Source organism: Hippopotamus amphibius, chromosome 7, assembly GCF_030028045.1.
Source record: "Hippopotamus amphibius kiboko isolate mHipAmp2 chromosome 7, mHipAmp2.hap2, whole genome shotgun sequence".
Lineage (NCBI taxonomy): Eukaryota > Metazoa > Chordata > Mammalia > Artiodactyla > Hippopotamidae > Hippopotamus > Hippopotamus amphibius.
Genome location: NC_080192.1, coordinates 94,391,818 through 94,535,570, shown reverse-complemented (window position 1 = coordinate 94,535,570; position 143,753 = coordinate 94,391,818). Strand labels below are relative to the sequence as shown.

General features: G+C 45.1%; 2 protein-coding genes, 2 long non-coding RNA genes and 1 pseudogene across 7 annotated transcripts in view; 4 read left to right on the top strand and 1 right to left on the bottom strand.

Moving 5' to 3' along the window:
* The window catches only part of LOC130856383 (uncharacterized), a 9,576-nt gene extending 8,122 nt beyond the window's left edge, over nt 1-1,454 (top strand). The window contains exon 5 of the long non-coding RNA XR_009054567.1: nt 1,285-1,454. This is a non-coding gene — a long non-coding RNA (uncharacterized LOC130856383). The remainder of the gene's footprint in view (nt 1-1,284) is intronic.
* A 50,542-nt stretch (nt 1,455-51,996) lies between these two features.
* LOC130857663 (MKI67 FHA domain-interacting nucleolar phosphoprotein-like) lies at nt 51,997-52,887 on the bottom strand (annotated as a pseudogene).
* Nucleotides 52,888-56,051: 3,164 nt separating this feature from the next.
* On the top strand, nt 56,052-87,699 carry LOC130857246 (uncharacterized). 2 transcript variants are annotated; one of them, XR_009054786.1, is made up of 5 exons: nt 56,052-56,235; nt 57,220-57,322; nt 73,133-73,218; nt 87,255-87,360; nt 87,632-87,699. It is a non-coding gene; the product is annotated as an uncharacterized LOC130857246 (long non-coding RNA). The 2 variants fall into 2 exon arrangements; XR_009054787.1 differs by lacking the exons at nt 87,255-87,360; nt 87,632-87,699 and adding an exon at nt 83,545-83,762.
* On the top strand, nt 82,697-83,420 carry LOC130857245 (glutaredoxin-like protein C5orf63 homolog). Of its 2 annotated transcripts, XM_057742748.1 has the most exons (2): nt 82,697-82,866; nt 83,336-83,420. In XM_057742748.1, exons 1-2 carry the CDS (start codon nt 82,697-82,699, stop codon nt 83,418-83,420), a joined length of 255 nt encoding a protein of 84 aa, XP_057598731.1. The 2 variants fall into 2 exon arrangements, with proteins under 2 accessions (XP_057598731.1, XP_057598730.1); XM_057742747.1 differs by lacking the exon at nt 83,336-83,420 and having other exon boundaries at nt 82,697-82,981.
* A 7,947-nt stretch (nt 87,700-95,646) lies between the features above and the next one.
* On the top strand, nt 95,647-120,923 carry SLC1A4 (solute carrier family 1 member 4). 2 transcript variants are annotated; one of them, XM_057743246.1, is made up of 8 exons: nt 95,647-96,423; nt 107,414-107,456; nt 109,400-109,462; nt 110,802-110,968; nt 116,488-116,721; nt 117,959-118,153; nt 118,458-118,592; nt 120,424-120,923. In XM_057743246.1, exons 1-8 carry the CDS (start codon nt 95,897-95,899, stop codon nt 120,650-120,652), a joined length of 1,593 nt encoding a protein of 530 aa, XP_057599229.1. In that variant the 5' UTR covers nt 95,647-95,896; the 3' UTR covers nt 120,653-120,923. The 2 variants fall into 2 exon arrangements, with proteins under 2 accessions (XP_057599229.1, XP_057599230.1); XM_057743247.1 differs by lacking the exon at nt 95,647-96,423 and adding an exon at nt 103,102-103,184.
* Nucleotides 120,924-143,753: the final 22,830 nt, after the last annotated feature.

The following is a 143,753-nucleotide window of genomic DNA, read 5'->3' as shown; positions in this document are numbered from 1 at the left end:
CTAGGCTGGATAGCTGGGTCTATGAAATAAACTTACAACAGGCAGGTTAACAGGAGAAAAGGTATACACATTTCTTGATTTTTAACATTACGTGGACAAGGACATCACAGGAGAAAAAGTAAGTACCCAGAAAGGAGATGAGATTTGAGAGCTTATATACGTTCTTTACAGGGAAGGGGCAATTGAAGGGCAAGATAAATGGGGCTTTTGAAGAATAGATAGGAGATATGAGAGTTTGTGACAAAGTTTGTCTGGGTGTGGTGTGGACTTCTTGTGTCCTCTCCTGTGACAATCTCCTGAGGTTGGTGAAACTCCCAGGGAGGGGATTTATGACAATTGAGTTCCTTTTGGAGGATCTGTTTTAGGTAGATAAAGGGAGTTTGGAGAAAGCCTCTCCCTGCCTTTGCTGTTTTTTAAGTGCCTTCAGCTCAAAATAATCAAAATAACAAAGTAGCATATTTGTCCTGAACTCCTGTGGGAATTTCAGTTCAAGGACTTCTGATCATTTTTCTTTTCCTCCAGTGAACCTATCTTTTTTTGGATGACTTCCAAGCTAGGTCAACCCACTAGGGCAGAAGGGAAGATGTTCCCAAGAACTGGGAGTCAGGTGGCGCTCCTCAGCCTGGCTGCCAGTTGGAATCACTGGGGAAGCCCAGGCCCACCCAGGGCCGCAGGTGTAATTGGCATGGGGTCCGCCTTGCTGTCCAGAACTGGGAGTTAGCCCTGATTTGTGCACGTTCTTCGTTTTCATCAAGTCTCCCCCAGGATCGAGTCTTCCCAAACTGGCGGTGAAGAGCCCCAGATTCCGCTGATGGTTCCCACAGAGTTCAGACCACAGTAGAAAATGAATTAGACTGCCCAGAGGTTAAAGAGGACACCATAAAGCCCATTCCATTCCTAAGTGTGCTTTTGTGTGTACCTAGACACAATTAGAAAAAAAAAAGAAAAGCCACTCATTGCAACGTGATGCTTTAAGCAATTCATGCAATGAGTTAATATTCACTAATGTCTGCCAGGCAGAGTAAATGTAAAAGCCAGGGACAAAGGCAGAGAGTGAGGATGAGGATGAGGACGAGGATGAGGATGAGGACGAGGATGTGGTTGGCTGCAGAGTAGCTCCTGGGCCATGGACTGTCCTGAGGGAGCCAGGGTCCAGAAGTCCTGTTAGGGAATGAGTGAGCCAGTCAGGCAGGTGGCCATTCTCACCAGGGGCCTGGGGAGGGTGTGGGTGGAGGGGGAGCAGCAGCTCCTTGTGTGGTGATGCAACTGAAATATCCTCTGCAGAACTGGAGGAGAAGGCGGGAGCGGGGCTCCTGGTGTGAAGAATGCTGAGTTCGTGAGTCTGCCCCCGCTTTCCCCTGCCTGCTGCACCTTTAACCTGGCTCTTCTGAAAGATGGATGCGTGTGCATCCACAAACACTTCGACCCACGCCCTCCTAGAGTGATGGTAGTAAAGTGCGGGGTCGGCGACTGGGCCTTGCTTGGAGCCCGGCTGCAGTTTGAGAAGATGAGGATCTTCTTGGAACGCATCATTCTGGGACTTTGGGGGTGGGGTAGGGGTGGAGACTCACCTTCATCAAATGAGACTTGTAAACCCCGGATTTTAAATTTCAGTTCCCAGAAAGGGGTCTGACTGTTGAAAGGATAAGGGAAGTGAGGTGAAAGTTGCACTGATTCTGAGTTGGGCCCTAAAATCTCTTTGTGACACCCTGAAACACACAGGCTGCACAAACCCTTGAGGCAGAGGCTACTCCTGGGCCACTTGCAGCAGCATGAACTGGGCTGCTTGTTCAGAACTGGTTCTAGGGCCCATCCCAGGTCTACCTAATCTCCAGGTACTGGGCTCTCTAGGGATTGGGCTGGGCCCCTATATGCCCCTAGTGCCTAAGGACTGAGGACCTTTGTAGAGTAGGTAGATGGGGATAGAGGAGACCAGTGGTTCCCAAACCTGGGGGTTGGAGAATGCACCCAGAGCTTTAGGAGCCAGCCTCCAGCCCTGGTTGATGTGAGGTGGGCCCAGGAATCCGTATTCCTATGCCGTTCCTCAGATAATGTGAGCATCGCTCAACTTAGGTGTCCCTGGAGGGAATTGACTGGGAAGAAGCTTTCCTGATCTGTCACTTGACTCAGGAAATCTCCCCACATTGCCTCTTCATGGAGGCTGGGGCATTCTGCACAGACCCCAGGGCAGGCCCAGGGCGTGGAGATGCTGGGGCCTTTGTGGATTGCCCTCTGCCCCAGCTTTATTGAGATATACTTGACTTGACGTATGTATGACACTGTGGAAGTTTAAAGCATACAACATGTTGATTTGATATTTACATATTGCAAAATGGTTAACCATCAGAGCATTAGCTAATACTTCTATCACATCTCATAATTAGCAGTTCTTTTTTGTGGTGAGGTCATTTAAGATCTACTCTTTCAAGTATACAGTATGGTATCATTAACTATAATCAACGTGCTGTACATTAGATTCCCCAGAACTTATTCACTGGAAGTTTGTCCCTTTTGATCACTATCTCCCCATACCCCCCAACCCTCCCACCCCAGCCCCTGGTAACCACCATTCTACTCTTTGTTTCTATGCATTTGGCTTTTTTAGATTCCACATGTATAAGTGATAACATCCAGTATATGTCTTTCTCTGTCTGACTTATTTCAGTTAGCATAATGCCCTCAAGGTCCATCTGTTGTTGCAAATGGCAGGATTTCCTTCTTTCTCGCGGATGCATCATATTCTGTTGTATATATATGCCACATCTTTATTCATTTGTCTGTTGACAAACACATAGGTTGTTTCCATATCTTGGCCGTTGTGAACAGTGCTACAGTGAACATGGGAGTGCAGGCATTTCTTCAAGATCCTATTTTCATTTTCTTTGGATATATACCCAGAAGTGGGATTGCTGGATCATATGGTAGTTTTATTTTTAATTTTTTGAGGAACCTCCATACTGTTTTCTATAGTGGCTGCACCAATATATTCAATATATTCCCACTGGGACTTCCCTGGTGGTCCAGTGGTTAAGAATCCTTCTTGCAATGCAGGGGACGCCAGTTCTATCCCTGGTTGGGGAACTAAGATCCCACATGCCATGGGGCAGCTAAGCCCACGCACCGCAACTGCAGAGCCCATGCACTCTGGACCTCGCGTGGCACAGCTGGAGAGAAGCCTGAGTGCCGTAATGAAAAATCCCACATGCCACAACTAAGACCCGACATAGCCAAAAAAAGAAATAACAAATATTAAAAAAAAAAAACATTCCCACTCACAGGGCACAAGGGTTCCCTTCTTCCAGTATCCTCTCCCACACTTATCTTTTTGATGATAGCGATTCTGACAGGTCAGGGGTAAATGGGGCCATTGTTTTGAAATATTTTTGGATTGTTAAGAAGCAAAATGTGTTCAAAGTTAGCAGAGTATCTGAATTAGGAAAACAAGACCCTCCCCAAGAAGGATCAACTTTCTCATATGCTTTTGGCCTCAAGAGAGGGAGTCTGGCCACCATTCTGCCCCTTGCAATTCGGAACAGCAGACAGTGAAAAGCCAGCTACAACAGGGTTCTGACACTCACACAACACTCGTGTGTCTACACCGGCTGAGGCTCTGCTATCTGGTACCACTGGCCATGGAGGCCACATCTCTCCAGTGAGTGAACTTTAAGGCAACCTAGCCTTCAGCCCTCAGCCTTCATCTAAGACAACTTTCCTTTTACAAAAAGCCTCTCAATTCTTACCCCCAAATTAGACTGTATGTAATTTATATTCTATTTAATAACAAAATGGGCAGGAGGTCTGCAAGATGAAAAGTGTTTTCATAATGAGATGTTATTTGCCTTTTTTCACTCTCCTTTTCTTGTGAAGCTCTGTGCTTTGCAAATACTCAGTCCGATAGTGAGTCCAGAAGCAGATAAGAGACTCCATCTGTCTTTTATTAAGCTAAACATTTTAAAAAATTGCAGGAATGTAAAATGGTGCCACACTTCTCACTAACATTTTTGTTTGTTTTGGAAAATATAGGTTTTAAAGAATATATGTTAATGTAGTGGATTTTTTTATTGTCATTTTAAATAAATACTGTTTAAATTTCAGTTTAATTTCTAATATGGTAACTAGAACACTCTTTGAGGTCCTCAATGATGTTAAGAGTATATAGGGGCCCTGAGATTGAGAAGTTTGAGAACCGCTGCCTTATTTCTTGCCCAAGTCCCCTAGGCTCCGCTCCCATCCCCGCCAACGGTTGGGCTCCGCCGTGAGGACAGTCTGACATGTCAACAACAGCTGCCTCAGAGCATCCCGCCTCCTGGTGCCCGCTTCCCACCTTCCAGCGTGAGAACGTGTTCCTTTAACTCTCCGCAAATCTAGGAAGGGGACAAGGGAACTCACGTGCAGTCGGGGGAGCAAGGGAACGAAAACACACTCACTGCCCTCAAGGGACTTCTGATTTTGTGGGAGATCCGGACAGGTAAACAGCTGCCCAGGAGATACCTGTCATCGCTGTTTGCCAGCAACACCCTGGGGGGAAGGCGGGTGCTGCGCCAGCTCTCCAGCCTTTTTCCTTCCAGCAGACCCGGATTCCCGAGGTCCCGGGGCCCGCGCGCCCCCTGGTGGCCGTACCTCGTCCGCGCGGCCTTTCCCCCTGGAGCTGCAGGAGCGCACTAGGGTGAGACCTCAAGTTTCGGGATCGCCGCGCTGTCGCCCCAGCGCTTACGTCGGTCCTCTGCGGCCTCTGGCCTGTCACGCTTATCTCGTGGTGACTAATCGCAGCCCAGTTCTGCCTCCGTGGCTGCCCTTTATGGGTGCTGGGCATCTTGTGGATTCCTCCCGCACCCCCGATGCCGTTAGCAGGTGAGAGAGTATGCGGTGGTAGAAAGAACGTGTGGTGCCGATTGGGTCCAAGTCTGAGGAGTCCGATGCCAAAGCTCCGCTTCTTATTAAGTGCCTAAGAGCAAATTATCTGATGTCTAAAGCAGCTCTGAATATTGGCGATTAAGGGGCAGTCTACGTTGGGGTCAAGTTTTTTTCAGGAGGGGAAAATGAGTCTAGACTCTGTGAATCTCATTGGCTTAGGCTGGATTCCTTGCTCCTCTGGAGTTCATGGTCGTTCGTTCCACGTTCTGAGGTGGGCATCAGTACCCCCAGACCTCCACCAGCCTTTTAGGGCTTTTTTCCAGGGACGTAGTGGCCCTCCGGTTGTAAACAGGACTCGAGTGGTCTACTATAAAATCCAGATGAACACTTTGACCCTGGCTTACTCAATGCAAAATAAAGCTCTGAAATCGAAGAAGGAAACGCTTAAGTCTTTCTTTGCATCAAACCCTAGAAATCAGAATGAGAATATCCTCAAACTGAACAGTATTGGGGGTTGGGAGGGAGTTTCAGAGACAGCAAGGTATCCTTGGGGACCAGCCTAAGTCCTCTCCTACAGTTCTGACTCAGGGTCCATTAGCAGAAACCTCACTGCCCCATAAGCAAACTCAGCCGTCTTAACTTCGTGGTTTCCAGGGTAACCATTAAAGAATGATCCCCTTTTCTTTCCTACTGATGTTTCTCCCACCCCACCCCCAACAGTCACTTTCAGATATGACCTAGAACTGGATTCCATACGAATATTACTGGCAAAGGTATCGTGTTCCCCTTTCAATCCATGGTTTAAGAAAATATAAACTGTTTCTTTAATTTACATAGAAATGCCCTTTAGGTAGATGGGAGTTTATTTTATTATTCTTATGTGTGTAATAATTAATTTTAAATTAAACATTTTTTTCTAAAAAATTTTCAAACAAAAAAGGAACATTCAAAATGTTCTTTCAACTTTTTTGAAGAAAATCTGGTCTTTGTGAAGAATAATAAGAGGTTATGAAATAAATACCATTATCTACAAAAGTAACACATAGATTGTAAGCCTCAATCCTTATTAGGGCTATGGTGAAAATGGCATCCTAAGATTTTAGCTTTGAAGCACAAGAATATAAATAAACCTTTAATGTATGATAAAATATAGATAGTAGGGGGAAATTTTAAAAAATCAATTATTCACACTGTCCTTCCACAACGCCTTCCCATCTTTTCTCCAGCAGCCCCCTCACCCTTCACGACCTTTCAAACTTCCATAATGAGAAACCCAGGCAGTGTGAGCACCTGCTGCTCTTGTCCTAAACAAAGGTTGGGTGAACTGTGGTCCTTGGGCCAGTTCTGGCCCAGGGCCTGTTTTTGTATGGCCAGTCAGTTAAGAATTTTTTTTTTTACATTCTTAAAGGGCTATGAAACAAGCAAACCCGCAAAGAAGAATATGTGACAGAAACTAGATGTCCACCCTCTGGCCATGTCTGATCTGTGAACCATCTCTTCTGTTGGCTGCTGGAATCCTGGTGAAAGGTGGCTTTTCTTCCATCCAGGCAGCAATGACAAGAGGTACAGCCGAAGTTGCCATGCCGACAGGGAATTCAGTTCTTAAAATAGTCAACTGTGCTCAGGCATTTTCCGGGTGGGTGGGTTTGGAGGGAGGGGGTTAGGGAGAGGGGTGGGGAGAGATGATAAACGAATGAGTCACACCCAACTGGTGACAGCTGTTCCATCATCCCCCTGGTAATACGGCAGGAGGGGACTCTCTAAAAGGAGGTTCGAAAGAGACATTTTCCATTCAAAGAGTAGGGATAGCTCTGTTCCCTTGCACTATTTTCCTGCCTGACAGAAGGAAATTCCCCTCACCACCTCCTCTCCCTCCTGCCACCCTGCAGCCTCCTTTCTGCAGAGAACAGATGTGGGAAACACGCCCATCTCACAAAGAGCCTGCCCTGATTCAGAGGAACTGGGTGTGCCGGGGATTAGCCTGTGCAGGGGTGGGAGGAGCCCGTTCTCACACCGGGCTGCCTCCAGACTTCCTCTGTGGGAGGCCTAAGTCTCATCGTCATCTTCATCATCGTAATCATCATCAGGGAACCAAAATGAAAGCAGCACTAAAAATGTGTCTTTTATCCAGATAGACCCATCAACTAACAGTCGTTCTTTGAGAATCTCCTGTCACCCCTTTGTTGTGCCCCCAATGCCTGGAAAGGTGAACTAAGTCCTTTTTTTTTTATTGTGGTAAAATATATAGAACATAAAATTTACCATTTTCATCAATTTTTAACTATACAACTCAGTGGCCTTAAATACATTCACATTGTTGTGCAACCATCACCACCGTCCATCTTCAGATTTTGTCCATCTTCCCATATTCTGAAACTCTGCACATAACTCCCCATTCTGTACCCGTCCTCTCAGCCCTGGCAACCACTATTCTGCTTTCTATCTCTATGAATTTGGCTATTCTAGGAATCTTATATAAGTGGAATCATACAGTATTTGTTCTTTTGTATCTGGCTTATTTCACTTAGCATATCTTTAAGGTTCATCCATGTGTCAGAATTCCATTCCTTTTAAAGGCTGAATAATATTCTGTCGTCTGTATATGCACATTTTGTATATCCACTCATCCATCAATGGACATTTGGTTTGTTTCCACCTTTTGGCTACAGTGAATAATGTTGCTGTGAACCTCAGTATGCAGATAGCTGTTTGAGTCCCTAATTTCAATTCTTTCATTGACTAAGTGCATCTTCAGAAAGAAAAGAATAAGCCGACCCAGGGTACAGAAGATGCTACGGCAGCATTTTCTCGTCTTTTCCATCCCATCCATTCAGAATCCATCTCTTCTGAGGCCCGCAGCCCCTGGTCCTCTGTGTCCTGCCTCCTCCAGGCTCCAGCCCTCTGCTCTCACCGCTTACTGCCATGAGGCCAAGGCACTGGGGACTTCTGGCCTCAGGTCCTTCATCACGGACCGCGGAGAACTTTAAGGTTGATATTTCTTTTGTATTTTTCATGGTTGAGCATTATGAAAGTAAAACTTTCTAGGTTTAACACCAGTTGAGTCTTTTAGCATCATTCCAATGTGTTTTCGTGCTAAAGGAGCCATTTCCCACCAGGAGCAGGGGAGGAAAGGACTCCGAGGATAGGCATATCACTAGGAATCTTTTGGTTGGGAATGAGCACATGGTCTCGGCTCACTCAGGCTGAAGGGAAGGAATTTTATTTCATGGCTGGGCAAGATTTTTTTTTTTCCTGGGGGCGTCCCACTTGATGCTGATCGAAAGGAAGCTTGGCTGTGGATAAAGCTGACACCTAGGGAGGAAAGCAGAGCTCATAGAATAGCAGAGTAGGGTGGTAGAGTCCTGACTGTGCAGTGCCTGAGGCTTACTCTACTCCAGTTACCGATTAGGGAGCTAATCAATTGCCTTATATTTTAAGCCTATTTTGGTAGGGCTTTCTGACCCTCAGGACCAAAACATCAGTGGAAAGTCATTACGAGGTATAAGCAGGGAAAGTCCAGGAAGAGGGTGACATGATGAGATCTACATCGCATGATCACCCTGAACTCTGGCTGCAGGGGGAAATGGGTTAGTGGGGAGCTGGGGTGGTTGCAGCAAGGGCGGTGCTATTGGACTAGTTCTGGTGAGAGATTATGGAGAAGCAAATAGGGGAGCAGATCTGGGAGATTTTAAAGAAGTACGTTTGGTGGAAGTTAGTAAGTGTTCTATGTGAGATCATGCTGATCCCCGCACTCACACCAAAGACACCAAACACACAGGTTCCGACATCAATGGCCATCCAGCGCCCCCACCCCATTTCTGTGAATCTGGGGAAGCAGGGAAGAGGTTTTCATTTCTCGTGGACGTTTCTGCCTCATGGGCTTCCACTTCTAAGAGCAGTTTTGTTGTTCTGAGTCATGGCTGGTGTAAAACTCAGTCCTTCATTGGTTTCTACAGCCCCTCACATAGACAGTCCTGGTGAGGCAGGCTCAGGCTGCAGTCTTCTGCTACTTTGTCTCATTGCTTTCCTTTTCCTCCTCTCAACTCTGTACTTGATCCCCTCCCTCATGGATTCCTTGGGGAGCTCCAGTTTTTCTCCCTTCATGGTGGAAAAAATTTAGATTTACCAGCTCCTTCCTTCAAACTCATACACCTGGCTTCTTTGAGAGCCCAGAAGAACCAAGGGCGCCCATCGGGCACAGTCTGCTCGCCTTACAAGGCAGGTGGGTTCTAAAAAGCCAGCTTTCCCCCCGTTGTCACCCTCAGGGTGTGGGTACTTGTCTCCCTTCACCGGATTATGAGTTCCCACCATCACCTCCAGGAAAGCAGCACATCTCCCGGGCGAGGCACGACAAGGCCTGCCCAGCCTGGCCTCTCCCCTCCGTCCCAGCTCCAGGCACACTTCCTGTGCCAACCACTCCCCCCTCTCAGAGGGGACCAGGCTCTTCCTTACCTCTCAATTATGCCTTAAATGCCCACAATAGTGTCATATCCTTTGTAAAGCCATCTTGACTCACCTTCCCACCCTAATCATTCAACCTACCTTCCCGCCCCAAACAGAATCCATTCCTTCTGCATCCCATAGTCTGTATCCAGTAATTCCCGCTTTGGTCCCCTGATAGGCTGTCAGCAGTGTGTGTGTCTTCCTCTCCACGGTGGGACCCTCGAGGGCAGGGGGATGATTTCACCTTTGTATGCCCCAGTGCCACAGGCCACCGCATGCCACACGCAGGAAATGCCCAACCAATATTTGCTCTGTGAAATCATTTCAGGTCTTTCCTGTGCAAAGGAGCCCCTCAATCAATCGGTGTCTCTTAAACCTCTCGTCCTCCTAAAGACACTCAAGTTATGCCTTGCAGCTATGGTCTACAGCTAGGCTGCTTCGGAACAAGCAGGGTTTGACCAGTTTCACAAGCGCCCGTGGTACTAGGTGCACTGGACATCACAGAGACCAGGACAACGCGGGGGGAAAAGCTGGCTTTTTAGAGTGGATTGAAAGTGAGAAAATACTCGTGTGAAGGAGTAAAAAGCAGCTGTGAGCACAACACTCCTTTGGAGATGGAATGAATAAATGAGATAAAATCCTAAATAAATATCTTGCATGGTACTAATTGTGTTTTAAAAGCTGCCACCGGAGAACAGATAAAACGATGCTGTATTTCATTAGTGGCTCCCTTAATTCTATGGTATTTGCCAGCAAGCCCTATTAAAGCACCCTGTAATTAAAGACCAGTTCTGGGTCCTGTAATTTAGAGCATTATCAAAATATGGCAAGTGACTGGAGGTAAGGAAATGGAAACAATCACCACTTTCATAAGGTCCTTGGAGATCACACGGAGTGTGAATTTTAAAAGGTCAGCCTTTGTACCGTCCCTGCCAGAGGGGTCTTGTCCAAGTCAGTGTTTTCCATGTGGTGGGCAACCAGTTACATTTTTATTATCCCATAGGAGCGTAGGTGGAGAAGTAAATCGGTTCTTTTATTAAAATGATTTATTTATTGTGATATAATTCTCATAACATAAAATTATCACTTCAAAGTGCATAATTGAGTGGTTTTTAGTGTATTCATAATGTTGTGCAGCCATCACCACTATCTAATTCCAGGACATTTTTATCACCTCCAAAAGAAACCCTGTACTTATTAGCGGTCAGTCTCCATTCCCACCCATACAGTCCCCCACCCAGCCCCTGGCAACCACTAATCTACATTCTGCCTCTATAGATTTGCCTATTTTGGACATTTCATATAAATGGAATCATACAGTATGTGGCCTTTCATGACAGGCTTCTTTTACTTAGAATATCCTCAAGGTTCATCTATGTTGTAGCATGTATCAGGACTTCCTTTTCATGGCTAAATCATGTTCTGTTGTATGGATATACCACTTTGGTTGATCTGTTCATCTGTTGATGAACATTTGGGTTGTTTCCACTTTTTAACTATATTTAATAATGCTACTATGAACATGCATGTACAAGTTTTTGTGTGAATCTATATTTCAGTTCTTGCAGGTAGTGGAATTTCTGGGTCATATGGTAAATCTATGGTTAACCTCTTGAGGAGCTGCCGGGCTGTTTTCCACAGCAGTGGCTACCATTTTATATTCCCAAAAGCAACGTGTGAGCTTTCCAATTTTCCCACATCCTCAATAACACTTGTTATTGTCCGTTATTTTTTTTTATTACCATCCTCCTTAAGGTGAGAAGAGATATTTCATTGTGATTCATCCATCCTTTAACCGTGAAAATAGCCATCCTTTTGCCTTTGCTCTTTGTGGTGAGCCACATAGATTCTCTCTGGGTTAGGCCAGCAGGAGACGGTCTGCAGTTCTGCTTCTCCTGTTCCCTCCATCGGGAACTGGGCTGGAGACACTTGTGACCCAGGACACTGCAGCAGGTGGTAAGCTGGGGCCAAGTGGTTGGAGTCCCAATCCTGGTTCTGCCTTGTCTTAGCTGGGGTGACCCCAGGCAAGTTACTAAACCTTCCTACACCTTATTTCTAAGATAGGAATCATTTAAGTGGGGTTGCTGTCAAGGACTCTAAGAAACACGCCTTTCACATCTTACCACCTCTGAAATCAGGATGTGCCTTAACCAGTATGTCAGGCAGCTGCGGTCGGGACATTGCTGTCACTGCCTGGACATCAGAACTTGCTGACTGGATGCCAGTTGCCAGGCAGAAAACCCCAGAGGCAGTGGTGGAGACTCCTTTTAATGATGCTGTGTCACCAAGCTCTTGGCACCCAGGACCACAACGTGGGGAAAAACACAGGCCACCATGACTCTGAGTCAAAGGATGATGAGAAGAGTGGACCCCAAGTGTGAGGAAGTTTGGAAATACCATAACCAATTTATTTTATTTGTATATTGCTTTTTATCTATGCACAGGAGTGATGTATGGCAAACATCTTTAAGTAAATCTCCAAGAGTTCTTTCAGCAAGTACAAAATAAAAGTGGTAAGTACTAAGAAACGCTTGTGTCAATTAAATGGCCTTTGTTTTGTTAGGTGAGCATAAAATTATGACGCAGGTTCCAACCGCTGATGAAATACAGGTCCATACTTCCCACAGTGAGAAGCTGTTGAGGGAACAGGATGCAACATCGTGAGAGAAACACTTAACCACAGGGCTTGGCAGGGAGCAGTCCTGTTATCAACATTGATGGTTAAGAGCGTTATCAATAACAACGTACCCGCTTGACTAGTATTAGGAGCTGGGTAATGACTGTGAGTGACACCTCTTCTGATCGTCACCGAATGACTAATCCTGGAGGAGGGAAAAACCATAATGAATGCTCTTTTAAAAAATAGATCTCGGGAAAAAATCAGTACTCAGCTGGCCCAATGGATACAACATTTGGTAAACAATGTGAGCCAAAGACTCTTAAGGAAGAGGCTTGCTGTGAGCTGTTTTCAGCCCTGGAAGCTGACACAGTGATGTGGGCCTCTTCCTAGGGGACACTCACTGGGCACCATGCAGGTCAGTGCTGCCCCGATACCTGGGCCCGCAGGGGTGCACGTGGCTCGGCCGCTCCCTCCGTGGAGCCCACTAACACTGTCCCCTTTGGTGTGGCTCTCTGCCCAGCACTAGGTTCTGTGACTTCACATTGGTAACTTGAAATTGGCTGAGGCGTGAGTGTTTACACGACAGGAATTGGCAAACACCATAAATCAAGAATTTTTTAAAAGGTAACTTACTAGCTTATCACTGCATCAAAGGTACTGAGTTCCTGGGGTGGAGGTGGTGTCTGTAAACTCAGCCCCAGACCACAAGCCAAGGGCCACTCACTGGACCAGCAAGGGTGTTTGGGCACCATGGGCATTTGCCTTGCTTCCCTGGATACATATTCTTGCAACATTGTCCATTTCCATGTGGCCACGGGCTGTGGGTGACCTGCAGAAGGTTCTTCTTGCTCCTGTTTGTGAAATGAAAGTCAGCCTGGAGTCAACGTTGCTAAGAGCGTTCTCTAAAATGGAGCTGACAGGCGGTGGAGGAAGTGCAACTTACACACACCTCAGCCTGGATGGACTCTGAACTCTGACCACTTACTGCCTTAACACAGGCATCCAGAACACCTGCCTCATGTTCCAGAAACTCAAGATACTTATCGGACCCTTACCCTGAGATAACCCATGACAACCTATCCCTTAAGGACAAATATTTCCTTTCTTGCATCAGGGTCAATCCTAGTTCTTGCCAGACAACTTAACAACCTTGTGGCTTTTACCTTTATAAGCCCCTGACTCTTTCTCTTCCCTGGAACGCTCTTTTGGTTTTGCTGGAACCGGTGTCTCCTGAATTGCAATTCCTAAGAACCCCAAAACACTCCCTTCTAATTTGCAGCCTTCTGAGTTTCTTGGTCAACCTGTTTTAGCCGCAAAACATCTTCTAGACACTGGAGAGCCCTCTCCATGGTTTCTATGTGGCTGGAATTAGCCTAAGAGTTCAGCTTCTGAGGGCTGAGTCAGGATGAGAGTGGAGCAGAAACAAAAACACAAAAAATAAGAAAACAATGCATATTTGACTACTGGAAAGAGGATGAGACAGACTTTCTCTTAATTTCTTGGTAGAGGGGGACCCAACTGAAATAATTCGCATGGTTGGCTGCAAGACTTCCTGCTCCTCCAACTCCTCAAGGAGAATTCTGTAAGTGCTAGCCCAGTGTCTCTGCTCCTGCCCTCAACTCTCCTTATGAGGCTCAGGAGATATAGTATTAATAATAAAGATCAAGCGAGAGAAGAATGGGGAGCGGAGAAAAGAGAGCCTGTTTCTCTGCGGGGGGTGGGGGGGTGGAAGAGGACGTGTGAGGAGGGAGGTGCTGGAGCAGCTCTGGGGGAGGAGGGAAGTAGATGGGGGTGGGGGGAGAAGAGGGTTCTCATGGTTCTTTGATTATCTGAATAGGTCGCACATGCACAAGGTGCACAGTTACAGCATCTCCCCCACCCCATCTTTGGGCTCCAGAACTCCATTATTTTCCCTAGAAAGAACTCCTCTTAATAGTTCTTTGCATATCCTTCCAGAAATTCTCCATGGCAGAGGTTCTCAGTCTCCCCCTGTGGGTGAGAATCACCTGGAAGGCATGTGAAAACAAAGAATGCTAACTGACCCCTGAGTTTCTTTTCTGATTCAGAGGCTCTGGGTGCTGTCTGAGAATTTGCATTTCTATCAAGTTCTCTGGTGATGCTGATGCTACTGGTCCAGGGTCTGCACTCTGTGCACCACTGTTTGAAGGTATTCACAGGAAGGTTTAATAGTCACCCCTGTTTTCTGAACTAATTTGAGAATCTGTTCCTGGCAATGGACATGCCCCTTAAGACACCACTGATAGGGCACAGTTCCTGCCTGTGGGCCTTCTCTATGCTGGTTTCTTCGCCTGGACTGCTCTCCTCCCTGGCCTCTGTTTATCCAAGGCCCGCTTCAACATCTGCTTCCTCCAGGCAGTCTTTCTTGGTTCTTTCTCTGTATGGAAGGAGACTTCTTCCCCTTTGAACTCTCATAGGAGTGTTTGTCTGAGCCTTCTAAGGGCACCTGTTGTTTATTAGAATAGGTTGTTACATGGGACTCGTTCTGCTTTGATTTTTACAATTTTGTGAAAGAGATATCAAACCCAAAGTGAGTTTGCGAGATCATTAAATGCAGAATTTAGATTTCAAGACCTGTGGACTTTCCCTGGTTACCTTGGGGCTATAAAATGGTTGATAGGATTTTTTGAGAATTTCTTAGGAGAGGGCTGTGCTGTAAACCTGGAGAGGGAAAGGTGAGACCAAATGGGAGTGTCACTTCTTTCCCCTCAAGCCCAGAGAGATTGGGCTTCACTGGCTGCTTGACAGCTTAATGTGGGGTCTCTGTAGTGGGGGGCCTCTATGGATCAGGGCCCGATTCATGTTTGCCTGAGAGAACTGAAGCAGCCTGGGGCCAGGTAGGGAGAGAGAAGGAACTGCCCTTCCCCCAGGGCACAGTAAGGGGAGCCTGGCGTTCTTTGTGGACCAAGGAAATTCTCCAAGGAAGCCATTGTGGGAACATCTTAAATCCCATCCAATATGGTCAGGATGGTAGGGGCAGCCGAAAGGAAGTGGGACCCTCCAGATTCCATGTTCTGCTGTGACAGGGTCCTGGGAACTGTGGGTAAGTCCCTAGTTTTGGGGGGGGTCTTTGAGGAACCCCCAGAGAGCCCATGAGCTTAAGAGTTACCTTTACCTACCTGCCATTCAGAGGGCCCTGGTGTCTGGAGACAAGGGCACCATCTTGGATTCTGCCCTTTCTCCCTGTGGGCAGGTATACTGTTGGCCTGGTGGTAGGAAAGGGGAGAGGGAAAGACGGAAAAGCCGCCCCACCTCCCTTCTCAGCTCACTGGGGAGATGGAAGAAAATGTAAGGCCACATCAAGTTCAGAGTTTTGATTATGTAGGATGGACATTCTACCCACAGGTGACTGTGGTTGTGCCTTAAAGGGGCTGTAACACTGTCAATTCCCTAGAGTATGAGGACAATCCCTCTGGAGGAATTGCTGGAGTTTTCATCAAGGGATGGCAAAGTTGTCCTTTTGGTTGTTTATGCATTGTGTTTGTTTAAAATACCGGACACACACACATGCACACACCCTACACGTTTTTATCACTTTATGCTATAAACTTCTTGATATCATGGCTTATAACATCTTTGTGGCCCTTATGGTTCCTAGCTCCATGCCTGGCACACACCAGGCACACAAGGGATATCTGCCCATTTACTCCTTTTTTCTTTTATACAACATTTATTGAGAATCCATGCTCAGTGCCAGTGATAAATCAGGAAATGAAATGGACATGCCTCTTGCCTTCCATGCTCTTGCTGTCTGCTAGGCAGTATAAGAGAAGCTTGTGTACAGCTCATGCCACTCAAGGGGGAGGAAATGCCATGCCCTCTGCAGCCAGGCAGTTTCGTGCACCTGGGCAAGTATAAGACAAGAGGGGTGTGCGCAGTTTGGCAGAACAGGATACCCACCGCGCCCCTCAGGAGACTGTAGCTGCTCTGTATTGCTTTCTGGAAATTCAAGCCCATTTGTTCAAAAGAAGTAATAAATCTGGATTTTCATGTGAAATGTCCCCGACAAAACATATCTGTGAGCCAGTTCAGTGCAAAGGTCACTGTTTGGGGCCCCTGTGCTATTCTTGGTGCTGTTCCTGGCATCCTCCTGTAGAAAGAGGGGCTGCCAGTAATCGAGGACCACGTGCTGCTTCTTTAGGAATTAATAAGTCAGGGTTTGGAGAAGCTTTATACAAAGAACTTAGCTTTATTAAAATGCTCCTTTGGCCCAAAGAATAAATATTAAAAAAAATCCCAACCCTAAGTGCTTAATCTGCTAAAATGTACAACAGATAAAATGAACACTCTGAAAAGAGCTTGCTTCCTGTTTCAGAAGAGGCCCCATGGCTCTACAATCTGATTGCAGAGAAGTGGCCTTTTCTGCCAGGGGTATGACAAGAAGCCACAAGCGGACCACACCACAGTTTGAGAGGAACTAGTCAGCAAGTTGCACTAACTGCAATTTCATTACCCTGAAAAAGATTCCATTAGCTGGAGACTTAGTGACAGCTTCCGGGGCTGACTCCTCCTTCTGCGGCTATCCTATGCTCCCTGCCCTGTCACTGCTGGGATCAGAAGGTCCAGGAGCCAGGCTCTAAGTGGAGCTGGAGAAGTTCTGGGAGACAGCACACAACAAGGCAGGCAGCCCAGGAGAGACAGCCAGCTGAAACCCTTCTCGCCAAGTTCTGTGTCCCGTTCTGGGGACAGACCCAGGGGTGACCCTCTACCCAAGTATGATGTATGTCTCCCTTGGGGTGTAAATATAGACACATTTCTTATTTTTACCATGAATAACTCCCATCTACTTTTATTAGCAGGAAATCTAATCATCTACTGTTGCGCCATCCCTTTAAACTTTCCAAGAATCCTGTATTTTTAGTATTTTCAGTATTATGACCCAAACCAGCTCACAAGCGCTGTTGTTTCGGTATCAGCCACAAGGGGCCGCTGTTGAAGACTGGTTTTGCGTAAGCCCAGCAGGCACTTGCTCTACACTGTGAGATGTCCTTGCCCATACAGGTCCTTGCCAGCCCACAGTAGTGCCACATTCCAGGCTTTAAGGTGGCAATGCTTTTTATTAGTGCACACATGTGGGAGTTCCCTGGTGGTCCAGTGGTTAAGACTCCACACTTTCAGTGCGGGGGATGCAGGTTCAGTCCCTGGTGGGGGAACTAAGATCCCACATGCTGCACAGTGCAGCCAAAGGGAAAAAAAAAGTACACATATGTATTCCCAAAGCCTGACACTGTGCCAGGGTGGCAGCCTCTGGGTTGCGTTTATGTACTTGCATGAAGGTCACCGTGTGAGAATCCCCATAACCTCCGGCAAACGTCCCCTTTGTGGCCCCCGGTGTCCTTTCCTGCCATCAGACTTTGGTCAATGACATCCCAATGAGCTTTTGTAAGTTTCAGTCTCAGAGAGCTTGGGGTAAAGGGGTTTTAGTTCCTTCCCTCCTTTAAGACTCTGAGATGGTTTTGTAAATGTGCCCCTCCCTTTTCAGAACCCTGCCTAACAGGGGGTCTTAGCGAAGGGCTGCCTTGCTAAATCAAGCATAAAGTGCTGTTATTCCTCTTAATTGTCAAAGACAAAGATCTTATACCTAGGGCAGGGGGGCACTGTTTGCAAAAATGTCTTTTTTTTTTTTAACTAAAAGGGGCAAAGAGCAGCTCCTCTCATAAAAAAGCCTTGATCCAGCATGACTCTCTCCTTCTAACTATACAGAGAAGAAGTCAGTAACTTAAAAATTAACTCAGACCTTGCCTCACAATGCTCCTTATTTCAGGTTGTTGAGATTAGTAAGAGACAGCTGAGACTCATGGAAGATAAATACACTTCCCAGGATCACACAGCGGGTGGGAGAAGAGCCACAACGAGACTCTGAAGTCTGGGCACTTTCCACTGCTCTGCTTCATTTTCCAAGAGGTTCTGTAGAAAGAAGAAGGAAGGTCACTGAAAGTCAGGGTGGTCAGGAAAGGCCTGAGAAAGATCAAGTCTTGACCTGAGCACAGGAATAGGGATTGGAATTCTCCCAGGGGACTGGAGTGGGGAGTCCCTGCCTGGTTCATGTTTAGGAGGCAGCAATGGACCAGACAGCTGGAGAGGGTTCCCAAGGAAGCACCTAGTGATGGGGCAGCTCTAGAAATGCCAGATGCTGCTGTGGTCAACCCAAATATCCGTTCTACCCCATTCCTTAGTTAAAGCCTGCCCTGAATAATGCTTCCTTGTCCCAGTCTCCCTTTCAGCTATGTGTTTTCATGTGACTTGGTTTGCACCAATGAAATGTAAGCAGAAATGTTTTGTAGAAACTGCTGGGCAAACCTCTTAAAATAGAACAAGTTCCTCTTTAACCTTTCTTCCTCCCTTCCTCCATCCTGATGTCTGGGAGGTGTATGTAATGACTGGTCCTCTAGCATTATCTGAGACAACAAATACAAGGGCCAGACTTTAGAAATGATGTAGTGATGAAACTGTAGCTGTTATAACAGTGGGACTGCCATACCATCCTTAGACTACCAATCTGTCGACTTTCATTTAGGTACCAGAGAGAAACTTCTATTTTGGTTACATCATGGTTATTTTTGGTTTCCTGTCACATACAGCTGAACTTGTTCCTAACTGCAGTAGCCTGCCTAGATTATTGGGGAAGTGTTGGGGGAGTCTCTGAGTGCCAGGCCAAGGAGCCTGGACTTTATCCTGTGGGTCAGTGGGGAGCAAGAGAGTGACATGACAAAAGCCGTGCTTAGCAATGTTCATTTGGCCATCAGGTGCGACATCCACTAGTGTGAAGAAAGTGCAGGGCTGCAGACCAGTTAGGTGACTTTTACTGTAGCGCAACTGCTGGGCTGCAGAGAGAGTGGAGGGTGTATCTAACTTGATTTCTCAACTAGTCACCCTGAGATATCAGACCGACCTCCAGATGTTCTGTTTTCATAAAGTCTCTGTGGCTTTCTAGAAGGACAGCAAAACTTTGGGACTGACAAGTCCTGGCACAGTCCTCCTAGGTTAAGAGAAGGCAGTGGGCAGTGATTAAGAGCAGAGTTTTGGAGTCAGATCAATCTTGGTTCAAATTCTGGCCGCCTCTTTTGGTAGCTGTATGATTTAATCATTCCTGGCTTCAGTTTTCTCACCTATAAAACAAGGATAAAAATACCTATTTCACAGGATGGAACGCTAAGCCATGTGAGCTTAGCGTGATGTCTGGACATGCCTGATTCACAGCTGAAATGGCCACACTTATGTGTTTTATTTGGGTCTCAGTTATCCTATTTTAATCAAAAGGATCTATTTTAATTTAACTACAGGCAATGAGTACATTTTGGCTGGAAACTTTCAGATACATTGGATACTTTGGATAGGCCACCAACCTGTACTATATTCTTATTTGTAATGATCGAATCATAGAGAAAACTTTTTATTCTCCAGAACTATTCAGGGATGGCCTTGTGCGGTACTTGACAGAGTGGGTTAAATGGTCTGTGTCTGTTTTTCAGTTCTTGCGCTTTGGGACAGCACAGCACGATGGCCATGGGCGGGTGCACGGCCCACTCTCCCCACCGCCCCCCCCGCCCCGACACTCACAGAAACTCTCCCGGCTTGACGTTCTTACTTCTCTCTCCACGGAGGACCTCCCCTCCTGCTTCCCTGGGAAAAGGAAAGGACTGCCGTAACTTCCTGCTCCCACATCTCAAGTCTCCTGCTCCCCGATTCCCCCCATCTGCCATTCCACTTATCTGAGTGGAGTGGTTTCCCTCCCGTCATCAGGGCCGGGCCCCTCCAGCCGGGCTCTGCACCCCTTTTCTTCTGCCTTCTCAGGACCCTTGCACGTAACCATCATCTTGGATCACTCTTTACATTCAACCTCTCCTCCTCCTGGCTTCTTCTGATTGACCTTGGAACACGTTCAAAATTCATTAAACACAAAAAAGTGAAGACCCTTCTTTTCCTTTATTATTAGAAGGTAAGCTTGATTGCTATGAAGACCCAAAATTATGGAAACTTAAAAGATGAGCGTTAACTCAGCTGTCACATCAGCTTCCAGGCCTGAGCAGCCCAGGGCCGGCGGGGCAGCACTGTGCTGTCGGGGCCTCAGCCTCTCCATTCTCCTTGCTCCACCGTCCCCAGACCTGGCCCTTGTCTGCACAGTCCTGCTGGCAGAATGGGGAAAGAGGGTCAGGGAGGACAGGAAGCCCTTCCTTATAAGGGTATAACGTCCACTTACATCCCAGTGGCCTAGAACTAGCAACATGGCCACACCTAGCTGCAAGAAAGGCTGGGGAAAGGAGCCATTATTCTGGTGCTCAGCTAAACACAGAGGTTCTATTACTATTGAAGAAGGAGGTGATTGAGTTGGTATAAAGGTGATCATTTTATTTATTTACTTATTTATTTAAAACATTTATTTATTTATTTATTTTAGCTGTACCAGGTCTTAGTTGCGGCATGCAGGATCTTTTCTTTCCCTTTTTTTTTTTCAGCTGTGGCATGTGGACTTCTTAGTTGGAGCATGTGGACTCTTAGATGTGGCACGTGAACTCAGTTGTGGCGTGCGTGAGGGATCTAGTTCCCCAACCAGGAACTGAACCCGGGCCCCCTGCATTGCAAGCATGGAGTCTTACCCACCAGACCACGAGGGAAGTCCCAAGCGGTGATCATTTTAATATTATATATTAAAACATTCTGTCCAACTTAAAAGTTCACTTTTTTCCTCCTAATTTAAAAAAGAAATTAAATTTCTCCTCTGGTTCCAGATACTTCAAGAGCCTTGGGCTTCTGTGCAGACACGGCTGAGGCCAAGAACCACACCATGTACAACCCTTCCCCAGAGGGCACAGAAATGGCATCCAGAAACCCTGATCAAAAAGATCTGACCCTCTTAAGGGGGTGGACCCAAGTTCCTGAGAAACACGTGCTTTGCCAAGAAGCACAACAAGAAGGGTCAAAAGAAGATGCAGGTCAACACCACCAAGGCCACGGGTGTGGTGCCCAGGCTGTCAAGGCTCTCATAAAGCCCAAGGGCAGAATGGGAATCCAGATCTCCACCAGGGCCACACATGTCACGGGCAAGATGGAGGCCTGGCAGAGATGTCCTCAAAATAATTAGCCGGACTCACCCAAGGATGAAAAGGAGAGCATTCTGTGCGGTGTCCAGGCACTGAAGCTGCTCTGTCTCAAGGCAGCTGTAAGCCCCTGCAGTGAGTGAGGAATGGGGAAGAACCCTAAAATGGTCTAGATTGGCTGCATCCTCTCCTCCCTTCTGCTTTAATATTAAGTCTCTGTAACCCTGAGTAGTTCATCCTTTAAAAAAAAAATTAACCAGTTAGGGTAGGTGAGGTTATGTTGTGATAACAAATGATGTCCAGGTCTCAGTGCTCAGAACAACAAAGGTTTACTTTATATTCCTTCCACCTGCCCATCTTGGGGTGGCTGGGTGCTCTCCTCCGTGGGCCTCGCGCAGGGACCAGAGCTGATGGAGTAGCTGCCGTGTGGAATGGTGACAGCAGCGGTGGCAGGAAGAAGGAAAATGTGGCAAGTTATGGACTGGATCCTGGGGTTAAAGTGACATGGGTGACTTTCACTCACTTTTCTTTGGCTCCAAAACTCATCGAGAGGGTGGGAAGTGCAATTGCACCACGTTTCCAGAAGGGGGAGAGTGAGAACACGGGTGCCGGCTGTAGTGATCACTACGATACTTTTAATCTTTTTTTTTCCCCACTGAATTCACATAAAACCTGTAATGGTAACCAATCGCTCCATTTCAGGGTTGAGGAAACAGCCTGAATTGCTGCCATCCCTGAGGACAGGAAATGCATCCACCCGCCAACGCCGCCGGTGACATCTTGTGGCAGCCAAGGAGCAGCCGCCGCCCCCCGGGGAGGAGCAGGCGTCCCTCCTCCAGGTGAGGGTTACCAGAACTGGCCCGCCTGCTGGGCTGAGAGGCACAGGGCCGGGGGGTTAGGGTGCTAATAGGTTATAACAGGGCCGAGGGCTCCTGGGGAGCGAAGACGGGGCCTCTCCTGCTAGGCTCCCTGGGGCGCGGGCTCTTTGACGAGTGAAAGGAGCGTGGCCTTGCACTTTGCCCTCCCAGCCAGCGAAGCAGGACATGCTGCGACGTGCAGCTCTCTCCAGGGGACCTTTGTGGACATGGTCGGGGAGTGTAGGTAGTGACATTGCCTCATGTCCGTAATGAAAGCTAGGTGACAAACCCGGATACACAAGCACGACTAGACTATGGTTTAAAACTGTGTGTGTGTGCGTGTGTGTGTGTGTGTATAGCACGTATGACTCTCAGCCTGCAAACTATATCAGCAGGACATATTTAAGTCCTCTATTTCCTTTTACTCAACGTAATTCTGCCTCCAAACCCTCACTCATCCTGGGGGGAGTTTGCCCTCAGCGATTCTCAGGTCTCCCCGTCACCACAGTCGTGCTGGGGCCCCTGGGGCGTAGCAGCAGAACACCCGTAGGCGCCTGTGATGTTCTGACCACGTGTAAGCACAGACCCCGCTGCAGCCTTCCCCCTCCCCGTCCACTTGGTTCCGGATGGCTTTAGTGCCTGGCCTGGGCGCAGGACTCTTGGAGAGCCTGGAGACTCGCTTCCTCAGACCCACCCTCTGAAGCATCACCTCTGAGGCCTTGCCCCCTCCCTCCCCACGTACCTGCCTTTCCTTTCTCCCTTCATCCCCAACTCCCTGCTGCCTCAAGATCTCTCTCCCGCCTGCCCCCTTCAGACACAGAATCTCTTCAGTGGGTTTAAGTTTTTCAAAAGGAAGAAGTATATTAGCCCTGCTGCAATACTTGAATAAAGGGGTTACCAGCAACATGGGAATTAGATGATTTGACCTTTCTCCTGCTACAAACTTCTAGACATGCTGACCTGTCAGGAAGAAAAGAAGAAAGAAAGAAAGAAACCTTCCGATACCAGGTCTAGAGCCAAGACTTCAACTTGCTTTGGGATGAAGGACGCATTGGTGAGTGAAGAAACAGGTAAACCAGGGGGTAAATCTGAAAATAAGAATAATAATTTATAGAACTAATTTAGGATACGTAAAAATGAGATAGGACTAAAACACTAGACAACAGTAACATGTAAAATGGGAGGGTAGTGATCTGATTTAACGTTTTAATGTCATTGAATTGTTTAGGAGGAGCATAAGGGCACTGGTTCACTTAATATTTTGTTGCATCAAGTAAGCATGTTCGGAATTTAGGGTATCCAGTAAAATAATAAAAATTGAGCGTGTGTATCTTCCATGCAGGAAGGAGGTTAAACAAAGTCTGGATTTCCAGCCGAAAGGGAAATGAAGGGAACAGACAGACGCTGTTATCTGAGTGAAGAGTCAGAAACACAGTCTTCTGTAGACACACACACGTGCATACGTGTGGCACAGGAACTGCCTCCCAGTGCTGCAGTGATTGTTTATGGAGAGTGAGGGTCAGGTGGGCTTTATCTTCCTTTTCATGTTTGTGAGAGAGCCTCCAGAATGACCCCGACGGCCCCCACCTCCTGGCACCCACACCTGTGCAGCCCTTTCCCACAGTGCAACAGGGCTACTCTGTGGTCGGCAGAACCTAGCGGAACTGAGGGTACGGCATGTCGTGCTGAGGTTACGGAAGCCTGCAGATGCCACCTCGGGCCCTCTCTCTCGCTCTCTCCTCATCTGCTCTTGGGGGCAGTGTTGTCATGAGCAGCCCTATTGAGAGGCCCATCTGCGGCCTCCTGGCAACAGCTGTGTTGAAGAAGAATATATATATTCTCTGTCAGAATCTTTCACCTTATAGGTTATTACAAGATACGGAGTATAATTCCCTGTAGTATACAGTAGGCCTTTATTGGTTATCTATTTTATATATAGTGGTGTGCATATTTTAATCCCAAAGTCCTAATTTATCCCTCCCCCCCTTTCGCCTTTGGTAACCATAAGTTTGCTTTCTCTGCCTGTGAGTCTATTTCTGTTTTGTAAATAAGTTCACTTGTGCCGCTTTTTTAGGTTCCCCATATAAGTAATAGCCTATGATATTTGTCTTTAGCTTACTTCACGTGGTATGATAATCTCTAGGTCCATCCATGTTGTTGCAGGTGGCATTATTTCATTCTTTATTTTTTTGATCAAGTAATATTCCATTGTGTATATATATATATATATATATATATATATATATACACACACACCATATCTTCAAGGTTGGAGTGTATTAATCTCCCATGGCTCTAAAAATCTGTCAATCAATAATCCCGCTTTAACCTGCCATGGAATTTTGGCCCTTCAATAAGAAGCTAGCCTAAGCCCCCCTTATGAGAGACCCTGCTCTGTTCAGTATGGAATACACTAGCCACAGAAGGGCTATTTACATTTAAATTAGTTGAAATTAATGAAAATTTTAGTTTCTCAGTTGCAGTAGCCATTCAAGTGCTTGATGGCCACAGGTGGCTAGTGGCCACAGTGTTGGACAGCACAGGGTTAGACCCTTCCGTGTTCTGCTGGACAGCACTGCTCTGGGTCTTGCCTGTTCATGTGGTCCATGATAGAGCATCAGCATCACCTGGGATCCCTTAGAAATGCAGGATCTTGGGGGCCCACCCAGACTTGCTGAATCAGAATCTGCCTTGTAACAAGATCCCCGGGTGCTGCCTGCATGTGTGGGCTTGAGAAGCAGGGCTCTAAAGAGCATTCCTGGGAAGAGTGTGAAAGGACACAGTGGTACTTAGCTGTGTCACTTCTCTATAGACTTTGGGGACTCATAGCCTGGCTCTTTTTAGCAGCTGACCTTATCTACCTTATCTACCGCGTAGGAACTCTGAGGCTATAACAAGATATAGCAGTGATCACTGTGCTTAACACGCGGTAAATGTTCTTTAAATGGGTGTTTTGTTATGTTTGGATTTGATGAGGTTTAAGATCCCTGCCCATCCCAAGCCAAATGCAGACTGCAGGGCAGAGCGGCTCTTTCCCTCACTGCCACAGGGTGGCGCTGTGCCACCAACGTCCTTTTGTCTCCAACAGCCTTCTAGCTGGCTCCCCGGCAGGAACCCGAATTGGCCCTGAGACTTCTAGGTCTCTGTTTCGGATTACCAAGCACGACTGGGCAGCCGGACACCAATCCAAGCATTCATCTGACAGACAATGGGAAAACAGGCCTCAGCTTTGTGCCCAGTTGGAATGCAAAAGCAAGGTCGGCACAAAGAGTTGAATAAGGACTGTGTGAACGTCGTGGAGGAAGCAAGGGGCTTCTGTTGGAAAGCTAGGGGGAGGGACGCCTTCCGATTCTGCAAGTCAGTTTCCGAGTGACCCGGGCTCCTCATCCCACAGATGCACGCTCTGGCTTTTTGCCAGTCAAGTGTGTGCGTGCGTGTGTATGTGTGAGAATGTGTGTATGTGCGCACGTGTGTGTGTGTGTGTGTGTGTGAGAGAGAGAGAGGGAGAGAGAGAGAGAGATCAGGAGTGGAGTGGTGGGCTGGTGGGGGATTTTTTTAAGGAGTCATTTTCTAAAGTTTCTCAAACTTTAGCCTATATCACAATCACCCGGGAAGGCTTCTTAAAAGGCAGAGGGCTGGTCTCCACCTCCAGAGGTCTGGGGTGGCCTGATAATTTGCATTTCAAACACGTTCCCAGGTGGTGCAGAGACTGCAGACCCAGGAACTGCCCTTTGAGAACCACTACCCTAAATCCTGAAAAGCTCGTGTGCAACAAATTATATAAGCCCAGTCCTAGTGAAGGACGGATGTGACTCCAAAGGAAATTAGCCCAAGTCCCCACCGCCAGCCCCCCACTGCCTCCTTCGTTGCCGCCACGCCTTCCCATGATGAGGCCTCAGCTGTCTCCGTACCTTTCAAACTCCTCTCAGGCCATGGCAGGTACTTGCTGGCCAGAACCTGGTGTGTCCGGGAGGCTGGCTGGGAGCTGGGAGCCAGAGCTTCTCCGCAGGCGATAGCTCCCCTCCCTCCTGTGCCACAGGCTCGTAGCTGTAATCCTTGCTGTCCCGAGAGGGGTGATTAGAACTCTCACAGTAAACACAGCCCCATTTCTAGCACAGGGCTCTCCCCTGCAGAGACCACACTCCTTGCCTGGTGACACCAGTTCAAGGCAGGGTCACTTCCCCCCGAAATAGGTGGAAATGGCCGGGGCCTGGATTTGGTGGGGGTGTTGTATATCTCAGTGGAAGTGAAGACAAATCGCGTGGGCCTCTCCAGTGGTTGATACGGGCTGACTGGAGTGCTTGTCACTAGAGGAAGAGTCATAGGAAAAAAGCCTGGGTCCCTCCTCTGGGTTCCTCCAGCACCAGGGCTTCTGCAGAGGTGGTGCTGACCACTTACGGCCTATGAGCTTTGCTATTTATTAGGAAAGGGTGTATAGAACACTCAAGATGTACCAAGCTCAACGCCAAAGTTTGATGGGCTGGAAGCCGAAGGTCCAACCTCATGGGCTTGGGCCCACTAGGAGGCCACATCCTGGAAACTGCTGTGGGGCCCTCCTGGGCACAAAAGCCTTTCTGTGTCCCCCCATTTCTTGTTTGTAGGAAATAGGTTTCATTCAGCCTGCTAGACCTTCCCTGAATTCCAAAGGACAGATGCAAACAGTTGCTAATCAGGGAAGGGAAGGGATGCAGAAACAAAGGAGGAGCAGTCAAGAAACAAGAGTTCAGGGCTTCCTAGGTGGCGCAGTGGTTAAGAATCTGCCTGCCAATGCAGGGGACACAGGTTCGATCCCTGCCCCAAGAAGATCCCACGTGCCGCAGAGCAGCTAAGCCCATGTGCCACAACTCCTGCGCTTTAGAGCCCGTGAACCACAACTATTGAGCCCATGTGCTGCAACTACTGAAGCCCACGAGCCTAGAGCCCGTGCTCCACAACAAGAGAAGCCACTTCAATGAGGAGCCTGCGCACCACAACGAAGAGTAGCCCCCACTCACTGCAACTAAAAGAAAGCCCGCGCACAGCAAAAAAGACCCAACACAGCCAATTAAATAAATAAATAAAAATTTTTTAAAAAAAGGAAGAAAGAAACAAGAGTGCAGCCCTGAGGCAGGGTCCTGGTTCCTCCTGAATGGATACACAGAAGAATACCTTTGAGCTCTTCTGTAGGAACTAAGGCCCCCACTGAGGTGGAGGACGGTAACTTCAGGTTGAGCCCGAGATTCCTGGAACATGACCCTGTTACCTCATTACCAACCAACCAGAAGAAAGTCACACACCCTGCCAACCCTCATCCCAAATTTTATCCATAAATTTTTCTCCCTGAAAGCCACTGGGGAGTTTGAGGGTTTTAGCATGAGCCACCTGTTCTCTTTGCTTGGCCCTGCAATAAACCTTTCTCCGATCCAGATTCCAGCATTTCAGTTTGTTTGGCTTCACTGTGCAGTGGGCACACAAACCTGCATTCGCTAACAGTTTTGGTGAACCAACCCAGGAGTTGTGCCTGTGGCAGGTGGACCTTGGCCAGGAGCAGCCTATCCCTGAGTCCACAGCAGCTGCTGGAGCTCATTTTGCTCTGGGGGACTCTGAGGGACTCTCCCTGGTAGGCACTGGCCACCTGGGCACGAGTTTTTTTTGGAGCCAAGGAACATCCTGAGCTACAGTCCACTTTCGGTGTCACTTGGGGGTGAGTTGCTCCAGTTTGTATGCAGGCTGGGAATTCTTTCCACTCCTTCTGGGCCCATTCTCTTGTTGAAAGTGAGCCACTCTGGGCTAGTCACTCTGGGCCAATCCGGAGGCCTCTGTTTGGGAGTGGAAGTGGAATTTTCAGACTGCACCTCCTGTGATTTTCTGTGCGACCATACCTTATTTGTTGTCTGTGTTTTTGTGTGTATCCTTTTGGGGTGAGCCACTCTGGCTTGCATGTGATGGGAAAATTCTACTTGCTCCATCTAGGGCTCACTTCCCTTTCAGGGAGTGAGCCATTCGGGGCTCATTGCAAGCTGTTCTGGGTCCATTCTCTTTCAGGAGCCAGGCCACTCTGGAAGCCCTTGTCTGGGAGTGGAAGTGGAATTTGGGGGCTACACCTTGTCTTATTTTTTGTTTGTGGGACTGTATTTGTTGTTTGTCTATGTGTGTGTATCAGTACTTGCATTGGCTGGTTGAGATGTCTCTGGTCTCTGACAACACCAGGGTATTCTTCCCTATTGCACTGGCTTTTTCTATAGCAGAGCATTGGTTGGGAATTTCCCTTTCTGGGGCTAGGGAGCTGACCCTGAGAGACCATTCTGCATTGCACTGGTTTGCTGTTTGTCCATGAATAATTAAGTCTGAGTGATCAGAGAAAAACTGTAAGATCTCTGTGTCTACATAGATATATGTATGTACCTAATAAATATGAGGTGTGTCTGACTCCAAAATGGCATTGACAAGATTGGTTTGTGGATGAGTTCTGTTTAATTGGCTTAAAAGAAACTAAGTGCTTATATAAGTTCTCAGAAACAAAAAAAGAAATTGGTCAGAATGAATTTCAGGTTCAAGTGACCTGGGAAATATTCAGTACTGATTCAATATCTGGTATTGAAGCTAGCTTAAGTTTGTTGGTCTGACTAATACTGACATGTCTTTAGTGTCATAACGTTAAGTATAGCACTTCTGTTGTACCTAGGTTTACTAGAGGTCAAATAAGACATTATATCTGTTGCAAATTTGTTAGCAAGGAAAATAACCTGGTAACTGGAAACTAAATTAAGTCAAATGGTGAGAATTCATTGACTATCTGGGTCATTTCAGATAGGATAAATATTGGAACATTAATTGCTGGGCAGGTCTAAGTTTACTACCTTTGTGTTCTTAGGAGAGGAAGACTAAAGCATAAGTTTTCCAATAAGGAAGTGCTGGTTTGACAGATACTCACAATTACTTGTTCCTTGTTTGTTTGTTTGTTGCTAGAGATTAAGGTTTTTAAGGGTTAAAATTATATGTAATTAAAGCCACTAAAACAAGAGAAACATTTCAATATGCTAGGAAAGTAAGACGTATCTTTTCAGTAAAACAAAGTGTGACGAATGGAACTGCATTTTATTAAAGGAAAAGAGTAATTTTTTCCTAGATCTGGTTGTTTCTAGATGGTATAAAATAAATAAATAAATAAATAATAAATGGGACAAATAATGTTGATATAGAAAGTGATGGGAAGTTTGTGGGAAAGAAACCCTGAAAAAAGAGTTTTGTACATGATCAAGATTAGCCAAGATTGGATTAAATTTAATTAGGTAAATGAATTTTATTATTAAAAGTAGGCTGGTGCAAGACTGGAGAGAGAACTTTATTAAGAGAACAAAGTTTTCTTGGAATGCTGCTTTTGATAACAGATTGTGTGAGGCTCTTTGCCTTTAAGTGATTTGTATTTGCTTTTGAAATCTTTTGCCGCTTTGGTTGTGAATTTAAGTATCATTTCACAGTGATCTGTGATCTTATTTGACCAAGTGTTTTCAAATCTCTTTGATATTTTTGACAAACTTCCCAAATATTAGATTCTAACTGAATTTCTATTGAGCCACAGCTAACTTTGAGATGCTTCAGAGGAACTTTAAGGCATCTCAGAGAGAGATATTAAATTAATGAGGATTATTTGGTATGTTAAATTACATGGAAAGCATTGCCAAATGAATGATAAGCCTTCTCAGGTTATACTATATCAGTAAATGATATTAATACAAATTATTCTAAAAATTATATGGAATTTCTAAAAACCTGGTATGTCCTGATAAAATGTTACCAGTCATAATTTGTTTCTTTATCAACTACAGTGTAACCAGGTGTTTAACCATGCATTTTAAAGTCTTTCTGTCATTTATAGACAGTTATTGTTGTACTCTGATGATTTTGCAACAGTGCTTCATCTTCAGGAAGATTCATAGGAAGCACTTTTTTTTAATATAAATTTATTTATTTATTTATTGGCTGTGTTGGGTCTTTGTTGCTGCATGCGGGCTTTCTCTAGTTGCAGAGAGCGGGGGCTACTCTTTGTTGTGGTGCGCGGGCTCCTTGTTGAAGTGGCTTCTCTTGTTGTGGGGCACGGGCTCTAGGCACATGGGCTTCAGTAGTTGCAGCACATGAGCTCAATAGTTGTGGCTCACAGGCTCTAAAGAGCAGGATCAATAGCTGTGGCGCACGGGCTTAGTTGCTCCGCAGCATGTGGGATCTTCCTGGAGCAGGCATTGAACCTGTGTCCCCTGCCTTGGCAGGCGGATTCTCAACCACTGTGCCACCTAGGAAGCCCTGGAAGTACTTTTTGATAAGTACAGGTCTCTGATAAATTTCAGATAAACCTTTCTCTGCTCCAAACACAGACATTTTGGTTTGTTTGGTCTTACTGTGCATCAGGCACACGAACTTGCATTTGGTAACATACTCAGAACGCACATAAGTAGAAGTGTATGTAAGTGGTTGTCCTCTTACGTCTTGCTGCTGACACCCCTCATGCAGCCACTGGGCTCTGAGCCTTATTAAAATTTCAATTGAAGGGGATCAGAATATGCCACCCCAATATATGCCACTTTGGCAAGGATTTTAACTGAAGATAGTTAGCTCTGTCTAAAAGCAGGGCATAACTTTCCCTTTGTAAAGATAATACATATCTTCCAGAAATACCAGAAAAAGGAGGAGGACACGTAATCACCAGAGAGGAGAAGCTTTGTCAGTGGAGAAGGCACCAACTTGAACATAACAAACCTTACTAAATATCCCTATTATCCATTATAATCCATTAGTTTCCCCCATGTATTTACCTTCCCACAACTTATGACCCTAGAAATCGAACCCCTGTTCCTTCCTTTGTCTACTTACTTTTCCACAATTTATTACTGTTTGTTAAAATGGTATATAAGTCCCCAGGTCTAACCACTTCTTTGGGGTTTTCACTTTTTTTCTGTAAGCCCCCTCATATGTATGCAAAATAATCTTTTCTCCTATTAATCTCTCTTTTATCAGTTTGATTCAAATGACCCAGGTATTGAACCTGAGAGGGTAGAGGGAAGGGTTTTTTAACCTCCCTTACACCCCAAGACATCCTTTCCCAGAGTGTGCAGTGAGCCTCCCAGGTGGAGTTCAGGGACTAATGTTTTTAACTTAAATAGTTTTTTAAAACTTTATCAGTTTAAGATTGAGACAAAGATGAATTTGGTGAAAGTGAATTTTTTAGAGAAAAATAATAGTCACAGAATAGGAGTTTATGTGCATTTTGGAAAACACTGGCCCACAGAATCCACTTACGTAAAAGCAATGGTGATCAGTACAGAGTTCACTGGAGATTACATGGCAGATGATTGAAGAGGTCTTTATAGATCACAGCTCACGACTCACACAGCCATAAAATCTCACAGGAGGCATCTGTGTTCTTCCCAAGTCCATTAATGGCTACATAGTCACTGGGTCTTTTAATCTTCTGCCATAAGGGCCCAAATTCCTGGCTCCATCTGGGGGCCCTACTCTACACCACCCATCCAATGCTTTCCTTTTATTATGAGAAAGCACTAAGCTCTGTCTCTAAGCTCTCACCCTAAATTCTGTGACTGAGGAAAATTTATACACTGTGATCAGTGAATACCAGTGGAACTATTTTAAAAAAACTTTTATTAAGAGAGTAATGTGAAATGGTGCAAGCATTTTGAAAACCATTTAGTAGTTTCTTAAAATGTTAAACATACACTTACTGTATGACGCAGTCATTCTACTCCTAGGTATCTATTGTATAATATTTACCCAAGATAAATGAAAATATATGCCCAAAGTCTTGTACACGAATGTTCATAGCAGCTTTTCTGGTAACTGTTAAAAACTGAAAACAACCCAAATATCCATCAACAGGTGAATATATAAACAAATTGAGGGGTATCCAATTCAATGAAATGCTCTCAGCAATAAAAAAGGAATGAACTATTGATATGTACACGGATGGATCACAGAACAATTATACTAAGTGAAAGAAGTCAGATAAAAAAAGTGCATATTGTATGATTCCGTTTATATAAAATTCTGTACAATGCAAACTAACTCATAGTGACAGAAAGCAGATCACTGGTTGCCTGGGGAGTGGGTGTTGGCAGGAAGAGGAATGGAAAGAGGACTACCAAGTGGTATGTGGAAACTTTTGGGGGCGATGGATATGTCCATTATCTTGATTGTGACAATGGTTTCATGGATATATGCTTATGCCAAATTTATCAAACTATAGATTTTAAGTACATGCAGTATGTTGTATGTCAATTAGCATCAATAAAGCTCTTAAAAATAGTAATGCAACTCAATTATAACAAAACAAACAATCCAAAAAAAGTGCAAAAAATTGAATAGATACTTTACCAAGAAAGACAGCCAAAAAATTAAGCACATGAAACATTCCTCAATACCATTACTCAGTAGGGAAATGCAAATTAAAACCACAATGAGGTTATCACCTACCATAATGCTTACAATCAAAAACACTTACTATATCAAGCTCAAGTTCTGGAGAGGATGCAGAGCTGCTGGAACTCTCATATCTTTCTTTATTTCATAATGCACAATAGCACGTCCATTTTGGAAAGCAGTGTGACAATTTCTTATCAAATTAAACATATACTTAATATATGACCCAGCAATCCTAATCCTAGGTATCTACTCAAAATAAATTATGTTCGTGTAAAAACCTGTACATGAATGTTTATAGCGGCTTCATTCATAATTGTCAAAAACAGTGAACCACCGTAATATATTTCAAGAGGTGAATGGTAAACAAACTGCATACAGCATGCAATGGTATTCTAGTCAGCAATCAAAGGAGTGAACTAGTGATACACACAATAGTGTGAATGAACCTCAAAATAGTTATGTTGAATGAAAGAAGCCAAACTCAACAGAGTGCATCCTGTACGATCCCACTGAATGACATTCTGGAAAAGGCAAAACTAGAGTGATTAAGAGCAGCTCGCTGGTTCCAATGGTTGGGATAGAGAGAGAGTTGACTATAAGGGATTTTTTTTTTTAGGTGATAGAACCATACTTTTTATTGTTTATTTCTAAAATTTTATTTATTTTTTAAAAATATAGTTGATATATGTTATGCTAGTTTCATATATATTACACAGTAACTTGACATTTGCATACATGATGAAATGATTGCTATGATAAGTCTAGTAACCATCTATCCCCATACAGAGTTAATACGATATCTTTGACCATATTCCTTATGCTGTATATTACGTCCCTGAGGCTTACTTATTTTACAACTGGAGGTTTGTATCCCTTAATCCCCTTCAACTGTTTCTCCCTGCCCCTCTCCCTTCTGGAAATCACCTATTTGTTCTCCGAATCTATGAGTCTGTTTTCATTTTGTCTTGTTTTTTAAATTCCACATATAAGTGAGAGCATATACAGTATTTGTTTTTCTCTGATTTATGTCACAACATAAAACTCTCTGGATCCACCTATGTTGTTGCAAATAGTAAGATTTCTTTTTTTTTAATGGCTGAGTAATATTCCACTGCATAGACCACCCCCCCACACACACACCACACCTCCTTTATCCATTCATGCTTAGGTGGCTTCTGTATCTTGGCTATTGTAAATAATGCTGCAATGAACATAGGGATGTTCTCAAATTAGTGTTTTTGTTTTTTGCAGGTAAATATCCAGAAGTGAAATTGCTAGATCATATGGTTCTGATCATAATGGTGGTTACACAAATCTATACATTTGTCAAAACTCATAGAACTATACACCAAAAAGAATGAATTTTACTGTATATAAATTTAAAAATAATTTATATTGTTATAAAAATGTCAAACGATATAGAAGTCTAAAAAAGAAGAAATGTAAGAGCCCTTTACACATACACAATATAGAGCTGTGAACCTGCTCCCCGAAGCTAACCGTGGTTGCAGTTTTCTAAGCGTCCTCTCAGATTATTTCCTATGAAAATACATGAAATTAGATGTTTTTTTTTACAGAAACGGGATTATACCATACATATGGTTCAGCAACTGCTTTTTTGTGCAGTGTTGTGAGGGTCTCGGAGAAATAAAGCCTAACTCTAAAGCACAGCTGGTCGTAATTTAAAACCATTGCACCATTTTCAAGGTTACATAGATGATTATGCTATACCAGTGGCACTGGTCTTGGAAGAAGTTAGTCTGAATCAGAAAACACTTAGGAAAAGGTAAAATTAACAACCCATCTCCCCACTTTATTAGAGTCTCTGTAGTTGATCTGCTGTAGGGAGGGAGGCACACACCTCCTCCCCAGAACTGGGGGTGTGGGAGTATCTTTCGGGGAGCCCAGTGAGCCATGACAGGGCCTGACGCTTGTCAGGGTGGATAGAGCCAATGCCAGTCTTCCAAGGTGAGGAAGAAAATTGTTATGAACACAGCAGAATGTTTTAAATCTGTTCTTTGAGAAGCTGTGTTCCTTTTGTCTTATGCATTTATCTTTTAGAGCTCCCTTTGTCTTGATACAGAGTCTAAATCATGTTCTCATCATTGGAAGCTGGCATCGTGGAAAGAGCCAGGCTCTGTAGTGGGGCAGATGGGCTGGAATCACAGCTCTCAACTTGACCATCTGAGTGACCTTGGGCAAGTCACGACCTTCCCCTATTGGATTCACAGGCTTGTTGTGGAGGTTAATGCTGTAGATGCAATGCCTAGTAATCTGCAGCCATTTAGTACAGTCAGTATTTTTACTATTTAAATCCTGTCCGTTACTTCCTGTGGAGGCCATTGACCTCAGACCCAGGGAAAATTAAATCCCTCTCTTGGGAGGCTTCCCTGAATGGTTGCTAAATGGGTTTTGCAGACAGCCTCTCCCTCCCCCCAGGGCAGCTGGGCCCCTCGCAACTTTTTCCAGTTCAGCACGAATAAACAGCTGAACCTTGCTGGGAAATCTTGGCTAACAGGGCCCGTTTTGATTTTGTTCTCCAAGCCTTTCAAGTGGTTGCGGCCTCTGGGATCTCCCTGTAATGCCCAGTTACAGAACCCAGCAGCTTCCTTGGAGACTGCCAGAGACTCATGACCTTCTGGAAAGAAACGCAGACCCCTGGGCCAGGAGGGTCGGCCTTGCCTTTGTCTCAAAGCCCCCAGGTCTCAGGGCTTAGCTGCTTTCACTGAGTTATTTAACAGCTACACAGATAATAGCTAAGGGGCATCACCAAGACGCCTGTGCCTAATCTTTACCTTCCTTCAATGAGTTAACATATATTGGTCATCCCTGCTCTGGGCAAGTGGGGAGCAAAACCCTACCCAGTGCTCTCAGGACTTTTACAGCCCAGCACTGTTCGTTTGCTAGGTCCGCGGTCAACAAAGGGAAGACAACCTTAGCTGAGCCCCCGTCATCCTTCCTGCCAATATTTAAACCAGGTCAATTCTTCCAGCCTAGCGCACTGTTTAACTCATTGTAGCTGAACTGTTTGATAGTTCTGGCAGCTCAGCGAGGGCCCAAGAGGGCAGGAGGTCCTGGAAAGAAACCCAGATCCCTGGCCCAGTAGGATCAGGCTTGTTTCTATCTCTGAACCCCAGGTCTCAGGGCTCAGAACTAAATCTATTGAGGCAAGGCAGGTGGCCCAGGTGGGAGCTCACCGCCAACCAGGTGTGTGGCCTTCTGACAAGTCACTTACCTCTGTGCTGTATTCACTTGTCGCTTTCTAATTTGTTTGGAAATAAAACCATAATCTCAGAATATTTTGAAATATGACTTTTGCAGTTTACTAAAATTCTGCAGGCAGAAGTGAAGGGAGGAGCCAGCAACCTAAACGTGCTAAATACTTTTTCTCAGTTTTTAACCCAGCATTTTAGGAGTCCTCATTTGCATAAAGGTTCCCCCCAAGACCCCCAACAGACACCCCCAGCCCTCACACCCACTTCCAGAAATGGTGTTGGGATTCACAGAGGAGGGAAGTCTTGTACTTAGACGTAAACTTTTATTTGACATCTGAAAGACAGATACTTTGAAAGCAGGTGGAGTAACAGTAAACAAAGTAAAATATACTTTTGAAAAGAGGTTCTATATAAAACAAGGAGAATCTCGGTCAACAGGTAAAGCAAACATCTGAAAGAGTAAGAGATACAGCATGTTTAATTTTTAAGGGGGGTCATGATCATGAGAGAATTGCAAATCAAAACAATAAGATATTGCTGCACACCTATTAGAGCCCAAAGCATTGACAACACCAAATGTTGGTGAGGATGTAGAGCAACACAAACTCTCATTAGTTGCCGATGGGGATGCAAAGTGGTAGAGCCACTTTGGAAGACAGTTTGGAGGTTCCTCACAAAACTAAACATCCTCTTACCACATGATCCAGCGATTGTGTTCCTTGGCACTTACCCAAATAAGTTGACAACTTAGGTTTACACAAAAAGTGCACACAGATATTTATAGCAGCTTTATTCATAAATGCCCAAACTTGGAAGCAACCAAGATGTCCTTCAGTAGGTGAATGGATAAAAAAATTGTGGTACATCCAGTCAGTGGAACATTATTTGGCTCTAAAAAGAATTGAGCTGTCATGCCATGAGGAGACATGGAGGAATCTTAAATGCATATTATTAAGTAATAGACGCCAACTGGAAAATGCTACATAGTATAGGATTCCAACTACAGGACATTCTTGAAAAAGTAAAAGTGTGGAGACAGTAATAGGGTCAGTGGTTGCCAGGGGTTAAGGGGAAGAGAGGGATGAATAGTTGGAGCACAGAGAATTTTTAGGGCAGCGAAACTACTCTGTGTGATCTAATACTACAATGGTGGATACCTGTCGTCGTACGTTTGTCAAAAGCCATAGGCTGTACCATACCAAGAGTGGACCCTAATGTCAACTACGGACTTTGGGCAATAATGAGGTGTCAGCGTAGGTTCATCTATTGTAACAAATGTACCACTCTGGTGGGGATGTCGATAGCGGAGGAGGTTGCACGCGAGTGGGAGTGGGAACTCTGTAATTTCTACTCAATATTGCTGTAAACCTACAACTGCTCTAAAACTAAAGTCTAATTTAAAAGAGGAGGGGGCGGAGATCATGATATTCATTCAGAGTTTTTAACTTTTTTTTTAAAAATTAAGTAATTTATTTTTGGCTGCATTGAGTCTTCATTGCGGTGTACAGGATTCTCATTGCGATGGCTTCTCTTGTTGTGGAGCACAGGCTCCAGGCATGTGGGCTTCAGTAGTTGTGACACACAGGCTCAGTAGTTGTGGCGCACGGGCTTAGTTGCGCCGAGGCATGTGGGATCTTCCTGGACCAGGGATGGAACCCATGTGCCCTGCATTGGCAGGCGGATTCTTTACCACTGTGCCACCAGGGAAGCCCCTAACTCGTCTAATGTCTGACATAAAGTTCTTTTCATTATGGTAGGGAGGCTTACTTATTTCTGTCATCACCATGTCTTGAAATACTCTTTTAAAATATTATTTCAATGCCTGCATAAAATGCTAGTGTAGAAGTGTACCATGATTTATTTGTTTTCCTAATATGGGATATTTAATTTACTTCCTTTGTGTGTGTATGTTGCTATTATAGATAACATTGCATTTATAGCTAATACGGACCCAGTGCTCACTACGTGCCAGGCACTGTTGTAAGTACTCTGCAAGTATTAACAAATATTTAATCTAGATAACAGCCCTAAAATGTTTTACAATCCCCGTGTAAACAGATGGGGAAATCAAGGCTCAGAGAGGTCGAACAGCAGAGCCAGGATTTGAACCAGGTAGTCTGGCTCCAGCCCCTGTGCTCAAATCCAGGGTGTTACATTTAAATACTCTGCTGGTTATTCCTTCTTTTGCAGAAGAGAATTTTCTGGATGAAAAGAACATGAACATTCTTCTGGCCACACAATGCATGCGTTCCAGCCGCTCTCCAGAGAGCGGCGCAACTCATCCCCCTGCTGCAGAGCTGCAAGGCCAGACCCACCCCAGCACGGCCCACACTGAGTGCTGGATTTGTTCTTGTTTTCTATATGATAGCAGAGAAATGAAATTTCATTACTGTTTGAATTTTGATTTCTTTCATTTCTAATGTACTGTATAGTTAGGCTATTCAAGATGGCTGTTCTCTCTCTCTCTCTCTTTTGGCTGTGCCACGCGGCTTGCAGGACCTCAGTTCCCCGGCCCCTTGGCAGTGAAAGCGCAGAGTCCTCACCACTGGACCCTCAAGGAACTCCCAAGATGGCCGTTCTCTTGCTCTCTGTACATCCTCTGCTCCACCAGGCCCTGCTTCACTTATATGACTGTCCAATCCTCTTAATTATAGGGCTTAATCAGTCCCTGGTAACTGATGAGCCCACCTGATGTCAATTCCCCCTATAAACGGAAGCCTCCTCTCCCCTGAGGGGTGAAAATTGCTGCCATGTCCTGCCCACCGTCTGCCACGTATTGGGGGTGTCGCTCCAGAACCCTTTGTATAAGAGCCTTTTGTTTAACAAACCACTGAGGTCTCTGTCGCTGTTCCTGGGTTCTTTCTTCAGTCTCGAGGCTGGGCAACCACGAGGCTTGAAGGCCTGCAGAGTGCAGTCCAACAATTGCTGATCCCGCCAGAGGGCTGAGGAAACTCCTATGAGTGCTGAGATGTCGGAAAATAGGGTCAGGAATGGAAAGCTGCAGGGGGAGTCCTGAGGTGGCCGTCCACTCGCATGCCAGGCCTTATGGCACCTGTCTGCCGTGAGAGATGTCTTCCTCTTCCATTATACTGATGATATTCTGTTAACCTCAGAGACTCCCCAGTTCCAAAGCAGCAGCTTGTGGCTCACCTGACTGTATGCAGGTTGCTGGTGGATACAGACAAATGCAAGGACCTGGATTATCTGCAAAAGGCAAGCATGCCCCTGGCTCACCATCCCTAAACAACTGCAGACACAAGCTTTAGGTATATTGACTCAGGGACAGGCTTGTGAATTGGACATGGCCAGTTATCTGGAAGGGTTTGGTTGGGGCCCGTGTCAATGGCAAAATAATAAAAAAGTACCTTTGGGCTTCTGGTCCCAGCTATGGAAGAGGGCAGAGCAACTATATAGTAGAACAAGAGCTATGTTTAGTCTACAATGTGTTACAACAGGTGGAAGATGTTACAAAAGGCCTACCCAGGTGGCGGAGCAATGCAAAAAACAAAACAAAACAAAACACCACCACCAACGCCACTATGCAGGGTCTAGAGCTGTGCATGACATACAGGACCCCCATGGACATCAATAGCCAGCAAACAATCCACTTTACTGACCTCGAAGTTAAGGAATGGGTGGATAAAAATGACATACACTGGCATTTCCACCTGCCCTACAACCCCACTGCTGCTGGGTTCATGGAAAGGACGAAGGGACGAGTTAACAATGGAAACAGAAACTCTCTCAACATGTGGACCAGAGGGTTAACTTAAGCCCTACAAACTATAACTGAACATCCCAGGAGCACCTGTCCTAGGGCCTATACCGTGTTAACCCAGAGGCAACTAGTCAATACCATCCGAGTTCAACTGGTGACCAGTGAAGGACCATTGCCAACGATCTGTCAGGACAATAACTCACTTTTGCCTTTGCCATAGGATCTACCCCAAGGGGAACAAGTTATAAATGGCCCTGGAACTGTCAGGTAAGTCCCCAGTGGTTTGAGTTTGCTGCCTCATGGGGAATAGGATTAGAAAGGGACTTACAGATTTTACCTGTCTTCTACCCAGCCTCACCTAAGACTACTAAGGTAATTAATCAGGGTTCCCTACTGGAGAAAGGCACCGTGATATTATACCACCTCTCCAGTATCCGGCACGGGCTGTGGGGACTGAGGGTGGATGGGTGGCCCGGTACTGCTGGCCAGGACGAAAACCACAGGCAGGGGTGATCTGATCTCAGAATGCTGCTACTGCTTGTATTTTGCTTAATGGCCATGATGTTCACTGTGTTGTGCCTGTTAGACATCTTATGTTTTGTGTGTAGCCTGAGTGGAGGGCATCTGTCTGTGGACTGGGTGGCCTCACTGCAAAATGAGTCTGATTGCTGGGTTTACACCGAAATGCCGTTGTCATCCTCCTCTGGGCTTCCATGAAAAATTGACCCGATAGGCTCCTGGCTCCAGATTTCACTCACCTCTTGGATTCTTGATGCTTTTTGAGCGGCCATCTGTATTGCACATGTCGTGTTCGGTTGCAGTGCACCCCTGTGTACCTGACCCCTGGGACTTCGCGGAAGAGGGTCACACCAAGATTGTAAGTGTTGTGCAGGGTATGCGGGGTGGAGGGTGTGGTCAGGCCACTGAAGATGGCTGTTCTCTTGCTCTCTGTGCATCCCCTGCTCCACCAAGCCCTGCTTCACTCGCATGACCGTCCAATCCTCTTAATTATAGGGCTTAATTAGTCCCTAGTAACTGATGAGCCCACTTGAAGTCAATTCCCCTTATAAATGGTAGCTTCTTTATCCTCCAAGTAGCGAAGATTGCTGCCATGTCCTGCCCACCTTCTGCCGCACGTGGCGGGGTGTCACTCCAGGATCCTTTGTGTAAGATCCACCTGTCCGACGAGTTATTGATGTCTCTGTCGCGGGGCTCTTTCTTTGGTCTCGAGACTAGAGAACTACAAGGCTTGCAGGCCTGCGGGGTGCAGCCCAACATGTACCTAGGCATTTTTCTTAGGTTTACCAGTCATTTGAACTTTTTTGTTTGTTTCAGCAAAGAAGCCGATGGGTCATTTGTCTTTATTTTCGTTAAGATTTTGATGTTTTTCTCAGAATAATTCTTTATACATTAAGACTTCGAACCTTTGCATGTTATATTAATTGCAACTATTTCTCAGGTTACGAACAGTTTCATTTTATTCAAAGCATTGTCTCACGTTCAGCCATTTTTCATTTTTGTTTAGTAAAATCTGTTGACTCCTCCCCTCCCCGCCATTGTGCGTCCTCTATCCCATGACTCCTTAGAAAGCACGGGGCTACAGAGGAACAGTTTTTCTCTGGAGCCAGGGCTTGTAAAGCAGGTCCATCCTTCTAACTTCTCTGGGTCCACCAGTCCTCCAAACGCCACGTGAAACTAACACACATGCCTCCTCCAGAAGTTTCCGTGGCAGCCTCTCTCTGGAGACTCCCTTACAAGCCTTGTTTGTGAGTTGGAAGCTGCCTATGTTCCAGAAGGGTTTTTCTTGAAACAAAAAGTCATTTTCATCCTCTGAAGACCTGGATAGGGGTGAGCCTCAATCACCATCCTCACTACAAGAGAAGCTGGGAGAGGCCACGACTTCAGCAGGGATCTTTGCCTCCGCCTCCTGTTGGATGGGATTTTCCAAGCCCAGGAAGGGAGTTCAGAGGCTGGGCAGCCAAAAAGCCAACAAATGTCCCTGAGAGCGGAAGGCCAGCCAATCAGTCACTGAGGCTGTGCTTCCTGCCCGACAGGAGGTGGAAGGTGTTCAAGGGGCAACAGGGGGCTCCAACCCAGAGTGACAGGGGCTCCAGGAGGCAGGTCAGAGAAGCTTTATCCCTGTGATTCTTAATCGGGGACAATTTGGGCAATGTCTGAGGACATTTGGGGTTGTCACTATTCAGGAGAAGGAACACCTAGTGGCCTCTAAAGGGTAGAGGCCAGGGATGCTGCTAAACACCCTGCAATGCACAGGGCACCCCCCACACACACACCATACCCCCCAACAAGGAATCACCTGAACCAAAATGTCAACAGTGCTGAGATTGAGAAACCTGCTTTATCGAGAGGTCCTCACCGGTCACGTCAGCTCACCAGGCACGTCTGCTCACAGAGGACAACAGCCTGGGCGCTTGGCCAGAATTTAGGGCCAGGCTCCACTCCCACAGCTGGGACAGGAGAAATGAACACTGTCTGGAAATCAGAGTGTTGCCAAGTCCCCATCCTAAGAGTCTGGAGCTCCGGGCAAGATTTGATGATTGAGACTCAGGAATGAAACTGGGTAGGGATTTGCTTGCTAACTTAACAAAATAGAGGATGCTGGTACAGGCAGATGCTTTAGATGGGGCAGAACAGCCTGAGGGCTGCAGTCAGCTGGGCCAGAGGTGGGGGCTGACTTCAGCTCTGGCGAGGAAAGAGACGAGGGGTAAGCACCCAGGTGGGACTGCCAGTTTCCAGACAGACCTTAACACCAACCACAGTTCAGCCCTTGAATACAGTCTCCGTTAGATTAGAATCTACTTAAACACATCATGGGGGTGGGGTCAGAGGAGTGGACTGAGATCTCTAGAGGGGCAGGTGTTTGTATGATTGGGAAACAAGACAAATACCTATTTCTTTTCATAATGCTGCAGCAGAAATGAAAGCTCAGCCTTCTTGGTTGGTGGGACATTGTTTAAAAGGTATGGAGAAGTTTGATAATTTCTCCAAGTTCTCCCTGGTTTCTGATAGGTACCCAGATGGTGCTAATTTGTAAAATGCTTTTTAAAAACACTTTCAGCGTTCTTGGCAATTTTGAGCATCTCAGCAACCCTGTGAGGTGGGTGTCCGCATCCCCATGTGACAGGCAAGAAAACGGAGACATGGAAAGGCCAGGTGGCTCACCCACACCGCAGGTCTGGCTGGTGACTGCGCTCTCTGCCCCTCACTCTCCTTCTATAGGAAACATGTGTGTCAGTTTCCAGGGGCTTTTTAGGACACTCAGGCCTGGGCACTTGCCCTCTATTGTTTTGCTCTGTGGCCAGTGTGCTCTCCTGGCCGCCACCTCCTACTCGGGTTTGGCACACTTTCCTCTTTGGGGAAAAACAACCTCTTAGCAGCCATCTACTTACAATTTGTCGCACGCCGCTCGTTAGCAGCTGTTGCTCTTTGTGAAAGGCTGAATTAAATCTAAAAAGGAGTTTGCCTTAGAGGCAGATTCAAGTGCGGGGGAGAAACCCCAGGAAATGGCTTCCATTCAAGGAGTCATAGACTATCCTAATCTTCATTTTGCTACATTAATGCTGCTTGCTATTGTGAACACTTGTTTTTTTTTTCTTTTTGAGGTATATTTCTCTTAATCCTAGGTTTATTGTTAAACTAATGTATAATTATTGTTTGGAAATACTAACCCATTCAAGACCGTTCAGAGGGCAAATATTTTAGCATTGGAAAATATGTATCTTAAGGGTTTATTCTGGATGCAATTATAAAATAAGAACTATGAGAAATATTTTCCAAACAGTAATTGTACATTCTTATTCTTACTGATTTTTGTCCAGTCTCTTTATTTCACTAGTTTGGGGGTGTTGAAGCAATAAGGGGGCACACATTTCACATCCAAGTCAGCCAGGTTCACTTTTTTGCAACTGGTGTTCCTAAAGGCTGAGACTCTTCATCTGCAAAAGTAATTTTTAAATAGCTTTGTTAAGGTATAATTCACACACTATAAATTACATATATTTAAAATGTGCAATTTGATAAGTTTTGACATATGTATATACCCATGAAACCACCACCACAATCAGGGTAATGCATCCATCACCCTCAAAAGTTTTCTCAAGCCCATTGGTAATGACTTACTCCTGCCGCTCGTCACCTCCCTCCTTATTTACCAAGCAACCTCTGATTTGCCTGCAGTCATTATAGATGAGTTTGCATTTTCTAGAATTTTATACAAATGGAATCATGCACTATGTCCTCTTTTTTTTCTGGCTTCTTTCACTCAGCATAATAATTTTGTGAATTATCCATGTTGTTATATCAATAGTTTATTCTTTTTTTATTGCTGAGGGTTAGATTGGTAGCATGGATCTACCCAATTTGTTTATCCATCCATGTCCCTGTTGAGAGACATTTGGGTTGTTTCCAGCTTTGGGCTGTTATAGGTAAAGCTGCTGTGATCATCTGTGTACACATCTTGTGTGGACATATGCTTTCTTTCCTCTTGGCTAAATACTCAGGGGGGAAATGGCTAGGTCTCATGGTAGGTGTATATGTAACATTTTAAGAAATTGCCACAAAATGAAAAAAAACTGTAAAGCTGTTTTCTCAAACATTTTACATTCCCACCAGCAGCGTACAAGTGTTCTAATTCCGCCACATCCTTGCCAATCCTTGGTAAGATTGGCTTCTAAAATTCTAGACATTCTAATATGTGTGTAGTGGAGATAATTGTAGTTTTTTTTTTTTTTTTAAGAATTCTAGCTCCTTTTTTAAAAAAATTATTCATTTTCTTTTTTCACTTATTGGCTGCATTGGGTCTTTGTTGCTGCGCTCAGGCTTTCTGTAGTTGTGGAGCGCGGGGGCTACTCTTCACTGCAGTGCACAGGCTTCTCATTGTGGTGATACATTGCTGTGGAGCACAGGCGCTAGGTGCCCGGGCTTCAGTAGTTGTGGCACGTGGGCTCAATAGTTGTGGTTCATGGGCTCTAGAGTGCAGGCTCAGTAGTTGTAGCACACGGGCTTAGTTGCTCCACAGTATGTGGGATCTTCCTGGCCCAGGGATCAAACCCATGTCCCCTGCATTGGCAGGAGGATTCTTAACCACTGTGCCACCAGGGACGCTCAAGATTACTGTAGTTTTCATTTGCATTTCCCTAATGACTAATGATGTTGAGCAGCCTCTCAAGAGCTTATTTCTACCTTCCTTGACGAAATGTCTGTTTAAATCTTTGCAAAAGTAAAATTTTGCACAGTGATTGATTTGTCAAACACCACAGTGCTGGGACCTACCCTGCTTTTGAAACACTGATTCAGCCCTTCTAAGTGTGCAGTTGAAATCCTTGTCTGAGTAAAAGCTAACACTTATGGGGTACTTATCACATGCCAAGCACTGTGCTAAGTGTTTTTCGCATGTTAACGCATTTAATCCTCACAACTGGCCCAAGGTCACACAGCCACATCGGTTGCAGAGCAGGGCTTGAAGAGTTGTGTGGAGAAGTGGAGGAGAGGCATAGAAAGAAGAATCTGTGGGGAGCACTGAGTGTTCATCCAGGGTTTATCTACTGTCTTTATGTAGAAGGGGGATAGATGGTGGAATTGACCCAGAGTCCAAAGTTTTGCCAAGGGCAGAGGACCAAAAGGTATGATATTGACTGAGTTGGTTGGAGTGGTTGATGAAGTGGTCTTGGCTGGATGAAGAAGGGGGTGAAGACCAGAAGGGAGAAAAGAGGAGCAATGAAGATATTGGAGGGCTCAGAAAGGGCAAGAGGGTTGAAAATACGGTTTTGGTTAAAGTAGGATGTTGAAATTTGGGGATTCAGAGGTGATGAGGTTCCTGGTGCTGAAGTATAGAGGGCACAGGGAGGCTGAGTGATAGGAATCAGAAAGTCTCAAAAGAGATTTTCACTTATTTTAACTCTCTTCTGCAGAAAAATACTGAAATTTTGATGTATCTAGACTATTTCCTATCTTTTTAGTCATAAGTTATTTTTACTCAATGAAATCTATCAATCTTTTCCTTTGTGGTTTAGGGTGATCAACCATCCCAATTTGCCCAACTCTGTCCCAGTTTCAGCACCAATAGTCCCACGTCTGGGAAATCCCTTAGTTTTGGGCAAATCGGGACAATGGACATCTTAGAAGCCATGGACTCTCTTGCAAACAATTACATATAGCCTCCCGAACACTTTTCTCATTTCGTTCTTCTCTCTCTCCTTTACTGAATTCATTCTGAAACCCAATTCTGATTGCTCCACTTCTTATTCTCTGCACATAAAAGAACAAACTTCACAGACTGGTAGGAACTTACGTCTTCAGTCTAATTCCCATGACTCCCTTCAGGTACCCAATGTTCTAGCCAAATTGACTTAATCTAATTCCCCAAACGCTCCCCACCACAGGCTTGCCTATCTCAGGCATCTGTTCAAGGTCTTTTCCTTCCCTGAATTATCTCTCCCTTCGCAGCATCTCTACATCCCATTCTTCCTTTCAGATCCTTCTTTGATGTAATCTGGTCCAGGAAGGCTTTTGTGATCTGAAATCTTCTTCCTTAGATCTTTATAGCAGGATAACAAGTGACAGAACAACAGACACTAACAGGCTCAAACAATTGAGCAGAAAGCAGCCCATTAGGTAGATCTACATTCAGGCATGGTTGGATTATAGGGACTGAACCAAGCCATCTAGCTTCTGTATCTCTACTTTCATCTCTGACCTCCAGATGACCTCAGGCAGGCTCTCCCCTCATGGCTGTACGACAGCACCAGTAGCTTCTTGGGCTTCATTATTCCAGGGAGTGGGAAAAGAGTGGGAGTCATTGTGCCAACGTTCCCAGAAGTCCTGAGATGCCCTCTGATTGGACCACCTTATTCTGTCACTGTGCCCAAGAGGATGTGCAGGGCCTTGTGGCTGCACAGGTTGTGGTCATGCACTGCACAACTCTAGCAGGCGCTATTCACCCAGACTGAACTACTAGCTCTGCGACTGAGGAGGTGGGACCATCACCTCACTGGGTCTCAGTGTCTTCATCAGTCAGGTGAGAGTGACAGATCTCTGAGGTCCCTTCCAGTCCTGTAGATCTACCATTCCTGTGTTCTGTGACAGTTAAAATAGTATTTTATTGGCTTGGCTTTGTTTCCATGAAGAGCTCATGCGAAACCTCTTAACCTCTTTTTAGTCCGTGGCCATCCTCTTCTAGAAAAACAAGTGGGTGTGAGGCCTTTTTTAAAAAGAGGAAGCAGAGAAACCCAAAGAAATTAAGATGTGAAGATAGTACATTGTGAAAATTCTCAGTTCCGTGTGGTCACTGGTTATAGTCTGTGTTGGGCAACAAGTTTTGGTGTGGCTACCATTTGCCGAGTGTTCCTCCTGTGCCCAGTGCTAAGTGTTCTATGTGCATTATCTGATCTAGCTTTTCCTGGTGACCCCCGTGGAATAGCGAGTGTTGTACTTGGTATTCCCATTTTATAAATGAAGGAAAAAAAAAAAAGATCTGGAAAGGTTAGGGAAGTTGCCCAAGGCCACACGTTTATTGAATGGCAGCACCTGGATTTGAACCTATGTTCATTGGGCTCGAAATTTTCACTCTGAATCAATATGCCAAAATCACCCATTTGTCAGAGTCTATGCTGGAGCTCCTATACTCTCAGGGTTCCTATCCCTAGAGGGGAAGACCTCCAATGTGTGCAAAAACATGGGTGTTTTTAAAGGAAGTTTCAAGTGTATAACATAATTTTATATTTGGAAAATGTATCTTCAAAAGTACAGAAGATAAAATTCAATAAAATATTCTTGGCAAAGGGGAAACAGACGAGAAGTGCTTCTCAATGTGTCAGAATCTTGGGTGGGGAGTGGCCTTGAGATTTTTATATTAATCTAAAGAAGACATAGTTTTTTTAAATTTAAGAAACACGGATCTATCCAGTTATTGCCGGGTCTTATTTCTATTACTGTGTGTGTTTTCCTTTAGCTTCCAAATGCTGCCCAGGGCTGTGTGCGCTCTACTAACCTTTCACAGAGAAGCCTGGTCAACCAGGAACGCTGACTGCAGATTGCAGGGGAGCCCAGCCTCTGTAGTGTCTGTATGTGGGCTCTGACTCAGGCAGCCTCTTCTCCCAGCCTGGCTTTCTGGGTCTTTGTTCAACCCTGGTGTGACAGGAAGCACACAATGCAAAAATGATCAAAGAGACCTACCTCTGGGTCACTGCAGGAGACAAGAGCTTTTTCATCTGAAAGCATCACGTTAAGGAAGGAACACCATGTAACTCAATGGATGACTGTTTCCATGGCAAAGAGGAACCATGCTAGTCCATGTCCCCTGCGTGAGACACCATCACTTGGTGGTGATAAAATCATGAATAATGTTCCTGTATTCCAACTCACTGGTCAGTGGCTGGTTCACAGAACTGTTTATTTGCAGGCCTCGATTTTTCTGTATAAAAATGGAGACTTTAATCTGGCCTTGGTTTCACAACCTACTAGAATGTCCATAATCAAACAGACAGGTACTAACAAAAGTTGGCAAGGATGTGGAGAAATTGGAACCCTCATACATTGCTGTGCGAATGTAAAATAGTGCAGTAATTTTGGCAGTCAGGCAGTTTCTCAGTAAGTTAAACATAGAATTACTACGAGACCCAGCACTTCCACTCCTAGGTCGGCTCACGGCAGAATTAGTCATAATAGCCAAGAAGCAGAAACAGTTGAAATGTCCATCACCTGATGAATGGATAAACTAAATGCCATCTATCCACACAATGGATAATTATTTGGCTGTAAAAAAGAGTGAAGTGCCAATATATGCTACACCATGGATAAACTTTGAAAACATTATGCTAAATGAAAGAAGCCAGGCATAAAAGACTATATATGGTATGATTTCATTTAAGAGAAATGTCCAGAATAGGCAGGTCCATAGAGACAGAAGGTCAATTGCCAGAGGCTGGGGGAGTACATGGGATTTCTTTATGGGGTGATGGAAATGTTCTGAGATTTAGTGGTGATGGTTGCAGAAGTCTGTGAGCATACTAAAAGCTACTAGACGGTACTTTAAAAGGGTGAATTGTGTGGTATGTGATTTTTTCTTCAATTAAAACAAAAACTCATCATGAGACGCACAGGGGGCCACGTCTGCAGGACTTTTCTAGCTGCAGGACTTTTAGGTATTCACGTGGCACGTGGCACCCGAGGCTGACCATGGAAGGTAGTGATGAATTCTGCAGACATGAATGACAGGGAATATAGCAGTTCTCCAGAAGAATTTGCCTGTCAAAAGGGCAGCTTGGAGCCTCTCAGGAAGGTCTGCAGGGAGCAGCCCCGTCCTGACCTCTCCAGGCGCCTGCACGTTGGATTCAGTGACTCCTCACCTGAAAATCTTTGCAAACACACTCAGGTTTGGCCAGGAGGCTCTGAAGGCACGTTCTCGTGTGGGCTGAAGAGGAAGGCAGGTGGAGGGTGACAGGAAGCGCACAGCCAAACCAGCTGACACATTAGCCATGGTGAGGTTGTCCCTTAAAATCAACGGTGACCACTCTGTGACTAAGCGAGTCAGTGTTCAACGTGAACACGCCCCGCTCTGCGTATTTCCCAGTGCTGTGCCCTGGGGTGCCAGCAGTTCTCCAAGTATGTTCTCTGGTCACCAGCATTAACTGAGAAACTGGTGGGGGAGGAGGGGAAGGACAAAAATCTGGATTCTCAGTAAGCCCTCCAGGTGACCCGGAGGCACACTTGAGTTTGAAAATCACCGGCTTACACACCATGTGTTCTCATCTTCTTCCTCATGACAGAATTCTGGTTTTGTTTGGAGTAACAGGTGCACAGACTGTCTTGCAGCTGGGGTGACCATGTGACATAGTTCTGTCTAGTGAGATGCAAACTGAAGTCACTGAGTGGGGTTTGTGGTAGAGCTCCGCTGGCCTGTGGCTTTGCTCCGTTGCCCTTCTGTCCCTTCCTCTCTGAACTGTGGACACACGCTGGAAGGCATGCAGCCATCTTGGGAGCGTGAGCGTAAGGGCCACACGCTCCGGATGCTGGGACAGAAAGACGGAAGGAGCCAGGGTCACTGAGAACATGAGGGCTGCCGTACCCGTCCGGACCTGCAGACCTCTCTCTAGCCTAGACTTGCAATGGTAGGAAATTTAAACCCTTAATTTGTATAAGCCAGTATTTTCCAGGTTCCTATTATTTGCAACTGAACCCAAGCCCTAACTGGTGTACCTGGGGACAGGGGTTTGTCCTGGTTGAAGGAGTGTGAGACTTCTCTCTTCCTGAAACCAAGTATACGGGTCATCATAGAGGTGAAGTGCCAAGGTTAAGAGCTAGATTTCTGGTTGCAGTTTCTCTGTGGGGGCCGGGGCCGGCTGGCTAAGCCAGGTCACAGTGAAGCAGGGGAGCTCTGCCTGGTGCCTAGTGCGCTGTCCCTCCTGCCGCAGCCTCGGCCACTCTCCCCGACATCCTGGCGGCTGGCGACCCCCTTGGATGATGAGAAGTGTGGGCCTGGGTGGCTCGGGGTCAGTGCAGTGGCTCCATGATCATCACCAAGAGCCTTGGCTTTTTATTCATTCATTCATTCATTCAGAAAGATTCGTTGAACAACTGCTGGGTGCCAGGCACTGTTCTAGGTGCTGGGAGATTGAACAAGGGCCTGCTCTCAGGAAGCTCACGTGCGTGTGTGTGTGCGCGTGTGTGTGTGTGCATGTGTGTGTGAATAAGCAAGTGAACAAATAAATACATAGTGTGAAGTACCAATGGGCTCCAAAGAACAATAAAGCAGGAAAAGAGACTAGAGTGGCGAAGGTGAGTGCGTTTAGAAAGGGGGGGCCAGAGAATGCCTCTCTGAGGAGGTGCCATCTAAACAAAACTGAAGGAAATGAGGGAACAAGCCAGGCACCTGAGCTGAGAGTATCCCAGGCAAAGCAGAACAGCCAGGGCAAACGCTCTGCGTCTGGAATGTGCTGGAAAGATTCAAGAATCAGCAAGGATGCCAGAGGCTGGCATGGAGGGAGAGAGGGGAGAGAGGGAGCAAGTGGAAGGATGAAGTTGGAGAGCAGCAGGGAACCAGATCATGTGGGGCTTTATGGACAGAGGTAAAAGCTTGGAATTTTTCTTGGAGAAGCAGAAAGTCATTAAAGGACTTTAAGTAGAGGAGCAATGAGATATGACTTATGAACAGAATCATCCCAATTACTATGTGCAGAGTACACTGGAGGATACAACCAACCTTTGCTCTGCCATCCTCTGTGTACTGGCTTAGCTCAAAGACTTTTGTCCTCATGGTCACAGGATGGCTGCCATAGCTCCAAGTGTTACATGTATACACCAGTCATGTCTAGGTTGCTGACATCTATGGATAAAATTAGATAACACTACAGACTAATGTCACTGTGGATTCACTGAACCCAACCTCACCTGGTCCCTCAACATTGCCTGGAAAACCCCCTCTTTTTCCCTAGAAAGATTTTCCCCTTTCTCCATAGCAGCTATTTTCAATCATCTCATTCTCTTCAAACCTTCCAACTTCTCCTCTGCCTCTCAGTAGATGACCAACCTCTTACCTCACAGGGAAGATAGAATCCATCCGATGGAAATCCCCTGCACTGCCACCAAACCTGTAATTATGATCATGTGTACATCTTCCCCACCCCCTTCTCCTTCCCTCCATGAGAGAGGCGTCCTCACGCCGGTGTAGAAGGCAATCCACCCTGGGCTCCTCTCATCCTATCCCCTCCAGCACAGTCTCAGGGTCACTTTCTACTGGTTACGTCCTCTTTCTCTCCTGTGTTATCAATGCCTCCCACCTCAGCTGGCCCCTTTCCATCATCTCCTCAGTCTTAAAAAGAAACCAACAGATGTTAAGCAAAAGAAAGCAGACACAAAAGGTCACAGAAAGTTTGATTCCATTTATATGAAATCTTCAAAATAGGTCAATCCATAGAAACGGAAAGTGGATTCATGGATGCTGGGGGCTGAGGGGAGGGGGAATAGGAAGTGACTACTTTTGTGGGTGATGAAAATGTTTGGAACTAGGTAGAGGTGATGGTTGCCCAACATTGGTTTTCTTTGTTTGTTTGTTTGTTTGTTTTTGGTGGCAATGAATGTTTTTAATGAACTTGAATTAGCCTATACAAAAGCACATTTCAAGGGAGTCAGAAACTTAAAAATAGCTGAAAAAGCGAAAACCAACAATTTTACTTCAAGACACTCAAGTCCCCCTTGCATTACCAAACAATATAAAAAAAGCTTATTTGGTGGTCACTGCTTGAATCTTGAAACCTAATTCCAGATTGATGATCCTTGTACAAGATGTAGTTTTTAATTAATCCATGCTAGCCCACCCCAAACTAATTTAACATTGGTAAATATGATCATATATACATAAATGAATCCCTATTAATACTGAGACAGCCTTCTCACTCTCCATACGATTTAACCTCCAGTTTCAGCCATCTGATGGGTTAAATGTGCTTGGTCTAACAGAGAACCATGTACATGATCGAGCACGATTTTGTTTCATTTGATGGTAACAACAAAGGCTACAGTTTAGTACTTAAGGCAGAGTAACTAAAGGCGGCTATGAAGGCTGCAGAGAGCAGCAGAGACAGGACACAGGCATCGCGATCCTGGCTGCTGTAAGCTGGGATGCCCCCCGCACTTCATCGAGGGTGGGGAAGCCAAAATCCCTGACTGCTTTCCCTACTGACTTGAACTGACAGCTTTTCCCTCCAACCATCGCGTTACTGGTTGCATTCCACTGTATCTAGTTAAATACAAAGAATCAGCCTCTATAATAGGATCATCTTTTTCAGAAGAACTATACACAATACATTCAGAACCAGTGGTTGCTTTTTCTTCATCTTTTTTTCCTTGAACTCGTAGGCATTTGAGTCTCTTGTGTTTCTCCTTTTACATCAGATATGGGCTGTTTGAAAACTATCTCATTATCTTTATCATCCTTCATTTTAGCCACTTCAGAATTTTGTTTCTCCTAGCATGTTGGTGTACAAACTGGTGTGGGGCCCTGGCTCTCCACAGTCGTCTCAGGAGTGTCAGGAGTGACCGAAGCCGCTTTCTTCTTCTTACGTAAAGCCTGGTGCTTTCTGGAATTTCGAGGACCAGTGTTTGAAGTGTTTTCCTCATTTTTATGTAAGACCAATGAAGGGAAATTATAATCAATTCCCTTTTCAGCCAGTCTCTTCCTGAGAGATTTTTTTTTCCTCTTTTTAAATCGCTCCTCCATCCGTAGCGTTTGAAGCAGCGTCCGATTCTGATTGTACCGTTTCACTGCTGGATGTGATGGCCTTTTAAATGGCATGTGCCACTCTCTAAAAAGTTCTTCGTGTACTTTTCCAGCTGGTGTAACATAACACTTCAGTAGTCTTTTACCAAAAAGGTAGTTGTTCATCGTTTCAGCAGCTATTTTGGCAACATCTTCAGATTCAAACTCCACAAAGCCATAGCCTTTGCTATTTCCAGTCTTTTTACTCCTGGACAGCCTGAATCTCGTAACAGTGCCAAACTGGGAGAAATATGCTCGGATCTGGGTTTCATAAAGCGATGGAGGTAAGTGGCCCACATAGATCACTCCGGAAATAAGTTTTCGTTTCCCCTGTTGCTTGGTTGCGCGCCGGTGAACCTGCACCACCTCCTTCTTAAACTTGGCATCCTCCTGCGGGTTCAGGGACAGAAGCGGCTTGGCCAGGCCAGTGAGGGCCGCCATGCTGCCAGCTCACAGGCGGATGAGACCCCACAACGCTGGTTTTTTATTTTTATTTCTTAATTGAAGTGTAGTTGATTTACAATGTTGCGTTAGTTTCTGGTGCACAGCAGAGTAATTCAATTTTACATATGTACATATCTGTGTGTATTCTTTTTCATTACAGATTATTATAAGATATTGAATATAGTTCCCTGTGCTATACAGTAGGTCCTTGTTGTTTATTTTATATATAGTAGTGTGTATCTGTTAATCCCAAGCTCCTAATTTATCCCACCCCCCACTTTCCTCTTTGGTAACCATAAGTTCATTTTCTAAATCTGTGAGTCTGTTTCTGTTTTGTAAATAAGTCCATTTGTATCACATTTTAGATTCCACATATAAGGGATATCATATAGTATTTGTCTTTCTCTGTCTGACTTACTTCGCTTAGTATGATAATCTCTGGGTCCACCCATGTTACTGCAAATGACATTATTTCATTGTTTTTTTATGGCCAAGTAGTATTCCACTTTGTATATATGTACCACATTTTCTTTCTCCATTCACCTGTCGATGGACACTGAGGTTGCTTCCATGCATTGGTTACTGTGAATAGTTCTGCTATGAACATTGGGGTTCATGTATCTTTTCAAATTAGAGTTTTCTCCAGGAATGGGATTGCTGGATCATATGGTAACTCTATTTTTAGTTCTTTAAGGAACTTCCATACTGTTTTCCAGAGTGGTTGTACCAATTTACATTCCCATCAGCAGTATAGGAGGGTTCCCTTTTCTCCACACCCCCTCCAGTATTTATTGTTTGTAGACATTTTAGTGATGGCCATTCTGACTGGTGTGAGGTGACACCTCATTGTCATTTTGATTTGCATTTGATTTGCCTTAGCGATGCTGAGTGTATTTTCATATGCCTATTGGCCATCTGTGTGTCTTCTTTAGAGAAATGTCTGTTTAGATCTTCTGCCCACTTTTTGATTGAGTTGTTTTGGTTTTTTGTTGTTGTAGTTATTGAGTTATATGAGCTGCTTGTATATTTTGGAAATTAAGCCCTTGTCAGTCACATCATTGATTGTACAACATAGTGAATGTACTCAATGCCACTGAATAGTACACTTTAAAATGGTTAATTTTATATTATGTGAATTGCACCCCAATTTAAAAAAAAAAGAAACAAAAAAGGACTCTCAATCTCACATTACCTTCAGACTGTTCGAAACCAACATGTTTAAAACTTATCGCATCAACTGGCCCCTCTGGCCCCTATTTCAGTCAGTGGTGTCCGGACCACTATGTGTGTCTGTACAGACTGTGCCAAGTCCCCAGCCAGGAGGGAGTGTGGGAGATGGGATCCAGCTGTTCCACCCACAGGCCTGCACCTTGCACCAGCTGCATCTGCCCAGAAGGCCCTTTCTCTAGTTCTCACAAAGATACCTGCATTAGTCCGTCTTTTCCAGAGAAACAGAACCAATAGGATGTATATGTATACATAGAAAAAAAATTATTACAGGAAATTGGCTCACACAATTTTGGAGGGTGAGAAGTCCCAAGAGCTGCAGTCAGCAAGCTGCAGACCCAGGAGAGCTGATGTTTCAGCTGGAGTCCAAAGGCAGGAAAAGATTCATGTCTCAGCTCAATCCATCAGGCAGGAGGAGTGGCCTCTTACTCTTGGTGAGATCAGCCTTTTTGTTCTAGTCAAGTCTTCAGCTGACTGGGTGAGGCCCACCCATATTAAGGAGTGCAATCTGCTTTACTCAGTCAGCTGGTTCAAGTGTCAATCTCAGCCAAAAACACCCTCACAGACACACCCAGGATAATGTTTGGTTAAACATCCGGGCACACCATGGCCCATCTGAGCACAATCAGGTTGACACATAAAATGAATCACCACGGTACCTTATGGGCTGGAAGAGGACTGCAAGTGGAACTGAATGGCCCCACCATTCCCCTGCCAGTCAAAAACCTGGTCCCCATCCTTGACCTTTCTATCAACACATAGGACCAGCACACACCCCCCACCCCCACCCCCACTGGCTTCTCAGTTACTAAGTCCTGTCACTTCTCTCTGTCCTCCTCTCTCCAGCTCCAACACCACTACCCTGGTCCAGGCCACCGCCTGTGACCATGGGGGACACTAATTTCCCATCTTCATGCTTCTAAGACTAAAACCTATAGTCTCACTCCCACCCTTGGGTAACAGGTGTCTGTTTTTTCCACTGGGTGGAGCTAAACAGTGAAAAGGCCATAGGAAGTGCTTGGGGGTTCAGCCTCTCCTTTCCCTCCACACCACGGATCAGAGGGAGGCAGTGATTCTGCAGAGGAGACCCAAACGGATGCCTGAGTGGGGCGTCTGAAGGCTGAGACTGGAGGACACGATTGGGCAGGGAGTGCTAGGAAATCTATTTGGCCCACGTGGCCAAGGCATATTCACCAGCAGCTTCATCAGGAATCAAGGTGATGTCTGACCTCTGCTAGTAGGCCTCCAGTGTCTGTTTCTCAAAGTGCTTCAGAATGAGGATGGGGGAAAAAAAGGTGACTATGCTTTGATCCCCGAAACCCCAACAGCCTGGACTACTGCTCTAGACATCTAACGGGTTGTGATTTCCATCTTCTTCACTGTGGCCAAAGTGATCCTTCTGACATGTAAATCTAGTCATTCTACTCTCCTTGCCTGCGCAGAACCATTCTGTGGCATCCTGCTGCCCTCAGGATGAAGCCCGACCCTTTGACAGAGTCTGGAGGACCCTTCGGGATCTGGCCCCTGCTTGGTTCTCCAGACTCACCTCTCCCACCTCCTCCCCTGCCCTCTCTGCTTGGCGGGCAGTCGTGGAATCACTGCCTTGCCATCTGCTGCTGCTGCAACTTTCCTCAACTGGACTGCAGCCTGAGACTCTTTCCTCCAATCCTCCTTCCTTTCCAGCTCCTTTTGCAGGTGCAGACCTGCATCACGGTTTGAAAACTCACCCTGCCTCCTCCAGTTCCTTCCCCTTTATCCTTCACAGGAACTTTTCTCCCAATAAACCTCTTGCATGTCTAATCCTGTCTTGGCCTCTGCTTCTCAGAGAACCCGAACTAAAACACTTGCCATAGTGAATTACTTGCTGCAGCGTCTGCTCTCCTCTCCAGCCTTGGCACAGGCTGTTCCCTCCCACTGGAAGATCTCCTCTTCCCTTCTCGACCCTTCCTTGGCCGACTCCTAGTCGGCCTTCAGGATCCAGCTTAGAGGTCACTTCATTCATCAGAGACATTGACGGATGGGTCACTGTGGCCCAGGCATTGCTCCACACACTGAGGATACAGCTAGGAACAAGGAGAGAGTAGACCAGGCCCCTGCTCTCATCAAGCTCACTTTATAGTAAGTAAATGGTCAATAAACATTTTTCAAAACAGATCCATAGTATAATAGTGGAGAGGGTAAGTATTATAAAGAAAACAAAGCAGGATGAGGGTATAGAATAATGAAGGGGGTGGGGTGGGTGGGGTTATTTCAGACAGAAAGATCAGAGAAGGCTCCTTGGAGGGAGGTGACATTTGAGCAGAGTCCTGAATAATGGAGGGAGTGAGCCACGCAGACGCCTGGGGGAAGATCTTTCCAGCCAGGGGAGAGACTTCCCGGCAGCAGCGGGGAGGCTGCTGGGGACGGGGAGCCCCAGCTCTGGGGCGGGTGCCGCGTGTATGCGCAGCACCCCCGTATCCCTAGCAGAGTGCACCTGCGCTAGTTAATGCACACGGGTGACCTTGTCTGCCTGCCCTCCCGACAGTAACTGTGAGGGCAGGGGCCCCGCTTGCCAGGCTCACAGGCACTCAGCGAAGGCGTGACTGTGCTCATAGCGCTCAGTAACTGCAGACTTCGGTGTGCCTGGCTCTGCGCTAAAGGTCTACTAGTATTTTCTCACTTAATACTCCTCGGAGCAAGGTAGGTAGCATTACCATTCCCAGTGTGGAGGGCTTCAATGGGCCCCATCACGTTTTTCTCTGCAGGCACGAGGAAACGGAGGCACAGAGAGTTTAAGGCACTTACCACGGCTGTACAGCTGGAAAGATGTAAAATGCGTACTGCCAGGCAGAGTGTTTAGCTATCAGCCCTGATAGCCTCTCCCATTTCTGACATGAGACAGCACCCGGAAAAGCACACCAAGGCACTCAGCTCAGAGGCAGGGAGCCCCCCCACCCCCCAGCTTAGCGTGATTTCCAAGGCGGGTCCTAATCAGAGGCTCCTAGAACCGCAGGGTCAGGAGCTGCCTTTAGAAGGCCCCGCCCCTGGCCCACAAGAAGACTGATCCAGAGGGCGGGGATGATTTCGAGGCCATCTTGCCGTTTGCTCTTTCCTGTTCCCTAGCCCAACCTCAAACCTGACAGTGAAGAATTGCAAAAGCCGTTCGATCAGAGGCCTGACACTGCCCCACTGAGAAAACAAGGTGTTGTGAAGACGGTCACGTAAGGTGAGGATGCATTTGAGGGCCCAGGCCTGCCCAGGCCTGGCTGGAGCCCTGCCGCGGTGATTCCGGTGTCCTGGCCACACGGGCGAGCCTGGCAGTGCCGGCTCGCCATTTGCCTTCGCAGAGCTGTTCCGCTTGCCAGGATGCCAACTGGCTCCCGGGTGTCTACCACTCCCTGCCACCTTCGCAGTTCCTCTGGTGCTCCTGGTGGTGCCAGGCACTAGGACCCAGAGGCGTTGCAGTGGGAGAGGCTGCATCCAGCCTATTCACCCTGAGTCCCAAAGGGATGCTTGTGACAAGGCTAGTTGGTGGCTGAGCCTATGCAAGGCCCCCTCCCTGTGCGCGGTTTCCTCCTCCTCGTCCGACTCTTGCCTCCTGCCCGGCTCCTGCCTCCCGTGATCCTCCACACTGCCCACCACTCCACACCGGGGAGCCCTCCGCCTTTGCCAAGGTCCCAGCACTAATCCTCCCCATGCTGCTCATTCCCAGCCACCACAGCAACCTCACAGGTGCCTTTCAGCCTCCGCTCCTGCCCCCTCCAAGCCATTCTCCATCCTGAAGCCAGAAGGACTTTTCCAAAAGCCAAGTCGGGTCATACCACTGCCCTAAGAGAAGCCCGGGATAGCTCTCGCTCAGCCGGTGGGTGGGTCCTTAGTGTGGCATCTGGTCCTCTCCAGCCCAGTCCCCACCTCCCCCAGCAGTGTCATTCCCAGTGCGTCCCTTGGGCACACCTGACCTCCCAGCCACACAGCTCACCTAACTCAAAGCTGCCGTGAGAGTTAAACTTCAGCTGATGTGCACGGCACCTGGAATATAGGAATTGCTCAGCAAACATTGGCTGCCCTGGCAGGCTGGGCACTTCCCCTCCAGGCTGGCTTCTAGAAGCCAGCGGGGCTCTGGTCTCTGAGCCAGGGGACACGCCCTTAACTATGACCCCGGCCAGGCCCTCAACTCCCTAGATTCAGGTTACACTCCTCAAGAAAAGGGTAAATGGAAGACTACCTGCCCTGCCAACTATTTCTCAGGGACTTTTTTTTTTTGGAGGAAATAAAAAATCAAGGTAGTGCATTTGGAATGGCCACACAGTTCATTATTATTTCCTATCCCCTGAGAGCAGGAGAACCACTGTCCCCTTGGGTCCCTACAGCCACAGCCTCAGGTCTCTACTCAGGACAGGAGATAGACACAAGGAATATGCACCCCTGGCACAAGGGGGATAATCGGTAGCAAGTGCTCTTTGTCTTCTAATTACTTATTAGCACATGTAGTTTCTTGTGGCCTGACAGGCAAAAGCACAAGGGGCCCGGTTTCGTGAATGCATCGTATTAGAGCCAGAGGTGAGCAGTGAGCAGTCCCACAGCCGTGGGGGACTGCCTCTGTGAGCCTTCATGAAGGCAGATTCCAACTTGTACTGAGAACCTGGCAGCTGTTGGTTTATTAGGTTGTCTATCCATCCATCCGTTTATGCTTCCATTTAGCCAGAGGACATTAATTTCGTCTCTCTCCCTTGTTTGTTGCCAAATAAGACACATAGAAGAATACTATGGACTGAAGGTGTCCCCCCAAAAGTCATACATTGAAGGCCTAATCCTCAATATGATGGTATCAGAGGTGGGCCTTTGGGGAAGTAATTTGGTTTAGCTGGGGTTGTGGGAGTGGACCCCCCGTGGTGGGATTAGTGCCCTCATAAGAAGAGCTTGCTGTAGGTTGGTGCCATCTGCAAACCAGGAGGAGCACATTTACGGACATAGATTCTTCTGGCACCTTGATTTTGGACTTCCCAGCCTCCAGAATTGTGAGAAATAAATATTTGTTGTTCATGCCTCCCAGTCTATAGTATTTTGTTACAGCAGCTCAAACTAAGACAAAAAAATGAGGAAAATCAGAAAAGCCATCTAGCTTTCCCAGACTCATTGTGATCCTTTCTTTCTCTTTCCTTCTCTTCTTTCTTCTGTCTGGAGGATGCATAGCGAGTTGCTAAGATGATAAGTTACAAATAAGGTGAACTCAGTTCTTTTTTTCCCGTTTATTGTAGTTAAAATTTTAGCTTATAAAGTATTTCAAACATGGAAAATTAAGACTACAGTGACAGTCACTCGGTACCCATCCCCCACTCCAGTGAACATTAACCTTCTGCTGTATTTGCTTTGAGGTTTTTTTTTTTTTTTGAAACAAGATGTCACAGATCCAGTTGAAGCCTTTGGGCAGGTTTTGGGCTTTTACTACCTAGGTATAGCTCCATAAACAATTCATAGTTTTTGTAGTTTGTGATTTTATATAGGTGATATCATACGACATGCATCCTTTTGCAACTTGCTTTTTAAATTTATAGGATTTTAAAAAATTGTGTGTGTAATGGATGCTGGTTGTAACAAGTCAAGCCACACAGACATGAATAAAGGAAAGTTTAATCATCTCCGTCTGCCTCCTCCAACTGCACTGCCCAAGGAACCACTGTGGCCAACCATCTTTCTGCACCTTTGCTTCTGCTCACACAACACACACAAGGGCTCCGATGCTGAGGGAAGAGCCAGGGGAGGTTTGGGACAGGCTAGAGCAGCCAGGGGTGCCACACGAACAGACCCTCGTGCTGTTGGGTAAGGGGAAGGGCAGTCAGAGGCTGCAGAGGGAGATGTGCAACTTCCCTGGCCGTTTGCCCGCAGCCTGCCAGTTTCACCACCCACACCTTCTGCCGACAGGCCCTGTGGTCTGCAGGGCGTCCAGGGTCAGTTAACGAGCAGTGTCTTTCTATTGCGTCCCTGGGCTGGAACATGGGGCAGGTCTCCCATTATCAGGCTGGATGACTGTGACGAGACGTGTGATGAAGGGACCATAAGACCTCTGCAGCCCTTTCTGATTGACAGTTGTCACCCAGGTTGTTCTAGCCAAGAGCTGACCTGCCTGTGAGTCCCAGGTGTTGGAGACATGTTTGGAAGGCCAAGCTGGCTTTAGCTGTGACCAAGAAGGCGTTCACAGATGGTATGCATTTTCTGACCATTCCATGAACCTGGGATGAGGACACAGAATGCCAAGAAAGCTTCCAAGGTTTTTTTTTAACTTAAGAGTGAATAGGACCAGACATGTTAGGCTCAGAGCTGGATTGGAATTTTTTTTCCCTTGCCAAAAAAAGGAGCTAATAATTACAGCTTAAGTTTTTTTGTTTTGTTTTGTTTCTCAAAATGAGTTTCACGTCACCACAAAGCAGAAAGAGAATCTGAACATGAGACTTGATCAGTCTCCATCGTGGATTGAGGGTTAGGGTTAGGGTTAGGGTTAGGGTTAGGGTTAGGGTTAGGGTTAGGGTTAGGGTTAGGGTTAGGGTTAGGGTTAGACTGCTCGACTTTTCCACCCTTGAGGCTGAAGAGTGTGAAGAGAAGCATAAACCTCACTGGGACTTGTAAACCACGGTTCGAGATTGGCCCTGATCCCTCCAGTTATTAAACTATAGTTCCGTGTTTTTTCTTTTTTCCCATTCATTTATTCAACACATTTTTTTGAGTGCCTGCCATGGGTCAGCCATCGTTCTAAAAGCTGGAGATGTCAGTGAATGATCAGATAAACCCCTGCCCTCCAGGAGCTAAAAACTCAAAGATCTCAAAACACAAAAACTCCCACTCTATCAATATCCAAATTGTTTATTCATCCTTCAGAGTGAATTGATTCCCACAACACCCTCCTGCCAGTGGATAGGACAGGTCTTCTTAGTCCCATTTTCAAAGTGGGCAGACCAAGCACTAATACATAGGAAAGAGGAACTTCAGCATGAATACTGCAGCCTGCAAAGGAACACAGAGGTGGAAAGGCCCCCATCTCATGCCCCAGAACCTCTATCTAGCTCCTCTCATGGACTGGGAAAGCTTGAAAGTACATATCTTCTGAATTAATATGAAGAAGAAACTTTAGTTTCCAAACCTGACTCACGAAGCAGGTGGTGAATTCTGGAAAATGATGCTTGGGTAGGAGAGGGGAGGATTCCTGACTCCTCGAGCAAATAAGTGCTCCCTACCCTGCTCCGTTTCTGCAAAATGTTTGAAACCCCATTTGACATCCTAAAAGCTGAAAACGGCTCTCTCTCATTTCTTTTCTTCCTCTCCTTTTCCCTAGCCTGGTGTGGACCCCAATGACACTAACTTGCACCCAGGCTTGGGCACTGATGCTTTCTCAGGCCCTATAGATGCATCCAATAGCCAAGCCAGGGACTCTCTAGATTGCCCAGTGGGGCTTCTATAAGGCACTTAATAACTTACCCATGGCTCTGGTTCCCCCAGCTCCAGGTTCCCAGCCAAGTTCTCCAAATTGTTTTCATTAGCAATGAAAGGCCTTCTTAGCCTTGTAGCAGAATGCAGTGACTTTTCTCTCTTTTCCTTGCAGGGCTGTGAAGTCCCTTTCAGGCTGCTGTTCTCTCCCAGCACAGATCACCCCGCAGAAAGTGTCCAGTCCCAAATGTGGGCCTGCTGGGCAAGAAGGCAGCTCCCAGCAAATTCCCCAGGAGGCTGCAAGTTGGCAGCACGGGCATCCTGGATTATCTAAGTGTATTCTATTCCAAAAAATACACTGGAGATTTTAGGTAGCAAGTGTCTATATTTCATGATCCAGTTATATATATTCTCTTTCAGATTCCTTTCTATAATGGGATGATTTTTGATTCACATAGTGAATTTTGAGTAAAAATGTGGCCAAGTCGTCACAGCAAACACTTAGAAAGTGAGAGCTCAGATGGTGATGAATATCTCAGGATGGAGAGAAACGATGGGTCTCCCTCTTCAAGGAAACCATCTCCATTGGATAGATGGACACTGGCCTCAATTCTGGACCTGTCCATGTCCAACAGGCTCATTTCAGGAGCTAACTCCATACTCCCTGGGAGAGTTACAGACACTTCCCACCTACTTGTTTATGGAGTTCCCCCCGGGAGCTGTATTCCCCGTCCTCATTTCAGACACAAACATCACAAGTGCATCCTCCCCACAGGTCCACAGGGAAATGGTGGGCCAGGGTTCTATCTTTGATCTCCACTTGGGCACTTAAATGAAAGAAGTCAATTCACTGAGTCATTACGGAGTCCTGTAGTGTCTGAGTGTGGGAGCACAGAGGTGATTAAGACTGGGGATGCTGACTTTTGTGGGTTTACAGTTTAGAGGAGCTGGAATAGAAATTTTGAAAACTCAAGTCTTTTGTCTCCTGGAGAAGGCTGTATGTACCATGTAATATCTCTCATTTATGATGAGTTAAAACAAATACTATGATTTAATACTTAATCATCATAGATAATCATTATAAAGAATGCATTGCATTCTTAGGACACTTTTACTTTGTCAAAAAAAAAAAAAAATCCCCTGCTCAAAAGAAAACTTCCTGTAGGAAGCTGGTGGTGAGGGGGCGCTCACCCTGACACTGCTACTGTCAGGTGACTGCTGCAGGTGAGGTACTCTGAGGTGGGGGGGGTCTCCTCATTCCCTGTCTGTGGTCTGTGATCTGGGTGGATGCCTTTCTCTCCTTTCTAGTGTGGGAAAACTGTGAGGGGCTCTGCAAATGAGGGGCACATTTCTTGGCAGCTTCTCTTAATGAAGAAATCAATAGTGTCCAATTTCCAAGACGCATCAAAGAATAAGTGGTACCGACGTTTCTGCCTGCCCCAACCCCATGCCTACATCCTGGAAACAGAAGCTTCTCTTGCCTTGTGAAACAATTAATAGGCCTTTGTTTTCTAAAGCTCAGGTTCAGGTCACAAGGGTGTGAGGTGAGGCTATAAAGCTTAAAGGGTGGATTTTACCTGAACAAAGGAGAGACAAGTGCTCTGGAGATGGAGGACCCAGGCGAAGAAGGGGCGCCACAGTATTGAGGCCTGCCTACACGCTCTACAAAGCTTTGGGGGTCTTGAGACCTGCAGGAGGTTCCTCATGAACCCCGTAAGTCCTGAAGGGTTTCTCAGAATCTGCTCATGTTAGCAAGGATGGGAACAGCTCTGTACTGCCGACCATTCCCCTGGACCAAAGTTCAGGGTCCTCACAGCTTCTTGGCATCACATAAGCTCCAGGATCTCCATCTGGTCCCATGGAGATGGGGGCCAGTTCCAGTAATGGCCACATGGGACTTATCAGTTGGCAGGTGGGTCTCACAGCTGGATGGTTTAACTGGATTTTTTTAAGAAGGAAGAAATATGATGTTTTCCCACATGAATGTTGTGAAGAAATTTATACCTATTAGACTTTTTTTTCTCCTAACTTTTTGAGATATAACATTTTGTAAGTTTAAGGTGCATAATGTAATGATTTGATATGCATATATGTGGCAAAATTATTACCACAATGAGGTTAGTAAACACATTTATCACCTCACATAGTTACATTTGTGTATGTTTGTGGTGAGAACTTTTAAGATCTACTCTCTTAGCAACTTTCAATTATATGGCACAGTATTGTTTGGTTTTTTTAAATTAATTTTTATTGGAGTATCATTGCTTTGCAATGTTGTATTAGTTTCTACTGTACAGCAAAATAAATCAGCTCTACATATACATACACCCCCTCTTTTTTGGATTTCCTTCCCATTCAGGTCACCACAGTGCATTAGGTAGAGTTCCCTGTGCTATACAGTATGTTCTCATTAGTTATCTATTTTATACACAGTATGTATGTGTCAATCTCAATCTCCCAATTCCTCCCACCCACCTCCTTTCCCCCTTGGTATCCACATATACCTATTAGACTTGACCATGGATAAATGTGACCCTGTAACTTCCTGGCAACTCGGAGGCATTGCAGGAAGGGCCACAGGGAAGGAGACCACACAGGCTCAGAGAACAAAGCCCTCAGAGGAGGTGAAAAGACTCTCTCCTTGGCCAAAAACAAAGAGGGACACACACAGGGAACAGGCAAAACGGAAAGGACGCCTTTTACCACAGGAAGGTCTGTCAGTGCCTTGCGTGGCCTGGGAGATTCAAAGAAGGGCAAGCAGTCAGGGCAGTGGACCAAGGACTTAGAACGTGAGGGTCAAACACAGACCATCTGCTGTGCTCCCTCAGGGCTGGAGCTCAACGGAAGACTGGGCTGGAAACGAAACACCCCCAGACCACCCATGTCTTCGGCCATTTGTGAGTGAGGAAACAGGCTCTCCCAGGATGGAGAATTTGGCTGTAGAGGAGGAAGTGACCCTGACTCATCTACTAACCACATAATTCACAGCACTGTATGTTCTTCTGTGTTCACTGAACCGAATGTAACTATGTGCCGAGAGCTTGAGGGAAGAGCGTTATCTGGTTTAGTGGGATGGATATTCCCAAATGTTAAGACACTGTTTGAGGTATAAGCTCAGCCACTTTTGTCTCAGAATTGGCCATGTTAATATCACTTCTTGACCAGGGCTGATTGGACCAGGGGAGGTCACCTGACCCAGGATGTGCCAATCAGCTTTCCTTTCTTGGGAACATGGAATTACGAGCGAGAGACTGCAAGTTATTCTCAACACGGAGTGTAACACGTCAAGAAAATTTGGGATTCATGGAGAGAGGGACGCAGTGAGTATATTCCATCCTGTGAGGCAGAGAGACAGAGAAACCAGGTTGTTGAGGGGATGAGGATGAAGTAGAATCATGGAGAAAAGCAGAGATGAGAAAGTGTCCCAACGGCCTTCCAGTTCCTGACTCTAGTCCTCCGAGGTCTCTTAGTATTCCTGCCCTTGGGTTCTGAAATATACCCCTGCATCCTTGCAATTCTCCTTTTTTTGCTCAAGCTAGCTATTATTGGTTCTATAGCTTACAACCAAAGAGTCTTAACTAACCACCACGAATAATACATACCAAGTCGAGAAAGTCAGTGACTCACCACATTCTTTTATTATTAATTCATTAATTAATTTTTGGCTGCGTTGGGTCTTTGTTGCTGTGCACAGGCTTTCTCTATTTGTGGAGAGCGGGGGCTACTCTTCCATGCAGTGAACAGGCTTCTTCTTGCAGTGGCTTCTCTCGTTGTGGAGCATGGGCTCTAGGCACTCAAGCTTCAGTAGTTGCAGCACACAGGCTCAGTAGTTGTGTTTCACGGGCTTAGTTGCTCCGTGGCATGTGGGATCTTCCTGGACCAGGGATTGAACCTGTGTCCCCTGCATTGGCAGGTGGATTCTTAACCACTGCGCCACCAGGGAAGTCCTGTCTTGCCTTTTCTTAATCAGGGTCCTTATGATGTGAGCGTTGATCATCACAGTTGAGGAGCATGGGTTGAGGTGGTGACATACACCAGTGCTGTGGATTGGCTTTGGGGTTCATTTGTTTTAGTTATATTCCTAATTGAGTTTACTGTCAGGTGACTTTTTCCCATAATTTTAGAGTTTAGAAAAAAAATTGTGGTTACTTGAAGGTTCCAGTTAACCCAGTGCTCATTATAAAAATTTTGTTTGATAAAATTCATTGACAATCACTTTGATTTAATAGCCTTTTGCTAAACATCACAAACAGCTCTACACCCAAATGATCCCCATTTTATACAACACCTTCCCTCAAGGAGTTTATAGGCAGTCCCTTCATTTTCTGCTTCTTAAAACTATGCTGAAATATACAAAATGTGTACATTTCCAGAGATTTTAAAATAATATACAAAAATAATATTTAAATATTCTCAGAGATTTAAAAAGTATAATATCCCTTGTCTTTTGAACATAATTTTGAGGATATATATCCACCATGTGTGATGGTTAATTTTATGTGCCAACTTGGCTGGGCCATGGTGCCCAGATATGTGGTCAACATTCTTCTGGATGTTTCTGTGAGGGTGTTGTTGGATGAGATTAATATTGAAATCTGTGGCCTTTAAGTAGGCAGATTGCTCTTCCTAATACGGCGGGCCTCATCCTATCTGTTGAAGGTCTGAATAGAACAAATGACTGAACTTCCTTGAGCAAGAAGAAAGCGTGTCAGCAGATGGCCTTCAGATTTGAACTGCAGATTTTGGACTTGCCAGTCTCCATAATCTCATGAGCCGTTCCTTAAAATAAATCTCTCTTTATGTATATACATACATCCCACTGGTTCTGTTTCTTTGGAGAACCCTGACTGATACACCATGTTATACATTTTTTCCCCATTTTTCTCTTTTCCATCATAGTTGAACCCAAAAGTCAACTACCAGAAATAAAACAAATACCCACAGCAAGATTAACTGTCCTTAGCATTCAGTATACCTAACAGTCTCCATCTTTGCCTTACCTGAATCAAGTTTGAGCTCTTTATTTTTTATCAACAGGATGAATATTTTCATTTTCCCTGTTTATATTTGTTTTATAAAATAAACACTGCAAATATAATAAATATTTAAGTAATTGTCCCCAAACTACCATGCTGACAAACATGATGAAACTGCAGAATAGAACAGTTGGCTAGGAAGCAACTCTGCCATGTGACGGCTGGAAATGTTCGTTTTTGTCAACTGATGCAGGAGGGCCTGAATTTGGCAAATAACCCTCAGTTTGGGAGTGTCAGTTAGAATGTGAAAAGAGTTTAGGTATTTTAAAACACAACCATTAATGCTGAGAACAACCTATGCTGTGTAGTGAAGTATCATAAGTACACAGCTAACTGTGAAGCCAGATTTGACAGGGAACTGACAGGGAGACAAGGAAGGACAGCAAGGTCCGCTCACGTCTGCTTTCAGGGGGACGGTGTTAGGAACGGCATTTGGTCTGGGCCCCACAGGATGCAGAAAACTTTGACATGTAGATAGGGATCATTGTGATTTTAGGAAGTCAAAGAAATAATATCCCTCTTTTCTCCCTCCTGAGTTTTGAACTATTTGAGATGCAGACAAAGGAGTCTGGCAGATAAAAATGAAAATATCACTCTTATTATCTACAAAGCCATTAAGATAACATGGCTAAGGTCTGTGGCCAAGTGGGTTTATGAAGGCTTAACCTCTGAATCAGAGGTATTCCCCAGTTTGGGGCCCAGTTGGGTGAATGCTTTATACTGCACAGTAGAGATATTGGCCAGAACACAAGCCTCTCCGAAAAGAAGAAGGGAAGGGGCCAGCATGCCCAGAGCCTTCTTTCAGAGCCACCTGCCAGATGTCACTTGTGAGAGGAAGACTGAGGGAGGAAGAAAGGCCGGGAGTGTAGCTCTAGGTAGATTCTTGCACAGGAAACTTGTAAGCCCCCTTAACAAGAGCTGGCTCTCTGTTCTCCCAATGCCTTGGGTTTTTCTATCAAGTTTGCCATCGACTAGGGATGTGACAACCCCTCTCAGGAAAGAAGAAACAGCCAACTAGCTAGATGCCCCACCTCTGATGCTGCATGGTCCTCTGAGCATCCTCCCAGGATTGCTGACAGGCAGTGTACATTTTACCCCCAGAGGCTCTGGGATGGGTCAGATGAATACGTTAAGTCAACCATGTTCCAGTTATCTGTTGCTGCCTAATAAGCCATTCCAAATTTAGTGTCAAAACCAACAATCTAGTACTGTTCTCTCCCACAGTTTAGAGCTGATGAGGCTCAGCAGGCAGTGCTTATTTGGGGTCCCTCTCAGGCAACAGCTGGGGCCAGAGGCATCTCAAAGACTTCATCACTCACGTGTCTGACTTCTGTCCTAGAAAGACTCACACAGCTGGGGCTCTTTGGGCATCTCTCTCTATCTCTGTGTAACTCACCCCCCTCAACATGATCTCTCCTGCAGGGTGGCTTAGGCACCGCTTAGGATTCCAGAGGTACATGTTGAAATACGCAGAGAACTGGGCAGAGGTTGTAACCTCTTTTATGACTGAGTCTTGGAAGCCACACAGCATTGCTTCTGCTGTCCTCTGGCCAAGGCAGTCAAAAGAGCAGTCACAGGACAGAACACAAAACATTCAAGGGGATGACACAAACTCCACCTCTTAATGGGAGAGTAGCAAGGTTCTGAAAGAGCATATGGAACTGGAAATAGTGTTATGGGACCATTTTCTTTCCCCCTTTTTCTTATTGTGGCAAAATACACATAACATAAAATATACCTTTTTTGACCACTTCCAGGTACACAATTAGCAGCATTAAATACATTCACATTGCTGTGGAACTGTAACTACCATTCACATTCAGAACTTTTTCATCTTTTCCAAATTGAAACCACACACATTAAACAATAATTCTCCGTGCCCTCCTCCTTCAGCCCCTGGTAACATCTGTTCTGCTTACTTCTGTATAAATTTAACTATTCTGGGTACCTCGTATAAATGGAATCATACAATATTTGTGTTTGGCTTACTTCACGGTGGGGTCATTTTTATAAAATATAATCTGCCACATGTTCCAAAGTCAAGTTGTACCCACAGCTTGAAAATTCACTCTTTATTCTCTTTCCTATCTAAAGTTATGTCCAGCCATGCTGTCTAATACTGTCTATCATTGTTTCTGCAATGATATTAAATAATCCCCAAAAGACGCTGCAATCATTAAATGCCAAAAAATAGAGAGGGCCCAAATTGGAATTAAACCTTCCTGGCATTATCAATTTCCTGGGTAAAAATAATTCTTCTAAAAATTAATTCACTGAATTCAGTCCAATGAACCTAAGTCCAAAATTAAGTTAAATTCCAAAGGAATTAAAGTCTAAAATCAAACTGTAAATTAAACTCCAAAATTCTGAAATGAAATCAAAGTTCAAATAAATCTCTCCTTACTTTAAAATTCTGCTCAGAGTCATTCAAAGAGGTCTTTGATGCCTGGATAAAGCTGGGGCCTCTTTAGTTGCTCCAGACTCAGATGTCTCTCCCAAGAGTGGACCTTAGAAGTTAATAAGGCACAGGGATTGTTCCAGCACCATCTATAACACTTTGGGCTTAAAAAACGTTCCCAGGTAGAATGATGTTCACAGAACCCAATATTTGGTAGGATTTGTCAAAGTCTAGAGCAGGAACTCAAGGTGTTCTGGGAAAGGAGAGTAAACAGGGAGAAGGCCTGGTGACACTCAGTCACTCTGGGCACTGACACTTCATGGCCTGCAGTGGCAAGACAGTTATGTAAAATTATTACCTTAGATACCTGCAATCAAGTTTCCATAGAAGGTGTAAATCAACTATCCTTCAATTTTAAAAAATTAAATTTAAAAAAAAGTGCCTATAGAAGGCAAGGCTCTGGGTGATGTTGTATCTGATGCCATAGAGTAGGCAGGAGTAGGCACCTAGGAAGTCCAGGAGTATAATTCTTCTAATTGGGTTAGAGAACATAGGGAAAGAAAATGATGAGTTTGGACTTCAAATTCCCAGCTCCAAAGTCCATATAAAGAATCTGAACGCTCCGGGACTTCCCTGGTGGTGCACTGATTAAGAATCCCCCTGCCATTGCAGGGGACACGGGTTCGATCCCTAGTCTGGGAAGATCCCACATGCCACGGAACAGCTAAGCTTATGCACCACAACTACTGATCCTGCGCTCTAGAGCCCGTGCTCCATAACTACTGAGCGCATGTGCCACAACTATGAAGCCCGTGCGCCTAGAGCCCGAGCTCTGCAACAAGAGAGAAGCCACTGCACTGAGAAGCCCGCACACCACAACAAAGAGTAGCCACTGCTCTCCACAACTAGAGAAAGCCCAGACGCAGCAGCAAAGACCCAATGCAGCCAAAAATAAATAAGTAATAAATCTTAAAAAAAAAAAAAAAAAAGAATCTGGAAGCTCCAATGACTGCCCTTATAGAAGTCCTAGTCCCCTATAGCCAGGAAACTAAAGCCAAAGTCTAATCCTGTGGGTGGCTGAATTACAACACAAATTGAATTCCCAATAATGTAGTACTTCTTTTGTTAAAGTTCGGCATTGACTAGGATGGAATGGGGCCTTGAGAACTGGGATGGGGGTATATGAGCAGATTCCAAGGAAGCCAGGAACCTTGAAGCCCACATTCTGCAGAGTCTTCTTTGTCATAGAAGCAGCCTTTCCACCATCAGAGAGGTTACTCCCCTTTTGCCCGAAGATCTGGTCGTGAGCCCCCAAAAGACCTTCCCCCGTCACCTGTCCATCTTAGACCTATAACTAAACTCAAGTCCCCAAAGCCCCAGAAGGTGAGGCACAAATTAGCATCCATGAGGAGGTGTGATCAACACCTACAGAACTGCATGATTTTGCCAATTGGACCTGGTTGAACTTATTGAAACGGGCTCAGTGATTCCATATTCAACGTTCCCGCAAGGGGCTAGAGATATCTTTAACAATTCACTTTGTTGATTGACGGAAACCAGGGCTAAAATGTTGCCTACGGTAAAGAAGTTGAAATGGCAGAACTTCTTCGGTATGGTTTAAAGCAGGGCTAGGCAAATTTTTTGTGAAGGGCCGGAGAGTAAATATTTAAGCTATGGGGGCCAAGAGGCAAAATTGAGTATATTATGTAGGTACTTATACAACAGGAGAGAAAATTCCTGTCCCCCTCCCAGTTTGCCTGGGGTGAGCCATGGTAGTGGTGAGTGGCTGTATGTCCGATGCCAATTCAACAGAGACAGTCTTGGGAAGAAGAACTGCTGGCCTAGGGGAGGAATGTGGGGCTGCTGCCCTGTCGGTTTCACTCTGCCCCAGATCCCTGCCTCCCAGAGAGCCTGGCTCTGTCACCTGTCTCAGCAAGATGAGACAACTTGCTGAGTCACCGACCTCTGAACTGAAATTCTACTGCTCGTTACCCCAGCAATGACCAACAGTGCAGCCCCCAATATATAGGTGGTGATCAGCGGGCCCCAGAGCAGCAAGGTGTGGCCACCAGCCAGGAGCAGACTCTGGGAGTGGGGTGGGGGGAAGAGGAGCAGAGGGGAGATGCAGTGCTAGCTGGCTCTAGCAGTCTCCACTGGTGAGGACTAGATTTGGCCCAAAACAAGATTTATTTGCTGGGATTTGGGCCAGTTAATTAACCTCTCCAAGGCTCAGTTTTCTCACCTGTAACACGACGATCATAAAGGTGTCTGTCACATAGGGTTGTTGAGAAAATGAAGTCGTAAAAGACTTGATTCCTTGATTCCTTGTAAGGACCTGGTCAAAGCTAGTCATCATTATTCATAGCTTTGATACATGGGCCACGTTTGAGAATGTTCAGGGTTTAAGGGTTTGCTGTTTTAGGGGACACCATGTCCATATGAAATAACAAATGTGGTAAGATAACTAAGTAACAAAGAAAAATAGGTTAAGATGGACCTTTATTCAAATCTTCTTAAATTACGGTGGATAATAATTGAACAATATTTAAGAAATGGTTCAGTAGAGATTCCTCAGAGGGGCTAAGAACCAAAATATCAACAGTGGAATTCAGAAACTTATAGGCTAAAAATGCCATCAGCATCTTGCTGCTGCAGAGTAGAGAAATATAAGTAAGGCCTGGTCAGCATAACGTTCCACTTGGAATCACATCCCCTCATCAGAGAGTCTGTTATTATGATAACACTTTATGTAAAAGGAACAAAACAGGAAGGTTTCTCTCCACTCCTGCACAAAGCCCCCCATCACTGGGCAGGTTTCATTTGCCTGAACCAGGAAGCCACACAAGCATCAGGAAGGCCCACAGAGCACAGAACACTGGCGCTGAAGTAAGAGCTTGAGAAGCCTTGAACCCCAAATGAGACCAATTCACTGATGTGCTGAACCACCCCCACCCCAACACCACCATGCCTCATTTGCCTCTCATTTGAAGGGGGGATGTGATGTGAGATGTAATTTGGATGATCAAGTTTACTCCTCACAAAGCCCTAGAGCTGAAAAAAAAAATCCAATCATTTTGGATGAATTTTTCCCCCTAAAATGTCTTGCCTATTTCCTTGCCATCTTAAACACACCACAAGAAACCCATTCAATTTCATCACCACCTCGAACGTCCACGCCATCAATACAGGAGGTGAGATCGTGAAACTATGTCCCGTACGTGGGATGGCCCCAGAGCGCCGTGGGTTCAGACATCGTTTTCCTTTGTTTAGGCTTCTGATCAGTTTGCTGTGTGCTCCTTTGTTGCCACCCACCAGTTAGCATTTTCTAACTTAACCAGGACCCTGGCTTTCACTCTATCCTATTCCCATATTTCAATAAAAGGGTGGCACCTTGTTTCATTCCTCTTCATTGAAGATGTATTTGCAGGGTCACGACAGACTTCTGGACCCTGCGGTAGAAGTGAGATTTGATTCCGACCCGCATGATAACAGCTGTGTGACACGTTAGCTGTTTAGTGTTTGCCTTTTCGTTTATCAAGGTTTGACATGAAAGTGTATCCGAGGCTCCCAAATGTCCTTTTTGCCCGAGTTGAAATGACATTCTTTCCCTGTATTAGTTTCCTATTGCTTGCTGTAACAAGCAAGTTACCACAAATGTAGTGGCTTAAAATAAATATGATATCCTACAGTTCCGGAGGTCAGAAGTCCAAAATGGGTTTCAGTGGACTAAAATCACGGTGTTGGCAGGGCTACAATCCTTTCTGGACACTCACGGGGAGAATCCATTGTCTTGCCTTTCGCAGCTTCCAGAGGCACCTGCGTTTCTTGCCTGGTGACGCTGTCCAGCGTCACAGGCAGCCACGACCGGTCAAGTCCTCCTCCCAGGGCGTCACTCTGACACTGTGCCTTCCGCCTCCCTCTTCTACGTGGAAGGACCCTTGGGACTACATTGCTCCACCTGGATAATCCACGATAATCTCCCTATTTTAAGGTGATCTGATTAGCAACCTGATTCCATCTGCTACAATTCCCCGTTGTTATGTTAATATAACATACTCACAGGTTCTGAGGATTTGGAATCAGACATATTTGGAGGCCATTATTCAGCCTGCTACAGTCCCCTTATTTTATGATAAACATCCTAAGGTGAATCTTTTTTTTTTTTAATCTTTTATATTTTTAGAAAATACAGTGATGGCCAAGTGGAGGGGAACGATGCTGCAACCCACACCAGATGCCAGTGGCACTCATTCTTGTGACATCTGTGAAGTAAGTTCGATTTCCATGAGGCCCATTTGCCCACCATCTTTCAGAATGAACTTGAAAACAAGATGCCTATAAGTACTTATATACTTTCTAATTTGCTACTTTTTATCTGATTTTGTGCAGTTTTGGAAACCAGATAATTTATTTTGGAATTGAATCAAAAATGAGGATAACAAATATTTACACAATGCTCACTAAGAGCCAGGAGTTATTCTAAGTACTTTCATGCATCATTTCCAGTCCTTCCGACAACCTCAGAGGGTAGGTTTGCTCGGACCATTTTACAGGCAAGGAAACCAAGGCTTTAAGAGATGCATCTTGATTGAAAAGGTTGAATAATAGCTTGAATTTCTTCAATAAAATGGGGTTGTTTAGAAAAGAGCAAAAGTCGATGTGGTGTAGACAGTCAACAATATCTTTTATCTGTACATTTTTGCATATTAAAAATATACGTGCAAAAAAAATGTGCATTCAAAAACTGCAAGAATATAATGTTTATTTATAAAAGGGAAACATGCTAGCAAAGATATAAATGATTTTTTTTTACAAGTTTGTATTATTTAAAAATAATAGCAGGTATTATTTTTACATATAAAAATGAAGTCATGACGTTGTAAATCAACTATATGTCAATAAAAAAAATTTTTTTAATGAGGTCATTCAGAATTGAGTACAGGAAAGAAGGATTAATTTCACTCAGGAAGTGGACCAGTGTCAGTAAAAAGAGTAAAAGAAGACTTTGTGACAGTGGCAGGGAGAGAGTACCAAAATAAGGAAGCGGGTACTAAAAAGATTCAGATTAACAAGTGCACATTATTGTTTCTAGAAGAGTTATCCAGGAAGTGTATAATCTGTTACTATTTATCCATTTGGAATTTGGAAATGAAAAATTGTAGATCTGAGTAGTATACAGTGTTTTATGCTGAGATATAGAAATAGATTTGTAAATTTTAATTACACTAAGAATTTTTTTTAACTAAGAGAGGGTATGATTTAATGAAATCTTGAGGTTTTGGGTTTTCTTAATGTAAAATATATCTGTCATTTGGAATGGGTTATTTCTATAACTTAAGGCCAGCATTTCCTAAACTGTGCTCTGAAGAAATGTAATATGTGTTCCATGAAAATAATTGATGCTGATGCTATTTTTTTCTACAAAAATTTATTCTAGAAAAACATGCATGTAAAAAATCAACTAGATAAGGGACTTACCTGGTGTCACAGTGGTTGGGAATCTGCCTGCCAATGCAGGGAACACAGGTTTGAGCCCTGGTCCGGGAAGATCCCACGTGCTGCAGACCTACTAAGCCCGTGCACCACAACTACTGAGCTTACACTCCTGAGCTCATGAGCCACAACACTGAGCCCATGCACTGCAGCTACTTAAGCCTGAGAGCCTGGAGCCCGTGCTCCACAGCAAGAGAAGCCACCACATTGAGAAGCCCGTGCACCTCAATGAAGAGTAGCCCCTGCTCACCAAAACTGGAGGAAGGCCTCACACAGCAACTAGAGAAGACCCAGTGCAGCCAAAAATAAATAAAATAATAAATCTTTAATTAAAAAATTAAAAATCAACTAGATAAATATTATTTTAATTATTTAGTAAGCTGCCTTTAGGAGAAACAGCTGGAGCAATCCCTGGAGGACATTTGCTCTGTGCTTTGCTGCAGGGACAGCATTTACCACCACCTGATTTTTAAGCTCCTGGTGGCCAACCCTGAAATTGCCTGCACAATGTCCACTCTCCCTGCCTTACCAGTGGAAACCTGGGTTTGTTCAGGGTGCCCAAGGCCCAGGTACAAGACTAGATTTTTCTCAGCTTCTTCACAACTAGTAGTGACCATGAGATGTAAGGGGATGTCTGCTAAATGGACTTCCAGAAAGATGTTTTCCTGATGAAAGAGAAAGACTCAGCTGCCTTGGAATACCTTTTGCCTGTTGTCTTTGTCCTCCTTTCTCCTGCATGAGACGTAGACTTGAAATCTGGAGCTGCAGCAGCCAACTTGTGACCTAGAGGACCAAAGTCACATACTAAAGGTAGTGACCCAAGAACCCAGTCAAACTTGGGGTCCTTGATGACATTACCGAGTTACTGTACCAGTTGTGGTCTGCTCACCTCTAAATCCCTTGTTATAGAGGGGACAAAAGCTATTTAGTTAAGCCATTGCTGTCAGATTCCTGTTACAATCCTGTCGTAAACCCATGTGCATCATCTTTTGATTGATTACCATAGTGCCCCATCCCTAGCCACATCATTTCAGCACATATCGATGATATTCAGCAATGTTTATGCAATATTAAACAATTACCCAACACTAACATGTTCTCTCCAGATCTATGGCTAAAGTGAGAAAGCTTTAAATGAGAAGAAAGCCTTGGGGTTCTAAATGATATCTGAACCAACGCAAATTTAGAATACTTTACAGTAGAGATGACTAATCTGAGCTTTAACTTTCTAAAAGAAAAAAAAATCTAGGGGGTCTTCCCTGGTGGTCCAGTGGTTAAGATTCTGAGCTTCCACAGCAAGAGACACAGGTTTGGTCCCTGGTCAGGGAACTAAGTTGATATCCAGTTGATATCCACCTGGGCGCCTGTGCAGATTGAAACATCCCTCAGGCACTGGTAAGTACAGCCCCTCTGCCTTTCACATCAAGACGGGGATCTGATTCCAGTTCCTAACAGTCAGTGTCCCCAGCGGGCGTGCACTTGGGCAGTCTAAATGATTCAAAAGAGAAACGTGTGACCTTCACACTGGCGGTGAGCATGGGAGGAGGGTGCAGGGTGGAGGAGTCAGGACGACCTGCCTACTTCAACAACATGCCAAACCCACCGGGGAGGCTTGCCAAGAGCCAAGGTCAGCTGCCAAGCAGGGACAAGAGCCCAGTTCTTTCCCTATCTGCCAGTGCTGACCTTTCATGGTGCAGCTTGCAATTTCAACCCCCTCGTCTCTGCAAGTGCCTTCTGTGGGCGGTGACTCACTCCCCAGCACTCTCAGAGGCAGTAGAGTCCTGAAAATCTGGGCCAGAGTACGAAGGAAAGAGAAAAAATAAAAAGAATTAGATCTGACAAGTTCACCAGAAAATGTCTAACCTGCCCCTCTGTTACACTGGGAGGTTTTGCTGGAGTCTTCCTTACATCATTCAAACATATCATAAACAAGAATTCAAATTCTTTTTTTTTTCCATTTTATAAATTCTTGTTTAAAAAATTTTATTGAAGTATAGTTGATTTACAATGTGTTAATTTCTTCTGTATAGCAAAGTGATTCAGTTATACATATATTCTTTTCCATTGTGGTTTATTACAGAATACTGAATATAGTTCCCTGTGCTATACAGTAGGACCTTGCTGTTTATCCATCCTATATGCAATCATGTGCATCTGCTAATCCCAAACTCCCATTTCTTCCCTCCCCACCCCCTTGGCAATTACACGTCTGTTCTCTACGTCTATGAGTTGGTTTCTGCTTTGTAGATATGTTCATCTGTGTCGTATTTTAGATTCCACATATAAGTAATATCATATGGTATTTGTTTTTCTCTGTCTTACTTCACTTAGAATGATAATCTCTAGGTCCATCCACGGTGCTGCAAATGGCATTGTTTCATTCTTTTTTATGGCTGAGTAATATTCCATTGTATATAGATAACACATCTTTATCCATTCATCTGTCAATGAGCATTTAGGTTGTTTCCATCTCTTGGCTATTATAAATAGTACTGCTATGAACATAGGGGTGTATGTATTTTTATGAATTAGAGTCTGGATATATGCCCAGGAGTGGGATTACTGGATCATATGGCAGCTCTATTTTTTAGTGTTTTGAGGAATCTTCATACTGTTTTCCATAGTGGCTGCACCAATTTACATTCTCATCAACAGTGTATGAGGGTTCCCTTTTCTCTACACCCTCTCCAGCATTTGTTATTTGTAGACTTTTTAATGATGGCTATTCTGACTGGTGCGAAGTGGTACCTCATTGTAGTTTTGATTTGTGTTTCTCTAATAATTAGCAATGTTGAGCATCTTTTCATGTGCCTATTGGCTATCTGTATGTGTTCTTTGGAGAAATGTCTATTGAGGTCTTCTGCCCATTTTTTGATTGTTTTGTTGTTGTTGTTGTTATTGAGTTGTATGAGCTGTTTATATATTTTGGAAATTAAACCCTCGTCAGTTGCATCCTTTGCAAATATCTTCTCCCAGTCCGTAGGATGTCTTTTCATTCTGTTTATGGTTTCCTTTGCTGTGCAAAAGCTTATAAATTTGATTAGGTCCCATTCATTTATTTTTGCTTTTATTTCTATTGCCTTGGAAAACTGATCTAAGAAAACATTGATACGATTTATGTCAGAGAATGTTTTGCCTGTGTTCTCTTCTAGGAGTTTTATGGTGTCATGTCTTATATCTAAGTCTTTAAGCCATTTTGAGTTTCCTTTTGCGTATTGTGAGAGAGTATGTTTTAACTTCATTGATTTGCATGTGGCTGTCCAATTTTCCAAACATCTCTTGCTGAAGAGACTCTTTTTCCCCATTGCATATTCTTGCCTCCTTTGTTGAAGATTAATTGAACATAAGTGTGTGGGTTTACTTCTGGGCTCTCTATTCTGTTCCATTGATTCATTTGTCTGTGTTTGTGCAACACCATGCTGCTTTGAATACACAGCTTTGTAGGAGTGTCTGAAGTCTGGGAGGGTTATGCCTCCTGCTTTGTTCTTTTTCCTTAGGATTGCTTTGGCAGTTCTGGGTCTTTTATGGTCCCATATACATTTTAGGATTATTTGTTCTAGTGCTGTGAAAAATGTCATGGGTAATTTGATAGGGATCACCTTAAATCTATAGCTTGCTTTGGGTAGCATGGCCATTTTTATAATATTAATTCTTCCAATCCAAGGGCATGGGATATCTTTCCATTTCTTTGAATCATCTTCAGTTTCCTTTATTAATGTTTTGTAGTTCTCAGCATATAACTCTTTCACCTCCTTGGTGAGATTTATTCCTAACTATTTTACTTTTTGATGCAATTTTAAAAGGGATTGTTTGTTTACATTCCCTTTCTAATATTCCATTTCCGTGTAAAGAAATGCAACCAATTTCTGTATGCTAATCTTATGTCCTGCTACCTTGCTGAATACCTTTATCAGTTCTAGTAGTTTTTGTGTGGCGTCTTTAGGGTTTTCTATGTATAGTAACATCAAATTATCTTTCATTGGTACAGTTAGGATTTGGAGCATTGTTTGTCTTCCCCCTCTTTATTTGACACAGTAACTAGTTCAACTAACTGAACTGGATCACACAATAATAATAAAAGTATGTTCTATAGCTATTATTTTAGTTAATGTTTATTAAGCATTTTACAGTGCATCAGGAATTGTGCTAATTATTTTATGTACATACCTCATTTAATTCTCAGCAACTTGATGAGTTTGTTAGCCCTACTTTCTAGAGGATAAAATGAGGCACAGAAAGGTTAAGTAACTTGCCCAAGATTACATAGCTAATAAGTGGCCAGGAAGGATACGAATACAGTCAGACTTCTCACTCCTTACTGCTACACAGTTGAACAAATTACTACACCATATTACGATACTATTTGAAATCAACTGCACCACTGCTACACTGTTCAACTAACCACCCACTGTACTGCTACCCTGCTCAGCAAGCTGCTATACTATGCAGTAGTGCCTACAATGCTCCCAGCATCTTGTGAGGTGCCAAGAGTAGGAAGATGAATGAAACAGGGCCTGGCCAAAAGGATCTCACTGTTGGTTCACTTGTCCCCAGAAGTGCGGGGGATCCAGAAGTTCCCATATGCCCATGAGCAGACTCAGTGGTACTGGGAGAATTGGCTATCTAGAGGAGACCTCGAATCAGGATAAAGAATTTCAGCATGTGATGACTTTGGGACCAAAGGCAATGGCATAGACTAAGACCATGATCCCAAATAACTAACAATATTCAAACTGTTGACAATTAGTGCAGTCACAATCCATAAGAAAAGACATACACCCATCATGATGGAGGACAGGCCGGCAGAACAGGGTCTGCTATGGAGGGGCTGGGATGGGTTGGACGTTAGCCTTGAGACAACCCCCAGAGATGGAGCAGCAGAGGCCCTTTGGGTACTCTCAGTCACCTAGGAGCCCCTCCAGGCCATCATGAGGAGCACCAGAAGGAGGAGGAGGGTTGATTAAGTTTTCAGCATCCACAGAATATTATTGTATATGGAAAAGAACACCAGGTGTTACTCATGTTTTCATTAATATTGTATTAGCTTATAAACCTATGAACTTATTTTTTCCCTAAAGCCTCTAAGCTCAACATACAGGTTTTATTTACTTACAAATTTAGCAATTTTTGTGTTGAAATGAAAATAATCTCTTTTTAATTTTGTATTTATTTTTTATTGAAGTATAGTTGATTTACAATGTTGTGTTAGTTTCCAGTGTACAGCAAAGTGATTCAGTTAAATATATGTATATATATATACATACACATGTATATATATATATATTCTTTTCCTTTATAGTTTATTACAAGAAATTGAATATAGTTCCCTGGGCTATACAGTAGGTCTTTGTTGTTTATCTGTTTTATATATAGTAGTTTGTATCTGCTAATCCGAAACTCCTAATTTACCCCTCCCCTCCTTTCCCCTTTGGTAATCATAAGTTTTCTTTCTGTCTGTGAGTTTGTTTCTGTTTTGTAAATAAATGCATTTGTATCATATTTTAGATTTTATATATAAGTGATATCATATGATATTTGCCTTTCTCTGTCTGACTTATTAATACTTCACTTAATATAATAATCTCTAGGTCCACCTATGTTGCCAGATATGGCATTATTTCTTCCTTTTTTATGGTTAATATTCCATCAGATATATACATACCCCACATCTTCTTTATCCATTCACCTGGTGATGGACATTTAGGTTGCTTCCATGTTCTGGCTGTTGTAAATAGTGCTGCTATGAACATTGAGATGCACGAATCTTTTCAAATTAGAGCTTTCTCTGGATATGTGCCCAGGAACACTTACTCTCTCTTTCTTTTTGATTTAATCTCAGTAAGCTTATACATTTGACAGATAACTTTCTCCCTAAACATTTACAAACTGGACTAATTAAATTCATTTCAAGATTTCAAACCACAGTCACCATTATGACATCTGATTCTCTCAAGAACTTCAAACACCAAATAGCAGACTTATAAATCTTTTTCTTTTTTTAAGATTTATTTATTATTTATTTATCCGTTTTTGGCTGCATTGGGTCTTCGTTGCTGCAAGTGGGCTTTCTCTAGTTGTGGCGAGGGAGGGCTACTCTTCGTTGTGGTGCGCAGGCTTCTCATTGTGGTGGCTTCTCTTGTTGCAGAGCATGGGCTCTAGGCATGTGGATTCAGTAGCTGTGGCTTGCAGGCTCAGTAGTTGTGGCCCATGGGCTTAGTTGCTCCATGGCTCGTGGGATCTTCCTGGACCAGGGGTGGAACCCGTGTCCCCTGCATTGGCAGGTGGATTCTTAACCACTGCACCACCAGGGAAGTCCCCAGACTTATAAATCTAAAAGGTAAAATCTTCGCAATGACTCATGTTACTCTTATAAATCAAAACAGATTTGCAAATTTAATAAATAAATCAGATTAACTTAATCACTTAGAGCATCATAAAGAACAAAGAGCAGAAAATTTTCTAAAACTTGCTATTATACTTAATAGCACAATTGACACTAAAGTATCAATGCTGTTGATTCATTACTTCATCCTGGAGTTACACGTTACTCACATAATGAAGGGGAACACAATTCCGTCTTAGGCTTGTTATAGCAACTGAGGTCATGGACTCTGGATGTCAGAGATCCCTCGGGCCCAGCGCTGGGCCTTCTCGTTTCTCTCTCTGCGCTCACTTCCTGGTCATCTCATCCAGTCCTGTGGCTTTGACTACCGTCTATGTGCTGATGACCCCCTGTTGTACTTCCCCAGCTCTGGTCGGCATTAATGTTGCTCACCCGTTATTTCTGGTTCTTCTTTTTCTAGAAACACAGGAGAATTGTGCTTCTTTACCCTTACCTTCAGGTTAACTGTGGCCATGGGACTTGCCTTGGCCAAGGAAATGTGAGTGGAGTTATGGGCCACTTCAAGGCAGAAGTATTTCATTGCTGGTAGGAGACTCTCCAGCTCTTTTCTTCCTCTTGCCACAGCAATAGTCCCGGTAGTGGAGCTCCTATTAGCCTGAATTTCAGAGTGAAAATGACATGGGGCAGAGCCCTACCCATAAGATATCTTTTGTTGAGTTGACTCCATGAGACTTTGTACTTTTGTTACTGCAGCCTAGCTTTACCCATCCTGATAGTTACCAGCCCACACCTCCCTCCTGAACGCCAGACACAGATGCCACAATAGCTCCACTGGGATATCGAGACACATATTTCAAACCTAATAGGCCCACAACTGAATTTCTTAACTTCCCGCCTAAAAACCACACTGCACCTCAGTCTTCGCCACCTCAGTGGGTGGTCAGTTCCATCCTTCTAATTGCTTAGGCCAGAAACCTCAGAGCCATCCCTGTCTCTTCTCTTTCTCTCACATCCTATGTCCAATTCATTAGCAAATACCTTCGGCCCTACCTTCGAAGTATATTCAGAATTGAACCATTTCTCACCATCTCCTGTTCCCCCACCCTGACCTAAGTCACCACCACCTCTCACTTGGATAATTACAACAGCCTCCCAGCAGGTCTCACCTCTTCTATACTAGTACCTCCTTATAGTCTTATTCTTAATGCAGCAGATCATTTTAAACCATTCAAATTGTGCCCCAAACCCTGCAGCACCGCCCCCTTCACTCATGATAAAAGCCAAAGTCTTTATAACAACTTACAAAGCCCAGCTCAATGTGATTCTCTCCACATCTCTCTGAACACAGCCCCGATCCCTCTCCCCTTTACTCATTTCACTCCAATCACACTAGCCTCCTTGCTACTTCTTGAACACACTAGGTAAATTTCCAAGTTAGGGCTTCTGCTCTAGCTATTCTCCTGGCTTAGAATATCCTTTCCCCATCTCATCTCCTCAAAGTTTTTATCAAATCTCCCTTTCACAATGAGGCCTACCTTTTTAATACTGCAAACTGGCCACCTCGGGGTGTCCTCATCCTTTTTACCCTGTTCTACTTTTTCTTTTCTCCATAGCATTTCCCACCTTCTAATCTATTATGTAGTCTATTTCTTTATTGGGCTTGTTGCATACTGATCTCGCTCAGTTGAAATGTAAACTTCTTGAAGACAGATAGTTTTGTGCTTTTTTGTCTCTGTTGTATCCCAGGTTCCTGGCATGATGCACAAAATAGGCACCCAATAAATATTTATTAAAATAATTGGGGTGCTTCCCTGGTGGTGCCTGTTGGGAAGTGGCAACGAGAGCAGCAGAGGCTCAGATGCCTGGTTCTAGCGGACTCTTAAGTAGCCAGAGGCAATGTGGAGAATTAAGATGCTCTGGTTTCAAGGAAACAGCAGGCAACTTGCCAAACACTCCTTTCAACTGCTCTTGAGAAATCTATCTGCCTCTAAGACTGTTCTTCCTGTGCTGACCTTATCCACAAAGGATCCGTGCCCCCTTTGTGATGAAGCCAAGGAAGTACTGGAGCCTTACAAAAACAGGTTTATTTTACAGGAGGTGGACATCACCCTTCCAGAAAACTCTGCTTGGTATGACAGGTATAAATTTGACATCCCCAGCTTTCATTTGAGTGGCCAGTTTCTGATGATGCATTGAGTAAACATCTCAAAACTTGAAAAACAGCTCTAGAAACTTGAGCAGCAAGGTGCAGGAGGCTAATGAACGCCCTCCTGATTCTCCACCCTGTCTGTCCAGAACTCATTTTCCTGAGGAAATGGCTGCACCCCCATGCTCCTTTTGTCACTTTCACACAGCTCTAAGGATGTTCTGAACTCAGTGGTGCCAAATAAATGGTAATATTTCTCTTGTGATTAATGGAAGTACCAATGTGGGAACTGTTTACCTGTTGGCATTTTATAAAATAAGAGGAGTGTATTGGTAGGGAGGGGATGATGGAAGGTGGGAGAAATCCACTTGCTTTATTTATTTTTCTCCTTTGTATTAATATAGACGCATTTCACATTCACTGGATGGGGCCATTTACAGGAAGAAGGCTCTGTGTCCCTGCTGCTGCCCTAAGGGCTTAAGTTTTTAGTGAAAGAATAAATGTTCTTCCATTTGGTAGATAAAGTGAAATGTGAATTGTTAATAACTGTGCACAGTCAATAAAAGGATGTTTTAACAAATTAAAAAAAAAAAGAATCTTCCTGTCAATGCAGGGTATACGGGTTCGAGCTCTGCTCCAGAAAGATCCCACACGCCGTGGAGCAACTAAGCCCGTGTGCCACAACTATTGAGCCATGTGCTGCAACTACTGAAGCCCACATGCCTAGAGCCTGTGCTCCGCAACAAGAGAAGCCACCGCAATGAGAAGCCTGCACACCACAACAAAGGGTAGCCCCCACTTGCCACAACTAGAGAAAGCCCACTTGCAGCAACAAAGACCCAACACAGCCAATAAATAAATTAATTAATTAATAAAAAAATTGGTTGAGTACTAAATATATGAATTACTATTTGGGTCTAGAACACAGAATCAGAGTTCTCTTCCCAGGATGACCTTGTCCAAGCATTTTTTGGCAGCTGAATTATTAACTTCCAGGATTTTACTGGTACTACTTAGTTGCTAACTAAATCTGAATGTAGTGTGCATATGTTTGCATTAGCATAAAGAGCATTTTCTGCAAACACTATCTGAAACTCATAATTGTCTTTCTTTGAATGTACTATATTTTAGTTACTCCTTTGGAGTATTGTTATGTACTTGTATTTTGCACAGATTTTTTTTTTTTCCTTTTCAGTGCTCAGGCTGTCACAACCTGGCCAATGGAAGTCCCAGAGATCTTTGCAAACATTTTTGCTTTTTCAAATCAGTGAGGCTTTCTAACCCATTTCTTCTTTCTCTGCCCCAAACATAGAATAATAGAGTCAGCTACTCTCCAAAGCGCCCTGGTTCCTTTTAGTAGAAAGTTATATTAAAGACCATAATCTGGCTGCTTTAGGGATGGATACTAGATTGTTCCCTGGGAACACAGGTGGAGACAGCATCACTATTCAACCACTTTATTGACAGGAAGATGTGGTATATCTTTAAAAGATTAATTAGTCAGCATCCAGTCAGGAAAACAGAAATCACGCTAGGAATTTCCAGTAGGAGAGATATGAGATAGACAACTAATTATAAAAGTGTTAGGTAGCTTGGGGAAAAAGCAAAAAAGGAATGCGGAGGTAAACCAGAGATTAGTAACTGAGGGCACAGCTGCCACTGGGCTGGGGAGCAGAAGGGAAGAGCTGGTGTTACTAGAAACCAGAACTGCAGAGGAGGGCTGGGCAGGCCTGACACCCAGACCTCTCCCCGTACGTGTGTGCTGGGTCCTTGATGAAGGCGCAGGTGGCTGGAATTCCAGATGACAAGGAAAATGTGGCCCTGCTGATGGGGGCACTGTCAAGGGGCTGCACGAGGCTGGCACTTGGATGGCAGAAAGAAGCTAGAAGCTGAGCTAGAGCTGTCCAGGGCTGCTAGGCATCTCCCGGCCGGAAATAGGAGCAAGCAAACAGCCTTCCTTTCCTTTCTACTACTCTCCCGTCTCCCACCAGTGCCTCCAGAACCACAGGAAGCCGGCCGGCAAGGGAAAGTGGGAAGTGTGGCTCAGCCTCAGTGTCACAGAGAGAAGGGTGGCCTGGAGTGGGGGCCACCAGTGGATAACCAGCACAAAGGTCATGAGGTCACCCGGACCTTCCAAGTAAACTCCAACTTCTTTCTTTTTTTAATTGAATTATAGTTGATTTCCTACGTTGTGTTAGTTTCTGGAGTACAGCAAAGTGATTCAGATGTATTCTTTTTCATATTCTTTTCCATCAGGTGTCGAATATAGGTCCCTGTGCTAAACAGTAGGACCTTGTTTATCTACTTTATATATAGCAGTGTGTGTCTGTTCATCCCAAGCTCCTCATTTATTCCTCCCCCTCTCCCCTTTCCCCTTTGGTAACCTTAAGTATGTTTTCTGTGACTGTGTAAACGCCAACTTTTTTAAGCCCTCTTTTCTAAAAAAAATTCTTGTTTTGGTATAAATTATTTCCTGAGTTACTAGTTTCTGTAAGTGTCATATCATTTCTTATCCATTTTAATATATCTAATGTATTTGTACACACATTCATATAAACCTATGTACTTAAACATCAATATAACATTAATGGACACTATTACTTACTAGTACCCATTTATATTTTACTCAGAGTCTGACCTAGGCTAGAATTACATTCCCTCCCTCCCTCCCTCTCTCTCTCTTTCTCACTTTCTCTCTTTCATTGTCGTAAAATATACATAACATAAAATTTACCATCTTAACCATTTTTAAGTGTACAGTTCAATAGTGTTAGGTGTATTCACGTTGTTGTACAACCAATCTCCAGAACTCTTTTCACCTTGCAAAACTGAAACTCTACACGCACTAAACAATAACTCACAATCCCCCCACCCCCAGCCCCTGGCAACGGCGCTTCTACTTTCCGTCTCTCCAAATTCGCCTACTCTAGGTACCTCCTGTGAGTGGAATCACACGATATTTGTCCTTTTGTGACTGGCTTATTTCACTTAGCGTAATGTCTTCAGTGTTCATCCATGTTGTAGCACAGGTCAGAATTTCCCTCCCTTTTTAAGGTTTTTTAATATTCTGTTACATATGTATGTACACACACACACACCACATTTTGTTTACCCATTCACTTGTGGGTAAGTGGACAGGGGTCGCTTCCTCCTTTTTTGACTATTGTGAGTAATGCTACTACGAACATGGGTGTACATTTCCCTTCTCTTTTACAATCCTTTTATACACCTTCATTCTATAGGAGCGATTCTTAACATGTCAGACCTAGCACTTTCTCTCATCCTACAATGAAGTTCATAGAAATATAGCCTGTCTCCAGACAGTTTCAGGAAAATCAATACAATAAAATATCTATTTCATTGTGAGTAAATACATGAGAACAATCACACGGGACACATAACAGAGTAGTCAAATGTTTGCACGTTGCTGACGGTGGCCACAGCCACAAACATACAATGTCTCAAGAGTGTTGTACTGGAGATTTGAGTACCACAGGTGCTGTTGCTTGGTGGCACGGTTTCGTAATATGGGTAACCAACACAGTAAAGTTTGAAACAAAGCAATCTTTTTTCAATATCATGGCAATTATAATCTTCAAAATGCAGTGCATATTTACGTTGGGGAAAAAATACTTGATGTTTCTGTGTAAAACAGAATTAGGTTCTTGGCTCAAAGCATTTTAAACAGGTTATTCCCCATATAGGGCACTGAAAATTGAAGAACACACTGGATGATTTGTCATGCAGGATGGTCCAGTGATTTGCAAGACATCTAGCATCTTTAACCCGTGCCCACTAAATGCCAGTAGTATGTACTCCCTCAGTCATGAGAACAGCCAAACAATGCCCCTAAATGTTTCCAGAATGCCCTCTAGGAGGCAGTACCACGCACATTAAGAACTGCTGTTTCATAGGTAAGTAAGTCTCTGTGCCTCTCTCCCTGAAATCTTAACCAATAAAGCTGTGTAACCGTGGCAAGCATGATGGAAAAACCTTGTAGGCTCATTAGACTAATTGTTCAATTAGTGTGCTCTGAAATCTACTGCCAAGTTTATGCCCAGGCCATGCGTCTCACAGGTTGCTCCAGCCAGTGGCTGAGCGGAGTGGGGATGCTAAGGCCAATGTGTTTCTGGAAGGCTTGAGACTCCTCTGACAGCTGACTTTGCCTTGAGGTTCCCCAGTAGCCTTGCTGACTTTTCTTGGCTGCATGACAGGCTAGGATGTCTCCACCCAACCTTCCTTCCCTCTTTCCTTCACTTGGGGTCAGACTTGCATTGCCTCTGACAGCCCTGCTAGTTCTGTTCCCTCTCTGTTTTCTCTCAGAGGTGTCTCCCCAGTACAATCCTTGTGCGTTTTCTCCTATCTTGGCATATGCGTCTTAGAGGACTTAGAGGAACAAAGAATCACAAAGCCTCCATGGCACACAACAGTAAGTGTTTATTGCTTGTATTTCTGGGGGCAGGGTTGGGGGCTGCTGACTAGACAGCTCTGCTGATCTTAGCTGGGCTTGCTCCCATATCTGGGGTTGACGGGCTGGTAGTTGATCTAGGATGACCTCCTCTATGGTGACGGAGGACTCAGGGGAATCCACACATCTCTCATCCTCTAGCAGGCCAGCCCAGGTGTGTTCTGATAGCAGTGGTGCAGGCACAAGAGAAAAGCCCAAAGTATAAACCTATTTCCAATTTGTGCTTTCCTAGGGTCAGCAATACCCACTGGTTAAAGAAAATCATATAGGTGAGCCCAGATGGGGCTGGAGGATCCTGAAAAGTAACATGACAAAGTGTCGGGATACAAGGAGAGGTGAAGAAAGAGACTATTTTGTAATTTACCACAAGGTCCATGCATTTTTCTTATTAATGAAGTACTACTCTTCAGTTTTCAAAAAAATTGTAACCTCTCTTAATCACATCATTGTAGAGTCACTTATTGATAGAAACTCTGAAATACTGAGTATTTACCAAAAGACCCTGTTACCCACACAAAGCTGTTTCAACTAGAAACGATTTCCATTACATTCATTGTCAAGTTAAAGCCATTTTCTCCTCCCTGCAGTACCCAGTGCTGTGACTGCCCGTGACAAATATTAGATCAGTTATAGATAGCAAATAATCTACATTTTCTTTGTACTTCAGAGTGATTTATTGAATTTTCAAACACCTGCCACACAAAAGTAGAGAAGTTCAGGCATTATTATTTTTAAAATAAATCTGAGTAATTCAAACATCCCTAGGACAATATCATTTACTTGCATTCTTTCTTAAGTAGGAAAATCTGTTGTGTTACAGGTCGGTTGCCAGGACCTACACCTAAGCCTAGGTGCACCTGCGGCTGTGGGCATTGTGTACAAGCATCATTTGTCATGTGTGTCGTAGCAGAGAGGGAGTGGAGAACCACAGTGCTAGCCCACGGTGACCTCTCTGCTCCAAGCTCCTGTAACCCTTACCTTCCTACTAAGGTTGTGCAATCTGTTGTGCAACAAAATCAAGGATGGAGGCTTTCCTTTCCATCGTTCATGCCCTCATTAAAAAAAAAAAAGTTTTGTAAATTTGAAAAAAATTTTAGCCTACAGGAAAGTTTCAAGAACAAAACAGTGAACAGCCCTATGCTCCTCACCTAGTTTTACCAGCTATTAGCCTCTTGCCTCCCGTATATACTGTCGACATTGCTCTCTTTATGTTTACACGTTTCCCCTTTACCAAGCCATCTGAGAGTGGTGTGCAGGCACCATGGCATTTCACCCCTAAATAATTCTCCATCCTTTCCCAAGAATGAGGCCATTGTCCTATTATTGAGAATGCCATTGTCACACCCGAGAAACTCAACGTTAAGTTCAATATACAGTTTACATGAAATTTGCCTAATTGTCTCAAAATTATGCTTTAGTTTTATTTTAATCCAGATCCCATTGCATTTAGATAGCTCACTAATCTATTAACAGCAAGAATAAAAAAATAGATGCCTGGGTCTTACCCTAAAGCTACAAAAACAAAATTTCCAGGGTTAGGTCCCAGGAATCTATCCTTTTAAAATTCTTTCTCGATGACTCTGATGAGAGAGTCAAGTCTGGGGATCACTGAGTTCTACTTGGAAGTTAATGATCTTTTCAGCTGTCCGTGGCTGTTTTCCCAAACAGACTTCAGTGAGTTCTTGTACAAGAAGTAATAAATTATTGGGAGAACTATAACTCATATCCATTTTTTCTCTACCCTAACCACTGCCCCTCCCCTCTAATCCCTCCTGCTTCTCATCTCTTAACATTATACTCAGAAGAACTTGAGTGGCAGGTTTTGAAAGCCTGGCCCTAGACTTTATCTCGGGTGTCTCTTTAATTCCAAATCTGTTAATTCAATGCCCTTGTAAATACTTTTTAATTGAATAATCTGGGGTGAGGGTAGGGGGTGGGGAGGGAAGGATTGGCTTGTTGAAATGCAGATTTCTAGGCTCCCGGCTAGGCTCAGGAATGTGCATTTTAATCAGCTCCCTAGGTAGTCTATACTCACCCCACGCCCCTGCTTTTTTTTGTATTTCACTCTATGGGCCTTTCAGAGAGATGTACTCAGTAAGCAACTCAGTAAACCTCTGGTTGGGTCATTGAATTAAACGTCTATGCTTAGAACGCTTGCCCACAAAACAGACACCAAAAGAACTTCCCATCTTTTAACTCATCTCTTTCAATGCTCCTATTTCACCAATTCTCTCAGAAGAAAATGTCCTTTCACAGAGCCTTAGCTTTTCTCTAAAACCCTAGAAAACAGACATCTTATTTCTGCCTCATCCTGCCTTTTACTCCCACTCTGACCAAATTCCCTTTTAGTGTTGACTCAAATTGTTTATCTGAGTCTGTTCCTGACCTTTTGGTTCTAGTGACATCTTTATGGCTTCTTCCCCCTGCCCCCCCCCCCTTTTTTGGTGGGTAGAGATGATATGGAGGGGAACCCTGAGGAAGGATTACAGATTGTAAAGTCACCCACACTTTGATTCCAGTATGCCACTTTGAACTAAGTTGTCCATCATGGGAGAAAAACAAATTTATTATTTTGAATTTTCATCTTGCTTGCTCTGTTTGCTAGGTAATCTGATCTATTTGAAAAGCAAATATTCTTTTTTGAAAATCACATTGCATTTTCTGCAAAGCTGTGTTTTGCTAACATGGAAAGAATTAAACCGAAGTTTAACCTTTTAAATATAGTTGTTAGTTAAAATATCTGGTGTCTCTTAGTAAAGGTAAAGAAGCACTCTAGAATCCCAATTTGCCTGTGATGAAGGATACAGTTTTCCTTTTTCAGACGATTCATGGTAGAAAATAATTCCTCCCAAATGATGTGATTCTAGTGATGCCACGAGCAATTCTAGTGAAATAATATGAAAAATACAAAGCTGTCATCAGATATGAAGTTAGAACAGAGATAATCTCTTCACCAGAAGAAACCAGCACGTGTGCATGATGTCGAATCCAGCCTCTGTGCCCCAACAATGAATTAAATCCTGGAGACAGAGGTTTGGATTAAGTAGAAAAGGTTTATTGCTTTGCCAGGCAAAGGGGGCCACAGCAAGCTCATGCCCTCGAAACCGTGAGTCCCTACCTGGAGGGGGTAGGGAAGAGTTTTATAGTAATGGTTCAAAGAGGGTGTGATCAGCGCGTGGACATTCTCCTGATTGGTTGGTGGTGAGGTAAGTGGGAGTCAGTGTCATCAATCTTCTGGTTTCAACTGGTCTGTGGTCTACGCCTCTGTGGGCAGGACACCGATGACTTCTCCCACCTGGGGGGTGGGGAGTTTCAGTATCTGTAAAACAGCTCAAAGATATTGTTCCCCTTGAGGGGGGAACCAGGACCCTGCCTGGAGGCTGCACTACTGTTTCGTGACTGTCCCTCCGCATCTCCGCATCCCCTCCCTTCCCTCATTAGTGACTGTTTGGACCTGCTCGTTCTCAGGGAAGGTCGTGGAGGCTGAGTGAAGCCTATTTCCTGTAATCAAGAACTGGGGGATACAAAGTCTTTTGTGCCCAGGAGCCCCACAGGGTCCTGCTCAGTTTCATGTATAATATTCATTGATACACAGATATATTGGGAGTGATAAAGTCACTTTGACAAGGTAGGAAAAACATTCTTATCACTGCATTAGTAAAAAAACCACATCATTGCTTTAATGAGGGAAACTGATTCTTCTTCACAATGAATGAGCCAGCCCCAGCTGTTCTAACCACACTAGCCCAGGTGCCAGGAGTGTGAATGAGTCATATTGGACAGTCCAGCCCCAGCAGATGCAATGCATAAAAGAACCAAGGATCCCAGTGAATAGCCAGAAGTGTCACAGACATATGGCCCCAGGTGAGTCATCCCAGCCATCTCCAGGCGTTAAGCCACCCCAGCTGAGGTTGTAGCCATCATGGAGCAGAGAAGAGAACCCCTGCTATGTTCTCTCTGAATTTCTGGCCTATGAAATTATGATCTTAAGAAACTGGTTGTTTTATGCCACAGTGTTTGGAATGGTTTGTTATAGTAATAGGTAACTGGAATAGATGTTGAAGAGAGTGTAACAGGGAAGCGCTAAATCAGACTCCATGTTGGACCTGTTTCTTTGAGTTTAACTTTTGCTTTTCAGTTGCTTTTGTTATTATAATCATACATGATGGCCTGCCTCAGGGAACACTGCCCCTCTGCCTGAATGTTAAACTAAAGTGCCTTTGTTCAGCTTACAGGGAGACAATCTGACTCTGCCCACCTATGAATGGCTACAGAAAAGAAGAAATTAATACATCCCCTCCCCAATGCTGGCCAAGCCAGGAAAAACTAATGGCTTTTTAACTTTACTTCTTCATCTCCTTCCCTTCTCTGTTCTATAAAAGAAACTGGCATCCGGACCCCATTAAGATGGTTTTTTGGGGGACACTAGTCCGCCACCTCCTTGATCTACCAGCTTTCTGAATAAAGTCACTATTCCTTGCTTCCATACCTCATCTCCCAATTCATTGGCCTGTTGTGTGGCAAGCAGAGCGAGCTTGGACTCAAGAGGATTTGTATTACTTGGCTACTGCCACAATAATATGGGACTCCAAAACTTGGTGGGTTTCAACAGCAGCATTTATTTTTCTCACTCCCAGGGCTGTGTGCTCTACTTTCAGCTATGAGGGAGCTGAGCTAGCTCAAGGTTGTGGGCTGGTTTCAGATACACTCTTCTGTCTTTGTGCTGGTGCCAGGCTGAAGGTGGAGCATCTACCTGGGGCATGCTGGGTCACGGGTATGCAGGAGTCCAAGTGCAGCTCTGCAAAAACATTTTGACTCCTCTGCTTATGTCATTCGCCAAGTAGGTCACATGGTCAAGCTCAAAGTCAAAGGGGTAAGTACACTCCCATCCAAATGGGAGGAAGAAGAGAGGAAATACTTGCTGAACAGTGTTCCAACCTATCAAGAGATTCAAGCATCAGATGATGATGGTGGTGATAGTGAGTAGTGTCAGACTGGCCCACTTTTAAGGTATTTCTGTAATTTGGTACTTAGACATCTAGAATCCAGAGAGAACACTTGTGTTTTGGGGGGGAAAGTGTCTAAATAAGAAATCAGTAAGTATTTTATTACTTTATAAATAATGTTTATATTAATAATATAAATATTGTTTATCAATTTATATTGATTTATTGATACAAAATCCCTACAAGCAGGAGGCATGTAAAATTATGAAAAGACAAAGAAAATGTAATAGAAGAACAAAAGGAGAGGGATTAAAAAAAAAAAGGAGAGAAAAAGAAGGCAGAAAGTGTAACCTTTTATCAGCTGTTGGGGAGGCCAGGAGCAGACACCTGTTTCTTGGTTTGCCTCATATGTAGGCAGAACTGCTACAGGGCAGCCAGTTCCTGAAAGAAGTCCCAAGAGACCAGCTCCTCCTTAAGGAAAGGTTTTGCTAGTTCAATGACAGACGCATTTGGCATGGCAAAAGGCACCCCCAAACACTGCTTTCCCACTCAGCACCACACATATCCGGTGAAAGTGCCAACAGTGCAGGGAGTTCCCTACTCCCAACTGAGGGTTAACGATGAACACAGCTGTGAAGTACATGGGACCAGCCCAAAAAGCTATGGCAGCAGGCAGAGTTAGAGCAAGGGGCATTAAGAAAGGCTTTGGGAGAGAAGTGGTACCTGAACTGGGACTGGATGCAGAGGCCAGAAAATGTGGAAGTAGCACAGTCTCATTTTTTTGCATGTATTGAGGGTACAAGGCTGGCGAGTGAGCTGATCATGGTGGATCTTGAAGGCCAGGATGAAGAGTATATTCTTAGTTCAGTGGGAGCCCTGAGAGCTTTTGAACAAGAAGTGATCTGAAGGAGTTGTCCTTCAATATCATTCTTTCCTACTTCTTTAGTAACAGAAGCCCCTGTTTTTAAACAGATTTGTGCCTGTGCAAGTTAAGATTAGCTTTCCGAACTTCTCTTGCAGCTAGGTGCGGTCATGTGACTAAATTCTGGTGAATGAAATATAAAGGAAATAGTGTGTGCAACTTTTAGGAAGTGTTCTCAAAGGGAGAAGGTATTGCTTTTTTTTTTTTTTTTTCCTGCTGGATGAAGCCCAACCTAATTCTAACATGCAAATTATTCATTAGGAAGACTGGCCTGGGGCAAGGCAAAATATAGGATGGCTGGAACAAGAGGAGCATTGGAGGTGAGAAGACTAATTAGGAGAACATCTGGATAGTCGAGACAAGAAGTGTGGAAATAAGAACTGAGCCAGTATGACAGCTTTGGGACCGGAAAGGGAGGGGTGGGTGGGATAAATATTGCGAAAGGAGAGTCTGTGGGACTTGGCAATTGGTCAGGTGAGAGGAGACACCAGGAAGAATCAAAGGTTATTCTGAGGTTTCAAGCAGAGGTGACTGGGAAGTCAGTGACTCTGGTAATAGAAATAGGGGGATGAGCAGGCTTGAGGAAGGCAACCAGGAGTTTAGTCTTGGACTTGTTGAGTTGGGATGCCTGCAGGATATCCAGGTGGAGATGTAAAGCAGGCAACTGGAAATTCATTTCTGGAGCATGATTTGAGAGTCCTTTGCATAAAAGAAGTAGTCAAAATGAAGGGGGGGCTGGTTGGCAAATTAGAGTGTGTCTGTAGAAATTCCTCTTTCTTCAGTGCACACAGAGAAATAAACTTTGCTCTGCAAAACCAGATAAAAATATGTAAGCTCTCCACCTGATTTGTATCCCCTCACCCCCCAAAAAACTCTACAAGCTCCAGTCAGTGGCTGGCTGGCTGCAACCAATGAAATCCTCATTTTCTCAAACTGTGGACAGCTCCTTAAAGTTCTTTACTAAGGCATTTTAAAAAAATATTTATTTATGTATTTGGCTGTACTGGGTCTTCACTGGGGCATGCGGGGTCTAGTTCTCTGATCAGGAATCGAACCTGGGTCCCTTGCATTTGGAGTGCAGAGTCTTAACCATGAGACCACCAAGAAGTCCCAAATAAATAAAATTTGAAATAAAAAAGGAAACAAATCTAATGTGAACATTGAGGAACAATCTTTTTTTTTTTTTTTGGTGCCACCCGCTTGTGGGATCTTAGTTCCCTGACCTAGGTGCCCCGGCAGTGAAAGTGCGGAGTCCTAACCACTGGACCACCAGGGAATTCCCTAAGGAACCATCTTTGCAGGCTGGCTAAAGCGCTGTCTGCACTATTTTCATGCGATGGCTGGGGACCAGGGGATGGAAGAGGTTAAAATCCAGTGGCTTGTGTGTTTCAGCTGAGGTTACTAGGTAGAAACGCAACTGAAAGTGGTGGTAAGAGCTCTGTTTCTTCTCCAAGAGTTCTGGGTTCAGCTCACAAACCGCAGACAGCTGCCGGGCGACCCAGGGCCTACCCCGGCGACCGACCGCAAGCCAGGCGCCAAGGAGCGCGCAGCTGCGCGTAGTCTCGAGGCCTAGGTACTGGATTAAGGACCCCGCTTCACTACGAGTAAGGCTTTGTAAGACCCCTTAATGAGAGTGTGATAAGGCTTTTCTAATTCATAAGTCCACCCACCCACCCATCCATCCATCCACCCATCCATCCTTTGTCTCAGGGTCAGTGCCTGCGCTGGGCACCCCAGCGCGGTTGTCGCGCGCAACCCCACAGGACTAGAGGAGGGGACTTCACGCCGGAGGAGGACGCGGCGGCAGGACCGCCCAGGATCCCCTCACCGCGCGAGGCCCCTTCACAGGAGAGCCGCGTGGGCTCTCGAGCCGACGACGAGCCGCCCGGGGGCGACACCACCAAGCCTGTTGGGAGCCGCTCCCCTCCCCCAACCCCCCGGACAAGGAACGCGGCCGGGTTCCACATTCTCCCCGACCCTCCGACCCGGAGGGCCCAGACCCCGGCCGGCCTGAGCGGCCCCGGCAGGTGCCAGCGAGCCCGGGCCGTCCCACAGGCCGCGCCCCCCCCGCCAGCCCCTGCGGTCATCGGGAGCGGGCCTCGGTTAGCGGGGTCTCGGAGGCTGCGGGCCCCCGGCCTGGCCGGCTCCACCCGCGCCCCGGCGACCTCCAGCGGCGCCCCCCGCCCGACCGCCCCTCCCCCCGCGCCCGTGGCCAGAAGCCGGGCGGGGGGCGCGCGGCGGCGACTGTTGGGTGCCGATTGGCCAGAGCCACGGGGGGCGGGGCGGTGGGTGTGAAGGGGGCGGGCCCGGGCCGCTCGGCGCTCCCTCGCTCCTCCGCATCTGCGTGCGCCCTCATTGCATCATCTTCAGCCCGTGGCCGCCGCGAGAGGCTGGGCGCGGCGCGATCCGCTCAGCCCGGGGCTCCAGCCCGCTCTCCCGTGTCTCTGCCGGCCCTCCCCTCACCCGCTGCAGCGCCAAGGCCAGGAGACCCTCGCGGGCCGGCTGCCAGAACCCGCTAGGCACAGCTCGCGGACCTCGCCAGCTCCGTCCGATCCGCTCATTGAGAGCCGGGTCTTTTACCGGAGCCCAGACCCCACGCCTTCTCCAGCTCGGAGCCCCGGGCAGCGCCATGGAGAAGAGCGGCGAGACCAACGGCTACCTAGACAGCACCCAGGCGGGGCCCGCGGCGGGGCCCGGCGACCCCGGGACAGCGGCCGGACGCGCGCGGCGCTGCGCCGGCTTCCTGCGGCGCCACGCGCTGGTGCTGCTCACGGTGTCCGGCGTGGTGGCGGGCGCCGGCCTGGGCGCGGCGCTGCGTGGGCTCAAGCTGAGCCGCACACAGGTCACCTACCTGGCCTTCCCCGGCGAGATGCTGCTCCGCATGCTGCGCATGATCATCCTGCCGCTGGTGGTCTGCAGCCTGGTGTCGGGCGCCGCCTCCCTCGACGCCAGCTCTCTCGGGCGCCTGGGCGGCATCGCCATCGCCTACTTCGGCCTCACCACACTAGGCGCCTCCGCTCTCGCCGTCGCTTTGGCGTTCATCATCAAGCCTGGATCTGGCGCGCAGACGCTACAGTCCAGCGACCTGGGTCTGGAGGAGACGGGGCCCCCACCAGTCCCCAAAGAGACAGTGGACTCGTTCCTCGATCTGGCCAGGTAACGCCCCCCCTCCCCCCACCAAGCCAACACCTCGCCGAGTGCTCAGTGGGAGACGCCAGCTCTCTAATGCACTCTAGTTTATACTCATACACCCTCATATATGACTAAGAGTTCATTCTTAACTGGCTGCTGGTGGCCTTTTTTAATAACGTCTGGAGGCTTTGCGTGCTGACCACACCTTTGCAGACGTGAGCCAGGGCTCACCGGACGTTCTCGAGGATCGGGGCTAAGTCTTTTAGCAAGAACCAGCCCTACCGTTACGTGGTAGTGTGTTAGGGAAGAGGCAGCGGTCTCACCTGTACTTTATCCCTTATACTCTCCGGCTGCCCTCACTAGGAAAAAACGTTCCAACCACGCCCCAGTATCTTCACCCAATTTTCTCCCCCAACAGTGCCCAAAAGCTTCTGGGAGCATTGGTTAAATTTTGCCTGTTGGGCCATTCTCGCCTGTAATCTATGGCCTCTGTTTCAGCCCTTTGGCTGGTAGAAAGCTGGCAGTTTTTTGAAGAGTTGTCAGTGGACCCAAGGATAACAAGGCTGGAGTTAGTTGTGCAAGGCTCATTGCCCAGAAACATGCCTTTCCTGGAAGCTTGGGAAAGGTTGCTGTCCACCCCCATAGTCAGGACCATTGTAGTGTATTGTGAGTTTTAAGGGGCTTTATTTGTGGGAAGATGTGAAATTCTAGAGAGGAGAGAGAAAGAAGTATCTTCACCTAGCTTTGTCTGCTTTTTGTGACTCTTAGAAGTTGCATTTCATCCCTTGAGATGTAGTGTAGTTTTTGTGGATTGCCAAAGCCTCAGCCTCTTTTGGTTTCTCCATTAGCTCAGGGTTCACAGATGGGAAAACTGCAGCCTAGAGGCATTTACTGACGTGACCAGGTTCAGCTGAGTGGGGAGCTCAGCTGGCTTCCCCTCCAGATTTCCTATAATTCTGGATTCAGAGCCTTGGGACATGTATTTTGTCTTGAGTCACCGAAGCAAAGCTTCTCATTTCTGAGGCTGTGAAAAACAGCAAACTCTGGGCAAAGTGACTTGACTTCCTGCTGTTTCCATTTCTCTTTCTGGAAAATGTGATGACTGTCTGCCGCTTAAGATTGAGTGTTCATGTAATTATAACAGGAATTCCCCGGCAGTCCAGTGGTTAGGGCTCTGTGCTTCCACTGCAAGGGGGCACAGGTTTGATTCCTGGTTGGTGAACTAAGAGCCTACATGCTGCGTGGTGTGGCCAAAAAAAAAAAAAAAAAAAAAAAAGAAGAAGAAGAAAATTAAAACAACAAAAAAAGTCCAGGGTATTTACATTGAAAACAAAAACTTCTCTGATGAGGGGGACCAAAAAGTTCTTACCAAAAAGACAGGTGGAGGTGGCCTATTAGAACTTTGATGAGATACAGCCTTTGTTTAGTGTCTAGCAGCTTGGTATTTGGAGTCTTTAGAGATCCTTAAGGTTTGAGGACTCACTTTTAGGTAAGTACTGAAAAAGTCTACTGAGGATAAGAGTGCCTTTGGCTTATTACCTTCAGTGTATCAGTCAGGAATGGTGGCTGTGGGGTTAAAGGAGCCTTTTTTTGCAGTAATCAGTGGCTCAAGCATTGTGGATGCTCCGACCTGCTGGTGGTACCCCATAGGGAGGCTAGTAGCTTTCTTTTATTTCAAGAGAGGGGCAGTGGCCAAGGAGCAGGGGGAGGAGGGTAAAATGAGGGGTTGTCTCATTACTACCAGCCCCAGAAGGGACTTATTTCCTGATCATGGTTTTCTGGTTTTAGATCCAAGCCCCTTCAGCTCCTGCTTCTGAAGTGAATGACCCAGCATCATGGCTTAGCGGTCAGCGTAAGTGCAGACTTTCAGTGACTTGGGCCACAAATACAGGGAAGGACTAAGAGAACCTTTGTCATAGCTTGTTGGGAGTAGGTAGCGTTTCATAATGCTTCCAGCAGCCAACCTTACCTAATCCAGCAGCTCATGGATACAGGTATGGCAGGTGGTATGATCCTATTTTACCATTGAGGAAACTGAGACAGAGATTAAGTGATTTGCTCAAGGACACAGAGTGGTTTATCAAAAGAGGGATTAGAAGAACTATGAGTCTCGTGCCCCCTAGTTCAGGGCTGTATTTCTCCCACTCTCTTCCGTTCCCCAAGTCAACATGCCATAGTAATGAGGCCGTGCTGCTGGTCAATTCCTGTCTCAGAAATGTTTGCTCTGATGCAGATGTTGGCCAGAAGAGGAACCAGGTAAGGGTGTGACACTCACTTCTTGTAAGCAGAGTAGTTGAGCCCCTTTAGTGAAGGAAAGCGAGTGTGCAGGTTGGATTCGACTTTCTCAATGAGCAGCTTGTGGGAGGAAATGGAGTCCTGAGCCATGCGGAAATGCTTCCTGGGTCTGAGGACTTTCTGGGTAAACATTTTAAAATTGCTTCCCTTGAAGAAACCTCATGGATGCCAATTTTATGTGACTCTAGGCGTGTTCCCTAGCAAAGGCAGGGCACAGTCCTTTCTGCCTGTGGGCAAGTGAGTGAACAGGAGACTCTGTGGGCAAACACCTCAACGATCCCGCGGACCCACCCCTGGTAACAGCCTAGAACTTAAACACCTGAAAAGAGTGAGGAAAGCCTTAGGTGATTGAGTGCAGCTGCGGCCAAGGCTTTGCTCAGGTGTGCGACCTTTCCAGATGGTGGAGTGCCCCCGAACTCCCACTCTCTGTCATGATTTCTAATTTATTTTTTCAAGATGGAACTACAAGTCAGAGAGAAATGAAGCTAATAGATACTGATTATGCCTTTTAGAAAGTTCAGAATGCCATTGCCGAGTGGTTTGATTTCCCAACACAATGGATTAGAAATTGCATAGCAGACTGGGGCGTGGGGGTGAGGCTAGAGCAGGCCATTTGAGAGCTGAAAAAGGACAGTGGACAGCAGCTGGCAGGTGGGAAAGTCACGGTCTCTTCTTGAGCAGCCCGGAGCGCTATGCTTCAGAACTTGGAAGAGCACGGAACTCAGTACTGGGTGTGACCCAAAGTGACTATTAAGCAGGTCTTCAGGAACCCAGTCGTTGTGGAACTTCTTGGTCCCTAACAACGCTTGCTGATTGTGGGTCCTAGGACATGTCCACGATTGTCTGTGCCTTGGCTTCCTCATCTTTATAATGGGAATCATGTGAGTGCCTGCCTCACAGGATTGTGATGAGAGAATTATGTCTGTAAAACTCTGAGAATAGGACTGACTCAGTACATGCTTGCTTGTGTTATAAATGGGGCAAGATTACAGAGTGATTGTGTTTTTCTGGTTCACATGAGCTAATGGGGATGGCTCCCTCTTCATAGTCTGAAATAAATCAGAGTGAGTGGGAAGAAAAGGATGTTTGGGAACTCAAGATGACTTGAAGCTAATGTAGCCTTTAGGTACATCGGGAACCATGTGGAGCCTGGAGAAAAAGAGGTGAACAGTGACTATGTTTTGGACGAATCTAATCAACACTGTGGGAAATTTGGAAAATGGGAGAAAATCAAAACTAAACACAGACGAGCCTTCCATTCTGAAATGGGGCAGAAATCCTCACATGTCTTCCCCGACATCTCAGTTTCTTTTTCCCCTGCATGACATGTGTCTGGTCTCCAAAGTTGACCTCAGTTTTCTTCACCTGTCAGTGGAAAGGATTGAGGCAACCAACCTCTAACATTCCTTTGAGTGGTAATATTTGTGGTTTCCTTTTTTTTCCTTCAATATTTTTTGTTTGTTTTTTTTTTAGGCTGCGCCGGGTCTTAGTTGCAGCTTGCGGACTTAGTCGCAGCACGTGTGCAGGATCTAGTTCCCTGATCAGGGACTGAACCTGGGCCCCCTGCATTGGGAGCCCAGAGTCTTACCCACTGGACCACCAGGGAAGCCTCTATTTGTGGTTTTCAAATGGAAAACCAGAGGCTTATCTGCCACGGAGCAGGTAGCTCCTGGGCCCAGGGCACTGTCTGCACTAGCAGCTGGAAGAATGCCCCGGGTCACTGTCTGGCAGAAGCATAGCAGGGACTGCCGTCTGCCTGGTAAAGACAATTGAGATTTTGCCTGTTGCCCAGTTTTCTGGGCTTTATTGCTGTTCTTATGCTCATTTTCTCAACAGTGGACAGTGCTGGGAACCTTTCCCTTCACAGAGGGAGGTGCTAGGGACTTACTTTCCTCCCCGAGAACTGGGTGAATGTGGTGCCTCTCAGGCTGCGAAGAACACATTTCTTCAGTAGGTGCGAAGAAGCCTGTCAGCAGCTGAGATCTACTGTGAGCCTCTAGATCACGGTCAAGGGAGTGAATCGTGAGTCTTTTATGTTAAATGTTGACCATGGCAGGTCATCTGACCTACGTCTCTCTCTTCTGTAAGCAAGATGAAGACTCTGAGCAAAGCTAACATGGATCCAAATTAATAGAGATTCCTCAGCCTAACTAGTCACTAAAAATGGCAGCTTGTAATAAATTTTTTTTTTTTTTATCTTGACACCATGCCTGAATAGTTCAGAGGCAGCGCGAATAGTGATGAACAGACACTGAAGTCAGCTACCCGGGTTTGAATCCAGCTCTACCACTTGCGAGCTGTATGGACAAGCCACTTAGCCTCTCTGTACCTCAGCTTCCTTGTCTATAAAATGAGGCTAATAGTAGTGTAGCTACTGCCTAGACTCGTTATGAGGATTAAAAGAGTTAATGTTTGAGTGTGTTGCTAATATTCTGATGTGTCCCAACCTCTCAGGGACAGCCAGGGGCTACTTGATACAGAGAATGAATGCTGCTCTTAGCCTTATTTCCTCAAATGTCCCACACCCCAGGGGCCCGGTATTAGCCTTTCCGGCTGGAATCTAAAACTGGATTGGGCCTCAAAAAGAGGATAGGTTACTCCACCACTCCCCTACTGTCTCCATAGTGTGAGCCCATCACCCCCAGCCCTTCCTCTGCTCCCAGCCTTGTAGGGGGTACCAAGATCTGAAGGGGTACATCCCTGTTTACTGACCCTGTAATAATAAGCACTAGGGATAATAAATATTTATCAGGTGTACATACAGTGTCGTATCCTGTTCTGAAGAGTCTTTGAAATTTTCATAAATTCGGTGAAGAATTTTTGAACTTAAATGAAAGGAAATACTTTTAGAACAAAAAATATGTATACCTAAGCAACAGTAAATTGTTTTACATTTTTCTCATATGAAACAGGGAAACGCATACCACCCTTGACAATAGGATCAGAAGAAAAAACAGGACCAGATGTATAAAGAAGGAACATTTCTGAAGTCTTTCATGGTGTGAGCTGCGCACGTCTGTACAGTACCACTAACAGAAATTCTGCTTTCGAAAGTTCAGCCTTTGGCTCATACCAGTTTTTCTGTTTGCTTTAAGTAATGTGTCCAAAGGTTCCTAAAGCGCCAGAAAGACTCATTCATTCATTCTCTCCCAAGTCGGTCTGAAGTGGGTCTCTTGATTTAGTAGTACAGACTTGGCATTTTTGCAGATGTTTTTGATTTAGACCCACTACATTTTAAATGATGGCATCTGCATATAGACACCCCCACCCCCACATATACAACCTGAAACACAAGTTCCACAGAACATTTTAAGTGTGATGCATGCTGGTCTTTCCTATTCTCATGTATTACATCTTTTATAAAATGCTGGTTAGAGCCAGGAAATTGATTCCATGGCCTCCTAATGTTTGAGAAACTTTGATCTAATGTGTATCTGGTATTATGTAATTCAAAGAAGTTTCTCAGGGTCGAATAACAGAAAAAGGACATATTTGAGAATTTGAATAAAATGAGGAACTCAGTGGTTAGAAGCACCCTAAACGCAGTGAAATTGAGTGCTGTGCAGAGGTAAGCTTGAGAAGACAATTTGATCCTTCTGATTTCCAGACTGTGGATCTCACAACTCTGGATCTGTACTGTCTAATATGATAGACAGTAGCCACAATTGGCTATTTAAATTTAACTAGTTTAAATGTAAATAAAGTTAAAAATTCAGACCCTCAGTAGCATTAGCCATATTTCAAGTACTCGATAGCCACACAACTACCACACTGGACAGCATAAATATAGAAAGTTCTGTTGGACAGTGCTGGTCTATATGGAACGTGAATGGGAGATATAGCAAATTGATGTCTCTGGACACCAAAGGAGGGCTTGAATTTGATCACCTCCAAGATCTCTTCCAGCTGAGATGTTCCTGGTTTTGAAAGCCCACAAGCTTGCTTTGTCAGTGTGAGGAGCTGGGGAAAGTGCCTGCAGAAAGAGCTCTTTGGTGGGGGGGCCGGGGGGGGACTGCTTGCGTGATGAGCCGCTGATCCCTTAATACAGGAGAGCTCAGGAATAAGAAAAAGCCCAAGTTCACAACAGCATCTGTGTTTAAAAGCCAAAGAAAAAAGGGATAAGAAGAGTGCAGAGAGAAGAACAGAGTCAGAGGACTGACACACCTGACTACAAAGCTACAGTAATGAAGACTGTGGTGTTGGCAAAAGAATAGACAAATACATCAATGGGACAGAATAGAGCGCCCAGAAATAGATCCACATAAATATGGTCAACTTATCTTTGACGAAAGAGTAAAGGCGATACAATGGCACAGGAATAATCTTTTCAACAAATGGTGTGGGAACAGCTGGACGTCCACATGCGAAAAAAAAACGAATCTAGATACAGCCTTTGCACCATTCACAGAAATTAACTCAAAATGGATCACAGGTCTAAAGGTAAAATGCAAAACGTAAAACTCCTGGAAGATAACATAAGATGACCTCTGGTAAGGCAATGACTTTTTTTTTTTTTTTTTGAGGCTTAGAAGAATATGCCTGTATAGTCTCACAGTTTCCATAGATTAGGAGTTCAGATACAACTTAGGTTCTTTTCTCAGGGCTTCACATGCTTGCAATCAAACTGCCAAGTGGGCTGAATTTCTTTTTGGAACTCGGGGTCCTTTTTCAAGCTCCTGTGATTGTTGGAAGAATTCAGGTCAATGAGGTTATAGGACTGAGGACCTCATTTTCTTGCTGGCAATTAGCGGGGTCAACTTTTAGCTCCTAGAGGTCTCACACAGTGCTTCGCACGTGGCCTTCTTACAACATAGCAGCATACTTCTTCAAGTCCTGCAAGAGAATCTCTTCCTCCAGTCTGAAAGACATTCTTATATAATGTAACAATCACAGGAGTGACTATACTATCATTTTGGCAATGACTTTTTAAATACAACACCAAAGGCACGATCCATGACGAGTAGAGAAAAATGTTTCGCCTTACTTCTGCCACCTCACACCCTTGCCCCTCGATTGGGGGGGGGTGGGGTGGGAATGCTCCTTCTCCTGGCCTGTGATAATCAGGGTAACTAAAGAAAAGAAGTGTGAGATTCTGTGGGTTCAACTCACTGCCCTCAGGCGATTCCTTCCAAGGGATTAATATTTGACAGCTGAGTTATGTAATCTAAAAAGAGTTCAGTCATCCCATTGAATTGGATGTATTTTTTTGGCTGTCAGATCTCCTTTGCAGTTAGCACTGTGTCTTTTGTCCTAACATTTTAAGCAGTTTTGAGATATGATTTACATAAGACAGATGCACCCATTTCAGGGTACAGTTCAATGAGTTTTGACAAATAGATGAACCATTTAACCACTGCCACAATCCAGACACCGAACATTTTTGTCTCCCATGACCCTCCTCAGCAATTCCCACTCTTCATCCCTGGCCCCAGGCAGTTTTGTATAGAAAGTTTTGCTTTCTATCACTATGGATTAGTTTTGCTTTTTCTAGAGTTTCGCGGCAGTGGAATCACTCAGCATGTACTTTTCTTTGTCTGGCTTCTTTGGCTCAGCACTATGTTGTTGAGATTATCCACGCTGTGTATAATAGTGGTTGATTCCTTTTTATTGCCAGGTAGAATTCCATTGTATGGATTTATCATAATGTTGTTTGCCCACTCATCAGTTGATGAACATTTCAGTTTTGAGCTATTATGAATAATGCTGTTGTTCCTACAGGTCCTTTTTGCAGACATATATTTTCATTTCTCTTGGGTAAATATCTAGGAGTAGAATTGCCGGGTCATATGGTAAGTGTATGTTTATAAGAAACTGCCAGAACACATCTGTTCCTCTTAGGAACTTGATTTTTTGGGGGCAAGAGTTGCCATTTTGACTCTAGTATTGGATGTACCCCTGTGTTCCCATTGGATTTTGTAGACTAGATGTTGTAGACTGTCTGAAAACAGGTTGATCAGTGGCTGTTTGGTCTAGAAGTTCTGGGTTAGGGTCTGTTCTGAGTGATACAGTATTGGGTTATTGCTTATGCTAAAGACACCAGGCAGGCCAGATAGAAGGGTTTAAACAAGTAGTGTGTGACCCTTGGAAGAGAGTGTGTTTCGATGCTATGGGAGAGGCTATGCTTGCACCAAGTAAGGAAACAGCTCATTCCTGAAGGATGCGAAGTATTTGCAGAGGAAATTGTCTCCCGTGGAGAAGACAGAGGGCTTCTAACCCAGCTCTTTCCTTAACTTCCCTGTTCTTTTAGGGAGAGAAGCAGGTGGCCTGCTCAGTCTGAGAACTACTGTGGTGGATGCAGAATGGGCAAAATCTTGACTCAGGGCCTGTTTCTGCTTCTAACTAGTATAGTACCAAACATACCCCCACAAGACTGAGAAAGGTGCTTTGTAATGGAAATAATAGGCAAATGTAAGTTGCTATTCTTCTATACACTAAAGAATAGTCAATACAAATGCCTAGTCTGTTTCTGCCTTTCTTTTAAAGTAAATATGCTTGTAATAGGAATCAAATTACAGATCTTCTGTTGAATTAAAGTGGTTAATTCAACAGAAGATCACATTTTGTCTGTTTAAATACAGGCAAGTACTTTTGAGTAATCTCTAAATATGTTTAAAGCAATCCAATGTTTGCAAACGAGCAAGATGGGAAATGCTGAGTTGCAATCTCTAGATGCTGGCTGTCTTATGGAAGCGTCCTGAGTGTTGTAATGAAGTCATTTTTGTGTCTCATTAACCCTGTTGGTGGGTGTATTCATTATCTATTGTATAACAAATTACCACCAATTTTGCAGCTTGAAATCACATATATTTATTATCCCACAGTATCTGTGGTGTCAAGAATCCAGAGTCTCTTACAAGACTGCAATCAAAGTGTTGGCCACATCTGGGGTCTCATCTGAAGGCCTGACTGGGGAAGGATTCACTTCTGAGGTCACATGGTTGTTGGCAAAATTCATTTCCTTGATGCTTAGACTGAGCTATTGGCCAGAGGCTGCGCTCTGTGTCTCATATGGGCCTTTCTGACATGGTAGCTCATTTCATCAAATATATAAGCCCAGAAAGCAATAAAAACTGTTTTCTAGTAAGAGAGAGCCACAGGTTTATGTAACCAAATCACAAAAGTGACATCCCATCACCTTTGCTGTATTGTGTTGGCTGGAAGCAAGTCATAGCCGCCTTATGACACACACACGCGAGGGGAGGGTATTACACAAAGGTGTGACTACCAGGAGGCCTCTCAGACTCTGCTTGCCAAGGTGGGCTGCAGTCAGACCTGCCTCCCCCTGAAACCGAATACATGCAAGTGGTTGCCTAGAGAGTCTAGTACTATGAACAGCTCAGCCACAGAAGTAAGAATTAGTGGATAAGTTTGGCACAGATTGTAAAGGATGATCTTCTACTCTTCTAAACTTATTCTTATATGAAGTGGGTAGAATAAATGAATCATCAGTGGGATTTTCTTATATATCATGACCCCCATCTGTATAATATCTGACTCACAGGAAGCCCTCAGTAAAAACTGTTTGCATGAATAGATTTTCATGTCAAAATCTAGTTTAACTGGATGAATTCTATTACTCTCCTTTTATAACAAATATTTTATAAAATCCTTCATCCTGAAATGAAATCCTTAAATAGAATTTACCTACACACATAATGTCAAACATCAATATGACGTAACTGTAATAAAAAAGGCTGTAATATAAAAACCCACTAGATTGGTGGTTGCCAGAGGTGGGGAGAGTGGGAGAAATAGGTAGAAGGGGGTATAATATATTTTTTTAAATAGAAATAAACACATGCTGTAAATTTTTTTAAAAAGAAAAATGCTAAAGGAGAGTAATTTATAATAAAATAATGTGTTTCAGAATGTGAATGCTCTAAAACAAAATGGTTAGGTACTTGCTTCTGAGTTTAGAGTCACCATTAATAAAACAGCTTTAAATGCAGACTGATACTTGATACAGGTATGTGTAACTAAGGACTCAGATCCTACAGTTTTCCATTAGTGATGTGATTTTCCAGAAAGTGAATGACTCTTGGAAACATTCTGAACAAAACAAAACAAAAATCATCCCACATTTTACACAGGACTTTCAGTCGTAGAAAATTCGTTGTATGTTCAAACTGCATAAGAAGTACCTTGTTTTGAAGTTAGTTGTGAGCTCAAATAATTTATAAATAAGATTTTCCTCCACAGGTGTGTCATACAGGACATTGGAAAGAATGAGGGCCTTGAGACCATTTATTATACAGGATTTTGCCACACTTAGCAGAACAAGTGGCTGGAACTTGGCACTTCACCCTGAACACACTCCCCCCAGTTCCAAGAATGCCCCCCAATTATTGTAACAACAAAACACTCCCTTGGTTTTCACTAGTGGGCAGTGCCACTTCCTGTTGAAAACCACTGCAACAGGGCTTAGCCTCTAGGGGAAAGAAAAGTGATGCAGTTATTTGGATTTGCTTGGATACAACTAAGCCGAAATAACAAGGGGCACCACAAGGGGAAGAGGATAAAGATCAGATCACTCAAAGCAGCTACTGTGGCCCCGCAGCCGAGGCACAGTTGGGTGCTTGGATCAAGCAGAGGATGGCAGTAACTGCTGGGCGTGGGGAGAGAGGGAACCCTGTGTGTTAGGCTGTCAGGAACAGGCATCTCAAAGCAGACACTTTGCCGAATTTTAAGAATACTGACAAAATGCTTTCTTTTCCAACAGAAACCTGTTTCCCTCAAATCTTGTGGTTGCAGCTTTCCGTACGGTAAGCTTGATGCTTTGCTAAAAATGTGAAACTTTGGGGAGGAGGGTTACATATAAATTACTGCTGTAAAGTTAGGTAAGGTGGAACAGGGAGGGTTGTGTTGTTAACCACACTTAGTATCATTGACCTAAAGTTTTATAGATGGGCCCCTGGAGTGAAAACAAACAAAACAACAAGAAACCAAAAGATTTTCTAGTTCCAGCATCTTTTCACATCACCTAATACTCTCAAATTACATTTTGGGGACCTCTTAAATATTTTAGAAGTTTTATTTTATTTATTAATTTTTTTGGCCGCACTGTGTGGCTTGTGGGATCTTAGTTTCCTGACCAGGGATTGAACCCAGGCCATGGCAGTGAAAGCACCAAGTCCTAACCACTGGACCACCAAGGAATTCCCTAGAATTTTTTAAAAATACACTTTAATCTTTTTTTTCTGATTATAAAGATAATGTATGCTCCTTGCAAAAACAATTAAAAATAAAGTGCAAAAAAGTAGAAGAAAATAAAAATCACCCATAATCACTACCTTGAGCTGCCCATTAATTAACATTTCGGTATACATCCTTCCAGTATATTTTTTCTATACCTGTGCACACACACAAATTCAAAAGAATTATATTGCCTGCGTTGTTAGTATGTTCACATGCTACACATACTGTTCTGTAACGTGCTGTTATTACGAACATTTTCTCGTCGGTAAATATCCTTCTGCGTAAGTTATTGGCTATATTCCACCGTATGAGCGTATCATAATTTTACTCAACCAGTCCCTTGTTGATGGTTGTTTCTAGTTTTTCCCTAATTTTAGCAATCCTGCAAATAACATCCCTGTGGCCATGCTTTACACAGAGAAGGAACATGAAGGTCTAGGTTAGATGGACTAAACCGATTGCCTTTTTCAATCAAAGACTTTTCTGTTTCTATTTACAGCCTCTCTCTTAAAAAAGAAAAAAAAAAAAAAACACAAAAAACCAAACAAACCTGCATATGAACACAGCTGTGGCTTGTATCTATAATGTGAGTTAGGAGAAAAAAGGTTTGTGGGGCTTTCAGTGCCTGCCATAGAAGTTGTGGGGTGGATTTTGTTTCCCCTGCCACCCTTGATCACGGGACAGCCGAGTATCTCTACCTGTCTGAACGCTTCCTAAGTTGAAGCTGAGAGAGACCAGAGCTCTTTAAAGCCAGGTTCAAAGCAGGCCTCTGGGTCTGAACCCCCTAATGGGCTCCTCTTAAAAGTTCAGAACCAGGTGTCCTTAGAAGCGTCAGGAAGGGCGTCTTACAACAGAGTCGCCTCGATGATGGTGCGTACTGCCCCAGGGAGACACCTGTGTGCATCGGGCAGAAGTGCCTGAAGTCAACCACAGGACCAGGGTTGGAGGGACGTTTCACCTCTGATGACTGGTCTCCCAGAAAACTCAGCCAGAAAACGCCATCTTGCCTTCCACCCTTTGCTTTAGGGAGTGGAGGCTGAAGGCAGATTAGAAACATGCTAAAAAGCAGTCAAGCTCAAATAAGTTCTGTAACATAGTGGAGCATAAAGTAATGAATAAAAATAAAATAAGACATGGAAAAGTGAGCTTCGGCATTATGGAACGAGTACCAAGTTTCTCTAATAATATGGACTCTCAGCTGTTTGAGATATCAAACTCTCAACTTGAAATTGCGCCGACCTCCAAACCAGTGTCCAGGGCACACAGGGAATTCTCCCTATTTCCTTGGGTCCCTGAATAACCAGAGGTCTCCGGGAATGCACACTGCCTTGGTCTTAAGTAACTTTTGTGCAGTCCTCAGAGGCACCTGTCAGGCCAACCGAGTGAGGAACGCCCAGGAGACCTGGAGTGGAGAAGGACAGAGTAGCAAGGGGCCCAAGCAGTCCTCTCGGTTCCTCCGGGTGGTGTTCAACTGTGAACTGACAGGGGTTTTTCTTTCTCTTGCTCACAGTATGCAACCGACTACAGAGAGGTGACTCACCACACGAGCGCTGGAAACATAACCCGTGAAAAGGTAAAGCTCTTTGTGAGATCACTTGCGGCAAATACTTATAACACAGATAATGCTTCTTAACCGAAGGAGCGAATACGATGCATGTTTTTCTCAGCAGGACTGAAGCCTCTGGGGTTTGGATGGGCTGTTTGAATCACATGGGGTAGGTTCCTTCCTTTGCCATTTGCCATCTTCAGTGGATCCATTTCATCAAATTGTCCCTTTTCTTAAAAAACTAAGTTTATAATACCCCTTCTGCTCTTCTGAAATATAATTAATAGGTGGTTTAACATACCCCTGCACAGAGAATTTTGTTTAACTAGCTATAACCAAGTATTTTTTGAGTACCTGTTATTTACCAGACACTGAGCTAAGTCCCAGCCTTCACGCTCTAGCTGGAAGGACAAGGGACCTCAAGGATTATTCAGTCCAGCCATGGAGCTGCCATGGGGAGAAGGAGGGACTTTGCCCTTCCTCACCGCCCAATACACCTCCGCAGGGCTGAGTGGCTCTGAGTTCTACCAGCCTTTCTTTGATTAAAGGAAAAGTTTTACCTTTTAAAAAAAGTTGAAAGCTACTAGTTTAGTCCATTTCACTTCATCTTCCAGATGAACCACCTGAAGCTCAGAGAACTTATTTAGTATCAGAGCTGGGACTAGGACTCAGACTAGAATGGTGGTAAAAATGCTCTTTCAGTTTTTACCATAGCAACGTTTCCTGTTCAGAATTTCATAATGTGTTGTAATGGAATAAAATGTTTGTCTAACATATGCTCACAGTAGTGAGATTTAGCACTGCTGGAAAAAAAGAATACATTGTATCTATACATTTTAAGTCAGTGATGTAGAAAAGAATATCCTGAAAATATCCATGTTGATTCCGAACGTCTTTTTTGCAATTTGCCAATGAGGAGACTATCCTAAGAGCCTAGCAACAAAGAATTTGTTGACATTTAGGAGGCAAAGTTACAGTCATTGACTCTTGATCTGAAGGAACTTTTCACCAATCAGCTGTTCTTCTCCAAGCAACCCTTTGAAGTGATTGTCCAGCCTCTAGTTGAATATATCCAGGATGAAGAGCTCGCTACTTTCTGCCTCAACCTGTACCCATTTTGAACAGCTTTCAGAGTTAACAACTAGGTGAAAATTTTGTTTGTTGACTTTCCATATCCTCAGACTCCATCTCCCCTTGAGTTTCCTGCCCCTTGAGTTGTGAAATCACTGAGGGTTAAAGAAAATATAAGCCTTTCCTTCTTCCGGGCACAGTGTTTCCGTCTGGCAGAGACACCGAGCAAATGCATTTTTTTAGTTCTCACTTATCTGTTGTAAACTTCGACTCTCTGTCCCCTCTGATCCTACAGATCCCCATTGGCACCGAAATTGAAGGGATGAACATTTTAGGATTGGTCCTTTTTGCCCTGGTGTTAGGAGTGGCCTTGAAGAAACTCGGCTCTGAAGGAGAAGAGCTCATTCGTTTTTTCAATTCCTTCAATGAGGCGACGATGGTGCTGGTGTCATGGATTATGTGGTGAGTGTCACTCTGCCATCTACTCTCTCATTTCTCTTGCCATCCAGAAAAGAACCTGACTTAGCTGTTCTAGGTCACCCTTACGGGGCCACCTGGCCCAGTGCTCTGTATGTGGTTGATGTACTACAGGCCAGTCTTGGTACAAGGGGTGAAGGACCTCAGAGAAGCAGGCGTGTGCCGTGATTACCAGTCACTTGCCTGTCACCCACAGTGACCCCTGGGGTTCTGTCATTGGTGATTTATCTATGAGTCCTACCATCATCCCATATCACATGGGATGCCTATATCATCTTGTGGAGCAATGAATTCCGTAAGTTTGCTATATGCTGTATAAAATAAGGCTCATTTCTCTTCATTTTTTTTTTGTTTGTCTGAAAATATCTTTATTTACCTTTGTTCTTAAAGATTATTTATATTTTTTTGCTTGGTATGAAATTCTAGGTTGGCAGTTATTTTCTTTTAGCACTGAATATATTGTAATGCAGAGTCATATAGAGTCCTTTTTTTTTTTTAATTTTTTTTGAAGTGAAAAAAATCAGTGGTCAGTCAGTGCCTTTGAAAGTAATGTCTTTTTTTTTTTTTAATTATTTTTTTGGGGGGAGGGTACACCAAGTTCAATCATCTGTTTTTATACACATACCCCCGTGTTCCCTCCCTCCCTCGACTCACCCCCCCACCCTCCCTCAAGTCCCCCCCACCCTCCCTGTCCCAGTCCTCTAAGGCATCTTCCATCCTCGAGTTGAACTCCCTTTGTTATACAACGGCTCATTTCTCTTTAAAGGATAGACTTCAAGCTTCAGAAGGGCCCCTTACTATAGTATTTTACCACATGGAGGGCAAATCCAGCTTTGCCCCATACATATATGTAAACTTGGATTGGTCTTTCTTTTACATGAATGTTTCTTTATGTAATATCAATGAAAGGGTAATTGTTTAATAAAAAAAATAAACCCATCAGATTGATTTCTGGCTAACAAGGAAAAATTTGGCACGATCTCTCAAAGTAACATCCCAGAAATCACAGCGATTCCAGTGCCAGTCCCTCGTAAGCTTTATCCTGCTGCTTTACTCAAGCCAAACTCGGTGAGTTTTAGCTTCTACCCACTCATTGCTGAGAAACTAGTTTATGCACAAAGCGTTTTCCTTATTGTCAACCCTTAAATATCCCAGCATGTCTTTCTCTTACATGGCATTGGGATGGCAGTTGGACTGATTTTAGGAGGGAAGCCTGGAATTTGGTAGGAAATTTTGGAATTGGGTGGAAAGCCAAGTTCAGAGCCTCCACGGGTGGTGTTTGTCTTGCCTAACCAAATTTTCTTGCTCGACCCAAAATTCCAGAGCCTGACTCTGTATTGTAAACATGACACTTCATATGACTGCTGTTGTTTTGGGAAGGAAAATGTTTTCAGAGAGGAAAAAGTGTTTTCATCACCTCAAGTTCTTTTCCTGGCTTATTTTTTTAGTCTGAAATCCTCCCAAAATTTGGATTCAGTGAAACTGCAAGAAAGTAATGTTTCTATGTTAAGACATTTGTTTTCAATTTGGAAACCAATTTATAGTCATTCTTTCGATGTGATGTATTAGTTATAGAAGCAGATATTTGGTAGGGCAGGCCCAGCTGAGTGTCTTAACTGCACTGGGAGATCTGTTGCCCAGAAACTGCATCCCACACAGAACTGGGGTTTAAAATGCTTTAATTGGTTAAAGAGTCTCCCCCAGGTGTGGGAGGGATCTTGGTAGTAGCTCTCTCTGCTTTCCTTCTTTTGCTAATTACTTACTCTAATATCAAGCACCTGCCTAGCCTGCACTGTTCACAGAAATAGCTTCTCAATGGATTGAATACACAGGGTCAGCAAACCTTGCAGGCCATATGGTGTCTGTCGTAACTGCCAATGCTGCCATCATAGGATAGAAACAACAATAGACAATTTATAAACAAATGAGCATGGCTGTGTTCCAGTAAAACTCATGGTGCCAACCCATGCATTCAACTATCCAGGGAGGAAGGACGAAAGAGGGAAGGGAGTCCTTTAAAAGTGTAAGAAGAAAATACAAGGGTTAAGAAAGTCTTCCTACACAAAACACAGAAAGAAGCCATAAAAATCTGCTAAATTTGACTACCCTAAAATATAAAATGTTTGCATGCAAAAGATACCTTGGACAAAGTTAAAAGACAAGACACTGATTGAAAAAATTGATAGATATTTACATATAGTCTCTATGTATACACACACACCCCCACACCCCCACACTGGAAGCATTAGTATCGAAAGGACTGGTACCAGTTCACAAAATAGTTGTCTGAAGTGAAATTTATAGGGAAATTGAGAATAAGTGTTTAGAAACTTTTGTAACAATTTCATATTGTTTCAACCTCCAAGCCATGATCATTTTTCTTTCTTTTTTTTTTTTTGTCTTTTTTAAAAATACTGGTCCATGACCAACTGAGTTGAACCAGTCTTTCACCAAAGATAGTTTGAAAGGCATTAATATGAAGAGTCCTGACACTGAAAAAGAAAAAAAGACTGAATAAACTATTAGAAAATGGACAAAGTAGGTGAGCAGCCAATTCATAGAAGAGGAAATCTGAATGACCAATAACCATATTAAGGGATGCCCAACTTGTTAGAAATCAGGGAAATGAAAAGCTTGGTTTTATCAGACGTTGATAGGGTGAGGATAGGATTTCTCAACAGTGGCACTATTTTTTTTTTTTTTTTATTGGCTGTGTTGGGTCTTTGTTGCTGCACACGTGCTTTCTCTAGCTGATGCTAGTGGGGGCTACTCTTCATTGTGGTGTGCGGGGTCCTCATTGTAGTGGCTTCTCTTGTTGTGGAGCACAGGCTCTAGGTGCGTGGGCTTCAATAGTTGCGGCACACAGGCTCAATAGTTGTGGCTCATGGGCTCTAGAGCACAGGCTCAGTAGTTGTGGTGCACGGGCTTAGTTGCTCCATGGCATGTGGGATCTTCCCGGAGCAGGGCTCGAACCCGTGTCCCCTGCATTGGCAGGCAGATTCTTAACCACTGCGCCACCTAGGAAGTCCGGCACTATTTTTTTCTCCGTTTGGAATTTTTATTTTCATTTTCCTGCTTTTTTTGCATTTCCAGCTTCCTACAATAAAAATCTGTTGCTTTTTTTTATTGAGATATACAGTAACTGATTTACAATATTATATTAGTTTCAGGTGTACAGCATAGTGATTCAATGTCTATAGATTATACTCCATTTGTGGTTATTATATAATATTGGCTATATTTCCCGTGCCGTACAATATACCCTTGTATTAGCATTATTGACATGTGGGGCTGGATTGTTCTTTGTTGTGGGGGCTGTCTTGTGCGCTGTGGTATGTTTAGCAGTATCCTTGGCCTCTGGCCCCAAGATGCCAGTAGCACTTCCCTGCCAAAGCTGTGGCAACCAAAACTGTCTCCAGATATTGCTTAATGTCCCCTGGGGGCAAAATCATCCTTGGATGAGAACCAGTGGGGCGGGGAAAGGATTATTCTCCTAGAAGCTGTTGGGAATGTGAATCGGAACAGCCACTTTGGAGAACAATTTGTTGGCATCTACTAAAATTTAAAACGTGCCCACTGCATGACTCAGCAGTCCCACTTCAGGGTGCCTCTACCTAGAGAACATAGGCACCTGGGCACAAAGAGACCTGTTTGCAGTGTTCTTTATAGTGATGAAAACCTGAGAATAATTTAAATGCCCATCAGCAGGGCAGTGGCAAAATAATCTACAGTACAGTGCTGAGAGCGATATTTTAAAAGAAGGAGGTAAAGGTAGAATCGACCCAAATGTCCATTGACAAATGACTGGATACGCAGCATGTGGGATGTATGTACAATGGAATATTATTCAGCCTTAAGAAGGAATGAAATTCTGAAAAGTGCTACAACATGGATGAACCTTAAAGACATTATGCTAAGTGAAATAAGCCAGACACAAAAGGGCTAAAATTGTATGATTCCATTTATAAGGGGGTACCTAGAATAGACAAATTCATAGAGACTAAAAATAGAACAGTGGTCACCAACAGTGGGGAGTGGGGTGGGGGGTGATATGGGGTTATTGTTTATTGAATACAAAGTTTCTGTTTGGGATGATGAAAAAGTTCTGGAGATGGATAGTGATGACGGTTGCAAAGAACATGGATATACTTAATGTCACCAAACTGTACACTTAAAATGGCTAAAATGGTAAATTTTATGTTATGCATACTTTACCACAATAAAAAAAAAGACCAGAATGAGGTAGATGTCTATGTATTGATGTGAAAAATCTCAAAGACATAATGGGGAGTTAAAAATAAACGTGCAGATTTAAGCACTAGGTATCTAAATGCATAGGCAGTGGGAGCGGTGATCAGAGGAGGAGAGGGCTGGCTTGAGAATGGTGCCTAAAGATTTTGGCCTAATCTAAAATTTTTTAATTTTTTTAAAAGATATTTATTTATTTGGCTGCACTGGGCCATAGTTGCAGCACGCGAGCTCTTTGTTGCGGCATGCAGGATCTAGCTCCCTGACCAGGGATTGAACCCAGGCCCCCTGCATTGGGAGCGTGGAGTCTGAACCACTGGACCACCTGGGAAGTCCCTATAATGTTTTAATTTTTTGAAAGAAGGATGTATTCATGTATTACTATGGGATTAAAAATAATAATACTGCTTAGAATATCTCTGGGAAGAAAACTCAAGAAACTAGTGACATCAGCTGTCTCCCTGGAAGGAAACTGGGTGCTTGGGGGACAGAGGTGGGAGGTAGACTTCATCCTTTTGTACCTTTTGAAATTTGAACTGTGTGACATTATTATCTATATAATTAAAGTTTACAAATAAAGTCAATAGTTATAAAATTCATCCTCAATTTATATTAAACTCAAAACAGCAGACTTTTGTTCTTTGTAGCACCCATAGTCCATTTCTTGCCTTCCTTCTTCCCATCCTGCCATTAAAAAAATCTTCACGCTCCAAGAGTGTTCCCAGAGGGTCATTGTTAATGACTTTTTTCCCACGGAATCATGTTTTTTGAACTACAAAGAATTTAAAACTTCACAAAAGTCTCAACATTGGCTCGATTCTGTATCACAGCAATTCGGCAACATCGGTGTTAGTCTTTTGTGTTTCTCAGTTCTAAGAACAAGCCTGAGCAAAGCTGAAAGTTAAGCTCACAGTCCCAAAGGCTTTGATCTTGACGAGTTCCTTGCTTTTCCACTTGGGAGCCCATGTGGTTGGTAGCATCCAGCTGTTAAGAACATACAGTATCCAAGGGGGAAGAAGTCTGGGTCCTGACTCCCTCACCCACAATGAGCGATCATGTTAATTTTACTCAGTTTCATGGCCTGTAAAATGGGCAGGGTATACACTCCTCATCCTTTTCTATTCCTCAGGGTCATCCTAGGGAGAGATGAAGACCACCTAGTTGAGAGTCCCTGCATTCTGTGTCAGGAAGGGCCTGCATCTCTCGGCCCCAACATCACCACCCTTACTGACTAATGCCCTGTGCTCATGTCCAAGGTACGTACCTGTGGGCATCATGTTCCTGGTTGGAAGCAAGATTGTGGAAATGAAGGACATCATCGTGCTGGTGACCAGCCTGGGGAAATACATCTTCACATCTATACTGGGCCATTTTATTCACGGAGGAATTGTTCTGCCACTTATTTATTTTGTCTTCACGAGAAGAAATCCATTCAGGTTCCTCCTGGGCCTCCTCACACCATTTGCAACAGCATTTGCCACGTGCTCCAGGTGAGTGGGTTTCGGGTGCCCTCGGCTGCTCTGAGCCGTACTAATATGGAATCAGAGGAGCCCGTGGTGGATGCACAGCCAGCATCTTGACCGATGTGAATGTCTTGAAGACTCTGAGCTGGTCTCACCTGATTATTTTGTGCTGCCAGCCCCACAGCTCTTACGGAAGTGGATTTTCAGGTGGATGTGAGTCGCCACTATGAGGGATTGCCCCGTTCCCTTCTCCTTCTTGATCATTAGAGGTCAGTCGGATCATTATTTAGCCCAGCTGTGGGTCCTCGCCCTCGTTAGACCTCTGCCTGAGTAAAAGAAGGCAGCCACTTCAAACGCATTGCAGGGACGTTTCTAGAATGGTACCTGCCGTACTCTTCCTTTGGATGGGCGCATTAGGAAATACGACCAAGGCATCCTGGTGAGGGATGTGTGCTCAGCTCCCTAGGAGTCCACAGTACTGTGGGATTATCTAATTTAGCATGAAACATGGACTTGTCATTATCGGAAATCCTTCAGAAAAACCATTGGGCTTTCCAAACACGTTAAAGAAAACTTTCAGAGGACGGCAGCACACCGTTTCATCCACACTTTTAGTTTTTGCCTCTTTGCGTGTTTCCTCCCGTCCCCACTGGCTGTGTATATGACAAGGCGGTGATGGGGGAAGAATGAAGGAGGTAAGTTTCTCCGGCTTAGGTGGAAACAAGCCGCCTTCTCAGCTGTGGCAGCCACACACGGCAGAATCCGCAGAGCCTGCTAGAGAGGGCGGGTCTCATTCTTCATTATCTAGGAGCACAGTTACTCCTTCCAAACGCTCAGAGCCATTCCTGCTTCTTGGCCTAAAAGAAAAAAAAAATCAGTTTGCCTTTTACTTTTTTTTTTGAGGGAGGACGGGGGAGGCCACATTGAAGAGAGGAGATGCACCTGTAGAGTACATAGTTCTTTGTTCTCTTGGGAGCATTTTACACCATGAGACAATGTTTGGTTCTTGAGAAGTTTGGAATAGGTGTCTCCAGGCAAAAAAAGAGCAGGTAAGTCTAGGGAGTCTGATTTTGAATACTTTGGGGGCTGACAAAACCCCATGTGTGCCAGAAACTCTGCAGCGATTCTGCTATGTCTCTTATTTCAAGGGGGAAGTGGCATAAACTAGGATGGTGCCAATTGCTCTGTTCCCGGGTCTGAGCTGAGGAGTATGTTCGCCTGGCCAGGAAGGACCATTCTCATGATCGGGTGTTTGCATTTCCAGCTCAGCAACCCTGCCCTCTATGATGAAGTGCATTGAAGAAAACAATGGTGTAGACAAGAGGATCAGCCGGTTCATCCTCCCCATCGGGGCCACTGTGAACATGGACGGCGCAGCCATCTTCCAGTGTGTGGCCGCGGTGTTCATCGCCCAGCTCAACAATGTGCAGCTGAAAGCAGGGCAGATTTTCACCATTCTGTAAGTTCTGTATTCTTTCCTTCATCGTTAGACCCGGTTCAAAACTTAAGGTTTCTTTCTTGTGATTTCCTTTGAAAAACCTCATGAATACCAATCTCCCCGTGACTCGGATGTCTCACGTGTAAACTGAGGACAGCGTGAATTCATTACTTGGAAGAGAGTGGATCCTCTCTCAAGGGCGCAGCCGACAGACTCTAGGGTTGTGTGGTCTTCAGTTTCGAAGCCACGGCTGCCATGCTCTGCATGTGTCTGTGCCCCTTAAGTGCTCTGGGCTGATGGCTGATCCTGCTGTCCCATCCCCTAGAGTGACGGCCACAGCGTCCAGCGTTGGAGCAGCAGGCGTGCCAGCTGGAGGGGTCCTCACCATCGCCATTATCCTGGAGGCCATTGGGCTGCCCACTCATGACCTCTCTCTGATCCTGGCTGTGGACTGGATTGTGTAAGTAGCAAGTCCTGAGGGCACCGAATAAAAGAAAGCCTGTATTGAGCTCCCTAGGAGCTTGGCACTCCGCTGGCCCGGGGCATGCAGAGAAACTTAAGACATGTCATTGCTGAGAACTTGCTGAGAACATCCAGGAGAGCCAGGGGTCCAAGGGTCTGTGGAGACTGTTGGCTGCATAGGAGTCATAGCCGTTGGAGCAGTGAGCCTTCGGGAATGATTGTCCTTGGCCGGCACCGTCCAAGGAGTGACTCCTGCAAGCGGAGAGAAGATGAGCCCAGCCAATGCGAGTGCCTTGGCTTGGGCTCAGGGGCGGAGTTAGGAAAGAGCTGTGATGCAGATGACCGTCACCAGGGCTCCCATAAAGACACAGAACAGTTTCTGAGTGTTGCTTCCTTGAGTCCCGTGATACCTTTCTCAGATACAAACAATACCTGTTTTATAGGGAAGTCAGCTGAGGTTCTGATATTGGGCAGGAGAGCATGTGAATAAGAAAATGAGCCCTGGAGCCCAGGTACCTGGGTTCAGATCTCAGCTTTGCCATTTACTAGTTGTGTGTTATGAACCATCTGTGCTTTGGTCTGCCCGGCTGTCGGATGGGGATAAGAACAGAACCTGCACCAGAGTGGTGGTGCAAACTAAATGAGCTGGCACACACACAGCATGTAGAGGAGTTCTGGGCACGTGGAAGAGCATTCAGTCAACACTGCGGGAGAAAGACAGTGCTGGCCAGGCTGGCCAGATACCCCGGGCATGGGATATCCTAAACGCTGCAGGTGGGCCCTGGGCTCGTGGCTCCACCCACGGTGGTTCCCGACCTTTTTTTTAAGCCCTGAAAACGTGAAGGGGCTTCTCAGAATCCCTACAGCTCCTCGGGGGGTGAAATGTGCCATGTGCATTGGAGATCCGCATTGTCCAGACAGCATACGGGAGGGAACTCAGTCCCTGCGACGGTGAGTGGGACAGGACCAGAGCAGCATCTCAGAGACCCCGCCTCCTTCCTCACCTGGCTGCCTCCTCTACGTGGGGAACACAGGTGTCTAAGGGGCGCTTAGCCAGGACGAGGGAGATCGGGTGCCAGGCGGGCTGCCCAGGTGAGACCTACAATCACATGAGCTCTGCACCACCCTTGACCTCTGATTCCACAGCCTTCAGCTTCTCAAGTGCCTCAGGCAAGCTCGCATCTTGCCGCTTTCTTCAGAATGGGCGCAGTACTTCCTCTGAGCCCCAGGGATGGGGGCTGGTTCCTGGGCTCTGGGACAACAAGCTTCTGGAAAGGACCAGTGCTGGTCTCTGTGAGGTGGTGTTGGCCCACAGCCATGGAAAGCATGTGAAGGTTACAGTTCAGTAGAGATGCAGTGTCAAAGTGAGACCGAGAAGGGAGGTTCCCATGGCGTAACCGTTGAGTGGGAGGAAAGCTGGACCCAGGACCGAATCTGTACTGTCATCCCAACTGCCTGTAACTTTATACGATGGTGTCTCTCACACGTGAAATGCATACACAGAGTGGTTTCTGGGAGGAAAAGGATCCGGATGTCAATACTGGTTCACTCAGGGTTGTGGAGTATGGTTGGTTGGGGGTGGGGGGGTGACTTTTGTTTTCTCTGTACTTTTCTTTTTCTAAGTTTTCTACAATGAGGGTCTGTTAGTTTCATAAAAGTGAAAAGTATTGGGAGAAAATCACTTCAGCATCAAGGGAGGTCCTGTGCCCTTAGTAACTCTTGCTCCCTCAGGGCCACGGCCTCCTGGTGGCTCAGCCGGCGGTGGTGTCCGCCCCCTAGCGGCTCCAGGCGGCATCGGCTCTAACGCCTGCCTGTTCTCTTCCCCCCAGGGACCGCACCACCACCGTAGTGAACGTGGAGGGCGATGCCCTGGGTGCCGGCATCCTCCACCACCTGAATCAGAAGGCGATGAAGAGAGGGGAGCAGGAGCTGAGCGAGGTCAAAGTGGAGGCCGTCCCCAACTGCAAGTCGGAGGAGGAGACGTCGCCGCTGGTGACACACCCAAACCCCGCTGGCCCTGCAGCCAGCACCCCCGAGTCCAAGGAGTCGGTTCTGTGATGGGGCTGGGCTTCCAGCTCACCTGCCGAGGAAGCCCGCCCTGTCGGTCTGACCGCCAGACCTGGGCACCGCCCCCGCCGACTTTTAGCCTCCCGAGCAATGCTTTGGCCCAGTCACCGGTTTGAGGATTATTTCTCAGGACAGGCATTGGGCTTCCCAGCGGGAACTGGTTCCCGAGGACCGGGACACTCTGACATTTGGCTTGACCGTGTCCAGGTGCAACTGTGTGTACCCAGGCTCTGTTTGGAAACACACCCTCGAGCTGCCAGGCCCAGGGGACCTGGCAGTTAAAGCTTGGAAAATTCACGTTACTGCATTGCACCCAAGAAAGCTTGGTATTGGGTACTTTCTGGGCAGACACGGGCGGGTGGCAGTCCTCTGTCGCATTGCCTCGTGAGCTATAGTAATTGGAAAAATTCCCAAATTCTTAGCCTTGGCTGGAATTCGCTGAGCTGGGACTCAGGTGTTGAGAGTCTACAACTAGGCGTGGCTGGCTTCTGGGTCACTGGGCGCTGCACGTTGTCAAGTTAGAAATACTCCATGGTATTAGCACTGCTGGGGTCTCTGGTCAGTGGCATTAAGTAAACAGTTACATTCTGAGGTCAAAGAAAGGAGGGTGAGTACAGGCCGCACGGGGAAGGGAAGCAGCCTGATCAGGTCAGCCTGATCAGGTCAGGGGACACACACACACACACACACACCCATACACACACACACACACCCATACACACACACACACCCATCCTGCCCCAGCCTTGGGGAAGTTTTCTGCTTTCGTGACCTGGACCTCTGCCAACACTGTGGCATTATCCCCGTCCAATCTGATTTGGCAACAGGCCAGAGAGGGGCCTCCTCTTCTGGGGAAGTGTGATGTGGTTGTCACATTCAGGACCCTTGTTGGTCTAGCAATAGATTTTAATGCAACTAGACCTTCCCTAAAAACAAAACAAAAATTTTTTTAAAACCACAAACACACCCCTTCAGTGGGGTGAGGTACACCTGTTCCCAGATGCCCTGGCTTTGGCTGATTTCCGTAGGCTTGGTTTCCTTTCCCTCCAGTACATCAAAGTTTAAAATTATAAGCCAAATGGTCCACCTGATACCTACTGAATCGGGTTGAACCTAGGAGAGGGGGCTTTATAGAGAGAACCAGCATTGCCAGGGGCAGGGAAGGAAGACCTGTGGCTGTTGGTGTGTATGTGTGGGGTGATCTGCAGCAAGTCCTGGGGCCTCACTTTACCCCATTAGCAAAATGGGGCTGATGTCACTTGCCTCTTACCTACCTCAGAGGGATTTGGTGAGGCGAACTGAGTGAATCCATGAAAGACAACCATTTCACATTTTGCTCCTTGAATATCAAGTGCTAACGCTTAACCCTGTGCGCTCTTTACTGTTACCTAGGTGATACCTAAGTTCTCCAGGAGGCTTCTCCTGGGGAGGACAGCTTTCATGAGCAGGGCTTTGTTCTGTGTGCAGAAGCAACTTTTATCACGTCTCTTGTTCTCTTGGTAGTTTCTCATTAGCATCAAATGCATCCTCTTCCTGATGTCCTTCATCTTTTTTTTGTGAGTTAACGATCCCACCTCCCGGCACACTTCTGGTACCCAATCTCCCTGTGACTTCCAGACCCAGGCACCATCTTTGCCACTGCCCACTGGCCATTAAAGCTCCCAGACTTTCAGCCTCACTCATTCCCTTGTTTTCCCCATTGCTGTCATCCAGGCCCTGCAGAAGGGGAGCACACTGTCATGATGCATGTCCCATCACAACTAAAATGGGGGGAGGGACAGAGACAGTGAAGCTCCCCTATTTTAAGATTGGGGGGCATGGGCCTGAGTGAAAGGGATGGGGAAGAGCCAAGGGGCACAGAGCAGACCCGGCCTGTGGGCAAGCCCCGCTCCCTCCAGCCCTCTTTAAACCAGCTAAGCCACTCCCTTCTCCTGTGAAGCAGGAGTGACCAGGAGCTGGGCTGTGAGGTGCCTGGACGCCTTGACCCTCTGGCTTGTTGCTGAGGGTCAGTCACTATTTTTCAGGTGTCACTAATCTTTCCTTCTTCCACATATATATGGCTATGTATGTACCCACACATATGTGTAGCATGTAGGGGGTATACATGTGTGTAACATCTGTGTGTGTGTGTGTATTTTAGCTCCAGTCCAAGCAAGTTTGAATTTGGACAGAGGTGGACTAATTGCAGGCTGTATGGCTTTGGCATCCTGATTTTCCCATTTCTAAAGGTTAATTTCACAACACATGGACAGTAGAGGTGGACAGTCAGACCCAGGGACTGCGCATCCTGTATCCTGGACCTGGGAGTGCGGTGAGGGGAGTGCCATGGCCTGGGGAAGCGTGCTTCCTTGTAAAACCCGAAGGTGATCGCTCCCCTTCCCTTGGCTTTCTCCCTGTTTTTCTGTCCACGAGAGGAATCAGACCAGGAGTGACCCGGCTGGGGAACATGCCGCTTCCTCATTGTCTGAAGATGTCTCCCCCGCTCTTCTAACATGTTGTCGTAAATACTGTTCATCTCTGTTTTGTATGTGTGATACTTGCCTTAAAACATAGCAGTCCTCAAAAACGAATACAGCCTTCTGTTGGGATCTGCATGTTCCTTTATTCCTTTTTTGTGTTTCGAAGTGGCATTTACTGGTGGAGCTCTTCTAGGGCATGGGCTGCGGGTGACTGAGTTGATTTTTTTTCCTAGCTGCGTTTAGCCAGCGTGACCCCCCGAGGAGGGGCAGGCCGCTCTGATAGCAGAGCTGCTGCAGGACAGTCACTGATGTGACTTGGCGGCGGTGAGCATCCAGGCTCCTGGGCGCCTCGCACTCAGCACTAGCAGGGCTCTGAGACAGTGAGTGGTTTTGCCGCATACCTCCGTAAAGTCACGTCTTGTTAGGACAGGTAGGTCGACAGGGCTTAATTGACCATCTACTGTAAGCCCAGAGCCAAGCTGGAAGAATGCTCCAGTCTGTAGAATTACTGAGAAAGTCCCTGCATGAAACAGTTGCCCACGCCTACCATCCTTGCCCCCACACCGAGCCCATTCTCTTATATCATCTCCTTTTCAGCGACACTGCATTGCAGCACAATTAGGGAACTTAGAAGCCTCTGATAATAGGATAATTGTACAAGCTCCCACTGGCAGCCTTAGTTTCCAGACCCTGGGGCCTGTGAAGGAAGAGATCTCTGTTCTCACCTGGACATTTCCAGCCCTTCATATAATATGGAAACCAGTTTTATTTTCTGGGCAAGGCCCAAAGGGATGCAGAGAGAGTCTGCACAGATCAAGGGCCTGATGGGGCCTGTTACTAATGACAGTTTAGATTCCCACCTTGGAGTGTGGCTGCCTTGATTCTCTGTTGTGGAGAGTGTTTGGAGGCTGGGGTTCGTACTCAGTGATTCAGCTTTACAATGTAGTCAAATCAAAAGGAGCAATTCCACAAGCCACCTATTCCCAGGGGAGCAGAAAGGGCACTGATCTGTTTGTTGGGTCACCTGAGCCTGCCCAGAGGAACTTCGGATAACATCTTGAATGGCATAAACGATGGAGCGGAAAGAGTGTACACCATCCGGGTCCAGTCCCAGCTCTGCTACTTGCTTGCTGTGTGACCCTGGGCGCGATAACCTCTCTGTGCCTCAGGCTTGTCGTCTTTAAAATGGGAATAATAATCCTACCAATGATGTAGGCTTGTGGAGAGTAGAGGAGCTGATATACGTAAAATGCTCAGAAGGAAGGTCCTCTGTCAGTGCTGGCTCTCAAATCAGTCACAGAGTGTCAGGAGAGCTTCCCAACCAGTCTGTGGCCCTTTGCATCAGGCCCAACGCGTGGCATGTCCTTATTTGACCCTTTTCCCCTTGGAGAGACAGGAAGATCTGTTTCAACTCGTGGGCCCCTCTGCTGATCCGTGCCTGTGTGGTATGAGAGAGCATACCCATTCTGAACATGTGTCCAAAAAATATTTGGATAACTTTAAAGGGAACCAGGCTTTATAAACAATTGTCAGGGTGCACTTGAATGTTCTTTATTCACAACAGAAGCCCACTTCTGGAAAACTCAGGCTTTCCTTTCTTCAGTTCTGTCCTCCCAAGTTGCAACTCTGAATGCAGACAGCTGCTCCCAGCAGCGCCCTGCCTTCTGAAAGGAGAAGGAATTTGCTCTCCCGGCCTAAGCTCAGCCCCTTCCCTCATGCTCAGGGAAGACAAAGGCAGCCTTCTGGTCTGCCTCCCAGTCTCAGGGCCCTCGACCTGCAGGCAACCTTACTTGGGGTTCTCAGTGAGTGAGTGAGCACAGAAATCTTAAGTCATTTGAAAGAAAACCATCCTGTCTCAAGGGAAGACCGCCATGAATCGTCCCTGGTTTTTCATGAGTGTCCTAAAATTTTTCAAATCAGAGTCTCAAACCTGCATTATTTCCTAGGAGCAATATATAAAAGTGTTGGGCTATATTTTCTTTTTAGCAGATTTAGGACTATTTGGAGCAAGACATGAGCCTGTGATGATAGTCTTGGGATTCTTAGGGTGGTTTGTACAGCTGAACTTCCCCAGGCCCTAGGGCACAACTGTCCCCTAGCTGCACCTTTAGGGGGAAAAGAAAACCATGCATCGGTCTCAGGAGTGTTCCTTCTTTGAAAAAATCATTTCAGTGAGTGTCCTGAGGTCAGCAGATATTCGGTGTCTCTTCACTTTTGTAAAAAATAATACCTTTATTGAGGTATAATCCAGACGCCATAAAATTCACCTTTTAAAGTATACAATTCAGTGGTTTTTAGTATATTCACAGAGTTGTGTAACCATCACCATAATCTAATTCCAGAAGATTTTCATCAGCCCAAAACAGAAACCCAGGACCTTTGACAACCACTTATCTACTTTCTGTCTCTGTGGATTTGCCTATTCTGGACATTTTGTATACGTAGATATAGATGTTTTCTTTTATAGGTACATCGCAGATAGAGAATTGATGTTCAAAATGTGATTACTGCTCACCTTCCCACTGCTTCCATTCTCCCCACACATCCACAGGAGAGCCTGTAAGATCTTGTTGTTGGTCATCAAATACAGATTCCATCATTTTCACCTATTGGGGCAAAAAAAAACAAGGGGTGGGGGGGTGGATTACTGGTTAATAATGGATTGACCAGAACACTTAACTAATTTGAAGAACTTTTTCTCAAACATGTATAACTGATGAAGGTCTAGGTATCTAGACCACAGGCTAAGTTACGATGAGTCTGCTAACATTCCGCTCGCTGCACTGTGCAGTTCCGTGCCAGCACCGTGCACATCATGTTCTGTGTAAATGATGCCCCCTGGAGTTATGAGTGTGCAGACTTCATGGTTATATATGGCAGCCTTGAACTCTGGAGGTGAGTTGCAGTTAAATGATTTGACTCACACTCAGATATAAAGCATGTGGAATATGTCTGCCTTGTAAAAAATTTTTACTTTTCTTTTTAATAAGTAGTGGCTGAGTCTCAGAGGCAATGAGGTTGAAGTTAAGAGGAACCTCCTTAATCAACTTCCCTGGTCAGGTTGGTTTTCCGGTTAGTGTGCCTGTCACAAGGGTTTGTTGCCAGGCACTTTGTAGCATCAATATACATTTTATCTTTCTAGGCCACAGAACACTGGGCTGCCTGACTGCCTGCTCACAGGCCAACCTCACTTCCAGCCAAGCCTGTGTAAGAGAAGCAATCTCACGACAAGAGGATCTAGTGAGTGGTGGTCCACTCTGTTCAGTCCTTCCAGAAACACAATGGACAGGACTGAAAGAAGCCAGACACCAAAGAGTGCAATGCTCTGTGTAGTATTATCCTATTGACAGCAACGAAACTGACCTACAGAGTTAGAAGTCAGTTGAGTAGCCTTGTTCGGATGGAGAGAGGGGTTGGTGATTGGAGGGGACTAGAGTGGCCTCCAGAAGTGCTGGGTAGGTTCTGTTTCTTGATCTGGATGAGTGTTTGCTGTGGGATAATGAAGTAAGTTGACTACATATTTTATATATTTTTCCATAAGTGAGTAATACTTCATCAGGAAAAATAATAGGGGTGGGGGCAGGACCTGGCAGGAAATCCAACTCTCTGTGGTGGTTCCCAGTCAATTTGGGTGACCATGTCTTTTCTCAGGTGTCCTGTGGCCCATGGGAAATGCCCTCAACTAATTGCATCTTGGTCATCTAGAGCAGGGGTCAGGCAGTTATAGCCCCCAGGTCAAATCCAGCCTGCTTCTTGCTTTTGTGTGGCCCTCGGGCACTGCTCCAACAGACAAGCACTGTGAGCCATGGAGACCAAGCTTGGGTGGCCCTGTGCACCTGGCTTGGGGCCAGCTCACCCATTAGGCACAGCGCCTAGGGCCCACAATATGTTTAAAAGTCCACAGAGATTATTTTAAAATCAGAAGGAAAGCATATAGCCCAGCCTGGATTATATTTGTGTTTATAAAATATAATCACAGTTATAAAATATAATCTCTAATAATCTTTAATATGTGCTTATGGTAGAAGGGTCCATGTGACAGGTCCATATGTGGCCCTAGTCCCTGTTCCGCCCTCCACTCCCAGCACCAGCCTCCCTGGTTGGTGGCCACGTCTTACCCCTGCCCAGGGTCCACACTGGTCACCATCTGCGTGCTGGGGACTTTGCTGTTGGCAAATGCTGGGGACCAGGCAGTAGAAGCCCAGTCCAGGTGTTGGCAACTTGGTGAATTGCCTCACCTCTGGCCAGCGGCCCAAACTGAGATTACTGGACTTATGCTCCAGGCTCAGGTGACACTGGCAGAATGAAACTGACTGTGGCAGCCAACCCTTCCCCTCCCCGCCCCCCACCCATCTCTCAAGCCCCTCCCCACCAGGCCAGTGGCTCTGTCCTGAAAATGTCTCTAAGCTGATGGCACCTGGGCATCAAGGTGTCCACTCCTGGGAATGGCCCACCCCAGGCAAATGGGGTAGGATGGAGCAGGGCAGGAATTTTCTCTTCTGTTATATAAGAACCTACATGATCCTCTGTTTGGTCCTTGTCCCAGAAAGCCTAAATAACTTACCATCTGCTTCTTTATGGAAAAAGGTTGTCAACTCCTGCTCTAAAGAAAATATGTTCCCTCTCTCCTGATCGATTTGCCACTGGTATGGTTTGTTGGTTGGCTGGTTGGAAGTTTTACTAGCTGGAAGGCAGACTAAGACAAGTATCTCCGAGAGATTCCAAGATGGCCCCAGCGACCCCTGCCTGTAAGTGTTCATGCTCTGGTGGAGCTCCCATCCACACCAAGTGGGCCTCATCTGTGTAGGAGCCTTTGAACCAGAAGTTGGCCTCCAGCTACAAATGCTACTTACTAGAAAAACTTAAATGCTCAGATGTCTATAGTGAGAGGAGAAAAAGCCACATTCGTGAGAATAAATGAGGCAAAGCAGAAAGTCCTACTGTGGTTCTCATTAGAATCACCTGAGCTTAGTAGATGCTTGAGCCCCACCCTCAAAGAGTCTGACTTGATTGGTCTAGGTTTGGACCTGAATAAGTTACGTTTTTAAAGTCCCAGGTGATTCTAGTGTGCAGCCAAGGCTGCAACCTGCTGGAGCTAGTGATTTATAATAAGTATAATAAATCATTTATTATATTTATTATAATAAATAATAAAGTCATTCAGGTGATCAAAATATACTTCTCTTGTGGAGTTGATCCTCATCTGCAGTTCCTGGCTCACAGCTCCCCACACACTTGGAATTCCCTGAGCGCTAGGAGCACGGCAGCATCCTTTGTCACCATATTTCATCTCTTATGCTCAGTTCCTGAAATTGCTTCAGCGCCATAAAGGGGTAATGAGTGTCCTCTGGTTCATAACCAGCCCCTTTCCACCACAACTTGGTGTATGTTGATAAGGTGACTTTTGGAAAGCACCTAACATTGGGAGCTGGTTGCCAGGGGAACCAACCATTTAATTAGAGGTTGGAACTTTCAATCCCACCCCCTGACCTCAGGGAGGTGAGAGGGGCTGGATGTTGAACTGATCACCAGTGGCCAGTGATTTAATCAACCATACCTATGTAACGAAGCCCCCATAAAACCCCAAAAGGACAGGGTTCATAGAGCTTCCAGACTGGTGAACACATGGAGATTTCGGGGGAAAATGGCTTATTCAGAGAGCACGGAAGTTCCACGCCCCTTCCTACATATCTTGCTCTATGCATCTCTTCCATCTGGCTGTTCCTGAATTATATCCTTTTATAATAAACCTGTAATCTAGTAAGTATTTTCCGTGAGCCCTAGCAAATTAATCAAACCCAAGGAGGGGGCCGTGGGGACCCCTGATTTATAGCCGATCAGTGAGAAGCACAGGTAACAACCTGGACTTGCGGTTGGCATCTGAAGTGGAGGCAGTCTTGTGGGACTGAACCCTTAGCCTGTGGGATCCGATGTTCTCTCCTGGTGGATAGTGTCAGAGTTGAGTTGAAGTTTAGGGCACTCAGATGGTATTGCAGAATTGATTGGCAGTGTGACAAAAGCAACCCTCCTCCCACCTGCACACTGGATTCGGTGTTAAAAGTTGGAGCTAGCCATTTTAGTCCTTTCTTAGCACAGGTGCCTTCTCTCAGTGTCTAGTCAGTGCTATTCACATGGAGCATCTCTAGGTGGCTTTCAGTCCCTATATTCAATTTTCCTACCATGTGTCTTTTTGTACAATGAAAGTATACTACATTTAGCATTGTTCTATGCAAAGCTGATAGTGCCATTCACGTGAGGAATTACAGTATTGAAGAATAGGGTTAACACAGATTTTTTGCTAACAATAGCTATTAGCAAGTAGATGGGGTATTTTACGCCCTCGGCTGAGAGCTCTCACGCATCCTGTACTGTAAGCCCTGAGCAACAAGCACTTGTGCTTTGTTTTTTTAATTTGTCATTAAAGTCAACATGTTCACTTCTCCATGGTGTTTATGTTCTCATGGTCATAGCTGTCAAAAAACATCCAAGTGACAGTGCTGGAGGTGCCACAAAAGTGCCAAGGAAGAGTGTCAGCTGGCTTTCAAAATGAACACCTTCAAGGAACTGGATGAGGAAACAGGGTAGAATCTGCAGTCAGGTAGGGAGTACCAGCACCTCTCTGACTGATAAGCATCAGAGCACATGGGAGGAAGAGATCAAAACTGTGAACAGTAACTAGAAGAAAAGGTAACAGGAAATTTGTCACAACTTCAGGGGATTTAAAGAGAATGATGTCACAACACAACTCCTTGAGCTGGTCTGAATAGCTTTGATTTAGATGGAGTAACCTATTGGTAAAGCGTTCCAAGTGACAGACAACAGAATCCATTCTAGCTATGAAAAGCACTGATTACAGGGCATTCGTCGGAAGCAAAATTTCTGAGAATGACAGGGAAACAGGTTGCTAATAGCCAGGAGCCAGGAACAACGTAGCTAAGAGCTCTGGGTTCTAGATCTGTTCTACCAGTTCTGTTGCTGGCACTGCCCAGCACCCCACACCCTGGACACAGGGAACCAGGCAGGAGAACCCCGTCCCCAGCTGCTGCACCGCGGCTACCCTGTATTCCGCACTTGCACCTTCCCAGGTGCACCTTCTAAGTTTCACACCAGTGCCTCTGCCTGGCGGAGCTTCGAAGAAGTCGGGGAAAGCGGTTTCTACTTTTTCAGGCTTTAACCTGAGGGAGTTACAATGAGCCTTGAAGGGCCAGTGCGCCCGGTCTGCTAGAGCTCCCTTTGACAGGACATATCCCGCTGCTCGGACAAGGTCTGGATTCCCCTAAATGCCTGCATTATGACACGTGCAGATTTTCGCAAGTGAGCAGACACTTCAAAACCTCTTGCCGTGCTGCTGCCCACTAGCCAGCGGCTCTGTTTCTGTGCCGTCACCATCTTTGTTCAGCAATATCTGTTTTACAGCTATTTGAAGTTGTACTTCCCTGTGTTCTTTTTTCCTCTCAAATGAGTAGAAAACAGAGACATGAGTGAGAGTAATGATATTTGTGGTAAGAAACATAGTTCTCATAAATTTAATAAAAGTGAAACAAAGACTAAAGATGAGCAGTAGTCCCCAAAGAGGTCGACCTATAGCCTCAATGAGACCCTTATTGGGACACACAATATCAACTGCCTAATCACATAGAAAGAACACGTCCTTTCTGGGAATGGAAACCCCCTTGTAATGTGGAAGGCTATTTTTAACGTCTGCGCGTTATCACTTGGCTGCATTTTCCAGGCTGCGTGAATGTATGTAATGTATGCATGTTTCAGTCTACAAAGAAAGAGAAGCGAGAGAACAGGTGCGCAGGGGAGAAGAGGGAGGAGCCTTACCCTGAGGCCGCGCGTGCTGCCCCGCCCAGCACTTTCCACTTTGACCCATCAGCTGCCAGCCGAGCCCCTGGGGTACCAAGGAAGGCGATGAGCCCAGTTCTCAGTTCTCCGTCCTTTCCTCTGACTTCTGCTGATCCTGGGCCCCCTTGGCTGACTGGGAGTGAGGTGAAGACGCCGGGGAAGGGCGGGTGGCCGCTGAAGGAAGGCGCCCTCCTCGCCACAGTAAGGAGGGGACTGGAGGGGTATGAGGGGCGTGAGAGGCTGATCAGCGTGCGCGGTGTCTACTGTGTGCAGGGCGCCACAGAGCTGGACGTCTGTCCTGTGTGTGCTCGCTTCCTTGTTGGCTACGACGAAATCTCCTTTCATCTTCTGACATAGTGTCTTCTCACACCTATTTCCCCCTGTGTCATTTCCATGAAGGACAGTAGTGATTTCTAACAGAGCACAGACTCTTACATGGCTGAGGAAGCCACCAGCACGCCCCATCCTTTTGTGAACAGCAAATTCCTGGCGCTACAGCTAAATTCACTTAAAGAAAAGAAAGAGAGAGAGAGAGAGAGAGGAGGGAAGGATGGAAGGAAGGGAGAGAAGGAGGGAGGGAGGGAGGAAGGAAAGGTTGGGAACTTCTCCAAATAACAAAAGTTGGTTTAATTGGGGGCCAGTGGAGTCATTACGGGAGCTAGGGGACCATCCTGTGGCTAAGCATCAAAAAATGAGGTCCAAAGGGGGAAAAAAAAAAAAAAGGAGGTCCAGGGTTTTTTTTCCCCACACCCAAACACCAGGACAAAATTTGCCCAAGTTCTGCTCAGAATGTTCGGTTGCACTTCCAGGCTGGAAAATTTAAGTCAGAGTCTGGGCCTGGGTCAGAATCATCAGCATCACCCGGGAACTTCCTAGAAGTGCCCATTTTTAGACCCACCCGGGTCTGCTGACTCTGACCCTCCAGGGGGTGCGGCCAACCACGTGAGGTTTAACAAGCCCTTCAGGGGATTCTCATACCAGGTAAAGCCTGAGAACCGCCCGTTTCGACCACTTGGGTAAGAAAAGCCTCTCCCTGGGCTGGGCTGGCATAACCGCTTGTATGAACTGTTATATTGTTTATAATTATAGAATTTAATTCACTAATTCATTCAGCAACTATTGCATTTCATTCATTCAACACGGATTTATGGCATGTTTAAAGAGCAGCAAGAAAGTTCACGTGATTGGAGCAGAGTGGCCGAGGGGGAGAGTGGAAGAAATGAGTTCAGGGAGGCGGACAGGGGCTGGCTGTGTAGACAGTAGACCGTGATGTGATGTGGTGTGTCACAGGAGCCACTGGAGAGTACAGAGCCGGGCAGAGATAAGACTGTCTTCTTATAAACAATCACTCCACGTACGGCTAGAGAACAGACAGTGGTGGAAGTAGGGGACAGATAAGGAGCTAAAACAAAGCTCAGGAGAGGGAGAATGGTGACTTGGACGGAGTTGTAGCAGTGGAGGTGTTGACTCCGTCCTGGATGGATTTTGAAGGTAGGGTCAGCAAGATTTACAGACAGAATGGATGTGAGATGAGACAAAGGGAAATTTAGGATGACTCCAAGGTTTTGTGCCTGAACAAAATTATGTTTAGTGAGAAATAAAGTGCCTACTAAAGATACGCTTAAGATACATCTCACAGTTAAAGAACAAATGTTTTAGGAGGAAAGATCAATTAAATAAAGGTTATGGGTTGTTTTTCCTTGCGCAATTTACCTAATTCTGTGTTTTAGTCAAAATATTTCATCTTTTATAAAAATATATATATTTTTAAAATAATTTTATTTATTGACTATGTTGGGTCTTCATTGCTGCGAATGGGCTTTCTGTAGTTGCAGAGAGTGGGGGCTACTCTTTGTTGCTGTGTGCAGGCTTCTCATTGAGGTGGCTTCTCTTGCTGCAGAGCTTGGGCACGCAGGGTTTGGTAGTTGTGGCACATGGGCTCAATAGTTGTGGCTCTCGGGCTCTAGAGCGCAGGCTCAGTAGTTGTGGTGCCCAGGCTTAGTTGTTCCGAGGCATGTGGAATCTTCCTGACCCAGGGGCTGAACCCGTGTCCCCTGCATTGCCAGGCAGATTCTTAACCACTGAACCACCAGGGAAGCCCTAAAAACATATTTTAATTTCAACAAGTAGCTTGGAATTTCAGATAATACTTTCGTACACTGGTATCTACAATGAAGTTAGGGGTTGTGCTTCAGGTAATCAAGGGCCATTCTTCAAATTAGAAGTAGAAATAGAACTCCTCCCTCAATTTGCTACTTTTGTTTTTCCTGCGGTACAAATTAGCAGCAATTATGTGTGCCTGCGAACACACATTTTGATGTATAATAGAGCCGTACCCCTGTTTAATTCAGCAGCCAGACTCCTGGCAACCTCAACCACGTGGAACTCAGGTATGAATTCCCAAACTACACTCAGCAGCTTAAGTGATGTGTCTAAAATTAAAGTTAATGATTTAATAAGCTTAATTATTTGATTTCCTCTGGCAACCTTCCATTCTTCCCAGGTTTGATCCAATTCAGTAAATGGTTATTGGGTGCTTACTGTGAACAGGGCTCCCTATTAGGCTGCGATGAGGAGTGTAAATGGGATAAAGAACAAACTACAATTACAAGGTGGGGGCGTGGGGAGCAGACGTGCTGACTGCAGCAAGGAGGAGGAAACGGGAAGATCACCATCTGGAAGAGAATCAAAGTCTCAGGGCTTTTGAATTAATATGAGTAGCAGCAGATAATTAAATAGCCCCTTAGGCTAGATTACAGCCAGCTCAGTGCCTGAGGTTTCCTAACTATGAGTCTGTTATAAAATTTTTTTAAAAAGTTGTTAGTGACTCAGTTTCCTATGACAGGTAGTGATAGAAGACATTTTTAAAAAGTATAATCAAAATAATTAGCATTTAACATAAAGGGGTTATTTTTTAGTGGCCTGAATGATTAATTAAATCTATCTCATTTTCATAAGAATTAATAGGATGTCATTACAAATGTGCCTAGAAAGTTCTATTAAGGAAAAACTTGAAAACTGAAATTTTGACTGGCTAAATATCAATAGATGGCTAATCTTTGGATCTTTTCACATTAATGGGCTACAGGCTAGCCAGAGGCGTAGGTCTGGGACTAGAGAGGGTAACTGCCAATTTCTTGTTGTCACCTTGCGTTCTTTCCTTTAAAATCTTTTTAGTATGGAAAATTTTAAACACACACAGAAGTAACAGAATAGGATAAAGAATTTTTATGTACTCATCACCCACTGAGCAATTCCATTTCATCTCTACCTACCCACATCCCCCTCCTGCATTATTTTGAAGCAAATCCCAGACATCATATAATTAGCCATAAAAGTTTCAGTATATATCTAACAAGTAAGGACTCTTTTTAAAAATCCCCCAAATTACATTATTGTATCTAAAAAGTTAATAATAATTCTTTAATATAATCAAACTTCTACTCAGAGATCAAATTTCCAATCGTTTCATAAAAGTATAACTTTTGAACGGTTTATTTGAATTAGGATCTATATCAGGTCTGCACTGATATTGATTGACAGGTCCATACGTCCCTCTTCCCCCCTCACCTCTGCCCCATTTAAGACTTTCTCACTGAAATGAATTTGTTGAGTACGACAGGGCTTATGGCCTGCAGAGTTTCCCATAGTCTGGATTTTGCTGATTACAACGCTATGGTGGCAACATGTATTGTGATTCACCTCGCCTTTGAATTTCTTATAAATTGGTTGTTGGAAGTATAGGCTCGTTCAGATTCAGGTTCAATGCTTTTGTAAGACAGCTTCCTAAGTAGTAGTGTATTCCAGCAGGAGGCTGTCTTGCTGTCTCTTTTTGTTATGATGAGAGGTGTTGACACTCAATACCTAGATCCTTTAATATATTAGGGCTTATCAAATGGTGAGAGTCTAATTCCACCGTTCTTTACACAGCACTGAAACAAAGAAAACACCCTTCATTTACTATTTGGTTACCCAGTGGTACAGTTCAGAAAAACAAGATAAATGCTTGATTCTTTTCCTTTATTTACTGGTTTTCAAAACACTGAGTTGACTTCCTGGCATCCTCCAATCAGGAACAATACACTTCTTTTTAGTAACATTGTTAACTTGTAGCTTTAAATATATTTGATGTGTTTTAATCCATTGCCGTTTTTATCTTTACTGATGCTGAAATCATCCCATCTTTGGCCAGTGGGAGGCTTCTCAAGTTGGCTATTGAGTCCTTTTGGGATGACCCAAGTCATCTTTGAAAGCCTCCTTACTTTCTGGTATGACAAGACCTTCCAGGCTCATCTCATATATTTCCTGGAGCCAGCAATTTCTCCAAGGATGACTGGTTCCTTTCCGTGGGAAATGGTATTTTGAGATGTATTAATCATGTTTTAATTTTATGATGTTTTGACATCTTGGGGAGCCTTGCTGACTGCGAGGAGACTGCCTCTCCCAGGGCTAGCTAATTCCTAAAATAATAAACTCACCTGCACGTGTACCTTTCATAGGCAAACCAACCAACCCTAAGTCCATACCCCCAACCACCTCCTTTATCTAACTCTCACATACCAAGCCAATAATTCCCTGCGCCAAATCAACCCAGGGACGGGTACCAGACAACTAGAGACCATCCCAGAGCCCACCAACCTTATTCAGACTATCCAGTCCTAAACTGTTTATCCTGCTCTGCCTTGCCTTCCCCACAGAAAACACAGTAAAGTCTCTGGACCATGCTCTCTCCTTACTCCTTATGCCTTCTGACGAAATCTGGTGCTTCTGGTGGCCTAGCATGGTGTGGCAGGCCCAGCCCTTGGAAAATGTGAGTAATAAATTCTTCTTTTAATAGCATTACCTCTCTGTGTCATCACTCAGTCACCTCCCTAAATTAATATCCTGTGGGTACATTTTAACACATGAGGCCACAATCTGGAGGCTAGGAGTGCTCTTTATTGGTACAGTGTTGGTCATTATTTTTAGGTCTTTTCCATGGACAGAGCTAAGAAATACATTTTGAATTCATCCTGATAGTTCCTATTCAAAATCAGGACCATAGGGATTTTACTTGACCTCTTCTGCCTTATACCCGTATCACCTTTCTCCCACACTGAGAATTCTGGCTCTCATGTACTCTGGGAGTGACAGAATTACAGTGTCACATATTGCATTGCTTTATCATACTGCAACAAACACACAATGATCTCAGACTCACACTTCTGCTAACAAGAGCAGGATTACTTTACACATCTTAATACTTTTATCTTGGCCATTCTTTTTTGTCCTCGGGGTATATCCAACCAGGGAGGTACATTTAAATTACTGTTTTATACTTACTAGAGTTCCTTCTCTGGGTAGTTATTCCCAAAACTGATTTGTTTCATTTTTTTACTTTTAGGGGTGACTTTAAAATTTTAGAATGTTATTTTATATTTATGTAAATTATTTACATGGCTCCAAAGTCAAATCTACAAATGAAGTTATGTTCAGAGAAGCCTGCCTTCTATGTCTTTCTCCTCCTACAGACCCTGTTCCCTCTGTCCCCGTAGGTAAACATTTATTAATTTTATTGGTTATTCTTCCATTATTTGGTTTTTGTTTTTTTAATTTTTAAAAAATTAATTTATTTATTGGCTGCATTGGGTCTTCGTTGCTATGTGCAGGCTTTCTCTAGTTGTTGCAAGTGGGGGCTACTCTTTGCAATGGCTTCTCTTGTTGTGAAGCACGGGCTCTAGGCACGTGGGCTTCAGTAGTTGTGGCACTCGGGCTCAGTAGTTGTGGTGCACAGGCTTAGTTGCTCTGCAGCATGTGGGATCTTCCCAGATCAGGGCTTGAACCCGTGTCTCCTGCATCGGCAGGCGGATTTTTAACCACTGTGCCACGAGGGAAGTCCCTGGTTTTTAAATATAAGCATATGCATAATATATAATTATATATGTTTAGTATTTTGTATATTTAATATGGTTGCGTACTCTGTACACTTTTCTCTACCTTGCTTTTCTCACTTCACAGTACATGCTGGAGACCACACCACGGTAGCATTTAGAGATGTTCTTTATTTCTTTCACGTGGATAGCTGCCAACTGTGATTGAGCGCTTGGTTTACCATGTGCCAGGACTGTGCTAAGTAGCTTACACATATTATCCCATTTAATCCTCAGAACAACCCAGTGAGGTTGGCACTATTACAATTGCCATTTTACAAACAAGAAATGAAAGGCTAAGTGATTTATCCAAGGTCACCCAGAAGAAAAGCTGTGAATAATCTTTTAGGATAGAAACAGGAAATGGGTAAACTTTAGGCCTACATTATACATGTATTTCTTTCTCTCTATTTATACATAGAGCTAGAGAAACCATTTATACCAGTGAATTTGTAGACATCAGTGCCCCAGCGTATTCAGAAACCCTGAATGGTTTGTAAACAAGGATTCATGGCGAAGTTACCATGCATGCAGAGGGCTTATCGAGCAGGCAGGCAATTTAAATAGATCCATAAAGTAACTTGAAAACCATTTTTTAAAAGTTATTCTGGCATGTGAAAAAAAGCAACCTACTGTGTAGATTAATTATATATATGAATGATGAGGTAACTTAGAATCAGTGAGAAATCAAAATAGACAAAATTCATCTTGTAATTTTCAGTTCTTGGACACAAAGCCAGAGATATGTCTACAGACATGCTCCACCTTGTTCTTCATTTTATTGTTGTTGTTCTTTGTTCGTTTGTTTTCTCTTAGGAGAGTCTCTTTCTGCCATCAGGTGTAGCTGGCCCCTACCCAAGGGCAGGTGGGCCAGGCTGTAGAGAAAGGGGAATGAATGGCTGGTGGAGTAAAAAGATACCCCAAATGGTGTCTGTCTCAAGTCTTACAATGCTTTGTATCCTAATTATTTGTATGCTATTTTCAGCTTTTTGAAAGATTGTTAGGTAATTTAGGCAGGCCCTCATACACTTACTCCTGTATACCTTCCCCCATCTCAGCATAGCTATGGACCAGGGCAGGGCACTTGACCCAAAGGGAGCCAATCAGACTCTTGTTGGACTTTGTGGTTAGGACCTGAGATGTTTGGCCTTTGCTGGACACTCCTGCTTCCCACCCCCCAGCACCACGACTCAGTATTCAGGCCAGCAACTGAGGAATTCCTCTACTCTCTTCTTCTTTCACTTTCTACCCACCCCCTTCCCACCCATCAGTAAACCAATCACGCTGATTTTACTTCTAAAATAGATCTCGGATTTGCTTGGTTTCTCCATCCCACAGTTGGCCCCTGTCTGGGTCTCTGCCATCTCTCACCTGGACAATTGCAGCAAGCTCCAAATTAGTGCCCCTTTTTCTCGAGTGATCTTCAGATGTGAATTGGAGTAAGACTCACCCCTGCTTAAAATCCTTCAGTGGCTCTTCTCTGCACCCAGAATGGAACCCACAACCTGATCCAGGAAGCCCCGCCACCTCTCCTGCCTCATCCAGGTGGCTGTGCCCTTTGTCCACCTCACTCCAGCCACCTGGCCTTGTGTAGGGTCCTCACACACCTGGCACTTACCCTCTCACAAGCCTGTGCACATCAGGATACCTGGAATTCCTGCCTTCCCCCTGCCCTGGTTGTCCTCATCTCTCCAGCCTCTGCTAAAGTCCCAGCCTCCGCTAATGTCACCTCCTCCAAGGAGCTTTCCCTGACCATGTGATCTAAAGTAGGTCATCCATATTTTTCTTCTCTCAGCACCTCATTTGTGTCCTTCTTGGCACTTAGCATACTGTATAATTATTTTTTATTTGTGTATTTAATTGTCTCATTAACTACACTGTAAGCTCCATGAGGGCAAGAACCACACCTATCATGCTGGCCATGACGTCATATCCTATTGGGGAGATAAGGACAGGCTTTGCGTTAGTCAGAGTCCTTCAGAGAAACAGAACCAATAGGAGATATAGAACATGCATTACTCAGTCTCCCTATTCAAGTGCTGATTTCTTCCAGAAACACCCTCCTAGACACACACTCAGAAATAAGTTTTACTAGCTATCTGGGCATCCCTCAGCCCAGTCAAGTTGACACGTAAGTTTTACCATCACAGGCTTCAGAGAAAGAGATGGCATTTGCGGGGAGTGTGCTGCATCCCCTCCTCTTTTCATCTGGGACTGCCACACCTTGGTTTTGTTTTGAGGAAATCACCCCTCATTTGTTTCAGTCACAGGGTTTGGGTTGAAGTGACGCCAGCCTCAGCACCAGGGAAGACTCTTAGTCATTTAGGTGGATCAGCACATTTCCGTTCTCATCGCCATCACCAACTCCACCATAGTGATTGGCTCAGGAGTGGGTGAGTGTACAACGGAAGCCAAAGAACATCAAGCTATTTGCTGGGCTTACAAGCAAGAAGCTTCGTCTTCCTTTTAATGAAGCAGCTAAATGAGAACTGCTCCCTCCCATGAGTGGTGCAGGGTGAAGATGTGTGACTTGGGGCTGCTGCAAACCATTTTGCTACCATGTAAGGGGAAAGCCTGCTGTATCAGTCAAGATCCCAGCAGGAAGCAGAAGGCACACTCATGGGGGGCAGTTTGAGAAGCAATTAATTAATGGACTATTTACAAAGGTAGGAGCAAGGTGCAGGGGAAACTCAAGGAATAGTAGAGTATCTCAGGCCATTACTACTCTTGACCGACAGAGGGTGGTTACTGGAATGCAGAGACAGTGAGTGCTGTGTGGAGACCATCAGCTCATTAGGGAAGGGTGATGGCTATCTGTGGTGTGCCACACGAAAGACAGAGGTTTGGTGAACACCCCAACCATATTCTGAGCTCTCGCTGGTACTCCATACTGGCCAAACCCAAGTGGAAGGCAGAGAGCACAGGAGCCCATTAATGTAATCCAGGTCAGCATCCAAAGACATGGAGCACACCTACCACTGCTAGGAGAGGGGAGAGGGAGCCAACAGGGAAGAGAGGGGCATGAAGACAAACTTATCCTGCAAGAGGCCAAAAAGAAGGAAGGAGCAAAACCAGGTCATTTGTGGTGCTGAGTTGCTGGATCAGGCATCACCTGAAGCTCGATACCTCTGTATTTCTCAGTTATTTTAGCCAATAGATTCCCTTTGTTTTTGAGTGTCACCTGAAATGTAAAGAGCTCTCCCAGATGTGATGAGTCTTTGAGCATGATTAAGATTTCAACAAGCAGAAATGTGGGAAGAACTTTCCAGAAATAGGGAACAGGCTAAGCAAGACAAAGGTGGGAAAATGAGGAGCATGTTTAGGGATCTATATTTGGGTAGGCAGTTGGCTAGAACATATAGGTCGAGTAGAAAAGTATTAGGAGAAGATACTGGAAAGGTCAGTTGGGATTATAGAGTGAAAGTCCTAGAACTTCCAGATCAAGGGTCTGGGAGCTCCTGCAGTTGGCAATGGTGAGGCATGAAAAGTTCAAATGAACTTATTATAATTATTTTCTGTATGGTTTCTTTGGAGTCCTGTGGGGAGGGGGTCACTGAGGCTGGTACATGTCATTGTGATTAACTCGATAGCTTGAAAAATCAGTCACCACAAGGCAGGAGAAAGGCTAGATGGGGCTCACCTGCAGAACTAGGTGGAGGGCACTGTGGCCGCCATGGAGTCTGAGCCTGCACCCTGCTAAGCCCCTCTCCTGCCCAGGGTAAGCCATCCCCACGTAGTGTGTCCTCCCAGGAAGAACCCAATGGTTGCCCACCTGACTGTAATAGTCGCTGCAAAGGTGAGCAGCACATCGCGTGCTCCTCCTTGTGCTGAGGAAGCTGGGTGCTCCTAACAGACTGTCACAGGAGCTTGAACATAGCCTTGCCTCACACTCCCTTCCTCCTGGTAGTGACTCAGCTATTCACTTCCAGGAGTGGAAGGAAACAGTTGGACCATCAAAATACAAGTGGAATGAAATTAGCTGGGGACTACTAATGATGCATTATTTCTCATACAAGTATTCCCTCAGGAACCAACAAACTCAAGTTCCATAACAAAACTATCGGTCAACATTAGCCTCCTCAGGCTGCTATAACAAAATACCACAGGCTGAGTGGCTCAAATAACAGAAATTTACTTTCCCGATTATGGAGACTGGGAAGTCCAAAACCAAGGTACTGGTCAATTTGGTCTCTGGTAAGAGTTCTCTTTCTGGCTTGTAGACAGCCACCTTCTAGCTATGTGCTCATCTGGTCCTTCCTTAGTGCATCCAGAAAGAGAGGGACAGGGAGAGGGTGCGCCAGTGTCTGTTCTTATAAGGACATTAATCCTATCAGATCATCCTTATGATCCCATTCAACTATTACTTTCTTACTCCAAATACAGCCACAGTGGGGTGGGGGTAGGACTTCAACATACGAATTGTGGGTGGGGGAGCAGATTACATTTAGTCTACAATACAATCTAACATAGTGATTAAGGGACTTCCCTGGTGGCGCAGTGGTTAGGAATTTGCTTGACAATGCAGGGGACACGGGTGTGATCCCTGCTCCAGAAAGATCCCACATGCTGTGGAGCAACTAAGCCCTTGCACCACAACTATTGAGCTTGTGCTCTAGAGCCTGTGAGCCTGTGTGCCACAACTATTGAAGCCTGCATGCCTAGAGCCTGTGCTCTGCAACAAGAGAAGCCACAGCAATGAGAAGCCTGTGCACCACAACTAAGAGTAGCCCCCGCTCGCAGCAACTAGAGAAAGCCCATGTGCAGCAATGAAGACCCAATACAGCCAATAAATTAATTAATTAATTAATTAACATAGTGATTAAGACTGCAGGTTGTGGAACCAGAGTCCTTGGGTTCAAACCTTGGCTGCATCACTTACTTACTGTATGGCCTTAGCCAAGTTACTTAATCTCTACAAGCCTCAGTTTCTTCATCTATAAAATGGGGGTGAAAAAGTACATGAATATCAGTAATAGTATTTAATGATAATAAAACTGTTGGTGATTAAATGAGATTTATTAATATGTAAATTGTTTAGTGCTACCTGGTACCTAGTAGATGCCTATGAAATGTTAGGTATTATTATTGTAATGGACATTACATTAGAAGTTTCAATGGAGGCACCACAATACAATACATTTTGGATACTAATGTGAGTTGTGAGTTAGAATAATCTGTAGGATTTTCAAAATAGAGGGCTGAGATCTGTTAGACAAATTACCCAGATCAAGTGTATCAAAGAGTACTGGTGGTTGGAAATGAGAATTTCTGGAGCATTTCTTTAGAGTAACAAAGAAAGGATGTGGCAGTCATTAAGCTATGGCCTCTCAGCTTCAAATCCACCCTCTGCACTAGGCTTTGTGATTCCTGGTGGGGACTCTCCTTTGCCAGTTGCTCCTTTCAGGCGCTGCCAATAGGGGGCGTTAGAGGAGCTGACAAGGTTGGAGGAGGAGGAAGGGCTTTTCCCCTGGGTCTGCTTACTGTTCCTGTCTCCATCACCCTAGCGATGTTTTTTCATCTTGGCAGCAACAGTCCGTTCCAGTAGCAGCAGTTGGTTCCAATGTACAGTTTTTCAACCTCTCTGATCCAGCTAATCACACCCCCTTGGGCATTCAGCACCAGCTGGCTGGCACCCCCTCCTCAGCGGCCTGAGTTTCAGCTCTGCCGGCCCCTCTAACGAGCTTCTCCGTCTGAATAATTCCAATGGCTTCGCTGTGCTCCCGGCCTTAGGCGTGGTAGTGGCTTCCTGCTGTTGCTGCCTCCATGATATCTTCACGCTCCTTTGCTTTTTCTGTCTTTCAGTACCTCCTTAACAACTCTTTGTGTTAAATTCTCTCGATTAAAATAACAGATGTGGTTTCTGACTCCTGACTGGACCCTGACTGATGGGGTGGGGCAGTGCCTGCCTTTGCCAGTCTGAGTGACAGGGGTTTCAACCAGAGCCCTTGGGAAGCCGGATGTGTATCCCCGACAGCTGTGGAGACAGCGTGGATGAGCGTCTCACCCTCACTCAGGAAATCTAGAAGCAAGAGGTGGACTGATGAGCTGCTTTGGGAGGAGAATGAAGAGGAGTTGCCGCTGCCCTGGGATGGACCTACATGCCCAGTTTCTCAGGCCATGCATGGAGAGTGAAAGTGTGTCTCGTGGACCTGTTGGTAGCAGAGAGAGAGACAGAGAGAGCGCGCGCCTGGGGTAGGACAACCCCCAATGGGGCTGTCTAGAGGAACATTGAAACCTCAGCCAAAGGAAGATTGACGTGGATTCTCAGGGACTGTGGACGGAGCAAAGCAACTGCTGAATTCCCAGGTCAAGGGAACTCAAGTGAAACTAGCAGGGTTAGGATTCTTGAAAGAGAACCCCATGAGAAAATCAGCTTTAAACACCTCCAGACCTGGAGAGCAGGAAGCCATCTTACTGCAGTACCAGTCGAGTAAAAATGTACCTGGCCCCCTGCCACCTCCTATAATCCTGAGGGTCCAAAAGCAGAGTTAGAAAGTTGGAGTGGAGAGCGTGGGCCAGGAGCTGGGGGCAGCAGGAGACACATGGCTCCATCCCCCCACACATACTGCGTAGCACACCCTTGTAGGGATAGTGGAGAAGATTTAAAACAATGTTTGGAATTCTGATTTCTTTGGACTGACATCTCAATGGCTAAATCAAGACTGTTTATGATGTAGAGTGATGCCCTCTTCTTAAAGTGACGAGGATGACACTGGCGCATGCAGAGTTTAATGCAGGCGAAGGGGAAAAATTACTTGCCCCCCACTCCCAAAAGGGATAATGGGATTTAAAACTAAATTTGCTGTTTGGATTATAACTCATAAATCCATCTTCTTCAACGTACAGTTAGATTAATAATGCTGATAACAGTGTACT

Bases quoted from the DNA above. Each gene is read 5' to 3' on its own strand.
- LOC130857245 (XM_057742747.1), top strand. From the start codon at position 82,697: ATGCTCTGGTTTCAAGGAAACAGCAGGCAACTTGCCAAACACTCCTTT.
- SLC1A4 (XM_057743246.1), top strand. From the start codon at position 95,897: ATGGAGAAGAGCGGCGAGACCAACGGCTACCTAGACAGCACCCAGGCG. The intron at 107,457-109,399 runs GTAAGCTTGATG...TCTTGCTCACAG, and splicing joins TGGTTGCAGCTTTCCGTACG to TATGCAACCGACTACAGAGA. The intron at 118,154-118,457 runs GTAAGTTCTGTA...CCCATCCCCTAG, and splicing joins GGGCAGATTTTCACCATTCT to AGTGACGGCCACAGCGTCCA.